Source organism: Vigna unguiculata, chromosome 1, assembly GCF_004118075.2.
Source record: "Vigna unguiculata cultivar IT97K-499-35 chromosome 1, ASM411807v1, whole genome shotgun sequence".
Taxonomy (NCBI): domain Eukaryota; kingdom Viridiplantae; phylum Streptophyta; class Magnoliopsida; order Fabales; family Fabaceae; genus Vigna; species Vigna unguiculata.
This window is the reverse complement of record NC_040279.1, coordinates 38,459,385-38,600,430: the sequence shown is the minus strand read 5'-3', so window position 1 is coordinate 38,600,430 and position 141,046 is coordinate 38,459,385. Positions and strand designations below refer to the sequence as shown.

The window sequence follows — 141,046 nt, the reverse complement described above, 5'->3', positions numbered from 1 at the left end:
GTTTGGTAGGTTTCACACCCGATGATCCTCTTCAAACTTGGAATTATGGGATTGAGTTACAATGGTTGTCTCCTAATTGATTTAGATTATGTTTTTAGCTTCATGTGAGTACAATAACTTATTTCATGTAATGTTTTGTTTTGCTTAAGAGAAATCTGAATAATAATGTGACTTTATTGTCCTTATTTACAACTTATTACATTATATTTCTTAATTTTATTTTTAGTTTCAGATAACAAATTCAGTTATATATTTTTAGTTACTATATGTATAAACTTTTATTTCTTATTAAGTAGAATTTAACTATTTCTTTTATTATATTTATTACAATAGTAATATTGTAACATGATTTAATAATTAATCCATGTTAATCCATTGTGATATATAAAAAATACTCAAAACATTCAAAATTATACAAAAAATCGTTAAAGCTTCCAAATATAACAATTCAATGTGTTATAAAAAAGAAAAAAAAACTGAGGACAACTAATAAATTCAAATAAAGGTGATGTAACACAACGTTTTTAGTTGCATAATAAAGAAATCTATTAGTCTTGACAATCTACTTTATGCATATATGTTGTTGCATTTTTATTCGCTAATTAAGACATGATATGCTTCTTCTTTTTTTTTAATATGTTACTTGCATGAGAGAGATGGCCTCAATCCTGAATTAATTACAACAAATATAAATTCATGCTCAGATGATAATCAACTGAATTTCGTAAAATTTGTGATATGAAAATATTCGATTTTCATATATTAAGCCCTCATTTAATTTTAAGGTGGACGAAATTTTTTGTATGAGAAAAGTCGAGTACAAAAAATTTAAAATTCTTGTAATGATGTTTTTATATAAAAATATTATTGTGGTTATTAAAAACTATTATTACAGTAATTGCACGTGTAAATACACGTGTGGACCAGTAATTGTACTGTAGTAAGTTTGAACCGTTAACATATTATATTGACATTGATAATTCTAAACTAACGGGCAAAGAAAATTGAACCAAATTTAAAGGAAATAAGACTAACCTAAAATTTTAAAATAGTTTAATCCTTCAAGAGAAACATTAATTTTCAAAATAGAACAAATAAAAAGAGCGTATTAAAACTTGAAAATTAACCAACTTAGGTTCCTGAATATATACGTATTTTCATTCCTTCATATTCTTGAGTTGATGAATAATTTCTCACGTGTTCATATCAAATTGTTAAATTGTTCTGATAATGTGGCCACGTGACAGCTTCCTGAAAGAAAAAGTTACCCACGTGTATTTAGTTTTCACTAAAATCATGCGAACCATTCGAGCTTTTGAGTTCAATTTTTATCTATAACATAACATTAATATTTTACAAAACTAATTCACTTTTTTATACATGTAGAGTGAAAGCACTAAATTCATGGATTGCTTATCTAAATTAAAATATTTTAGAAACACTAAACACTAATGAAAAAGATGTATACATTTTAACTGGTTCTTTCATTTTCAATGTGATAAATATACTGGAGTGTTGGACTAATAATGTGTCTTGAAAAGTCCCACATCGTATAGGACAACTAAGGGATTGGGTGTTAGTGATTATATAATGGACTCTAAATTTATAATGTTCCTTATTCGAAGTAAAAAAAGATCTTTCAAGTTTGTGTATTTGACTCTTCTTATTTCTTATACTCTTATAATAAGAGTGTTGTGGGAGTTGGGTTAAATTATTGATGTATTCGAGATCAAAAGACATGGATGTATTATCTATATATTTTCTTGTGTTTATTTTATTTCTTTTTAATAAAGTTATTCTTAAAGTTTTCCGAAGTTTACAATGTAAATCATAATTCAATTAAGAAACATTCTCAACAATTTATACTTGTAGAATTAAATGATAAATAAAATTTAGGTTGGAAATATTTATGAATAACAAGATGAGTTATTTAGAATCTAGGAACAAAATCAACTTTAAGAGGATAAGGCTGATGTTATATATATATATATATATATATATATATATATATATATATATATATATATATATATATATATATATATTTGGCTGATAAAACAAATGATTATATGACTATTTCACATAAAAATTTATATTACTTTTGGCACGTAAAAACTTGTCATCAAACTTTTATATGACTTTCAATATTAGAGAGTTTTACTGACATTATATTGAGAAAAAAACTTAACGCTTCCATAACTTTATTTAGAGTTAATTTCATGAAATTAAAACTAAAAGGAACTCTATTGAGAAAATACATTTGTTACATTAAAAAAATATAAAGTAATACTTTCCCTTTTTTTTCAGTTTTATAGTTACATAAAATGAGTAATGAGAGCTAATATTAATAAAATCGTCATGGAAATGTTTTTTTTTTCACGTGAAAAAAAAAGGTTTTCTCTATTTATAAATATTTATCAATTTTAAAAAGGTCCACCTATTATGAATCTTATTTATTATTTTCTATATTTAGTATACAGTTTTATTATCAAAGAATCTGTAATACCACAATATTTATTTAACCTACTTTACCACTCAAGCTTTTAAAATAAACAACTTTTTAAATACCTTTAGTGTAGAAATATTAGGAAACATAAATTAGGGCAAAATGTTATCATATTCAAGAGAAAAGAATAAAAGTATTTTCCAAAGAATAAAGATTCGAGGATCTTTAATTAGTTTATGAATAAAAAACAAAAGAATAAAGATTCTAGGATCTTTAATTAGTTTATGAATAAAAAACAAAAAGAATAAAGATTCTGGGATCTTTAAATAGTTATGCTATCATGGTTGTTTCCACAATTGTATTTATTACTGTTTTTGTCATCATCCCTTTGCCACTAATATATGTTCACCACAATTAGTACCAGCACTGTCATAATAGTTTGTTGATTTACTTTTTTTTTTTCATTTCAAGTAATTGTGCTTTTTAAAATATAGTTTACATATAAAATATTGGTTAAATTTTGGTCATGTTAAGTAATATCAGTTTGATCCTCAAATTTTTCGTTGTCTCAATTTGGTCCTTATTTTCTTAAAAATGATTCAATTTAGTCCTTACTGTTAGTTTGATCAGACGGTGTTAAAGTCAACGCCACGTGTCAATTTATGTTTTTTTTTTAATTTTTTTAATTTTTTACACGTGTCACTTCTCAAAATGACTCAATTTGGTCCTTATATTTGTTTTTAGTTTCAATTTAGTCCCAATTTTTGTAAAAATGAAGTAATATTTTCTCTCCTTAAATTGACACTCAATTTACTTTTTTATAAATCTTATGGTATTCTTACTAAAATTAACGTTTTTATTAAATATTTCTATAAATATTTTAAATTAACTTCAAATTTTATAAAAAACATTATATTTTGGTTTTGTTTTGAACTTGAAATTTAGTTCCTAAACTTATGAGTGACATGTTATTTGATTTTTAATCTTCACTAAGTTTGTATAATATGATACACTTGATGCCTTTATATATATGATGACAAAATTGTTAATTTTTTAAATTAAGTTTGGGGTTTAACTTTGTTTAATAATAAAACTAAAAATAACTTATTAAAAATATTTCTACAAATATTTAATAAAAATGTCAATTTTATTAAAAATATCATCATAAGATTTATATAAAAAAAAATGAGTATCAATTTAAGGAGAGTTAATATTGCTTCATTTTTACAAAAAATGGAACTAAATTGAAACTAAAAACCAATATAGGGACCAAATTAAGTCATTTTGACGCGTGACACAAATGTGAAGTGACACGTGTACAAAATTAAAAAAATAAAAAATAAAAAATTCAAAAGAACTAATATTTTGACACGTGGCGTTACTTTAACATCGTTTGGTCAAAATTAACGACAAGGATCAAATTGAATATTTTTTAAAAAATGAAGATCAAATTGAGCCAACGAATTGACAAATAGAAGAACCAAAAGAATAATTTAACCTACAATATTTAATTAAATAAATACAAGTAGTTTTCTAAAATTAAATACATTATTTATTTTATTCGTCATAAAAAACATAATTTTCTAACAATTAAATTTTGACAACTTTTTTATAACTTAAAAATAACATTTTTTAGATGACCTTTTATTTTTTTATATTTTAAAATTATTTAAAAGATATCACCTTAAATTGTATAAAAGAAATTATCAAAATATTATTGTCCTATATATAAAAAAATAATTAAATTTTTTCAAAAGAAAATGACATAAGATGACATTTTTTTTTTGTATAAACTAAATACATTATTCATAAATCTAAACATGTATAAATTTTTCAAAACTTCAATCCAGATAAAGAAAAAACCATTTATACAAATAAAAACAAATAAAAAGAAAGGCTAAAGTTGACCTTATCTCACTCTTCTGTCCTCCTGATAATGAATGGAGACAAGATCCGATTAAGATTATAATGGTATTAATGAATAAGGTTTGTATGACTTAGGTGTCAACTTGTGGTTTGAGATGAAATATTATTCATTTAATTGGAGAATTTGATTGGAGTTTGGGATTCATTTTTCTGAAATTTGTGTTATAATATATATGATGAGTAGAGGCAGTAGTGGATTACAGATTTGACGGGTGGTGTTCCAAGATAATTATTGTTAAAGAATATAAGGGTATGGTTGATATTTAATTAGTGTTAATTATACAGGATTACCTCATATTGTACGTGTAAACCAAAAGAGAAAAAAAAAAAAAAAAAGACCTAAAATTTTATAAAACCCTAACATCGATGTTGAAAGTGAAGTGGGTTGTCCTTTAGTAGTTTAGTATTATTATTAGGTAGCAGTGGTGAAAATGGGAGGAGCTTAAAGAGGCAAGTTGCATAGCATAGTGGGTCTAGTGTGCCATTTTATGATTACTCTTAATCATAATTAGTCACTAAAATATTTGATGTGATTGACTAAAACACTTTCAACACTTTAATATGCAAAACCTGTTTTGGTATGCGACAGAAGCAGCGGCGCACTTGAATGAATCTGTGGATCCTCGTATCACACCTCTATAATTCAGAAAGATACACAGATAACAGATAAGCGAATAAAGAATAAATTCCTATCTGCAGATAACAAATGAAGTACTGTTTCAATCCATCATGAAAAATTTACATATTAATTCACTATGAATAATATCTTATTTTTATTTTTTATTTTTATTTGATGTTTATATAATGATAACTTCTAATAATAACAATAATAAGTTTATTTTTAAAAATAACAAATATTTATTTTTCAAAAAACATATAAATAATATTTTAAAAGTCTTTGAACCGTTTTTAACTTATTCATTATTTTTTAAATAAATTTTATGGTCAAGATATTATTGATTCACAATTTTTTTCGGTTCAACTATACATTTTGATTTGATACTAATAACACTTTTTTTTTCTAATTTAATCAGTAATCTATTTATCTGTCATGCTTTAATTTATTTGACAGACATAATTTTTCGGTAAATTATATTTATGTTTTTATGTTTTTGGACATTTAAATTTTTTTTAGAGATTAATTATATTTTTATGTTTTGGAATTTTGGATTTTCTTTTAGAAATTAGTTTATGTGTCTATGTTTTTGAATTTGAACTTCTTTTTGGATTTTCAAGTTTTCTTATATAGAAGTACAAAAAATTGATGTAGATACGCTTAAGTCATATTACATTTATTTGCATTGTTTGAAATATGTTTCTCTTGATTATTGGATTAGATTTCTAATTTTTATCAAAGATTAATATATTTGCTACAAATCTTTACTTACTTATCGATTTTGAATCCTCAAAAGGTACACACACAAAAAAAAAATCAAGGAAAAATGTGGAATAAGACAACGATGATGGACATTGCGCATTCTCTATTAGATAGGAGCATACACTGGCGGACAATTGTAGGTAAATATTTGTCAGTAATTATCAACAGATTTTGATCATTAGTAACATCCGCCGATGAAATACATAATTGTGTCTCCTTTTATCTCCTCATATTCCTTTTCTTTTATTTCTTCATCTTCTTTCTCCTCTCCTCATCAATGTCGTCAAGTCGCCGCACCACCATCCCACCTCCAGATCATCCTCCTCCTCCTTCTATTAGTCTTTATCATTCTTCTCCGTCTGTCTCCTCCACCTCCTTCTCTAACTCTGGCAACTACCCTCACCAGCATCGTCCACCTACACATCAACGGTGACCATCAATGTCACAAAGTCACCATAGAGCCACTAACACATCACCATCGAGCCACCACCATCACCACTATCATGTCATATATCGATGGCAAATCCTTAGTCAATATGACCAACCACAAAAATACACAAAAATAATGGTTAGGTGCATAAATGAAAATTGGGCTTCAATAAGTGAACCCAAATTTTTATTCTTATGGATCAAGGTGAACTTAAATAAGTATAATAAGAGTGGGAACAAATATTTTAAATTGGTTAAATAACTTAAATGGATAAAGTTTATATTTAAATCATTATGTGGATAATATGATAAAAGGATGTGGTAGTTTAATTAGCTAGAATTTGTAGCAGAGGAGGTCTTAAATTCAGCTTTTACCTAATACACCTATTAGTTATAATTTTAATATTTGTAGAAAGGACATTAATGTGGAAATATAATGGTGGAATTATGATTAGAATGGTGTTTTAGTTGGTTAGAGTGTTTCTTTTGGAGGAATAGGTATTGGATTCATTTTCTATCTAAAACATTTTTGGCGTTTTAGTTAATTTTTAAATTAGTGATGGGAGCTTGAATATAATGGTATTAGTATTATTAAGTTGCTGAGATTATCAATGTCACGAGTTCAACTATCACCAAATATTTTTGGAATGTGCGGAAAGTGCTCAACTTATTTTTATTTTATTTTATTATTTATGAAAGGAATGAGCATAAATAATAAATAAATAGCATATTTTAATAAATTCTAAAAATAATATTTAATGTTTTAGAATTAATTCAAACTCAACTTCAACAAAGTTATAAACAATAGATTCAAACTTTAAATGAATTCAATTTAATTATTATGATTTGTGTTTCACTGAACTATTTTCAAATTTCTTTCTACACCTCCAAGATTTTTTTACATCTCCAAATTTTTTTTAAAACCCAAAACTATCCTCTAATCATTTGAGAAAAGATACGCGCACCCCAAATTTACTTCCCGATGTTAAAAACTATACCGGAAGTTGACTTTTATATATATATATATATATATATATATATATATATATATATATATATTTTATTTTTTTCAATTTAAAGTTTGCTTTTTGAATTATTTTTTATTTTTATTAAATATATAACAAATTATAATAAAATAAATTTGAATTTAAAAATATACAAAATATATAATAAAAATATTAAGAATTATGTTTTTAAACTAGTTAAAATGTTTGAATAATCGGATATAAGAGTAAATAAGACCTTAAAATCAGAAGTCAATTAAAATATAAATCAAGCTATACCACTACAATTTTATTAGCTAAGTCGTGAAGTCATCTTAGATCAAACCGCCGGTTTGAACACTACATATGACACAGTATTGCGAGATTATAAAAATGCTGTCTCCATTCTTTTTTGTGATTGTATTTTCAAAAAACTACTACAGAACTGTTAGTTTAGACTTTGTAGCGAAGATATCCGTAGGGTAAAGTAATGTTTAAGTAAAATTATAATATTTATTCCTCAAAGATGTCAAATCATTTTTATTGCCTTTTCTTAACCACCAAAGAAAATAACTTGAGAAAACAGCTCTCAAAACACCTACATAAAACAATGTGTGGCATCAAATTACAATACTGTCATCGATAGCAATTTTGTCCACTTGTTCTTCTAAGCCAACAAACTCAACACTTCCAAGAAAGTATTATTATTTCTAACAAAAGCAGACACTGTTTTACCTATTTATGTGCGAAAGTTCATTAGCATTTTGGGGGTAGGGGGTTCACAAGAATCACAGCCTCCGGATTCGGATACAATTGATATATATTGTATTTGTATAACACAGGTTGGAAGAGACAAATGCATTTGGGCTGTAGCATTGAAGTACTCTCAAAAGAGAGGCAGCCACAAAAGCTTCAGTTACTTACAAATACAAACCGTTAGTAGCACATTCCACTACAATTTTTTATCTACCAGAGACAAATTGTTTGTTCTGTCAGTCAGTCCAACAGCTGAGCAAAAGCCAGAATCAAACTTACAGCAAGCTCCACAACACCTACTAGACATTCTCAACCCATTTCTTACACATCTATGACAATCACCGCAAATATAAAATCAACCATGCTCACACTGCCAGAGAAAAATTATACTAATATTTACTATGTTACTGTAATACTAGATAATTACTATGCTATAACGGTGGTTCTGCTGGGCCTTTTTCCTTCCATGGCATCTTTCTTCTTCCGACAATTTGTGCAGAGGAATGGGCCTTCCCATGGGTTAGATGCAGGAGAGAAAAAAGGTCCAGAATTCACCGACAAACCATCACCAGGGGGTTGGTCTACTTGGCAAACCGCACAGCGGAAAATGCCAGAATTCTTATTAAGCGGAAAATCCTTACCCAGCCTGCATTTTAAGAAAATATAGAATTTAAGAATTACTCATGCATATACGCCCACATCTCAAGGGAATTATTTCATTCAACTGTCAGTTAAGTTGATTGCACTTCAAGACATAGCATGCAAGCCAGTAATTGTAAAGGCTCCAAAATGGAAGAACTTACCTTTCAGTAAGCATTGCAGAACCCTCTTCAAATAACTCCTCCACAACACCAACTGCAGAAAGCTTATTGGTAGCTTTGCTCACTGTGTTCTCAGACTTTTTCCCAAAAAAGAGAAGCGAAGTTAGCATATTATGTTTCTTTCTTGGAGTTGGTGGTAATACAGGAAGGTCCGAAGGAATAATATCTACAACAAGGCAGGTTGTATCATCCTTCAGGCCTCTTGACCTCAGAGCTTCCTGGGAAAAAGGAACACAACAAACAATTTACTAAATATTGGACATCCATTCCTGAGAAGTATTGGAAGAATGCCTGAACTAATCATCACCTTAACCACTAGTTTTGCAGCAAGCTCTGCAGGCAGACCCCGACACGACTGGGCAGCCATATCAGATGATAAAGCATCCCAAATACCATCAGAGGCTATAATAAGTCTTCCACCAGCATTTGAAAGCTGAGAGATCAATAGACAAATGTTTATGAACTCATACATAGATCAGCAAACAAAAAACATAATAATGAAGCTAGCTCACCTTCACTTGCTTAACATGTGGTATTGGCACAATAAATTCCCCAACGTCTGTGTCACCAATTGATCTAGATAGGCACAATCCACCAGGCCAACAGCGAAGAGGCCCAACCTATGAATATATTTGCAGGACAAAACTATTAAGTTTAAGCAATCTTTATTACAAAGCACAAAGGTTTGCATCATACCTCGTTGCCTCCAAATACATTGAGTCTTCCTACTTCACCACCACTGGCAGTCACACGCTCCCTTTCCTCCGCATTCTCTTCCAATCTGTGATCAACTGTCAAGAGAGAAACAACACCTCCCTGAGTATCTAATATGCAGCGTGAATCCCCAACAGATGCGACAGTTATAGTCCATCCATCAACTAAAACAAATGTAGCTGTCGTTCCGGAAGTTTCCCCTGCAGATGAAACAAAAAACATCAGCTTAAGAAAGCACAAAATATCTATGAAGCAAGCAAAGAATATTTCGTACGTACCCTTTTGCTGAAACTCTATGTCAGTCTTCACAAAGCCAACAACCAGGGCGCGCGGAAGGGCCTGAAGCCAGGCATCCCTGCTAATATCTTGGGTATTGCACTCAAAACATTATTTAGCAAGTTTTCCTTTGCAAAAATAGCAGCAGATATCCCGTTATGCCCATCAAAGATCTGCAATCAAGAATTTCTTATGAATATTGTAACAATGTGGCAATAAATCAACGGTCCATTTTATCACTAAGACATGTAAAACAGAGAAACATAATGCCTCTTCAATTCCCATTTGAGACCTACTAATCCAGAGAAAGCACCATTCAGAACCAACTACCAATTCAGTCTTAGGCTTTATTTCGATAAAGCTCTTCATAAATACTTATAAGAGAAAACATGAAAAGAAAAATGAACCAAACTTCTTCCATAGGTTAAAATCAGTTTATGCACTTCAGTTTATAGAAAAGTTAAATGATAAAATTTACACAAAAATTAATCCGCATAGGTTGACATTTTTACTTTTGAAAAAAAAATTGTCTTCTTTTTTTTCTTCTTATACTATTACTGATTACAATTTATCACATCAAGACATTAACTAAGGCCATTTTTCTCATTTCCAAATATTCAATATTTTCCCAAAGTCTAAAATGATGTCAATCAACTTAAGTAAATATGGCGAAAACCAAGAAAAGAAAATAATACCGCAAAGACAGAAAACGCCGTTGATGCATCCCCCGGAACCCTGAGGCAATCCGTCTTGATCAGAAAGTAATCTTCTCCTTTCTTGGCCAATCCAGCTTGTCCATACTTCACGAAAGGTTTTTCAACTTTTCCATTTCGAATCTCACGGCCAATTAGAGTTCCCAATGGAACCGGCGATGACTTCGTCCTCGATAATTCAGTCCTACTCATCTTACCTCAGTTCAGAATTCAACATTTCTGGAACGGCAGCAAATAAGATATTCCTAACCGTCCAAATGAATTCGAGGAAAAATCAATAAAAATTCAAAACACTAGCTGTCATCTACTAGATCTACGTGTAATATATCAATCGACGCGATTTATTTATTATCAAAATAAGATCAACGTGTGAAGCAATAAATCTCGAAGAACAGAAGTTGTGAGGCATAATAAGGCACATTACCGTGAAACAAATCACGTGTCTCAGATAAAATATCAAAATCAGATGAAATCACCACCAGAAGAATTAATAGCGAGCCAATGTCTCACCTAATTCGTGATTACCGATAACGTAGTTTAAAGAGAAACACGGAATTATTGAAATTTGTTAACCATTCAGCTCAATTTAGGTGAAAAAAACAGGACAGGAAAAGTGTGAAAAACGGTTCACATAAAGCATTGAATGAATACAGTCTAAAAGTGGAAATGACAAGGAAAATTAAGTGAGAGATGAAAATGCAGTAGATCGAGGAGCGAGAATGAAGTACATTGCACATCGGCAAAAGCAGGTGCACTAGCGGTTGGATTCCCGAAGCTGTGGAGACGGCATTTTGAGAAGAAGAGAGGTTGAGATGAAATGCCGATAAACCCTAGAGAGGAGAAAATGAGTGTGGCAGATGCAGTGACGGAGAAGAAGAGAGCTTTGCTCCGTGACTGTGATTTGATTGGTAGATAGAGAACGCGCACAAAGTAGTCCTTTTTTGTTTTTGTTACAGGAAGGAATCCGCATAATGACTTTTTTGTCCTAATATTCCTTCTAAATCATAAAACACTTAACCGAGCCAACAGGGGTAATCCTGTTTTTTCCATCTTTACATTTTACACACAACTTCCCTTTCATAACAATTTTACACACTTTTAAATTAAAAATATCTTCAAAAAACATTTAGTTAATTTTTAATTAGTTATTCTGATATCTTCAAAATTATATTATACTTTTTAAAACATTATTAGTTAAAATATGATTCAAAATTTTTTATTTTTGTTATTGCAACCTTTTCTTGCTAACTATGCTTATTTAGTTGTCCAAGTTCCTATTATCACAGTTATAACATGAATTTATTCACATGGTTTAGTAATCTCCTTTTTTTAAATAATTTATAGAATAATTAAAATTGGTGTAGTTTGTATTTTACCATATGCCTAATTGATCTGTAATGTAAATTTCACTTTTTTTTTACATATTGATATACTTATTATATATAAATAATAAAATAATAAACGGTAATAGTAAAATAATATATACTATAATCCTAAGAAAAAAAACGTTTCTACGCTAAAATGATATAATAAGTAATAATCTGAAATGTGAAATGGTAGAAAATGATGTAAAAAAATAAACGTATTAAAGAAATTGCGGATAATAATAGTGTTATTCAAATAAAATAAAAATAGAAAATTAAAATTATAAAATATTACAAAAATAAAAGTATTCCTACCTATGCGTCCCACTGTACAAGTCTAGTTTTATATACTTCCATACAAGGATACATAATTTAACCTTGTAGAGAACGGTTCATTGAATACTAAATAAATACATGAACTCAAAGAATTGGTTTAATGTTTTTACCAGAATGTAAAATGAAAGAAGGTCTTCTGCTCAATTCCTGAACAAAATTACAGATACAAAAGGAGATAAAAAAGAAAAAAGAAAATACTAAACTAATAGTTCAATTGTCTATACATACACCTACATCAATTTGGTCCAGTGCTAAAGAGTTGCAACATTCAAATGATTTCTCTGTCAGAGTCGATGACAATAACGTAAACCAATTCATGTATCTTAAATCTTTAGAAGATCACTTTGATGCCATAAATATTTAAAGAAGAAGAAAATGAATGTTAAGTATATCTTTAATGATGATTAAGCTCATAAAAATGTCATCAAAGGAATGAGAAAAGGCTTAGAAGAACATATTCTCACTTGGCACTGTTCCCAAACCTTCTCCTTACATCAGAAGATCCTGGGAGCTTTCTTCCTTGAGTAACTGGGCTGGGTTGTTGTTTCCTTGATGAAACGGGAACAGGCACAGGCACATTCACAGGCACGGGCGCAGGAATGAATGATGGGATCATACTCCTAAACAAATCTTATAGTTAATATCTTCTCAGAAACTTATATGCAAGTGTAACCATGAGGGTAAAAATTACCTGCTGTCTGAGTTCTTTATTGATCTGAGATTAGTTTTTTTCTTCGCTTTAATGCCTAATCCACTGGAAATGGTGATTGGTTTAGGTATTTGTGGTGGCCAATGCAAGTCTGACTCAGAAGAATCACTAGTTACAGTAGCAATCTCGTGTTCATCTGATTCATCTGTGGTAGTCATATCAAAACTGGGTCTCTGTAATTCTTCATTGTCTTGGTTGTCCTTTTTATGAGAGGAGTTGTCTAGGGATATTTTAGAAGGCTCTGAGAGAAAAGTGGGACTTAACCTCGGAGAAGATTGTTTGCTTTCTACTTCCCACGCTCCCACAACACTATCATCACTAGTTATGCTGTCGTTTCTGTTCATGGAAATCTTGTTATCACCCCAATCTCCAGAAATTGATTCTTTATCTTCCTCCTTTCTTTCACTTGTAACAGGTTGCCATTGAGGTGAATTGGCACCCATGTCATGGAGATCTATGCTTTGACTTTTCAACGTTGATGCAACATGTTTCTGATCCTACAAGGTACATCACCAGGTCTTAACCAATCTTCAAGTGATACGTTATTAGTATTTTTCCATAAATTAAAAATAATGTTCGTGTCAAATAGATATTGATCCGATCACATGGTTGCAGAATTGCAGGAATTAAGGTAAGTAACATGTTACTTACATCCAGGCTACTAGAATCATCCTTTGATAGCTTACGAGATCCACCACTCGAAGGCCTTGTCACAGGAGGAGAAGATGCATATGATTTATGCTTAGGTGTTTCATTGCCACCATTATTAAACTGTTCTGCTTCTCCTTCCTTTCTCGCTAAGGCTGCCTTCAAACTAGCAATCTGACAAATATGATTGCACATAAATACTCAAACACAACAAACACTCAATCTGAAGTTATCGTGATAAAATAGTTAATGCAAGAACCTGTTCTTTAAGCTCTTTCACATCTGAACTGTCTTTATTAACTCTCGCTGCACCGAGTTCGACAGTGGAGACTCGTTCAGCGAACTTGAGTGTGCTAAGTGTTTCTCCAAGAGCTTCAGCCTCCGGACTTATATGAACAAACATGAGAGTCTTTGCTTGCCCTCCTAGGACCCATAAAACACTTCGTTAATAGCCAAAAGGAGAAAAAACAAATGTCGTATGTAGTGAAATGAATAGAAAACACCATACCAAGAGAATCTTGAAGTAGCTGAGTAAGTTTGCTGTTCCTGTAGGGAACATGTGGACTCTTTTGAGCAAGTGCAGAAATTACATCTCCCAGTGCAGAAAGTGACTTGTTGATATGTTGAGCCTCCTTGAGTCTATCCCCTGTAGCCTCAGTTTTATCAGCCCTTTCACTTCCTGCCAGATCAACCAGATGCATGGAACCACGAACTGTGCCTCCTGATGTCAAGTTCTTTCCTTGAACATGAACTGTAAGACAACTGCAATAATATACCATAAGTAGTTAGAGGATATAGATGAAATAAAGTCCACAACTTACAATAACAATCTTCTAATTACCTGTGAGAGCGACTACTACGATCATTCATGGCAGTAGAACCAACAGCACGATTCTTATGTCCCAAGTTCATCAAACTTATGACATCAGAAGTGCATGAAACCCGAACAAGGTTAGCATCTGGAACGTTGATGCCATTAAGGGAACTATTGCGGATGTCTAACGTATGCAGGTGTCAAGAATTACATTAAGCAAAAAGAGAAACAAATATTCAACATTGCGTAAAGATAAATATATATAACTGTTTGTATATTATGAAAGAAAGGATATCTTTTATTAGCGGCATCGGGCGTAAGTAGGTCCCTAACTTGCTCGTTGTAAATCTCAAGCATCTGAACAGAGATTTCATAAGAAATTGTATCTTTTCTTTGGTCGGAGAGATAGAAAAGGTCTCCTAGTGCACGATAGTTGACACCTATGGTCTCATCGTTAAGTTCATCTGGCCCAGACTGTATCAATGCATAGTCACATCAACAAATAAAGTTGTCTGAATAAGAGGGTGAAAACAAGGTTTTTTAAATCCATTACCATAGTGAATGTTTTTCCTGATCCCGTCTGGCCATAGGCAAATATGCAGACATTATAACCGTCCAAAACAGAACGAATAAGAGGTTGTGTGTCGGCAAAAACTTCTCCTGTAACCAAATCGTAAATATCAACAATGATGATAAATATAATGAGTCAAATCAAAACCTTGAGTAGCAACAAGAAGGAGAAATTATGACGAACCTTGGGTTGCTGAAGGACCAAATGCTCTATTGAAATTAAATGTCTTCTTCCCCTCTTTACCGTATTTGGAAGGTGTTATGATTGAGATACTTCCATCTTCCACGTTACCGACAGAGCTATAATGGCTTGGTTGACCACCCAAGAATGGTCGGACTCTACAGTATACCCTAATATTTCCTATCAACATGAAATTTTTATTTACCCTTCATTCTCATTTACAACATCAACAATCAAGGAGACAAATCATAGATATAAAGTCTTCATCATTACAATTCACCTTTCAGGTCTTGCACAACATTATACAACTTGCGGTTTTCTTCAAGAACTTTATGGTATCCCGAAGCAGCACAGGTTAGGCTGTATAGGTGCTTGCCTATTAAGGTTAACAAGTAAATTAGATAAATCATATGTTTTCGTTAAATATTGACTTAGACGGGTTTATTTTGTCATTAAAACTTACTTAGATTAATGATCTCCTTCTGGTGTTCACTTTGCATCAATTGCATTCCTAGTTTTGTTTGATGGACAATGTTTTTCAATTCCTAGAGAAAGTTTGCATTGAATTAGTTATTTTACCTCGTTAGTCCCTTCACAAAAGTCAACATCATATTCTGGTGTATACTGAAAATTACCTGGATGCTTCTATTTTGTCGCGCAACTATATTTTGCTGCTTCGAAATCGAAATTTTGTGGATTGATTTTTCATGTTCTCTTTTTTCGTGTTCATTGCACATCTTTTCATAAATTTCCTCTCGTTTATTTTGTTCCTTGTGTTCATCTTGAATGTCACGCTCAACTTTTACATTCTGTTCATCTCGTACATCTTGTTCATCTTTTACATCATTTTTATCTTGTAGATCATCATGCTCTTCTTCTACAGCGGGTTCATCTTCCGTTTCTTTCACCTTAATAATAATTATCAAACAAAAAAAGTAGAGCAGTTGAGACCGTGATAATGATCAATCTAATCGTTTTTATTTGCACACTTGTAAGACGAAGCATTTATGAATCTGAATTTTACCATTTCATTAATAGAAGCAGCTTCTAAAATTGAACATACAGTTTCAGAGGGTGCTTTATCTTCCCCAGTTGTTTTATACTGCCATGAGTTAACAAGTATGACTTTATTTTGCCATGGGGTATGAAATTGAACATTGGTAGACGAGAGAGACACAAACCATTTTACATCGGATTTGCATGTGATGTTCACATTCCTCCATGACTTTGCTAAGCAAGGATTCCACTGCCTGTAATAGCAAAAACATGTCATATCATATATAGCACCAAAGAAAAAGAAAAATCCAGGATAAATTCATTGAACAGAACTGGTTTATGCTATATACGTTTAAGTATCTTTTAAATGTTCTTTGCTACATATATTATTATGCTTTGCACTGTTTTTCAAAAAAAAAAATCTTCTGAATCTAATGTATAACAGAGCTTGACGATCATATATCTATTAAGGAATCTTACAGAGAGAATTTCTTCTGGATTTTTGTCGGACAAATATTGACGCACCATTGAATTTAAGGAAAAAGAAGCCTGCAGATACCAATTCAAAAAGCTTTGATAGATGATCTTCATCGTCTAAACAAAACAGTAAAATATTATAAACAATAAAGCTTCCTAACCCTTTCGCTTCGATCTTGCCCGGGATCACTCATATAACCACCATCTCTATCCCCTGATGGCACAGTAATCATACACTTCATGAATGGTTCTGAGTTTTTCCTCGTAATTGGTTTCCCAGACATAGGTGGCTTTGCATTCGCAACCCCACTATATTTCCCAGAACCACTTCCTCCTCCAACTTTTCGTTCGGCATAAGACTTTAGCTCTAGAACGCAATTCACTACCCTCTCAGAGTTTCCTCCCTGTGTGTACAACAAGAAAGAAAAAACCAAAAAATTGTTAAAGAAAAATAAAAATTACATTGTGCAACATATAACAGTATCAACGACATCGACAATGATTTTAATCTAGTGAATCATCAACGTACTGAATATAAAGTTTTCAGACTACCTGTTCCAAATCAGAAACTCCGAAGGTAGGAAGCCCCATGTCCTCCATAGCCACAAGAAAATTCTTTATATTTTCTTGGTACTGGTATGTAGATGTTCCTCCATCAGGAACAATAACAGAATCGCTAGGTTTTTCAAGTACCTAACAACATGGTCCAAATGTCCAGAAAACGTTAAAACAGGGTGCATACAAAGTGAAACATCAAACATATATATTAACATGATGCGGTACCTTCACTGTTCCAGGTTGAATTTTGTTAAGAACACTACATAGGATAATCCCACTACGCAATCCAATCCTGAAGTCTCCTTCGGAAGGCTCAGCTGGCAAGTCTTTCCCTCGAACAACTCCAACTGTTTTCCGTAGCCAACCAGCTGCTTCATACCTTCTCAAGGCTACAACACGAGACGCGAATATCCGTGTTAAAGATCCATGTTACTCTTTCTTCAAGATCACTTAGGTTTTCTATACTTCATGCAATTACAAGTATGTCTTTCCATCATTGTAAGAACAATCAAGATCCTTTATTGAAGCCAAAAGAATAAAATTTTCAACAAAAACAAGTTTCATTTATTGGCTGAAACTCGAAAACAGTATCTTTTTTTGCCAAGAAAAATGATATTAGCAGTGAGTGAGTGTCCCATGCACACCAAAAAACAAAATTGAATTGATTTGCTTAATAATATGGTGAAAGTAAAGAATTGGAATTTATAAGAAAAGAATGGAGGAAAAGGATTATATATACAGGTTTCTTCAGTTTTTCTCGATGCCGAGTTTGCGTCCAAACGACTAGCATGCTGTTGAAGAACCTCTTGAACCACAGAAGCCAAAGAGAATGTTAAAGCTGGTTCAGTTGCCATTTTCTGGCTTCAAGAAATTCATAAGAAAAAACACCAAGCCGATGGTGGGGCCAGACTTGGATTCAAATGTTATTATATATTAACCCAAAACTCGTAAAGAAAGTTTAATCTTAAGGAGAATAATACAAAATTCTTAGCTATGAGTGAAAAAAAGTCTAGCTGAATTCTCAAAGGAAAAGAAAACGAATGAATGTATAAACACCGTCAATCTGAGAAAAAGCTTCAAAAGGAAACAAAAGAATGACGGAGAATGTGAAGGAATTGAAGAAAGCAAAGAGAAAGAAAATGGGTTTGGGATTTCTAGTCCTTTCTCTCGCTCTCTCTTGGTTCTCTGCATTTTCTCCCTCTAGTTTCGTGTCTATATTAACGTAGAAAAGCGAACCCCAAACTAGTTCCGAGCTTCCCGCTATGTCATCACTTATTCGTTTGTATTTATTGGATCATAAAATGCTACAATTTGTTGTTTATCTTTGATTATCCAAATGAGGTACAATATAATTTACCATTACAGCTGATATTATGTACATTAATTGTAAAAATAAAATATAAAGTATAAATATAGAATAATTATTGAATATCGTTTTAATGGATTGTGACTTTGACAAACAATAAAATGAATTCCTAAAATAAGAAACTAAATGCTATTTATGGAAGTAACTAATTTGCACTTTCTCTCCTTTTTTGGACAGAATTTAATTTGTGTAAAAAAAACAAATTTAATTTAATGATGAGTTGAGTATAATTGTGAGTTGTTTAATGTATGTAATATAATGTAAAATTTTCTATTTATAAGTGAGCGTATTTACCTATGTAGTAGTGCATGTATTGAGCTCCCACTTCCGAAGAAATCTTAAAACCATGTGAAAACCTTGTAAGTTTTTGCATGGGTGATGAAATTAGAGGCTCCAAAACATCAAGCAAAACCCTTAATACATTTACGTATACAATGTCTCAAGAGGTTACCAATACAATTCCCATCAACATTTAAAATACGTATATATATATATATATATATATATATATATATATATATATATATATATATATATATATATTTGACATACTATGTAGTTTATGAAAAATCGCATATAAATGATTAGGAAACAATGGTTGTCTTTGCTAACTTGTTAGTGTGTTGAAAAAACAAAATTGAAAAGCCATTATGTTATTTTAATTGTTAAATAAAAATATCTGTTAAAATAATTATGGATAATACATATATACAGTTCATTTTTTGGATGAAAATATGTGGAAGAATAATTTTGTACAAATTATTTGCTTGAAGTTTAACTTTTTACACTGGTCATTTTCTCTAAATAATCTGTGTTAATGAACACGCCAGTCTAGTATATGTATTTTAATGTAAACCTTGAATGTAGCTTCTTTAAATAAGATATTGCATTTTAGAAAACAAAATTACACTCATAATTATTAATTACATCCAAAATTTTAAATGTTATTATATATGTCCTTTGTTTAATTTTATTGTAACTGTTAACTATTAAACTGCTAATTTGTGATTCATTATATTTAATTTTCTACCAGCAGTTTAAACCTTTTTTTATATTGATTCAATTAAAAATTATGTAAGGGGACATGGTAAATTTTTATATTAAATACGTTAATATTCATATTAAAATAATTTATAACATAAAGAAATATGTTCATATGTTCTTTCTGTATTGATTTCAGCTTTTGTTGTTACAGAAACAAATCAGGAGATTACTTGAAACATAGCATGTTGTTCAGAAATACAATCAAAATAAGACAAATCAAAACATTTTCAATAGCTTTCGTAGCTCAGTTGGTTAGAGCACCCGTTTAGTAAGCGGGAGGTCTTGAGTTCGACTCTCAACGAAAGCATTTTTCCTTTTAGTTTTCATATGGATTTTATCCAGTACTCTATGTTCTATATTTCCTAGGCCCAGTACTTGCATTTCCTTGTCGCCAAGCCCAACGAAATTTCAAAAATTTTTATTTCTTTATTTCTAAAAGGTCTTCTAGTATTTAATGAAAAAATCTAAATATTCTAAGTATTCAATTAAGATGAAAACAAATAATATCCGTTATTCAAGTCGTATAAATTTTAATTGTTTTAATTTTTCTTTTGTAATTTGTCCTTTAGATATGTTATTAGTTAATTCCTTAATAAACTTGTGGAATACTACAATTCATTTGTTATGAGTTAGTAAAGAGTGTTTACATAAGTTTTATCATTTTAAATGGGACTATTTAAATGTGTTTATTCATTTGTCACTCTTTACTTAAAATGCTTCTCTTGTTTACTTCTATACTTTTTTACTAATATTTTAATTGATTTCTTTTATTTTCACATTTATGAACCTTAGTTTTTTTTTCTTTTTTTTTAAAAAAGCAAAGGTAAAACTTGTATTAGCATGTTCAACATTTTGTTAAGAACATCAATATGATAATTTTTTACTGAATCAGTAATTTTCATATTTAAAATTACTGTTAAAGAATACAATAACTTTAAATTGATTATCCAAACTAAAGAGCAGGAACGCATAACTATTGAATTAACACATGGAAAACTAGTATAACTTTAGATGTGTGAAGAAATGGTATCCTTAATTAGTTATTACAATTTGTATTGACTTAGGCTTGTTAATCCAAAAACTGTATAATTTATTTGTTATCTTTCTTCTTCTTCTTTTTTCTGAAGTGTGATAGTTATTTTGAAATTTCTGTTCACAAATTAAATTTATCTTTGTTGGAGATAATGAATTATTGAACATGTAGCATATTTTATGTTTCTTTAACTTTATATTTAACATTTGATAACATACAATACAAACAACAAAATTTCCTATTATCAAATATTATTTGTATATTGAATAATTTATAATAATATAAACATGTATTTTAATTGACATAATTTTACTGAATAAAAATAATATACAAAATGTAATTCACCCTTAGAAAAAGTAAATTTACAGAGTATTTTTTTTTTAAATACGTGAAATCCTTATACATACACTACATTTATTTTACAGATTATAATTTTGTAAATTCTTTAAATTTTAAATTACCAAATATTCCTAGTGATACTGATTTTAAATCATCACATTCTTACCCCATATTTTGGAATTTAAACCTACTTTATATTATTCCTTCATGTTATCTGCTTTCCCTCTTATATTTATCAAATAATCAGGACTTCACCTAGTTTTTCTTCCTACAATCCTGTTCAATGTTCTAAACATGCACTCTGCACTGTCCTGTTTTACTGGCTTGCTTTTCTACTAAAATCAAATCAATAATTCTTGCAGTGAAGTAAAAGCTTCAAAACTTGGTACCAATTGGTGAGATTCCATTAATAACAAGTCAACAATTACAAATTTCCTTTTACCTTTTAGTACAAATCTAGAGTCCATTTTTTTGTCACAATAATTATTGTCACAACATCAGTGCAAAATGCAGGCAGAAAACTAGTCTGAATTTTTCTTCTTCTTGGAGTTGGAGTTGATAATATCTGATTCTTTGAATGATTTTGCGACAAGAGAAGATAGGGTTAATTTCAGATCACGGGTCAGCCTGGGAAGAATCAAGGACAATGTGTTCACATCTTCCATGGCCCTGTGATCTGGTCCACCCCCTTTAATTCCGTAGAAGTCACGAAGGGCAGAAAGCTTATATGAAGAAAGTTCAGTTCCTGTTAACACATCAAACGGTTAAGCTTTTCACAGAGAAACAGCATGTGTGCACGTATAGAGAAACAAATAGAAGAGAAGGAGACCTTCACATTTCATTCGTTCACGTCCTAAAGGCACGGAGTCTGAGAACAACCAATTACCAGGAATGTTCTGAGAACAACGTCGGAATTCGTTGATGATGAAAGGGACATCAAAAATACGAGCATTATGAGCAACAAATAACACATATCCCCCAGGCTTCTCACGACTTCGAACATATTGCAACAAAATAGGAATGAGTTCCTCCATCCTACAAAAAAAATTGCAAGAGCGCAAAAATACTCAATAATTGCCTTCACAAAATTAACTAACGGCGTAAATTTTTTATCCATCAACAATTAAAAATCATATTTCTACCTCCTGATCTTCAAGTTTTTTGTAGCATGAACTTCTCATAAAATCAAACATAAAAATGTGAACTTTCCATGATAATTTCCAAAAGTTATATAGAACAAGTGATGGTAGCCGATTCCAACGAAGTAAATGGTTAGTAAGATCTTATTCAACAACTCCAGTAGTTGTCTTGTCAGTTTAAACCATAGATTCTTTCCCAGTCATGTGCTTTATCAACAAGGAAAAAGAAATATAAAGTTGACAGTGACACTAACCCCCGATATATTGAACTGTTAAGTGGCCATAAATAACTTTAGGACAATTCTACATCTATGTCAGAGTGAAAGATGAACACCTTGGGAGGGAAGGCTTAAAAAATGCATAATGATCCAATAACCACCCTAGCATACTTCAAATGCCTTTATGATAAAGATAAATGAGATGATTTAATATGCTGCTTTTCCAGTTTATAGCCTTAGTTTCTCAAGTTTGAACTGTTTTCTAACACTTAGTAGTAGACAGGAATCCAATTTACTGTTATGTAAAACTGCCATAGGCCTGAAATAAGACAGAATATATGATAACAAATGAAATTGAAGAGCTTAGTTTTTAACTTCTCAAGTAAAATACAGAGAGTTAAACTTGGTCAAAGATGTTCATGGCTTCATGCTATGGCCGTAAAAAAGACTAGGGGGTCAAAGTAACAAAAAGTGTATCTCTCGATTTGAGATGGGAACTTATAACTAAAATATAAAGTCATGAAAGTAACTAGGAAGAAACAAGAAGAGCAAAACTAAAGCTCCAGAGACGGAAAATCCCCTTGGCTACCAAAAGGCCAAAACTAACAATTATATATACACATGACCCCTTATTCTCCTGTCTCTACATACATAAAACCTCCCCTCCATCTCTTTGAACTAGTTTCCCTCCCTTCATTATTACTTTCCATATGGAACTGTGGTCCAGTTTCTTGGGCCTTCAGTAGTAGGTTCCCAACATTTTTGTCTAAATTTACAAGTTCCTTTAGGGGGTGGGGTGTTATTCGCTTGATGGATTGTTTCATCCTTTGGGTGTAGACTAATTAATTTGAGGTGTTGAGACTTTCCCTCTGCTAATTTTAAAATTTTTCACCATTGCTGATTGTTCAATCAAATAAAATTTAACACATAATATGTGGCTGTGTTGGAAAGACACGATGAAATACTTATACTTCATTTAGTAAACGCAGGTTTGATCTACTGACCCAAGATATAAAAGACAACTAGAGGTTTAGGTTACCTTGGAACATCAGGTTTGTTGACCATCTCGGTAGTAATGCCATGAATATGTGAATTAGGAACTTTGCATTGAGGGTTGACAAGAGTCTGAAAAGTGCTGTTCTCACCACCCTGAAGATCTCGAAGTGCAATTTCAATAATCCTTCCATTCTCTCGGCTAAGCCCTGTGGTTTCGATATCAAAAACAATAACAGTAACTAAACTAGACAAGTCTTTATTCTCGGCAATCTCTTGTTGTATGTCACGGTACTGAATTTCCTGGAACTGATCTAGCTGTGTTTTATTTACATCTACTGTAGCACCTGCTACAATGGTTTCACTCAAAATTTCATGCTTGATACTTTTTGATTTGGTGCTCCCCTTGCCTTCTGAATTTGTGGATATAGGTCTTGTCCACTTCTTTCTCTGTCCTCCCTGAAGACCATGAACTCTATAACCAACCGGCCTGATGCTAGAATTGTTTCCACTAGTCGTACTGAAACTGTGGAAGGTTTCTCCCCAGTAATTAGCTAATCTTTGTATTCTACATCTAGGTAGATTTAATAATGAAAAAATCATGGAGCCCGTCTTCATTTGAATTCAACTATGACAACTAAAGCAGTTATTTGATCAAGAATTCTTCATTCAATGAGTCAGAAGCTACAACCTGAAAGAAGAAAAAACACATCAAATGTAAAACACAAGCTAAATAAAACTCTAGAGGCATACATTATCATATAAGTCTGATCTTCTAATGCTAAATCCAGCATAACAGCGTGTCATAAATATATAGTTGGTAGTTACTTCTTGCAAATTTTTGAAGGATTAAGAACGATATCATTAAAAAGAAAAGATCAGGGATTGAACCTATGGATTTATCCCATGTATAATTATATACCAAAGCGCAGTTCCTTTTGAACAAAGAATTACATAGAAACCTTGGCAAAGCAACCACCACATACTAAATGGCATAATTACACTAGCGCATTGCTTTTTCCACACAGGACCAGCAACAAAATACCTCTGAAAAATACAAGATATCACTGCTTAAGAACAAAATAAATGAACTTAAAAAATGAATTCAGGTGATTTGATAGGGAAAACGCCTACAGGATTATCATTATCATCACTTCAACTCATTGAGCGAGAAGGATTAAAACTCTGTCTTAAAAAGGAAAGTTCTCCGGTGTCATTTCACAAAACGATAGGCACACTTGTTTGTAAACACAAGCGAACTGTGGTGAGGTAATAATGCATTTTATTTTTGCGAAATAAATTTGAATGGCTATTGAAATGGCTGCAACAATGTTTAACCCTCAAGCGAAAACAATGAACGAGAAGATTACATTATATCAATTTAACCTGTATTATTCGAACAGACACCAATCAATTTAACAAGGGTTTACGAGTCATAAATCATGATGGATACATTAATTGCATCAACCAGCCCCGCACAACCTTCAACTTACAGATAAAACCATACATTCTTTTTCTAACCAAATACAACAATATCTCATGCAATCAGACAAAAAAAAAAAAAAAAAGACATTTTCTGTGGCTCATAATCTCAAACAACAACAGACTGCAAGCGGCACGAATAAGAAGGTACAAAATGGCACCTGTTTCAATTAAAGAACAACATTTTCTAAGCAATTTCAAAAAAGATAAACATTTTCCGAAAGGTCGTCGCATGGTATTGGAAAAGATTCAAAGGTAAAAGAGGGAACGAAGAAGAAGGATTGAAAGAGTGGGCAAAGAATATGAATTACCTGAAAGAGGGTGTGACTTGAATTGAAGAAGAAAAGAATTTGGAGGAAGTAGTTATGTTATATGTGAGAAAGAAAAAGAGAGAAAAAAATTCGGAGAAGAGTGAGGGAACGTGCTCCGTTCAACGACAACGTAAGTTACGGATCGCCTATTGTTTCACTGTAACTGCACTCAACTCCCCTCTTTTTATATTATCCTATGTCTCATGTGTGACGAAGGCAAAAATTGAACTCCAATGTTATATCATTATGCTAAGTTATATTTTTGAGCTTATAAATTAACACATAAACAATGTTTTTTGATAAATTAAAGAAAATTATTAAAATTATTAAGAGTAAATTATTGACTACAACATAAATGGAAAAACTTATTTTATTACTTTTAAATTCTTATTATAAAAAAATTCAAGAATGACTTTTACTTGGCCTACTCAAATAAGCAAATAGGGTTACGAAGTGAAAAGGAGAAAGGAAATTCGCACGTGGTAGTTCTCTTTCTTTTGGGTATTACAAGTAATGCATGTGTATACTTCAAAAAATTTTGCTACTTATAGGATCCTTTGCTAAGAAATCGTGTACGTTTCTCCTCTGTTAACATATATAGCAAAAGAATCATGTGAGAATATGCGTTGCGTGACATTAGATGCTTACCTACGTTTTTCATACTTGTTGCTTCACAATTAATGCAAATCCGTTTGCATTGCTAACATATTTGTTTTGTTTTATTTTAATTATGGATTCGAGGGGAGTGAAGGGATACATCGGGAGAGATTTAGAGGTCAAGTTTATGGTATTTGTTTTAAAAATTTTGAAGATAGAAGTGAAAATATTTAAAGATAAAATTTGTGAAATTTTTTTATGGATATAATAATTAATAAAAAGAAAGATTACACATTTTTATTTATGGTTAAAAATAATATAAAATAAAGATTTAATGAGTTAAAATTAAGTTAGGAAAAGATGTTGATGATTAGTTCTTAAATAAAAAATTAATTGGTGTAACTATTATTATTATTAATAAAAAATACATTGTATTATTTTTTATTAATATTGTTTGAAAAGTTTTACATTTGATTACTATTATTGTTATTATTAATTATTATAACTGTTAAATGAGAATTATTGTTCGATGAAATTAACTTAAAAATAAAATTGGATATGATGGAAGTGGACATAATAATAACATTTGAGATGGAAGTACAATAAAAAATACATGTGTATCCTTAAATCTTCTCATCTCGGAAAAATAACCCAACACAATCATCATACAAATTCATTTTTGTTTATTTCTCATTCGTCCCTTTCTATAGTAAATAAATGGAAGTAAACAAATAAAAGATTAAACTCCTCCTAATTTTAAAAAGAAGGAAATGTAGTATAGTAAAAGACACGAAAATACTTGTCTTCACTCTCAGGGAGAGGATAACCCAACCCTACCATAATAATGCAAATCCATTTTTTCTTATCTCTTCAACTCACTAGAAATGAACACAAATTACTCACTCACTCATCCCTTCCTACACTAAATAAATGGAAGTAAACACATAAATGACTCAACTCCTCTTAATTGTATATTTTTCAGCCCATTTGTTGAGCATTGGTTTGTTTCCTCTTGCTCCTCTCTTTTTATTTTTGCACCCCCATAAACTTAATGAATTTACAATTATACCCTTTCATTCATACCCTGTACATTTTCTAACAGTGGTCCCTTTCTTCCAACAGGGACACACCTTTTCTATTGATAATCGACAAACATATAAATAACATAAGAAAGCTAGTTGATTCTTACCATCCGGATGTAAGAGAATTGAGGCTTCAAGCAACAAGTTGGTGACTCTATTCAAACATTTCATTATTATTATAATAATAATAATAAAACAATGATAATCATAATATTAATAACTATATTTTATTTTATATTAATTTTAATTATATAAATAAAATTGTAATCATACAATTTAATCAAAACTTTACTTGTAAATTATTTTCTTTTTCTTTTTCAAAATAAACAACACTACGATCTTTTCTTTATATTCTCAAATATATTTGTTCACTCTTCTTCAAATTCATAATTTAAAATAAACACAGTTTTCATCTTGTTTGTAAACCCAAATCCAAACTTTTAGTGACTTCTAGGATGCGGCGTTCAGGATTGAAGAATAGAAAATGATTCCAAATTCATCTAGTATGTATTAATAAAATGCATCTTAAAATGTGCTTTGTTATGAATGTTATAATATTTTTTAAAATATATATTTTGAAATTTATTATTTTAATATATTTTAGATCGAACATTTCAAGAAATATTTTTGGATACTAAAATATGTTTATTAATATTTAATTTAGAAATATTTTTTAATTGCATTTGAAAATGTATATTTTGAATATGAAAAAATTCTTTTTATTATATGATAAAAATAAATTGAAAAAAGATGAAAAATCTATAACAATATATAAAAAAATTCCTTTTTGTGTTACATTTTAAAATTTCAATTTTACCCTTTAAAATATAGTTATTTATTAAATTTTTAAAAATTGACCGTTATTTTAGAAATTTTTTTATAAAACGGTCTATCTCTGCTTCTTCTTCTTTTTTCTTTATTTATCAACCGTTATTCTCTCATCTTTTATGATATATTTCACTTTACTTCTAATAAATATAATTTTATTTTATATATTAATTTAATAACATTACAATATCATCATCTACTAATATAATATCACGCATATTTAAAAAATATGTAGACACATGCGCGATAGCGCCAGTGTTTACACCAGTAAATTTTAAATTTTTATTATAATTTTAATAAAGTATAATTTGGGATTTATAAATTTCACGGGGATGAGATGAAAAAAGTAAAAAAGGGAGATACAGAAAGAAACAGTCTGAGTATTGGCATAGCAAAGCCTTGTGCTTCAGACCACTTCGGCCTATTTCTTTTTATGTACCTGTTGGGCCTGTTATGAGTTTGTACCTTTTGCTATTGAAAGCATAAACTAAATAAAATAATTATTTAATCATGTTTACAGATAGATAAATCGTTGATCAATACGGTTAAACTGCACTCCTGTATCAATGAAAAAGAGGATTTAATTTTTATGTAAATCTTTTATTGTATATTTTTAATCTAATCATACTTGAAACTTAACCTTAGAATTTTTCACATTTATTACCCAACTTAAAACAGCTATAATTTTAACAAAATAATAAATAAAATTAATTTTAATTTTAGTAAATGATAACACACTTTGAAAATCAACTGGACCAACTGACTTGGTACAACAACTCATGTTTAAATTTAAAAAAAAAAAAATCCATTTGGACTCACCATCAGTGAATAAACAATTTTTGTTATGAACAATAACGTGCATTGATTTTATGTACATTTATCACATATTTATTTTTTCTTTTATTTTTTTTCTCATTAAATCATATAAGCATATCACTTTTATTTTCCCTTTAGGTATTTCTTAGTTTATCATTAATAATATTGTATTTCTTTTTATAAAACGTGAAATAAAATAAACCTTTATACCCTCATTAACACACAAAATTCATAATATAAAAACTTAAATAAACAAGTAAGAAAAGAACAAAAATATATTAAATACATTGCATAATGGAAATATAAAAATAATAAGAAAAAAAACACATATCCTAAAAGACAATTTCACACTATATTTATATTTTATTAAAAAATATACAAAATTAAAATTAATATAAAGATTAAAATTTAACTCATTAATATAATTTGATTACGTAATATGTAAATAATAATGAGGTACGTATCACTCAAAACACCCCGATACATTTTCTTCTGTGAGCATAGTTTAAAAAAGGTTTAATTAATCGTATAGTACCCAGTTTGGGGTTAGTTTGTCAAATAGGTATCCGGTTTTAAAAAAAATGTCAATTGTATCCCAACTTTTAAAAATGCTTCAATTAGGTCCCTTTCAGACAAAGTTGACTAACGCCGTTAGTCAACGTGCCACGTGTCAATTTGTGGTTTTTTTGATTTTTTTTTAAAAAAAGATTAATTTTTTTTAAATTTTTTATTTTTTATTTTAAATTTTTTTTAAAAAGAAAATGTCACGTGTCAAGTCCCTGTGTGTGACACGTGGCATTATCAGTGCCACGTGGCATTGTAATGCCACGTGTCAAATGTCATTGTGTTGATTTTTATTTAGTCCCCATTTATGTTTTTTCGTTTCAATTTAATACCTACTTATGTGTATTTGATTCAATTTTGACCTAATAATTTTTAACAATTAAAATATTTTTTATAAAATTAAAAGTAATTAAGTATAAAAGTTTTACAAAAATTAAGTATTTGATATTTATATTAAAATTTAGTGGTAAAAGTCATTTTATTAAGTCATTTTTAATAAAAAAAATTAGTATAACATTCATACCAATAAAAATCTTGATTTAAAATTAGTAAGAGAAAATATTGTTCTATTTTGAAAAAAAATAATTAACAAAACATGAGTACTTAATAAAAAAGTAATTAATAAAGTAATATGTTAAAAAGTCGTTTTTAATAAAAAATATTAGTATAACATTTATACAAATAATAAATTTGGTCTGAAATTGAGAGAAATATTATAAATATTAGTACTTAATTTTGTAAATATATTTATACTTAATTAATTTTAATCATATAAAAAATGGATTACAAAAATATTTTAATTATTAAAAACAAATTGGTACAACATTGAATCAGATACACATACTTAGGTACTAAATTGAAACAAAAAGACATATATGGGGACTAAATCGAAATCATCACAATGACATATGTGATAGTGACACTGACACGTGGCATTACAATGCCACATGGCACTGACAATGTCACGTGTCACACATAGGGACTTGACACGTGACATTTTTATTTATTTATTTTAAAAAATTAAAAAAAATTAAAAATTTTAAAAAAAATTAATTTAAAAAAAAAATCAAAAAAACCACAGATTGACACGTGACACGTTGACTAACGGTGTTAGTCAACTCTGTCTGAAAGGAACTTAATTGAAGCAATTTTCAAAAGTTATGATGCAATTGACACTTTTTTAAAACCGGGTACCTATTTGACACACTAACTCCAAACTGAGTACTATACGATTAATTAAACCTTTAAAAAACGAGGTTGGAACATATTAAAATGATCGTAGTCATTAGCCTCAAATCCCTGTGGTAGACATGGTCGGTTTGACAAGAGTTGGAATGTTATATCGTATTGAGAAGGAAGAGTTTGCAAAGCAACATTATTAGTTTGAATATTTACATTGTAATAAAGAAGGAGTTTTGATTTTTGTCTGATTCATCCTCCTTGTACATACCCATTTTGTGATCACTTGCACCGAAACAAAGAAGGTTGATAACTTTGGTGTAAATGACATAGATAAAATGATAATTGTCTGTTATCATTAATAGGGAAAACCTGTGTGTGTTTGAGACATGTTATGCATGAAAATTTTTCCTCAATTCTTGTCTTTAAGAGCATTCTAAGAGTCATCCCAAGTAGGGTAAATGAGCTGGATTTTTCCTTTGTGCACTTTCGAAATCTCACATTGAATCCTTTGCATCCTTTAAATTGAAATACTCTTCCACATCATATTCATTCTCATTTCGACGCATCGGCTATTTTATTATTATTATTATTATAAATTAACATTAATTAATAAATTATATTATTTGTTAGATTCTATATGATTATTAATTTTTACGGATAATACATAACTTTAGATTTTTGAGAAATGATCCGTGATGAGTTGGATTGTTCACTGAACGGTTAAGTTCGTTCGATTCGGTTTAGTTAGGTTCGGTGCGGTCCGATTCGATTTGGTCTAGTTTAGTTTGACCCGGTTCGATGTCGTTCAATGTGATTTGATTCAATTCGGTTCAGATTAGATCAATTCGGTTCAATTTGATTCGATTAGGTACGACTCGTTTTGGTTAAGTTCGATTTGATTCAGTTTTGTTTGGTTCAATTCGGTTCGGTTCGGTTCAATCCATTTGGGTCTGGTTCAGTTCCGTCAATTTCGGTCAAATCCGGTTTGGTCCAGTTTGGTTCAATTTGGTTCGATTCGATCCATAACATTTTGTTGCGGTTCAATGTGATTTGATTTGGTTCAGTTTGGTCCGACGTGACTCAAGTCATTCCATTCCGGATCAGTTAGGTTTGGTCCAGTTCGGTCAACTACGATTTGTTGTGGTTCAGTGCGATTCGATTTGGTTACGTTCGTTTCAGTCCAGTCTAGTGTGGTTCATATCGGTTCAGGACGGTCTGGCCTGGTCCGATCCGGTTCAGTTTGGTTCAATTTGGTCTAGTCTGATTCGATTTAGTCTAGTTCGATTTGGTTTGGCTCGGTCCGGTTCAGTGAGATTTAATTCGGTTCAGTTTGGTCCATTTTAGTGTGGTTCAGGTCGGTTCGATTTGGTTCGGCCAGGTCTAGTTCGGTTTGTTCCGTTCTGGTGCGATTCAGGTTGGTCAGGTTGGTTCGGTTTGGTTTAGTCTATTTCGATTCGGTTTTCAGTTCATTTTGGTCCAATTTAGTTCGGTTCTTTTCAATTCGGGTCAAGTAAAAAATTAATCCTTAATGAAATTTGTTATGTTTCTCTTTCGAATCGGTTCAGTTCGGTTTGATTCGATTCGATTCCGTCCAATTCAAGTAAGGTCAGTTTGATTCTAGTCGGTTCGATTTAGTTTGTGTCTGGTCAAAAATTAAGCCGTTCTGAAATTAGTAAATTTTTTGGTACATGTGCAATATTTTTTATCACAAATTTGGTGTGATCTCCACATAAATGGAAACAAATAGACATATATGAAAATTAAATTGAAACAAATTGGCATATATAGGGACTAAATTGAAATCAAGAAAATGATACTTGATAGTGACACTGACATATGGCAGTACCTTGCTACATGCACTAACATAACCACGTGTCACACTAGGAATGTGACAAAAATTTTAAAAAAATGAGAGAGTAACACGTGACACAGTGTTAACGATGTTAATATTTTTGTTTAGAGGAACCTAATTAAAACATTTTTTCATTGAACACAATTAACAACTCTTTAAAAACAATAACAAACTGATACATCCGAACAAAATTGGATACTATGCGACTAATTAAACTTTTTTTTAATAAAATTTTTATGATAAAGACATGACTGACATGAACTTATTGAAAAAATTATAAAATATAATTTTATAATTCTTGTAATTTTATAATTATTTAATTATATAGTTTTATAAACTAATATTTTTAAATATTTAAATTTTGTAACTTAATAGTAAAATTTTGAAAATTTAAATATCCAATAAATTTCAAAAGTATAATAAAAACTTAATTAAAAATTAAAAAATTAATTAATAACTTAATTACATCTAAGAAATAAAAATAACCAAAATCAATACCCTCGCGTTTAACTTAGATCCATGATTTCTCTTCCACGCTGTTGGAAGATGTACAAAATGTTTTTTCTTGGCCGGTGACTACTATTCAATGGTAGGGTTGTTGCTGATTTTGATTTGAGGGAATCCTTGTCAGTTAGGATTGCAGTTCTTTCTACATTGCTTCGTATTCGTATTATTTGTGGAGATTTTACGATGCGGATTCGTAATGTGAGTTTGTATGTTGATAGGCATATTTAAAGAAGTGGCTGAAAACCTAGACGATGAGAAAGTTAATAAAAATTTATATTAGCACAAAAATAATTGTACAAATGTTCATATAGAAAATTTTCAGTAACATGCATGAGCAAAAGATAACTCTAGTTGTGGTTAATATTAAATTTTGATACAAGTAAAAAAATACCATTGATATTAGATAAAAATTTCCTTACAAAAATCAATTGAGAAGTAATATGGACCTTTGTAAAAAAATAATATATAATATAGAAAATAGATTCGGATTTCAAAAAAAAATATAAAAATTCCAAATTTATACTTAAAATTTTCTAATTTTAAATAATGAAAGTATTTTTTATAACTTTTAAACTTTTTTATTTCTTTTAAAATTTCTTAAGCAAGCGTGTCTTCTTTTATCATAGATCTTTTTAAATTACATGTAAAAATGATTCCATATTCCATAGTTGAACAAGAACCCCTTGCATGATTATTGTTGTTTAAATAGTAGTTCTAAATACTTCTTTTCATGTAATAGTGAGTGTACTAAAAAAGGATCAAATTTAGCACTTCCAACTGCATATATTATCTTAATTCCGTCCTATTATTTTATACTTTTGCTTCTCTTCTAAATGAAGAATTTTTAATTCCCCTATTTCAATACAAAATAAACATGCCATTGATCCATTTAATAGAAAGAGTAGAGTTCAATTACTCGTCGTACTAATTTACAGCTATCTTTGAGGGTGCTTATTTACTACATACTAACCTATTTTATGAAATAAAAATTTAAATAAATCATTCATAATTTTCATTTTATTTTAATAAATTCTTTAAGATAAGATAAAAAATTAAAAAATAACCAATCAATTATATTATTATTTAGCCAAACAGTAAATAAAAATATATCATCCTTTGGTTACGAAATTAGTAGATGAACACAATTTTTTAACACAAAGGATTCCACCATAAAACTTCAGCAGTTATTTTCCTGACTCTACGCAATAAAGTAACAAAAATCAATAAATAATAAATGATAAAGATGTAGAAAGTTAATATATTTAATATCTTTAAATAGTTAGTGTTGTTGTGTATAGAAAGTAAGATGACATTCCAGAGGAATTTGAAAATTAGAAGTATTAGTCTAGACGAGCATAGTTTATATAGAAGTAACAAAAATAACTGTATGAACACATACTTGAGAGAATGGAAGAAAAGAAGGGAACAGATAAGAAAGAGAAAAGTTTAGCCATTGATCATGGAATACTTACATCACTAACTAACTCAACCTATCTATAAACAGCATGAAAGAAAAAGGGGAAACCATTCCCTCTAGGCCCTAATATCATCAAACAATACATAAGACCTTTACAAGGCTCAAAGAAAAACAGAGATACGAGGTTAGGTATAATACGACATGAAAAAAAGGGTTGTCGGATTGTGGATTACTGGTAATTAGGTTACCTGGAATGCGGTAAGTGAAGGAATGGTAAAAAAGCCACAGGACAGGGCCATCAAACACACAGCCGCCTGTTCCTCTTCTCCCAACATCTTCCACCTCTGTTTCTTCACAACAGAGGATGTCCGGTGCAACACCACCACCTCCTCTCTCTTCCTGGAACAACTCCCTCTCTTCCGGTACCTGATTCCGCAGGCGTTGCACAGAGTCTGCATCAGAAAAAAAAAAAGAAGAAGAAAGAAATCAATAATTGAGGCCATAATGAAGAGAAGGATGAAAAAGATGAAATAGGAATGGGTGTTGTTGGGCCTTGGGTCCAGCTGGTCCTCCTCTCCAGAGAGGAGTCTTGGTGGTTTTGCAATCAGTGCAGCATTTCTTGGTCTCGTTGTTGAGCTCTGGAGAAGACCATTCCTTCAGATCCATCATTATCAATCTGCAATGCAACACCCAATTTATGAATGAAAAAAAAGCAGCAATAACCGAATGGATCACCGAGAGAGTATATCAGTGAGGCACCGTACCAATACTGAAACGAATCGCATGCAGCAAAAAGCAAAATGGCCACACAGCACAACAACAACCGACTATGTGAATGTACCTCAAAAACCCTAGTGCTACCCTTCAATGACCCAAATGCCCTTGTTCTTGTACCCTGCCACGTGTCCGTGTGACGTGTCTGCTTCCCCTACTCACACTGGCACGGTGGGTGAATGGAAATTTCAAGAGGCTTGTATGATTGTATTATGAATCTTATGAATAAATAATGAGAATGAAGGATTATGATTGGCTGGGGAGATTGCATTAAAGCAGAAGCTGATTATGCATAACCATGTCTTAAAGATGAGGTTTGGGTTTCGATGGGACCTAAAATATTTCTAATCAGTTGCAATTTATGTTCTCTATGTAGAAATACAACATTAAAAACCTTGCACGATTACCTGAAATATAAATATTGTTTTTACCAAATATCTATTTTATCAGATGGATCTGTTATTTATTGAGTAAAAGATTTTTAATTTTACATATACAACAACCTAACATCATGATAAACAACACTACAAAGGAACACAGAAGAAGGCCATGGTATGAAAGAGCTTCAAAATAAAGCACGTGGCAGGAATGTACGAATCACGTACATGATTCTATCACCAATATATTGAAATTTATAAATTACACTGTAGGATAATATACGCCAAACATTTATCCAACTTTTCTTCAGAAAAGATATCAAAATAATGGAAAGACTTGTTTAAGTTACATATTCGTGCAGTAACGTTCAAAATCAAACTCTTTGAAACAAAAACTTCCATAATCAAAACCTAAAGGCATCGCTTGTATAAAATTAATTTGAGAAACTTTAGCAGTTGAACTGAATTTAAAATGAAAAAAGAGAGAATAATTTGTATATATGAAATTAACAATAATTTTTTAAGTAATTAAAATTTACTACGAAAAACTGTAACTAATTTTAAAACTATTCTCATAATACACTGAACTGAAACGAATTTCCAGAACCATAAACATTGAGTAGTTAATTAGTTAACACGAAATTTTTGAATTTTACATTTGATTTTTCCTAATAATCTTATATTTTCTTAGAGTATGTGAGAAGTCAACTCCCTATATTAGTATAATTTTTATTTATTTTTAAAAGTCACTTAGTTTTATCTAATATCTACCATAATGCAATTATTACATATTTTAAGACCTCTCTCTTAACACAATTCTTAAATCTTAAAGTAATAAGATTATATAAAGATATTGAAATAAGAACTGTCAATGTGAAATTTTGAAACTTTTATCGCTGGTTTAGTGACATTTAATTATTTCTCTTGATCATATATTTGGTAACAATGTTATTTTTATGATTAATTACATTTCAGTCTAACACAGACTAATATTGTACATTAGATGTTTGGTCCAATGTTAATAACCTTTGTGTATGTGATAAGTTGTTTTATAAGTCATATTTTCATGAGACTATGATACTTTGATAATTCTTTTTTGACAAACTTTACTTTTCGACACAAATTAAACATTTTTTTTCTTTTTTTAAGTTATATCAAACATTTCTTTCATCCATTAAGATGTTGTCACGTATACATTATTAGAAATATGTCAACAAAATTTTATCAAAAATTTATCGTGTAAAAACAACAAATTTCTCGAAGTTTTTATAACATATTAAGAATTGAACTTATCTAATTTTATAAAATGGTTTTATTTTTATCTAAATATTTACTATAAATTAACTTTATCTTTAATTAATATGAAATTTTTAAACAATTTCATGTAAAATCACATTTCATACTCTTCTCATTTGCAAAATAAATTGACACAAGAATAGTTTTATTTAGTCCCATAATGTACACCAAATTGTTTGAAGTTCTAATCAGGATATATGGAAGCCTCATTTGAGGAAAGAGTACTCAGTATTTGTGTCATAAGTCTTATGAAATTAATAGATAATGATTATAAAAATTAATTTTTGTACAAAGTCACAGGAAATACTCTATTTAGTAGCGCACAGATACTAGAGGATAAGGAAGTAGTGTGTTTTTTAAGTAAACGAATGTTCATTTGTTTTACTACTTTTGTAGATAAATATTACTACATTATTATTATTTTTTTCATTTATTTGAATTTATTGTCTTGCCAAAGGTGACACAATTTCTATGTACTTTGCGGCTCAATTCAAATTGGAAAGTTATTTGGACAAGTAGAATTCAGTTTAGTAATGCTGACATTTCCAAGGTCGAGGCTCATTTAGATTCAAATTAAAAAAAAAAAACATATAGGAACCTATAAGATTTCTACACCGAACACCAGATATGAATCTAAATATTTCATAAATGTAAATAATATACAGTTTGAGGATTTTATAAAGAGGCATCATTTTAGTTATGGACATCAATTAATTAATGGAGGACTTTGTAGGACTTTCCAAGTATCCTAGTATTTTATTCGTCCAATTCTATTATTGATTGTTCATCCAGGCCAACGCTTCAGACTTCACATATATGCATTCCTAAAACACAAGCAACAGTTTCTACATTGCAGTATAAATTTTCCTCTCCTATTAAAACAAACTTTATTTATGCAACGATTACTCTACAATGACTTCATCTAATGTCAATCTCCTCCTCCTGGTGGACGTGTTTTAAATTGTGGCATAACGTTGATGTTGAGTATCTAGAACAAGTTCCTTATTTAAACTCTATTGTCATAGACTCAGAGGAATCCTTATTTAAACTCTATTGTCATAGACTCAGAAGAATGTGAATTATTTATAATAAATCTTTTGATGAAAATTTGGATGCTGTATTACTGTTGTTTTAAGAGATTCTGTTATAATATAAGTTCAATTACCAACTGTTCCATTTTAAAATAAATAAAAACTCACAGGAAGGGAAAATAATTTGGCTAACATTTAGATAGTCATAACCTCAAGTTTTCATGCTCATTAAATAGCTACATCATACTTATTATTATTCTGTTTTCTAGAAATAACGTTAATTATAAAATATTTTACCTCGTCTCACAAATATTTAAAAAAAAATGTTCTATAAAATAGTCTTAACGCAACGCAATTTTCCCTTTGTTTATACTTTGTTTTAAGTTTGTACGTTAATTATTTTTTTTTCAAAGTCAGGTTAATTTTATTTGCAAACTTGTTATGAATTTATGAATTATGTTGAATTTTCTAATTTGTATTATGTTATTTATGTTCTATCTATGAATTTAAAACAATGAGTTATAATATATTTAATCATAACTTTCAACTAAAAGTATGGCTGTTATTTCGTTTCTTATCATTCTTATTATCGGTCATTGATGTCTTTTATCTATACCCAGACCTATTTAATAGTTTCTATACTATATATATTTGAAACATGTGAAGTGACCCGTGCGAGAACAGGTCTACACTTATATTAAATGTGCACATATGACAGAATGCATGAATGAAAAAACAAGGTGAGAAAATCTCAACAAGCAACAAAATATGATTTCTAAGAAAAAGACATTGTTGCAAAGAATTTACTGTTTAAGACTTTTTCCTAAACCCACGTCATGACGAACCTGACCCAGACCCTAGAGAACATAATGAATAGAACTCCACGGTAAACTTCAAAAGAAATTACAAGGGTAAAACAAAAACTCCATCTTGTAATAATATAAAATAAAGGAAAAATAGTAGCATTTTGGTGACGGTATCGGGCCAAAACATCCAGAATCACAAATGGTGCTTACTAACTCCAATCCAATCTATGACAGAAAACATCACGACTGAACATTAATTCTCTAGAAACCAAATCACTCGCGGAATGATCAGTTGATCATTTGGTAGAAAGCAAACTCTAGTATCTATAAATCTAAAGTGGCTAAGAAAATTAAGCCACAACTCATCTGTCTCATGATGTATGTAAAACCCAGCCATAACCCAAGCGGGTCCAGCAACCCTCTATTTACCAAGGCTGAACGTTGAAGGATCCAAGGACAATGGAAAGACATTGGCTTGACCCCAACTGTTGGGCTGTCAGACTTTACTGATAGACCAACCAAAACGCCTGCAGTTAACAAAATTCAAAATAATGCCACATACGATGAAGAACAGCACACAAAAGCAAACGTTCCGAACACTAATTCAAATAAAAAAAATTGCATAAAAAACAAAATATAATGTTGTTATAGTAAAGCAAGAATACCTTCTAATTAAAGTTGAAACCACCAGAAGGCACTGAAGGAAATTCGTGGCCACCAAAGTTGAACCCTGACTGAGAAGCATCCCCTGGAGGCACAGTTTCATCATCTTCCTCCGTCCAGTATGTCTCAAGAATCTTCACTGCCTTTTCATAAATCTCAGTGTTATCATGACTCTGTAGGTTCTCAATTTTCTCTAATCCCTCAGCATCATCAATCATTTGGCCATATATATTCACGCCATCAGTATTGCTCACATTTTTCTCAGCTTCTCCTACCTTCAAGATGTTTTCAAGACCTTCCAAACAAACTGTCACAATCCTAGGATCAGGACATATGAGAAGATCACACAAGGGCTTAATACATCCCTGATTTACAAGGAACCTGCCAACCAGGGAAAAGGATTCATAACCTTGTTACACAAATAAATCTCAACGGAACATTCTATAATCTAAACAAAAGAATCTCCCCATACTTGATTTGCTCATGAGATCCACCTGATGTAGCATTTGAGATAGCCCAAGCAGCCTCTTTCTTAATATCAAACTCAGCATTTTGGAGTAAATGGACTAGAGGAGCAATTAGACCAGCCTCAATTACATCCTGCAGATATCCAGAAATTAAAGATAAAAAAAAGACCCCTAAAATATAACTAACATAAATGCACAATTACAACATAATGAAGACCCCTAAAATAGTCTATATACCTGAATCTGTTGTTTGTTCCCAGCTGTGATGTTCGATATAGTCCAGCAAGCTTCCTTCTTGATGCTTTTTTTATAATTATTGGCCAAGAGATTCAAAAGACGAGAAAGAGCTTGATGGTTGATGATGATCTAAGCAAGAAGTACAAATTCAGCACAAACAAAAATTACATAATACTGTGCTAGTGTGGCTACGCACAATTATGTATTCAAAGCATAAACATACAGCGATTACACACAAGCCAGCAATAAAGTCTCTACAGAAAAATGAAGAGAATTCACTATATTGTACTCTAAAAAAAAATCCTTGCATATCCTGAACAGTTCAATCCAGTCTGAAAAAAGGTTTAAGCCTGATCTTAGAAATAACACTTAACATAATAAGAGGATTTAAAGAAAAAACTAGAAGTCTAACAAGAACCTAGGACTCCTTAACAAGTGATAACTTCAAAAAGCATTAAACAACCATGACTGACCAAAAAGTTAACAACGTCCTTTTAGTAACAAGTAGTGCTGCACAAAAGTGTTGGTTGATGGGAAGTTATGTGTCTTTTATGACAAGGTGGGATAGCAAACAGTAATGGGAGTGGGAGAGCTTAACAGAATATTCATATGGAAGTAAGGTATTGGAGACGATGATGGTGTAATAACTGGGAGGTGAAAGAAAGCATGAGTGAGGATGGGATGGAAATTAGTAGAGGCAAAACAAAATTCTTCAATTGGGGGCTGAATCTAGGGTTGACGTACCAGGCCTTTTTGCAGTATTTTTCTTCTTTAAAGGAGATTTCCTCCTTGAGTTCAGTTCTGGTTCAGCATAGTATGAGTTTGCCAGGAGTTTGGTAGTTTGTTTAGGGGAATTTAAGAAGCATCGACTGAGACAAACACAGGACATGATGCTGATATGGATACCAGAACACAGATAATGTGCAAAATATAGGACACAGCAACACTGCTAAATTGATTATATGTAATGTGAACAAAATCTAAACTGAGCTCAATTTTTTTATAAATGTCACTGTGTCTTACACTAACATCCTTCACAATAGAAATCTAAATAAGAAATTGTATGCTAATAATTCAAATAACTAGTTAACTCTCAAAGCAACAAGACTAGAAAAATGCATTATTTAAAATATAAGTTGTAATATTTTAATTTCATTCTTACCTTTTATAGTGTTTAGACGAGAATAGGTGTTCGCTCACTTTCTTTACATATGTTTGAGCGCAAAAGAATTTTTTGTAATTATGACACTCTTGAGAAATTTCAGACACATGTTGAGGGAAGATGTGTCCGACAAGGGTTGAACACAACAAAATACTAGTCTACAGAGGTGTCAGTGCTTGTGAGGCAAATAAATAGGAGGATGATGCATAGAACAAGGGATTCGTCTTGTATGATTTGAGGGTCGAGTTTGGTCTTTCTTAAAGGACTAACCTTTGTGATGAGAAGAAACCTTGGGCGACAGATACCTCTCCTATTTTCTCTAATATCCATTTAATTCAATTAAAACATTTCTGTTCTTGTTTATTAGTTTGCTTCCCTGCTACTATTAGGATTAACACAAAATAGCCAGTGACATATTGTAATCTGTATATGAAATAGCTAAACGCAGTGATAAACTAATGAACTTAATACCTGGGTCTGCAAATCATCTCCAGTGACAATATTTCCAACAGTACGAAGTGCAGGAATAAGCACTGACGGGGAAGTGTGCCTGAATAAGAGTAAAATAATTAGAATTTGACAGCAGAACAACACTGAAATGCATATACTTTCCATATAGATACTAGAGTTCACAATACTCACGTTAGAAGCTCCACAAGCCGGCTACAAACACCAGTTTCAATTACGCCCTGAATTTTGTCGTTTGTACCGTCAGAAAGATATGAAAGTGCCCAACAGGCATCAGTCAAGACTTCTTCGTCATTTGAATGGATAAGATTGGCAAGAGCAGGAAGAGCAGGTTTAACCTGAATTAATCAAACCTCAATCAAAATTGGGAACAAAATGTAGTTGCTTCCCATATTGGTAAGATATATGTACCAAATAATGATATTCATGGATACTTTACAAATACATATATATATCTATTAAGTATTCAAGCTTTAGAAGAGAGATATGAAATTTGATATGGCTAAATATGAAGCATGCATAAGACAGAAGCATTGGTTCTAGATAAACCACACATGGAAGTTATCCTTATGATGTTCACGGGAAGATTAGTACCATTCATGTTTGTAAAAGACTAAGTGTTAATTATAATAACAATTATTTATAATTTCTATTTTGTTATCAATGTACAAGAAGTATGCTTCTAGTTTCAACATTCAAAGCAATTATATATTATATATTTACTACATTGGCTTAAATAACCCGTTAACCGTAGGACAACATTCATTTTAATTGTCTTAAAAAACATATCTGCATCCCTGTTAATTATTGCAGAAAATTAAATTGACACTTCACAGGTTTCATGTGATCAAACAAACAACCCAAGAGGTTGTGCAATCTCGCAAAATCTCAAGTGGTGAAGGTTATAATTTACTCAATCATTTTTAGTCTATGACATTAGGTGTTTACTGATGAATGATTTCCGGGTTAAGTGAAATTGGATAACAAGTCTGATGTTTCTAAAATAAAAAAGACTACAATACAACTTCACAGGGATAGAAACCACAAGGTGGAGTAAAATGACTAAAAGAACCAAGGGCACAAACACGTTATGAATTTTTTGTGTATATAATATCCTACAAAAAGCACATCCCATGTACTTTAAAAATAATCACATAACCGTATCATATATATATATATATATATATATATATATATATATATATATATATATATTGGTTCTGTTTGGTTTTCGGTTTTTTTCCTTTATTGATTCTGTTCTGAACACCCTACATTAAAGGTTTTAATTTATACATGAAGAATAAAATGAGAAGGAAATAGTCCATCAGATTGAAGTAACAACTCTAAAGTAACTCAATATAGTGGAAAGCATAATCATTTTTCCCTGGTTACATGCAGATGGTATTCAACAAGAAAATGAAAAATGAACAAAACAATTGTGTCAGATCATTTCATTACGGTAGAGTATTTAACAACAAATAGGAAGGTGCAAAACTTAATTTTTTCTGGCCATGGAAAGCATAACCTAATACCTGATCAAAAGGAGGCTGTGGTTTTCCCCTGCAGAAATTTGAGAGTGTCCAAGTAGCATTTCTTAGCATAGAAAGTTTGGCATGCTCATTTAATTGTGCCAATAGAGGAAGCAAAGCTCCATGACTGAGAACAAGATCTCGGCATCTAGGAGAATCACCAGCAACATTTCCTAATGCCCAAACAGCCTGATTATATCCCCAAAACACACAAAAATGTTAAACGATAAATGAAATAAACTGCCAGGTACTATTATCTTTTTATGCATATCATAGCTAAAAGTAACCAAGTAACAACTCTAGGACAAACATGATACCCCTATACCAGCAAATAGCACATCAAATCAACAAATACATTTTCTGATTAAACAACATAAAAGTTATTTAACCTCATTTTAAGAATACATATAATTTTTATATCATCACTTATTGATAAAAAAATATATGAAAAGGTGCATGAAATATACCTGTTCACGGACATCATCACTGGGAGAACCAAGGAGCTTTACAAAAATTGGGACAGCACCATGATCAATTACCACTTTAGTATTTTCAGATGTTCCAGAAGCTATATTTGTCAAAGCCCAAGCTGCCTCAAACTAAAACATTAAATAGAGTCAAGGGAACATATAAGCAGAGATGAATGTTGATTACACAAATTAAAACTCTATTACAAACCTGCAGCATTGGAAAATCTTCCCTCATCAAAAACTCAACAAACCGTGGCACTACACCAGCTTGAATAACCTCCTCAATGGGTGGGCTACGTTCTGACAGGACAAAACAGAATTTGTCAAAAACTATTCACATTCAGAACCAAAAACTAAAACAAATGGCATAAACCAATATCTTACCAATTGAAAGCATCTTCCGAAACTGAGTCGTGGTCTCAAACTGCATGTTATTGTCATTAGTCCAAATGCCTGCAACCATGGCTGGTAGGTGTTCCAACTGCAGCAAGATAGAAAATAAACATCTCAGTAAGCTAACCTCTTTCTGGTTCATGCAAATCCAACATATGTACTGCTAAAATAGTCATGGTTGGGCACTATTTAAAGCTTCTGTAAAGATTTTCGTTGCAAGTCACTTTTTGCCTATACTCCTGTTTATAAAGTATAAACATGTTAGTCCAATCAAATTCATCAGCAAAGATCATTTCCTCATATTAATGCATCTTATGTGTTAGTATCAGATCATTTCCTCATATTCATGCATCTTATGTGTTTGACCTCTTTCTCAACTTAAATTTCAGTTATTTTCTGCTCATCCTTTCAACTATGGCAGATCTAAATTACTCTAGTCTAGTAGTAGTAAGTATACTGGAGAAAACCCACGGATGTTCCTCTTTCCTCCACCTATGAATATTAGTAACTATCATTCATGGGACGGACAGTGCAATGAAAAGATATTTGTAATCAAAGGACAAGCCGAAGTTTGTACCGGAGCCATCACAATGGCAAATGAAGACATTGCCTTATTGAAATGCATGGGGATGATGCAAAACCAAGGTGATTTCTTTGATCAAAACGAACCCTAACAGTGTGGTGTTAGGCTAACACCACAATGTATTGATAAAACAAAGAAGCTGTGGGATATTTCTAAGTTATTCATCAAAGTTAAATGTACTTGTGATTTGATCAAGATTTTGAAGAAGCAAGGCATGTCAGACCACTGCGAGAACACCAAACTGGCAGCGGAGGACTTGCGTTCATCAAACAAAGCATTTTCAAAATCTTGTAAATGGTGATAAAATCAATGATTCGAAAGTGTTGATGAATTCATTCAAACACAAATTGGAACCACAACTGACTTGTAACAGAAATCTTAACAGAAGCTTTAAATAATGACCACCTTTGACTGCCCTAATGAGTACAGCCAACTGTATTGCTTTGTATAAAAAATAAGTACACCACAAAAGAACAACCGAAAGAGGGGATAGACTATCCCTCATTTCGTTATCAACGAATACCATGAATTGTTTTACATCATAGTGTAGCCCTTACAACAAAAAACAAATAAATAAACATCGAAACACCTCAAATGAAACATACAATATAAACTCAAAAACCAGAATCCTACCAGCACAATTGAATTCCTACCCTAATCACATGCCGAACTTGGGGGAGTCAGATGAATATTTTTATAATAATTTGAATTTACACAGTATTTCAAAAAATAAATAAATAACGAAACAAAACAGCAGGTGAACTTTATTCTAAAGATGATCAAGATTGACCTTCTTTTCTATTGCAGTGGAGTGAGCTGACGCAGGAATCTGCTGAGATTGAAGACCCTCGCGTCTCTTCTTCTGCAAACTCTCCTCCCTACGGTTCTTTCGAATCTCCACCATGGTGTCCTCTCGCCTCCGCCGACCTTCATCGGCGTCCACGGCGACTTTGTAACGGTTCCGACGAAGCTCGGTCCTGGAGTTAGCTGTCGGCCGATACGACATCGTGTTGGAATGGAAGGATTCGTATTTGGAATTGGATTGATTGGGTAAGCGAACCGTAGGGTTGGAGACTGCAAAGTGAGAGAGAATAGAGGAAGAAAACGATGAGGGGGTTTGGGGTTTTATGGTTTGGGAGTTTGAAAAGAGAAGCGAAAGGAGAGGGTTTATTGAGCGTGATGGAATAGGACCTGGATCGGCGTGCATTTGCGGAAATGCCACTGGTTTTTGAATTTAAAGATGAGGGAAAAAGTTACTTTAGTTTTGGAGGAAAAGTTTGTTTCGTACGGCTACCAACACTCTGTTCGCATTCCAACAACAACCTCTGGTATTATTCCGCGTTGGGCCTCCGATACTTGGACTGTTAAATTCAACGGTTGGCCCAAAAGTGAGCAATATTATTGGTGCATTGAGCTTTTCCTATTACTCAACAGAACACTTTACCACTCTATTTAACTTAATACTTTTGTAGACCTAAGAAAATGGATACTTTTTCCAAATGAGAATACTTTTGGAATAAATTATTAGTTAAGATAATAAAATTTTGGATAATTAACCAGGTAAGTACAATAAATTTTGGATAATCGGGTGATATATTGCTTTACGTAACATTTTTTATTTTGACATCATTATTTGTTAGTTTTATTTATTGATTAACACATTGTTGTATAATAAATGGAGTATCCTTAAATTGTTCACTTGATAAATGGAATTTTGTCAATAATAAATGATAATTTACAATAGCTTGAAACAAAGTAATATTAATTAGTATGTTTTAATCTTTTATCACATGAGTTAAAAAATTAAAAACCTTAAAATAATAATTTTTTATTAATGAACTTAATCTTTTTTATCACATGAGTTAAAAATTTAAAACCTTAAAATAATATTTTTTTATTAATTTTTTCTAATATAATGTTTAACTTTGTTAATTTTATTAGTTTGACTTAAATTCATACTTGCATTATAGTTGTGATGTATTGTTCTAATAGGAGTCTAAGTCAGTTATAAATATATATTATGTTTCTTATCTTAAAAATATCCTAAAAATCCCAACTAACAAGATTTCAACACTTGCTTTTCAAAAATAAAATGCTAAAGATCTTTTGTTCTTTGTATTTTGCTTGTCAAGCTTATGGAAGGAATTAACGAACTTGATCCAAGGGACAGGATATATACATCATTGTTTATAAAATATGGTGTCCACCTACAGTCTTCATTTCTAAACATATAATTTTAATCAACAAAATTTTAACCGAAAAGTAGTAGTTTTAATCTTAATTAACATATTTAATTTATGTTGATCTTTAAATAACGTCAACCAAGGTTGTTAATAAATTATTAATTGGAAAAGGAAAACTTCGATTAACATAAACGGAAAATTACTTCACTCCATGTAAATTAAAAATAAAAATTATTACTATTAAAGTTTACTTAAAAAAATCTTTAATTTAAAAATATTTTTAACTTTACATAGTGACAAACAAATATAGTTTAATAATATATACAAACACTAAAAACTGCAGATAAACCAACAAACATCTTAATCTTAATTAAAAATCAAATTAACTATGCTCCAATTAAAATTACCAACAATATCTTAATCTTAATCAGATTAAGTATTGCGGTAAAAAAGATTATGTTAAGAAATAAATATAACAAAAATCATGAATGTGAGAATGCATAATTTTTCATATTCTTTTATGGAAAATTTGAAATTCTATAAACTTTGTAATCTTATTATTCTCCTCAAATTTTAACATTTTTTTTAACTTTTTTATCAAACCAACATATTTTATTATAAAATATTTTAAATTATCAAAAAATAAATTATCACTGTCCTCATGAAATACTTGTCACTTTATAAGAATATCAAAATTTTCTCAAAAATAATTATGATATCCTAGATTTTCACAAACATAAAGAAATTGTATAATAAACTCTTTAGAAAATCAAGATAACGAAAAAGTTGCTAGAAAGAAAAGTTTGGTAACAACATAGTTGATGTATAAATTGGAATTGTTATAATAGTTTGAATACCGTAGTTCACCGAAGTTTACATTTTTTATTTATTTATATTTTCACTTTATATCTTTTTCTATTTATATTTTCACTATAAATTAGTTAAAATTATGTTTCCTTCAATTTGATAGTGTCAGAATTGTTTCTACATTTGCTATTAAATAGTGGCATTTCTCCGAGAAAAATTAAAGTGCCACGATGATTCCATCTGGTGAAGGTAGACTCATGTTGATTGAAACCAAAGACACTTTTCTAAATCTCCAAGTGTTCTAAGATATGACCAAACTTCTTAAATTTTAAAAAGCTTTAATCATATGCTACGCAAATAAGAGAATCGCTGTTGTATGATATAACACTTAATATCCATCAACACTCTTTAGACTAAACCCTTTTAAAACTAATAAACAACAATTTCAGTATTAGGATTTATATGTAAATTTGCAATGAAATATCTACAGATTAAAAAAATCTATTTTATGTTTGCTTACAAAAACACATAAATTTTAAGTCAGTTATAAGAAGGTCTAGCTCAGTTAAAGTTGAGTCTCAGAGTGATTGAAGACTTGAGTTATTCCCAAGTTTGAAAGAATTAAATTAAGCACGAGTTTGAAACCAACAAGATATTAAGATAAGTTTGAAACGAATAATGTGTACATATACAACTTTTTCAAAAGCAAAGAAATTTAAGCACCAGAGCATAAGGACAAGAACTAGATGTCTCCTACACCCAACTAAATGATTTTAATAAATAGGAAATTACTTGTCCCTGACTCTACCTTTTCAATATTATCTTTCAGAATAAATTAAGCATGTAATATGTATATTAAAATAGTAAAAATGCATTACTCCTTGGCATATTGTCTGAAAAATTAATAGTAGTTGTATTCATTTTCTACATTTTCTACATTACTTAAATTCAAAATTATGTCAGACCGACAATGGTACACGTGTTATGCTTATGTTCCAGTGGTGTCATCCGAAAAACGCAATAAAATGAAATGTAAAAGTAAAAGTAAAATTAGGAGGCATCACAGATACAAGTGTCTAGAAGTTTAACCCTTGTAAGGATTTTCATTTCAATGATCTAGTTTTCAGTAAAAAACAGTGTGTGAAGTTACAAGAAAGGATTGAGTGTGACGCACTAGGATCGAGAGTTGCTGCGCTTGGCCGCATTGCCTCTTGATCCGTTGACTCGTCCTCGCTTCCCAGCCATCTGATCCTGGTTCAAGTCAATGCCGATCCCATCACCCCCCACCATCTCCACGAACATCCTCTGTAGGTCCTCCATACTGTCCCCCTGCATCGCATTCAACCACAACATACAAATTACCTACGACATTCCAAAACCAAAAAGATAAAAAATAAAAAATAAAACATTACAACTCTATCAATCAATCAATCATTACCTCGTCTTTCACATTGTTCATCATCGATATCATCTCTTGCATGAAATCACAAAACTCCTGCGCATTGAAAACAAATAATATACACATACAAATGGCATAGCTAAATTGAAGTTAAACGATAAATGAAAGAAAACAATACAGACTTGGTCTTCTTCCTCCAAAGGGTCGTAGAGCCCCGCATCGTACATTGATCTTTTAGACTGATCGGAAAGAACTGTTACGGCAATCCAAAGTCATCATTACTGACTAATCAATTTTGCAACAATTAAAGCAATAACCACGGTGATGATGTAACCTGACCTGAGTAAGCTTCTTGGATTTGCTGAAACCGCCGCTTGGCTTCTCCGGCGGTTGCGGGATTCCGAGTCCACTTGTCCGGGTGCCACCTCTGCGCAGTGAGACCGAAAATTAAAAAAGAAAAAACATAATTTGTGATAATTGAGAAAAGAATTAAAATAGAAAGAGAAGAAAAGGCGGGAGGGGGGTTTTGTTGTACCATGGCGAGTTTGCGGTAGGCAGTGCGAATATCAGAGAAGGAGGCGTCCCTACGAATCCCGAGAACGGAGTAGTAGCAAGATCCGCCGTTGGATCCTCCTTCCCGATCCATCGAACGGAAGAGAAGATGAAGGCAGTGCAGATGAGAATGGAAGAAGACAGAATCAAAGGAGGAGGAATGAAGGTTGGAAGAGAGAGAAGAAGGTGAAGGGCATGTGAATAATACGAGGATATAAAAGAAAGAAGAGGAGAAAAGGGGAAATTAAGGAGCGAGAGAGGAGAGATTTGTGTGTGGTGCAGCGGCGGAGAAGTGAGAGAAAAAAATATCTTGTGCTGCTGACCTCGGTGCCTTTTTGTTTGGTGGGGATAGATAGATAGAAAGATATGTTGGAAGAAACTTCGAGACGCCCTGCCCAGGCCATGGCAAAGAAACAACAACAAGATATTTTCACCCTCCCTCATCTAAATGACACCCTAATTCCCGCAAATTACACCACCCTGCCACTCATCATTTTCTTCCATCAAACACCACTTCTTTATGTAAATTCTATCTATATATTTAATCTTAATTTATAAAAATATAATTACATTTTAGTAAAACTAACTGGGTTCTTAGCTTCACTTAGTCCATTAACTAAATCAATCGGACAAAAAAAAAAATTTCATTTAGGTAGTTTATAATTTTACCCCATGTTAGGTTTATTTTCTCTGGAACTTATTGGATCAGATCTTTTCTGCGTTATACACAATAAATAATTATGTAAACTTATTATATCACTGATAAATATTTTTGAGCAAATAATTTAAACTCTTTATCGTTGTGCAATAATTGTGAAGCTAAAATTTTTTTGTTTTTCAAATTTTTTAATATTTACATTTTCAAGTTTTTTTTCTAATTATTATTTTGTTTTCTATCATTATCCATTTATATTTTTCTGTGTCTGGAATACATTCTCAGTATAAAGTATTTACAAAAGTATTTACAGAAAAAAAATTACCTCTTTTATTTCTCGAAGTAAATCACTCTTCTCCACCAAATTCTATAAGAAGTTCATCCTTGGTGGTACTGGCAAAAAGTTTTTAACTGTAACGAAGTCCAGTTAGAAGATAAGCTTATAACTTGTTCAGTTACAGAGTTGGATTACAAAATTTGGATTGTGATTTCAAATTCACCAAGCGGGGAATTTTATTCATAGTAATTTTTTTTTTTTCATATATAAGAGAGCTTATGATAATATTTTATTTTGAACTGAGTATGTGACAGACAGACATCATTTGCATATTCGTATATAAAATATGTGTGGGAAATATATATTCTCTTACCTATTTCATAGATAATTAAGTTTTTCCATTAAAAAAATTCTGAAAAATAGTTATAGTTAACTAATTTTTTTAGTGGTATCTAAGTGTTTCTTCATAGTATGAAAATCCCCCATTATTTTCGACTATATTTTTTTTTCACTCAACATGATGAAGAAAAATTGCTCACTATTGACCCTCAAATACAAAAGTAATCGAGCGATAATTGACTAAAGTAGAGCGATCCACTCATAGTTAGTTATGCTTAGTTTAAACTGGGGAATAATGATGGAAAATAAAAGAAAGAAAGAAAAAAAATAGGAAACATGGCTGTTTAAATTAAAGAAAGTAAGGTAAAAAAATGCAATCAATGAGTAATTTGATTTATATGGACATAAAAAATTATAAATAAATATATTTAGAAAATATTAAAATAATTATAGTTTCTAACAATAAATCAAAACCATTTCACAAAAATATCAAAATTTGAATTATTTTATTTTATTTCTTATTTTAATTATTTGATTTATTATAATATAAAATATATATATATATATATATATATATCAATAAAGTATTAAAATGATTTAAAAATTATAAATTAAAATTGACTGGGAATGTTTGCGCAATTTACGTTTGAAAATGCTGGGTTGAAACTCACACTCTGCAATGACATGGAAAGTGAAAGGGAGAAAATTGCATGTGCGAACTCGCTTTCCCCCAAAACTCACCATCTTGGAGATAACACAAAAATGACGTGGGAGTCACGAGCCTCCATCTTCATCTACCCGCATCCATTCAAATAAAAATTGTTTAACACCTTTGACGACGATCATATAACAGTTTATTTATACAAGATAAAATAATCTTAATAAAAATTATTTTTTATATTTTTAAAAGAAAAAATAAAAAAATAATTACTATAGATAATATCACATGATAATATCAAATGATAATGTTAAATAATAATAAATAACAAATAAAAAACCAATGGTATCAAAATAATAATATATTTAAAATAATATCATTTGATTTGCACTTTTTTTTTCACGCGAACGATAAATTAACAGAAACAAACATAGATTAAATCTATGTTTAGGGTTTAGATACACGTATAACTAGGTTTCTTAGGATATCTCTATTGGATGAATTATATTCATGCTCATAAGTTTAAGGTTTGAGTTATATAAAACCTTTCAATTGAACTATGCTGACATATCATGAAAATTAATATTATAATGTATATTCATGTCTTGGAAACAAATCTTTCTCCCAACCAGGGGCGGACCTATGTGGTGACAGGGTAGTCGTGGTTCCCAAATTTTTTTTTGAATTTTTTTATATATATTTATATATTTTTTAAATTATATTTATATATTATTTATATTATAAAAAATTATAATAAAAAAATTTAATGGAGATATTGATTTATAAAAGATATTAGATTTTTTTTTCTTGTTATAAAATTTTTTCACTATGTAAATTATTAGGAATCAATACAAAGAGATAGATTGGAAAATAGAGGTTGGAAAACACATAAATTGAGATTGAAGTATACATTATTACATGATCTCTCAAATCAAGTTAGTATTTTATCATGATTTATGTATATTAAATTTATGATTCTTTTTAGTATGTTTATCCCAAATTAATAAAACCCTAATTATGATTTTAGGAATTCTTTTATGAAAATGGTATGAACCCTAATTATAATTTTTCCCATATTATTATAATCCTTAATTGTGAAATTTAGGGATTTTGTGTTTTTTTGCTGCCTATGGTAATTTTTTGGTAAAGTTTTGAATTCATAAGGTGTTGCTTATTTAATTAAAGTGGTATGAGTTTTGTTATGTTTTGCATTGTGATAATTGTGATTTGTGAATATAAATTTTTTTTTTCAGATAGGCGAGAGATGATAAATTTATATTAGAAAGATTATGATAAAAAAAAAATTGATTCTTTTTTTTTAAAGAGGTAGGTTTGTGATAAAGATGAAAAAAATGCATTTACATTAACTAAACTTGAGAAATTTCACGAGAAACAATAATTCAAGACAATAAAAAACAAATATCTAAAGTTCTTAGAGTTATAATATAATGAATTTAAAAATTAATTATAACGCGATAAAAATTGCCTCAAATTTGATAATACCACAAAATCAAATTGATAAGGTACAAATGACTTATCTAAAATGGTATTCATGATTATGTGTGTTTATTTTAAGCAGAGGAAATGAAGAGAAAAGATAAAGAGCTTTTTTTTAACTAAAAAAAATTATATATAACAAATCTATTTGACTTTCCTTATATTTTTTTGTCCAAGTTCCGCCACTGCTGCCAACTATGTCAACTATTAAATAAAACCTATTAGATAGTGTATCTTTTATAAAATTCTTGACTTGGAGTAAAACTTGTAAAAAAAATGATTTAGAAGTGATATGGTACACTGGGAGGCACAGAAAATAAATTAAAACCTTACAAAATGATTCTAATACAATAGAAATCAATTTAAAAGTATTTCAATTTTTATATGTTTTGAATGTATCAATTTTAATAAATTTTACTTTTCCTTTTTTGGATAAAATATTTCATTCATTACTAAGTTTACAAAATATATCAATATTAAATAAATGTTATAATTAATTGTATTCATCAAGATTTCTTTTTTTGCAATTTTTTTTCAGGTGATGTTAATCCATACTGTTTTTAGTTAATATTGAATACAATCATTTAGTGTGACCCTAATAAGTTTATTTGTGTGATATTTATGATTTGGGTTGTTTTACCAACTATTTCTTTATCGATAAATATGGATTGAAGATTTATTCAGTTGACAGTAGTGAAAAAATTAAATCCTAAACTATTGTAAAAAAAACTTCAATTAACTTTAGAAAAAGAAATTAACAAAATATTGACAAAAAATAATATATGTGTTGAGCATAAAAAAATATATTTCATCGATGAAATTTTAACCAATATCGTGAAAGAAATAGTATTAATCTAAACAAAAATATATTGTAACAACTCAAATGAAAAATTAACTTCTATTAATACGAAAAAAATAAAATCTAAGTGGACATCAACAGAAAATAAGTATCCTAACGATATCTCAATCTTAAAATACTCCATATTAATAATAAAACTCTCTACCTTGTGTTTGGATGAAACATTTCAACAATGCTGAGAGATTGAAATGACTTGTATTTGAATCGCTTGCAATTAATTTTTCTTTTCATTTTTTAAATAACTTGTTTGGATAAAGAAATTAAAATACCTTACATCTCAATTTCTTGTTTGGATAAAACAATTGAATTTCTTGTGAGAAAAAAATTTATTTTAACAATATTTATTTTAGGCTTAATTATGTTTTGAGTTCATGATAAATTTAGAAACGGTTCTATTCAGCCAGTCTGTGTGGTTGGGCCGGCCAACCTGGCTGGGTCGTCAGCCGATCAGTATTGCTCGAGTCTTCAAGTCGATGGGCCCGTCTAGGACGTCGGGTAGGTCGGTCTCGTCTAGGTTGTCGAGTCGTTTAGGCTTGTCGGATTGGCGGACCGATAGGGCCCATATAGGTCGTCGAGCTTGTCCGACCCGTTTGGATAGTCGAGCCCGTTTGGGTCATTGGCCCCGCCCACACATATGAGTTGTCAAACCCTCTTGGCTCGTTTGGGTGATTGGCCCGACTGAATTTTGTGCATTGTCGAGCTCGCCCGACCTGTTTGGGTCGTCGGACCAGTCTAACCTATTTGGGTCATCGGGCTTACTCGATCTGTTTGTGTCGTCGAGCCAGCTCGGTCCGTCCGGCCCTTCTGGCTCGTCAAGTCCACCTATAGACTAGACCAAATTGACAACTCTACCTGAGAGTCTAAAATATGAGGTTGAGTAAGAAGAATTTCAAATTCCGCCTATTTTGAAGGTATTTGAATTTCTACTAATTTAACAAATTAAAATACTTCAAAATAATGTTTGCATTTGAAATACTTTTTAATTTTTTTTTCTAAACAAAACATTTCATTATAAAAAAATTTAAATTCTTTAAAAAACTTAATTATTTCATTAAAATAAACACAACTTATATTAAAGTGGAACCATTAAATTCCAGCTTCGGTATTTGCAGGCAATTATTGCCGGAAAGAATTAACCAGGCCAATTATTACAACCATAATAATTAGAAATCAAATGAATGAATCAACAAATTACATATACTATAATTGAGTTTTGTCTTTGAAATAGTTATAGTCAACACTGGCGGCGAGTTTTGGCCGTATATTAGCTGCATGCAATGTGAGCAGTTTGAAGCACTTAACATCATCTTGCCTTTCCCTTTGTTTGACGCATACAAAGCACAGTTTCTTACAAGTTTCTTACAGCTTCTCTTCATCATTACATGGAGGGAGCAAAGAGCTACTTTCAACTTCATCATTCTGTAAATAATTCATCACAAAATGCTGACCAGTCTTCTGGATCCCTTAGACAAGGACTTTCTTCTGAAATGAAAAATAAATATATTAAAGTAAAACACTTTCCCCTTTTAAATTGTTGATGAAAGCCAAAGACAAAATTAACAGATGCGTGATGATACCATTTATCACCTCAATCTGCATCAGACCCCTCGAACTTTGACATGCTTGCTGCCAGTGAGAGAAGATCATTGGATTAAGAGGTATACACTGCTAGGTTTGTTATGATAATATATATACATAAGAATCAAGAGATGAAACAATAGGAATTAAATATTTATTATATAGAAAAGAGATTGTTTAAACAGTTATACGTGGAAGTGTGGGACCAACCATTGTCCGATTCAAAGACAAAAACTAGAAAGTATGCGAAGAAAAAGAAGGCAAATGACGGACAGAGAGACAAAAAAGTTGTATACCCTTTTGAGTGATAGAGAAAATAATTGATGATAACCACAAAAAGAAAGAGAAAGAATAAGAAATATGCAGATATGTACCCTCTGATCGGAGTTGAGAGTATTATTCTCTGATAGATAGTTTGGTCTGTCAAATATTACGGTTTCAGCAACACCAGTTTCAGCATGCTTTGCTTTCTTAGCCTGCTTAAAAATTTCTTCCCGTTTCCTTTTGGAAATCTTGCCAAGTTTCTACGCTTGCACAACAAAAGATTCATCAGATGAAACTTTGCACACCATTTTTTAATTTATTTAAACTAATTTTACCATACAATATATTATCTTATTATTTTAACTTTTCTCTCCTAAAAGTGTTTTCTCCCTTGATACCTGTTCCAAAGATGATGGATTGGTTTCATGCTCCTTCAACAGATCCCCAACAGTGAGTATCCCGTCCTTAGCAAGCTCCTCATAAATTTTCCCCTTTTTTGATATATGTTTCAAATGCCATATTTCATCACTGAGGGTTGGATCCTTTCCCTTGTTCACTGCAATGACCAAACCACGTGTGAGTCGCCCGAATTATATCTTAAACATGAATAATATTTACAGTGAATAAATTCGAAGTTAATCTGGGATTACACAAGATCCGCTTATAATTTAGATTGGATTTCGAAACTGATTTTTAAGGACTGGATTTTAACAATTTAAATAAAACAGTAATATAAGAAAATGAATGTTAATGTGATAACAACAGGAAAATTACTATCATTAATGAATATTTAAACCCTAGTGAATGAGTATAATCTAAAAGCTAGAATTTTGCAGAAAAAGTAAAGAACGAAAGAAGTGACAGAAGGGTGAATACTTACACTCACCTCTGTAGTCCTTGACTGTAAAAGGTTTACTTATACCTTCCCTGATGATTATTGCGTCATTCAAATTTGATTTCGCAACCTTCGCTCCTAATATGAAACGTCGTGTTCTTATCCAACATGAGTTGTCAGTGAATGATAATCCAGTTGGGATAAAACCTATTCCATTTTTAAGCGCAATAACCGTATCTCCTTTCAGTAACTGCCCTTTATTCGCTCTTTGACGTAAGATTTTGGAGTTGAATTCATCTTTGCTCCAATTTTCATCGCCATCTGAGCCAAACTCACCATCAAGAACGCAAATCTTAACCTTGATCGAAGACAGTGGATCATTCTCATCACAGACTATAGAATTAGATTCAATATCGAGAAGAAACACCTCAAGAGGATTGTTGTCTCTATCTTTCAATTTGGAGAGGGTATAAATTGTATCAGGTAATTTATTCCTAAAAACCAGCTTCAACAATCTGCGGGCTCCAGATATTTCAGTCTGAATACTATTTGGTCTGCAACAAATTTGAAAGTCGTTTCAGCATGACTTAGATAACTGTGAGCAACAATAATAATTAAAGCACCCAAATAAATGTTTCTTTTGTTTTGATATAATATCAAGACAAAAGAGAAACAAACCTTGTTGCTAGTTGGAGTTCCAACTCCTGTCGTATCTGGTAAAGGAATAACGACATGAATCAATGACAGTTATCGTTAATAACACACCATACCCTTACAAAGTCATAAGATTCTTACCATATTTCGAACTGAATCTACCAAGTAGGGCTGCAGTTCATTCAAATTGAGACGCAGATACCTAAAACTTCTAACGATGCTGCAGATGAATAAAGTAACTGTAACTATCAACAACGATAAAACATCACGCAAAGGAATTTTTAATTAATGTTGCAGAATTCTTTAAAAAAATTCACATTAATTAGTTGAGATATTACCGCCATGTTTCAGATACTCGTGAATTCTCACGACTCCGCTCTTGATCACCCCTTTTTTCCTCCTCTTGCTGGGTTTGTCTTTTTGGTTCCATCAGTTTCAAGACAAAGAAGCCAAAATCAACAATCAAATCAGCTACTCAATCACTAAAGATAATCTTTTCAGTGACTCCCGAGTTCGGTATGGGTTAAATTTAAAATAGCAAGGATTATACATGAAAGCTCCAACGATTTTCCATACGAAGGTTCGAGGAAATGTTCGCAAGATATTTCCTCGAAAGTGTTTTTCTTTTATTTTTTAATGCTTGTTACGCTTCCTTCTCTCTTCTCTACCTCTCCTTGTATTGCAGACACGCATTGCTGAACGCGTTTTGGGATGGTAAGATATGAGTATCAGATTAAAGAAATTTATCCCAGTTATTTTTGGCGCAGTATATATAATTCGACTCGTGGCTGCATGAAGGAAAATGACTGACTAGAAAAACTGATATACGCTGAAAAAAAAAAGTGTGTAGTGTCATTGTTATGATACTTCATTAAAGATTCATACACATAATAACTAAGAGTAGTACGGAGTAGTTGGGAACGCGACATGCGAGTGGATGAAGCGATTTTCCACAAAAGCGTGTACAATATCAAGGACCAGTAATTTGCAGTATTTCTTACGAATGTGTTGATAACACTGTTGAGAAACTGCGAGACTTTATTTGTGTAACGCGTTCAGTATACAAACGAAGGATCATATTTAACGAAGAAAAACTTTCCATAGCTGAAAACGGGATCAATTTCCGGGGTCATTCTTTACTGAGAAAATTGTTGGGGAGCTTCGTCATACTGTGACGGTCGAGTATTTTGCATATATAAGTCCAGATGCATAACAGTTTCAACTAATATGCAATATTTCATTCTATCGAGCTTGAGTACATATATTAGAACAACCCATCTCAAGCTTGGATATTTTAGTAGTGACTATGCACGATATCTGGTAACCATTTTTTTGTATAGCGTCGTTCTCCAACGGGGCACATTTTTTTGGTTTTAAAATGGAAGATTTTTTATACTGGAAGTCCTTAAACTTTAGATTATTCATATATTTCATATCATATTTATTAAGTCATCACTAAGATAAATCTTCACCTTCTGACACCACTATTAAGATTTTTTTTAAGAGAGACACCGAAAAAATTCAACATTAACGAAACGTGAACAAGTCATATAAAATATAAAGCACACCAAAACTTTATGGATTCTTCTATATAATTATTATTTATCCGTGTATGATTTCCAGCTCATCATAAATTCCTACCATTATATGAATGTGTGTTTATTTGGTTTAGCCATCGTGGATTTCTGTCAATTATTGTACAAGGGATGATTAAATAAATTAAGGACAAACAATTCAGGAACGGAATAGGTAATATGGGTTTTAAATTGGTTCATTTCATGAATTTGACTCTGGGCTTATAATTCTGAACTCTTGATTAGGAACAATACTTTATAGAAACATAAATATATGATCAGTTCAATATACGTTAGGAATGCATCACCCGGTATTGAGCATAAACAATGGCAACACTGACAAATACACTAAAAAACCATTACCAAACCCAAGCATGTGACCTAACATCTTGACCTAATCAAAGGAGAAGAATTTCATAATTCGCAATACACTAATCGCCTTTAGAAGAATATGCGAGTGCAAATCAATGCCAGAAACCAATGCTTACAATGTAATGAATTTGAAGGTGTAAATGGCATTTCTTAATTAACAATTTTTATAATTTCAATTATATATATATATATATATATATATTCTCTCTCTCTCTAAGTGTCTATTCTACGTGCATATCTAATTTTCTCATATAATACATTTTTTTTTCTCTTTCTTATGATTTTCCACCTAATTTTTCTCTTTTTTTTCCTCCTTGGATCGAAATTTATCATTTTCCATTGAAGACAGTCTGACGGTTGACCAAAAGGAGAAAAAAGAGCAACAGTCCAAGAAATTTCTTATTTCAATTTGAAGGAAAAATGAAAAAGAAAAAAAAAAATAGATATGCAGATACGCTGTTGAAAAGAATATGGAGTGTCTTTAGATTCATGGATCTTGAAGTGGTGAGAAAGGAGAAAAAGCCTTGAAGTTTCGTTACTGTTTTCATTTACAAGAAAGTATGCGAAGAGCGAAAATTTGATTTGTTGAAAAGATTTATAAGCTGAAAATTATAGAGTGTGGAGCTGAACTGACCTGCGCAGAAGCTGTTGTTTCGATTGAACGTGAGAAGATTCTTCATGGCCTTATGTACACACCGGAGAGAAGAAGACCAAGAAAGAAGCAAGACGGGTTTGGGTTTTTTAAGGTAGCAGCAAAATATGAATTGTGTCCTCTTTTTTTTTTTCTTCAATGGTATAATGATATTCTGAGGAGCTTGACTTGGTCAGTCAACTTCAGCTATTTATTTTTATTTTTAAATGCTCTTCGTTCTTTAATTAATTCTTCGTCCTTTTCTCTTTCTTATCTCTTCTGCTGGATTTGCCAGATTCAGAGCTTCTTTCCCACAATATTTTGGACTAGTTTTTCTTCTTCTTTTTTTCTTAACTATCCTATCCATAATTAGTTCTAAGCGCGAACAGGCAAATAAGAGGATTACGAGGATAAAATAAAATAAAACTATATATATAATTTGTAATATATGTTTAGAATATTTTAAAAGATTCAAACTACAAGCAACCGTTAATGGGAGGGAATATTATATTTCATCCTCAAAGGAAAACAGTCTTAACTGAGAACATAGCAACAAAAGCAGCAATATCGTTGAAACATTTTGTCATGTCTTTTTTACACAACAAACAAGACCATGGGTCCCGAAATTGGAAACAGACAAATTGGCACGACAATTATAAATTAATAGTTGATTAACGAAGTACAGAAATTGAGTTGGGAAAACGCAATTGAAGAAGCAATCAAAAGAAAAACGAATTCAATTCAGTTGTGACCGCAAAAAGAAAATTGGTTAATTCTTCCTTGAAGACATATGCGGATGTATGAGGAGTTTGAAGGCATTTCTGACTTTCTGCCAAACCATCTTGGCTTTCCCTTTGCTTGCCATATACTCAGCAGTGTTGAGCGAAAAGGACTGGTTGCTTTTGCTACATGATGCTACATCGTTAGAACATGGAAATGAGAAAATATTTGGTTGCTCCCATTGGTTAGGGTTAGGGTTAGGAGTAAAGTAACTTTCAACTTCGTCCAAGAACAACGGCCAGGGTTCATCTATAATTGATGTTGAGGTAGATTGCCATGCTTCTAATTGGCCTGCACATTCATAGGATAACATACCAATTTCATAACCAAAATTCCCTACAAATTTCTTATATTTGAGTGACATAAAAATGGAAAAAGAAAACAGATACAGTACCTTGGTGAGCGAGCAGTGGGAGACCCTGATATGGAGCACTGTATGACACCGGTTGGGTACATCTTAACTTCGACACTATGCCATGTGTTGGTGTTGCAGCAATTGGCTCCAGATGCTCCACATTTGAGTATGCTTCCGCCTTAATTATTCTCACACATTCCTGCCAGTTACAATGCATCTTCATCACTTCCAATAAGAGCTACTATGAAAGTTAATAATGTGTATGAATAGGATTAATATTGCAAACCTCCTCCTTCGAATCCAGAGATTGCAGAGAACGATGCTGCCCATTAATAATGACCTCCACAAGCTCGTAGATGCAGTTAAACACAAGGGAAACTGATATCTCTGGTTCCATGGCACGATACGTATACGAGTAGCGCTCATAATCATCTAGTTCACACTCTTTAGCATGTTCAATGACTTTGTCCCATGTATTAATCTTGCTGAATTTCTACTTTCCACATCTACTTGTCAGTACTAAAGTACAGAATCATCATCGTCCACACGTAAGAATGTTTAAAAAGTTTTTACCTTTCGTAGTAAACCGATTGTGTCCAACCTCAAAAGATCCTTCACAGTCTTTATTCTATTCTGGGAAAGCTGCTTCCGAAGCTCACCCGCTTTTCCAATGTTCCTCAGACGCCATACTTCATCGTTCAAGGCTGGACGCTCGGATTTCCTCATCGCTGAAATAATCAAATACACATCCAAAATTAAAATATTTAAAACATTATTTACCAAAAAATATGAAAATGAGTTATGGTTAAGGACTTACGCTCTCCACGTTTATCCTTGACCCTGAAGGGTTCGCTTATGGCTTCCCTGATCCCTGCTTCAAGGGAGTTAGATCCCCTGATTTTAACTCCCAACCGAAACGTTTTGGTTCTTGTGGTGCAAGAATTATCAGTAATCTTAAGCCTCTTCTTATCGATAAAACCAACCCCTTTTTCAATTTTAATAAATGTTTGTCCTCTGAGTAATGGTCCCTTCCCTCTCTTGGTTTCACAATGTTGCCATCAAATTCCTCTGCAGTCCAGTCCTGGCTTTCAAAATCCCCATCCAGCACATAGATCTGAGCCTTCATGCTGGAAAATTCCACTCTGTCAACGCGTTGCTGCGATGCAGCATCCCGTAGCTCAATTTGAAGTGAACCACCGTCCTCAGCTGTGAGATTGGCCATGGTGAAAATTTGTCGAGGCAATCCATTGACGAAGCACAATTGGAAATCTCTGCCTCCAGAACTGCCACCCTCATGGTTATGGCATTTTCGGCAACTAAATTGGAAACAAAAAATTAATTACAAAAAATTTATGTATAGAATAACAGAGTGTCCATGGTGAAAGAAAAAGTATGTGTCAAGAGAAACAAACCACGGTGACCAGTAACGCTGTAGCATAGGTGGAATCACCTCCTCTAGCTAGTTAGGGGAACAGAACAGCATAGAGTTAACAACCCAAATTACACAGATTTTCAATTTTTAATATACTTGACTCAATTAACGAATAGAAGCTTACCAGTTCGCGAAGAACAGGTTTCAACACGGCACTGCGCAATAACCACAAAAAAGATTAGAAGAAGGTGGTTGAGATGAAGAGAGTTATCTGACATGGAAACAAACACTCACAGAAGCGAATGGTCGATGGTCTCGGCGCGTCTCCTTTTAACAACCGTTTGAATATTGATGTCATCATTACTGTGATGGTCCTCCTCGTCGTAGGTTCTTTTTGTCGCCATTGTCACTCCACAAGCTTCAAACACTCGCTAACCAACCAAACGAATCTTTGTTCACAACCAACAAGAACAAACCAGCAACTGTCTACAACTGCAACAAATACAAACTCCACTTTTATAGGGTTGTTGACTGGGGTGAGTGGGACAAGAAGGACACTCACGCTAATCCTTCCACGCGGAGTTTTCTTCCTGCAGGTCATTTAAGATTATAACCACGCCGCATTAAACTCAAACCGCGTTCGTCGTTGGTATTTTTGAGAAAATACATAGAAAAACATTTGCAATTTCACCTATTCGTGTTCAACTTTTCTTCTTCTCTACTTGTTGAAAGGTATAACACAATATTTTATTATTTTCATTTTTTACATTACTTCCTGTTGTTTTTATTGATTTCTGTATTTTATTTAGCCTTAAATATCATATAAAGGTTTATATCACACATACCAGACAAATTCAGCTACTACTGTAATTGTTTTTTTCTGAAACACAGGAAGTATGTGGTTAAATCAATCATATACTAATTTGTAGATTATGTGATTAGTAATTTAACATATATATTGTTTAAATATAAAAGTATTTAATAAGTGTAATTCTAAGTGATGCAATTAATAGCTTACTTTTCATTTTATTATTATATCTAAAAGTAAGTTTCAAGTTGAATTTATAGTTATAGTAATGTATTAATTAGTTTAATGAAATAAGTGCTGATTTGTAATTAGCTAAACAATTAGTTATGTAAGTATACAACGTAATTATCATAACCAACACTGAAGTACGTAAAGCAACTTAAACATTAAATTTTCTCATTACACGGCTTACGTACTTGTTCGTGAAACATAAAAAAGTATTCATAGGGTACATTGAAACACTTTCAATCAAAACATAGTTTAATTTCAGTGATTTAATTTTTCTCAATCATAATATTCTCCTTCAACATTTAATGAGTGATCTATATTGGAATTACTATTTTACACATCATTCTGTTCCGTTTTAACTATGAGTATTTTTCAACAAATAAGTAGAAAAATTAATCTATCATCTCGTCACATTATAAATCAATCCTTATTATGTCAAACTAATTAATTAATATGATTTTGAGAAATTAATATAATTTTTAAATTTTGTTTTTGTTATCACACTTATAATTAAGTTGAATTCGCACAGGATAATTTAAAAAGATACAAGAAGATGAATTATTTATGTTTTCATGTTGATAAAACTATAGCATTAGTGGATAAAGGTTAATTAACAAGATTTATGTGAAATTTTGGTCTATAAGAATGATGAACTTGTATTACAAAGGAGATATAAATTGGGTTTTCTCCTTTGAGAATTGTTTTTTCGAGTTCTAACACAATTTGTTTAATTGGATATTTATTTTTGACACCAAATTTGGATTATATATATATATATATATATATATATATATTAATAAGTAAATCATTTTCTTTTAGTCTAGAATGTAGAATGTTGTATAAAGGATTGATTAATATGAAATTAATGTATTTTTTTTATTGAATTGCAGTTCTTTTTGTAAGAATATAAGAATAATGCAACTAAGTTCTAAGATGGAGGGTTAAGCGCTAAAAGGCAGTTAAGGAATAATTTAAATATGTTCTATATAGTTTAGCTAAAGTATCAAAATGAGGCTCGAGGCAAAGAGAAAATCCTCTGTCGAAGGAAACTTAAGATTGGATCTCAGGAGTTTCAAAAGGAATAGTTAAAGTTCACTGGAAACGTTTTAGGAAGAAAAGATGTTGAAAACAATGTGAACTTAAATTTCACATGACAAAATTAAACATTATATATAAAAAAAATCATAAACCCAATACATTGATGTTTTTGGTTAAAGTATAATATTAATTTATTATGTGGGTTGTATTGAAGTCACATATATAATCTTTTCTTAACAATATCTCTAGAAAAAACACATTAATGATATTATAGACAGTGGTTTGTCATGGTGACTAATTTAGACAATTGTGACAACAATAATAATATTATAACTACAACAACAACATTATAAATGTCACCATACACTTTAAGAAAAATATTTAATACGGAAGGAACTCACTCCTAAAAAAGAACTTATTGAAAATAATGAGTCTAAGTCTCGTATTAGTTATAAATTGTCTAATAATATATTTTAAAAGATTAATATTTGTTTCAATGGTATTTTTGTGGACATTTTGATCCTTTAAAATTTTCAATTGAGGGGTTTTGCCTTGTGGATTTTTTTAGTCCATGTCCATAGTCCATGTGCATCACGGTCACGTACTCTTGGGTGGGCTAAATTGAAAATTCTATTAATTATGATTAAGGGTTATAAATTGAAAGTATATACCAGACAATAATGTTCAGTTTTATTTTTGTGTTAGTGGTGTAATGTGGGGGAGAGAATGTGTACCCGAGTTTCTAATTGAAGTTTGGGAGTGAAAGTGTATTCGATACATTGCTGTGTATAAGAACCGATGGAAAAGTAGGTATCGACTTGGTAGAAGAAAAAGGAAAGGTTTAACTAAAAGGATATGGAAGAAGGAATGATATAACACAATCACTGGGTTGTAACTTGTTTCTAAGGATAACATAATTACAATATAAATTTGATACAGTATTCAAATTTTGAACAGAATAAATTTTGAAATGATCACGAATCAGTAAGTAAGTGAAAACTTGATATTACATACAACAACCACAAATTGTACCTAAGCAATCCAGCACTAGGATGTAGACGAGGAACCCGTCTCACACATCTCTTTAGTGAAGTAGAAATTAAAGAAGCTAAACTTGCAAAAAAAAAAACAAACACATTCAGGAACTAATTTCCTATAGATTGTAGGCACATTTTAGGTATAAAACAGAGTCCCACTAGTTATGGTAAAAGAGCTGAGCATTCTTTTTGGCAGCTGCATGCCTCCTTTTCGCTGATATAACCCATTTCAGAGCAAAACCAATCTTACACCACGCTGCTTTGGGTTTGCCATTACTTGATATGTCCACACTGGAATTTATGAAAGTAGAATAAGGGCTAAATTCTTCTCCATCATAAGAACCAAAGAACATGCCACTTGTTGGTTCCCATTTTTCATTCTCTATCGAATATCCACCTTCAAGGAACGGAAAACACGATCCGTCAAAGTCACAACTATCCTCTTCATTGTATATCTCAGAGGAAAATTCATCAAACACATTACTGTTATGCGGCATTTCTCTTGTGCTTGGCTCTGAATCGGCATAAATTTGGCCATCGTGCATTACTTCATCAGTATATGAAGTAGAGATGGATGGTTGACTGTAATCTGGGAATGTTACTGCTTCACCTACACAACACATGGTTAAACGATTATATAAATAAAAGTGGACAAAGATCTATGTAACAATAAAGTTGTTCCATTGCATATACCTTGTGCAGTTGGCATATCCATGTGTTGCAGACATTGATTTGGAGTGTCGGACTGTCTTGCTTTTTTTAGACATGCGTCTAGGTTTAAACAGTTCAATTTAGTTTCATCAATCATTTTCAAATTGTTGACATTTTTGTAAGCTTGCTGCTTCACTATTCCTACCAAATGCTGCCAAAGAAGAAGAAACCTGATCACTTTTGACCCACAGGTATCGTATGATATAATCACAACGACAAGACAGGAATCATTATTTTAAAGAAACCAGAAGTTTTTCTTTTAGATCTATTCAAAAAACAATTTACGAACAGGTTATGAATCCATACCTTTTCTTGGGGAGTGAGAATATCTGGTGAATAATAAATTTCCCAATCAAATGTCACTCCCACGAGGATGTAGATGGAGTTGAATAGCAAACCTATTTGCAGTTCTTGTGAGTAATAGCTGTAAAGCTTGTAATCATCCACCACACAGGTTTTAGCATGGTCAGTGATCGCTAACCATGACTTCTTTGGAATGTCAAGCATCTACCACGACAGAGGAAAATATTCAATGAATAATGTCTACCAATAACACACAAGAAGACAAAAAGTAAAAGAAACTGAGTTTTACTTACTTTATATAGTGATTCTTCGTTGCTTATGCACTGCCGCAAGAGATCTTTCACGGTGTGAATTCCATGTAAGGAAAATTGCTTCTGGATTCTTCCTTCCTTAGCGATTTTCTTCAAGCGCCATAGTTCATCATCCAAGAATGGAGGGAAGTGTTTCTTGTAGCCTTAAATGACCAAAATACATGTCAATTTTGAGTTATACCGAAAGACAAATGACATCGAAAAACAGACACTCTCCTATGTTAAATAAGTTGGAAACAACGATGATGTCCTAAGTTGGAAATAGACACTGAGAAACAGAAATGAACTAATAAGACTTACATTCTCCTCTGTTATCTTTCACAATAACAGGCTCACTTCTACCCTCCTGAATCTTTTCTCCAATGGAAGTTGGTGGCACACCTTTAACTCCAATCCTGAACCTTCTGCTTCTTTGCCATCTCGAGTTGTCAGATATGGCAATTTTAGTGATACAAGCAACTCCATTTTTAAGAGTAATAAACCTCTCTCCAATCAAGAGTGGCTCTCTACCTTCTCTTTCACGTGAGATATTGGAATTGAACTCCTCTTCTGTCCACTCCTCACTGTCATCGGATCCGAACTCACCGTTCAGAACACAGATCTCTATCTTTAGTGAGGAAAGGGGACCCTCCTTTACTACAGACTTAGTTCTAACATCAAATAGAGCAATTTGAAGAAGTGATTCGTCTTCTGCTACGATATTAGACCGAGTATAAATTGTCTTAGGTAACTTATTAAGAAAGCACAACTTGAAGGGTTTGGCTCCGGATATGCCAGCCTCATTAACCCTTTTTCTGCAACAAATAAATGGAGGAGAGTAAACATAGGAAGAATGAGGATAATTAATCTTTCTGATAAAGTTGTTTATTGTTAACACAGAATCTGAACATGATGAACTAACCTTGGAAATAGATGAGCCTGGTCCTTGATTTTCTTTTCCAACTCCTCCCTTACCTGTTTGGGGAAGACAAATGAATCAACCAGATTTTCGCTTCAAAGAAGATTAGATTGAGGATAAGGGACACTTGAAATTTGGAAACACACGATGAGAGTACAAGAGCAACAGAGACAAAAGAAGTGGCAAATTTTGTAGACAAATAATCTGGTGGCTAATCACTAATGCCATCCTTTCCTTTCCGAATCAAATAGTACAGCACACAACTTCGAAACAATGTGAAAATCACAACTTGGAAGCAATTGCAGAAACCTGGGGAACATTGAGGGTGGATTTGGAATACTAGGTACATTAGAACCGGTGCTGGTTGTGAAGTGATAGGTACTTTGAAAAGCCAAAACTAGCTGAAAATAAACAAAAACAAAAAACTTTCTCAACACCACACCACCAAGATAAAAGACTGAATCATTTCTTACCACTCTTCGCACAAAAGCTTCCAAATAGGATGAGTGGTCATTCAGCCATAGTGCGTTGATCACATTTCTCAGGCCACTGCATAATGAGCACAAAATCAAACTTAGACCTCACAGCCCAAAAGCCAAAAGCCAAAACGCCAAAGTATACCAAAAACAAATAAGCACCTGATTGGAGCTTGCTTGGTATCATCATAGCTCCGTTTATGGTCCTGAATTGGAACTTTGCCACTCCGTTGCCTCTCAAAAGATTTCCTTTTTGATACCATCCAAAATGCTACAAGCAAACGAACAACTCAACGCTCTCAAAAACACTCTGAATGGTATAATAACTCAACCGAGTGGTAGTTAAGAAGTAGTATAATTGATTCAACCCGAGCATGTGTTTATATACCCTTCGTTAATTCAACCCAAGGAAGGAGGAAGGATGCTTCTTAACTCCAGTGATCTAAAAGGACACGTTAATCCCATAAAGTCAATCTCGCATTTGCTCCAAAAATTCCCAGAAAGTGCCATCAATTACTATAAAAACAAAAAACAGTTGAATTCAAACAATATAATATAATTATTGTCTTCAACTTAAAAACGGCCGAACTGACATTTATTAATTAAGACATATAGGTTGTTCTTAACTAAAACAGATATTAAGATTTTCAACATTTTGTTCCTTCATCTTATTTATCAATATTATTGCAACTTTTTATGAGTTTAACAATGACATGTAAAACAATTTATACCGTAATTTAGTTACAAGTCATACACTTAATATATTTCTACGCTTTCAATAAACTTACCAAAAATGAGTTTGTAATTGACTGGTAGTGTAAAACTAAATCGTTATTCACACATCCAAACAGTGACATCTATTGATACTATGTATCTTACAAGATCCCATGAAATCCAAGAAAAGTACTAAGTTGCCGCGTGTTACAACTACTGATACACCCCAAGTGAGGATGAAATTGAAAAGTTGAGAAGTTTACTAAAAGACAATTTTTTATGCTCATCCTTATTTTGGATGGGTCCAACCGAAGAATCTTCAACTAACAACAAAAACATGCAAAAATACTTTATTTTCCCTCCTATCGCCAGACACGCTTATAAGAGAAGTTTTTCCAAACGCGTTTGCGAAGCATCATATAAACTGATTTTTAATTAATATTTAATTAACTAATTAAGTGAAAATTGATTTATATACAAGGCTGTCCATTATCAAATCTAATGAGAAAAACAAATGTTATCAATCACCTTTTGTTGGATTATATATTCTTTTATATGGTCGGCATATATAGTAACTTCTTGTTTGTGTTATGGTTATGCAGTTAATCACTCCGTATATGGTTATAGTTATTAAGAGATTGTGGTCGACATATATATGATATTATTATTACACATATAAGATCTTTGACACCACTTTAACCTCCAAAACCTGAAGACAATGGTGTTATGAGTCTTTATTCTTACAGTGTTTAACTTTATTTTTTCTATCTAATGGGAGACTTTGACTCACACTTGAACTGTTCCCTACATGAATGGACATGTATAAAAATTTTGAATTTCAATCTAATCTCCCCTTGAATGAAAATTGGGTGCTTCTATTCTAAGCAAAGAATGGGAAGAAGAAGTTGTACATTTTAAGAGTATTTAATTTTTATTTAAATGATGTTTACTTGATATTGTCAACATTCAAGTAAGTCTTGCAAAACCTAACTTCATCTCCAACTCACCGCCCGTAAGCAGGAAGCCAAGGCCAAAACTAGTTTCCAAGAAAATACTATGCTCCACACAGGACCTTTCCTATTTAGGAAAATTTTTTTATCATAAATTATTTTTGTACAATAAATCAATAACTTTGCCAGTCATTAAGCATTATATATATATGGTATTTGCACCAATTCTATGGATAATTAATTTCTATCTAGTAGTTGATTAACAATTTATAGATTATTAATTTCCGTTGAGGACTTGATTGACAATTTTAAATAAGGTCTTTTCTCCCCCACCACATATTAAATTTATCGTATAAAATTTTATAAATAGTAAAAACATACCGAGTTGTGAACATTGGACTAGTTATGTGAAAATAATTTTCACAGTCAACATTCTAATATTTAGGTACCGTAATCAATTTTTCATTTTTAATTATATGAGTTTATTTATAACTAATTAATGTCGAATTTTTATGAACTTGAATTTTGAACAAGTGAGCAAATATTTTATTAAAAAAATGAATTTTCTTAATTTATTTACCCACCAACATAACTCTTACTACAAGAAAAAATAAAATGAAAAACAAGACTCCTCGGTTAAACAAAATTTTTGAGGAAAAGACAATAACAAAAAATTTGTTGATAAAATACTTCTCAATAAATTTTATCGACAAATAAATAAAATGTTTGAATATTTTAAAGACAACAATTTGTCGATAATTACATGTTAATTACTTATAATCATAATTTATCAATAATTATCTAACGGTAATTATCATGAGTAATTATTGCAATTTTGTTCTTCTTTTCTTCTTTCCCTCTCCTTCTTCCTTTCTTCTCACTCTTTTTCAAAAAAATTGTAAGACATATTCTATTGTACTTTGACACAAATTTGATTTTTCATTTTATAGACAAAATTTATCACGAAATGATAAAAGTCCAAAGGTGAAAAATTTAGAACTCATTTTACCAGTGAAATTTATGGACAATTAATAAAACATACAATTACTTACGGATTTTACAAACTGTCTTTAATAAAAATTTCAATTTAACTACAAAATTTTCGAACAAATCCATTTTCAACAAAAATATTTATTAGTTAAAAAAATTTAAAATTAATTAGTAAAATGTATTTTACTAATAAATTTCTTATCATATTGATAAATATAAATATATTATAAAAATATAACTAAACGATAAAAAATGTTTCAAATATAAACATATTAGTTATACATCAATTAAAAATAAACACATAACATTATGTTTAAATATATAATAAGTTTACTATTTTATTTTAAAACTTAAAATTTAAATTAGAAAAAAAAAATCTGTATAATTCAAAAGAAATATAGTTTTATTTTTGTTATTATTTGAATCAGTTTTGTGATTGATTTTTGAAGTGGAAGAGAAAATTGGATTAATACTAAACTAAAAATATAATTACAAATAACTGAACTAAACTATTGAATTGAAAATCTGAACTAAGTTAAATACTATCATTTCAAAATAAAAAAATTGAACTAAATTAGTAAACGTTAAAAAGTTTAAAAATAGTTTAAAAAATGAATATATAAGATAAACACATAAAGTAGTGATCAATCATTTTGATTGTAGTTTCAGATTTTCGTGTAAAGATTGAACTACTTTTATTAATACTTAGGCAGAATAATTTTGAAATCTATGGCTTCTAGAATCTACTTTCAAAACTATCACAATTCTCTATAATAAGTTAAACTAAAAATATAAACCTAATGATGAAAAACAAACTTCCTAAAACATGAGAATACATAGGAGTACATGTGCATTGGATTGGAAATCCTCAAGCATCATCACATCACATGGTGCGCACTTCAAATAAAAATTGTGAAACAGATTGCAAAGACTATGAACTATTTTGTAAGTTTCAAGAAACAGTTTCCATCACAATTCTTGTGGTATGGCAGTGAAACTGATTATTAGCTGATAAAAGTCTTCTAAAAACATAATCATCTGATTTGAAAATGGTTGAAATCGACAAAATACAAAGACGATTTGGTCGTGATTGAAGACGTGAAAGATGAATTAGAGATTAAAAAACGTGAGCTTAAATGCGTCAGTGTCTCAGGTTTACAAAGTCAAAGTTAAATAACGTGAACGCAAAAAGGTTAATCAATGAATTGATGTTACTATGTCTTGTTTAAAAATATTTTACATTTATTATGTAATTTAATGTTTAATGCACGTTATATTTAAATTTAATTTAAGTTCAGAAACGCTTAAAGTGTATTTGAAGTATTAGTGCGTTCTATAGTTATATTACAAAACTTGGCTATCATAAATCTAGTTTGAAAAATAAGAGATCTGCATAAAATAATTAAATTTGAAATAATCAAAACTATAAAATTATGAACGAATAAGACAAGTGCCACAATTAATCTTATATAAGGTTTCAATATACATATCGCGAACTCATGTTGTGATCAGTAGATTGAATCTGAGTGAAGTTTCTCTTAAAAGACTTGTATAAAGTTAACTACAACGGTGTTTTGACACTAAATTTTGTTTTACATTTATTTAACATTATTCTTTATTTTTCCTTTTTCTTTAAAAATAGAAAAAATCACTTTTTGTAGGTCAATATATGAATAAGGGTGGCAAACATGAACTCTCGTTGGAATTTTCATGAAGACGTTAATATTAAAAATAAATAAATAAATAAATAAAAGAGTGAAAAATACGTTATTTGTGTAGGGGTTATATTATGCGTTCTATAATTAGTGGAGGGAGGGTTAAATTAAGAAGAAAATTTAGTGGCGGCGCGTGTTACGGTTAAGCCGGTTGAAAGGGAAAATAAAACATGCATAGCATTGGCATTGACATGGTGGCAATCATTTGTTTTCTGTTCCTTTCCACACTCATTCCAGGGTATGAAGATGTTTCTGCCTTCAACCAGATCCTGTTTCGTACTCAATATTCTCCTACATATGTAACACATTCCCACACACCCTTTTCAATTTCAATTCCCTCCATTGCTCTCTCTTCTCATCGAGAGAGAGAAAAGAGGTAATTGAAAACAGAAATCGTTTCTGTTGTTGAAAATGAATGGGCTTCAAAGCCATTACGCTTATTCCTGCTCTTATCTACACGATGTGAAGGGGAATAGCGTGAAGGAGAAGAAGAAAATGACGTCTTCGTATTTCCATGAACCACCACCTCGAGAACGTAATAATGGCGGTGAGGATATGGCGGTGAGGAAGTCAAAGAGCGTGTGGTGGTGGAATGAGGCCGAAAGGAAGAGACAGCGAAGAGTGGCTAGATACAAGTTTTACGCCACTGAAGGCAAAATCAAACACTCTTTCAAGAAAGGGTTTCGCTGGTTCAAGCTCAAATGCATCAGGATCGTCACCAATCTCTAGTTCTTCAAATGCATCAATTGCTCCATTATTAAGAGATCAGAATTATGGGCTCTATCTATGTGGTTACAGCAGATTATCTTATCTCATATTTATCATTATAATTTTGTATATAGTGATTAAATATCTTAAGTAATTTTCTTTTCTTCAAAGAGATCAAACCTAGACCTCAATCCACAAATGAAAAGTCCAACAGTCTGGTGCATAGTACTCTTCAAAGTTAAATTTTGTGTTCATTCTTCATCCTCATAACTGATTAATTATAGTAAGTTATGGTCATTAGCTTTTATTAGTGACAAAATGGGTTTTCTTTTTGTCTCCTTTATTGCTGATTAATTTAGGAAAAGAGATTGCATATAAAACTTGCGTAGTTTTAGGATAGGTAAATTTATGGAGTAATAGCAGATTGATAACGACTTTTAACTACTAGGTTAAATATAGATTGACTTTGTCTAATTTTCGAAAATAGATATAGATGGGTCAAAGGAGTTGATAAATGTTTAAAAATTAAGAAAATGTTCAATTTAAATCATATTTTTCTAACATATCCAGTTTAAATATAATTTTATGGTTAAATTAAAGAAGTTAGCTGGATTAAAGTTTACTAAACTATTAATTTTTTTTGTCTCAAATGCCTTAATTTCGTGTAAAACTAAAAGTATATGTTATGACGGTTTAATTAGTTAATAGTTAAACATGAAAGTTTATAATGTATTATAAATTTATTATTTTACGATGAAATAAAGTGATTATTTGTTTGCTTACTCTACTATAGATTAAATGATGAAAAAAAAAATGGAAGAATCTACCACGACAAGGAAATGAGTTTAAAATTAGTCTAAAATCATTTTATCTTTCTTTCGATAGAAATTCCTATTTTGAGTTTTAAGTTAGAAAATCTCTAAGCTTATGGTTTCTTAGCTTTTTTACGTTGAGTTTAAAAAAAAATATAACTAAAATAAGACTACAAATTTAAAAATAAAAACTGAATTTGACTTTTAAAAAATTAAAAACTTATTAAAATCACTCCAATCGGGTTTCCTAAACGAAGAAGATTGTCTGTATTCTACTTGCTGCTGACATTATGGATAGCTGTTTTAGGTTATTATAGGTCAGATTTTAGGAAGTGGATATTATTATTATCCTTGTATGAGTAGCATTTGTTGATGATACAATTATTGGTGCACATAACATTGGGACTTGTTGGGAATATGGTAGGTGTAATTCTTGTGGGGTCTTTCTGTTTTTCAGGGATATAATTTTCTACCGTTAATTCTACATTACATACTTATAGGCCTATCTGTCTTTATACCCTCACATGTCACCTATTTTCAATCAAATTTAACTACATATATTTGTATCACTATAGTCTATATTAATACATTTTACTAAATACAAAAAACATTTTTACTAACATATGGATTATAGTTATAATTCGTTGAATATTATATAAAAATAAAAAGACCATCATTTATCAATAAAAAAGATGGATCTATATCAAGCATATAAGCTCAATTGGTCTAACCAATATAGATTAATAGATTAATAAATAAATATAGATTTCCGCCGTTATACAGTACAAAATTACTTGCTAAACTAAATACTGCTATATAAAACTAATCGTTATAGTAATTAGTTTGATTGTACGGTCATCTGCATTAAATAGGACAGCGTGGAAGTCATCTAAACCCACAATATTAAACATTTTCCTGCATGTATGTCAGAAGTAAATTATTCACAATCATAAATGATCATTGCCTTTTTGTCTATCATATTAAAATATTTTACTCATGTAAATCATTCCAAGTTAATGTTCTTCCAAACAAATTTTTCCAAATTAGTTTACATCAATGTTAAGATTACATCAATTTTGGTATTAGTCGATGTAATGCATCACAATCTTTTTCGATCGTATAATAATATTTTCATTTACTTTTAATTCACTATTATAATCCCTCTTTAATTATTTAATTTTAATAATTTTTAATAATATGATATGATAATAAAAAAATATTATAATAATAAATTAAAATATCATTATCCTTTTTAATTAAAATTATATGTGATTTTTACCCGACTTATATTACAAGTAAAAAATATATTTATTTGGTATTGCTTGAATATGAGACAAAAATATCAAAATAAAACCAAATAATTCAACAATACTAGTGTCAACAATTAGATAATTCTTTTATTGAACAAAATATGATTAAATAAAAAATATACATTAAAAAAATAATAGTTAATGTTGAAAATAAGATAATTGTTACATACGCATTTCAGAGGAAATAATAAAGGAAAAAATAACATTCCTTTCATTTATATAATAATAGATATGAATTAACTAGTTATAACTTAAAAAAGGTTCAGATAATTATATATATATATATATATATATATATATTCTTTCTTTTTAATTAATTAATGAGAGAACTCGCCAGCCTTGGCTTTAACGAAATCAAGTAATCCAATATTTTATCCTTGACTTAAAGATCCCAAAATTAAAACTACGTACTATTTTGAGATGTAAAAGACTTTTTACTAAAAGTCACCATAAATTTTTTTTAAATAAAACTAAAACTAGACATACAATTGTTTTACAATAAAAATATTTTTAGAATATTTTATGAAATGATGTTTATGTTTACCTCAAGTGAAATTGTTTCATATAAAATATACTTGTACTTTTTTGAATCATGTTATTTATACGCATTATAAAAAAAAAAAATAGCCACGTGTTGAACTTTTAAAGCGAGCTGGCGTCATACTCTAATTAATTTGAAATTTAATAAAATATAAATGCCCAAAGTTAAACTCCGAATTTAATTGGAGATCAATATTAATTACATCTAATAAAACTTTTGTCCAACTTTAAATACGTATTTGCATTTCAGTTTCATTTAATTGAATTAGCGTTAAATTCAATCCAACACAGAGTTATTCTCCATTCATAAATTGGAAAGGACAATTCTGACATTCTCTATTGAATTTCTAAACCCAATCTTAACCTCACACATTCTCCTATTTATGGTCTTTTAAGTGTTTCGATTAATTAAAAATAAATAAAAATATATATAATACATTTTATTGCCTTTAATAAATACACACACTCAAGAATATCAGAATATAATGACACAATAATAATTTCAGATTATCAAACTGGTTATCATTCAATGATTGTTCGCCAACTGATTAATTGTCTTAAATAAGTACAGCACACAGTAGTCAACAGAAATTAAATATGAATTCGAATCTAATCCAAGATTTACGAAATCATTATAGTGCAATAAGAATACATTAACTTAACAGAGGATGCAGTCCCTCCATGCTAACTTTACAAAATTATTATTTAAAATAAAATAAAAAGTTAAATTAGTTTATCAGGTTATGTTGTATAAAATTAATTAGATGAGAGTTAAATGGGTTGTATTTGATCAGAAAAGTTATCAAAATATAAGCATTTAGTTCAAATTTATTAAAATATTTGATAAGTTTATATGGGTTTTCTTAGTTATATTTTTACGTTTTTTAGTTAATTTTGAACACTTGTCTATATTTTTATATCAAATATTCTACTTTAAATAAAAAACAAACAGTGTAAATAGTTTAATAATTAAAATAATTATTATAATATTAATAAGATGGTAAATCAATATTTTATTATTAATAATGAAAATAACAATAATTACCATACACTTATATATTATTATATATTGGGGTAAATTATATTTTTGGTTATTCCTCACCTCTAAGTGAATTTTAATTTTTTTTTGAAATTAGGCTCAATTTAGTTGCCAACCCTAAAAATGTGTAAATTTAACCATTTTAAAAATATGTAAATTTAATCATTTTAATCAAATTTTGATAAATTTATTTAACATTTTAAATATGATTTTCATGTTTACATTTCAGCTAACCTTGAAGTAGAAATATATTAGTTAATACTTAATACTAGAGCGCTAAAGCGAAAATATATCAAAACAGTGTAAATAATTTAAATATTATTGTAAAATGTATTTAAAATGTTAAATAAATTTAACAAAATTTGGTTAAAATAATTAAATTCACGTATTTTTAAAATTTAAAAATTAAATTGGTTCAAAATTTTTAAACTAAATCAAAATTTAAAATTAATACTAATTTCTTATTAGGGAAAAAAACATATTTAATTTTATTTATTGTTTTAATTTTTATTTTAGTTAACACTTATTGAAACCGGTTAAATTGTTAGTTTTTTTTTCACGAACTTTTGTTTCATATGTTCGATCATGCACTCGTTCCGTTCACGTTACTGTTAAAAATTTAGACGATGTAAAATAAATTATTTTTTTTAATAATTAGTTAGGTCTAATAATGCGATAAATAAAGTAATAAAATATAAATAAAGTAATTAATAATTACTCTCAATAACTAAAAGAACAAAAAAGGAAGAAAAATAAAACATTACCGTTTACAAATAACCAATATGTCTCTAACAACTCTAATTCATTAATCACGTTAAATATTAAAAATTCTAAGCAAATACGTTAAATATTAAAATCGATCATTTTGTTTTCAACAAAATATGACTTCTCACTTATTAGCTTTATTTACTCACAGACCAAACTTGTTTACCAAGCACACGTTTGTTTTACGATTCAAACATTAATTTCTGTTATGACATTTTAGCATTGAAACATTGATACCATGCATTTCCACAAATTTGAGTGGGGGAGTAATAAAAGATTGTTTTAGCAACTTGTTAAAAATTAGGATACCATGTTTTTTTTATATTAAATTATCATTTCAAACATTTTATTTAATAAAATAAGATATAAATGAATTCATATTATAACTTAGATTATTTATGTTGAAAAACCAATTTTTTATGTAAGTTACAACGTGTTAAGGATTTTTAAGCATAAAAGGGATAAGCAAGGAATTGAAATATATTGTAACAAGTAAATAAATATTTAAAGGTGCTACAAATTTATGAAATAATTTTTATTTGAATAAATAAATATTTAACATCAACATGTGATTTGTGAGAATATTTCATGTATGAAGAAAACATAATTGAAAAAAAAAAGTAAAAATTTCACTAAGAAATAGCTATTTAGAAATTGAAAAAAAAAGAACAATTATTCAATTATTAATCGCTTGGATAAAAAGCGAGGCAAAACCTTTTTTTATCCCTCCATTATTTGTTTGTTTTTAATTTGACCCCTCCGCCAAGACCAAAGTGAAGTGACACAGCACAACACAGATACACCCTTCTCTTTCGCTCTCTCTACAATCGCAGATTTTTCTTTTTCTCCTACTTTTTCTCGTATTTCACTCTCATTCTCACTCTCACTCCCACACCCAATTCCCAGATCTTCTTTTCGTTCCGCGCTTTAATTTGTTTCTCGGTGGAATACTGAGGCATCGCAACTAAGGGTTGTGCTGTGTATGTGTTGCCCCTTTTCACAAATTATTCCATTAATAACGAAAAGCATACGCATTGGATAGTGGGTCGCTGAAAATAACTCAACAAGTTGTTATTGTCAAGGCAATTGTGTTTTCTGATTCTCGTGCAACAGGGAGCTCTTTGATTTTGAAAATGGGCTACTGAAGCCAGGTAAGATTTCGATTAACTGTTTTCTATTGCTAGTTTCATTCAAAATGTTTATTGATTTTTTGGGGCTACAAATTTGGGTTCGAGAGTTGAAGGAACCTAATTGTGGAAAAGCGTTCAATTTCACCGATAATACTATGTGGGTTGATGTTCTTGTATTTTGCCTGAGATAGGAAAACGAGAAATGGAGATGGAGAAAAGGCGTTCCAAGGGAAGCTTCTTTAGCTTGTTTGATTGGAATTCCAAATCTCGAAAGAAGCTGGTTTGGAGCGATCCAGGTATTATTGATGTTCATTTTTGTTGTCATTGTTTATATGCCATGTACACTTGTTGATTCAACAGTGAATATTTTTCTTCAATGCTTTTGTCGCTCCCTCGTGTGCGTTTTCTAAATGTTTCTGTTGCAACAATGTAGAGATTTCAAAGCAAGGGAAGGAAAATGTGGAGAACTTACACAAGTCGCAGCTCACCAGGGTGTGAATTTGTTCCCCTCTTTTTGTAATCTGCTTGTTATTTGTTTTTATTTTTACACTTAGTATTTTTTTAGGAGAAGACAACAAGTAGGAAAAATGAATTAGGTTTTTGTCATAAGTTTTATTAGCTTGTTTTTTACTCATGCAAGTACTCATGAAAAAATAATCTAAACAGGACTTTTATGTATTATGATATTAATATTAATTTCTTTTTTGGTTTTTATTGCAATTGTTTCAGATAAAGGTGGATGAAATTGGAGCAAGTCCAAGTAACATTCAAAGTTGTGATTTTGACAGCACCCTCTCAATTTGTAGTGATGAAGGATGTGGGAGCAAAGCTCCTGGGTTAGTAGCGAGACTCATGGGTTTGGATTCGTTGCCAGCTTCGGCTGTCACTGAGCCCTCCTGCACCTCACATTACGGCTCTACATCTCATGGTGTCTCTGACTGTAATGAGGGTACTCTTCATTCAGTGGATGAGTTTTTCCCTCCAGACTACATAAATACACTGCTTAAGCTGGAGAAGTCTCAATTGGGTGCCATGGAGTCAAGGGCTAGAAAAGTGGAAAACCTTCCAATAAAGAGATTTCAAACTGAAATGTTACCTCCAAAGTCAGCTAAACCCATTCCAGTTACTCATAATAAACTGCTGTCTCCTATCAAGAGTCCTGGTTTTCTGCCAAAAAATGCTGCTCATGTAATGGAGGCAGCTGCTAAGATAATTGAGGCGAGCCCTCAGTCGTATTTGAGGAATAGAACATCTACTGGGTCTTCGTCTGTTCCCTTGAAAATTCTCAATTTGAAAGAGAGATTGGAGGCTGCACAATATACATCAGTGCCTGGAAAGCCTGTGAATATGAGCAAAACCTATCCTGCAAATGGCAAGCTTAGTGAGAGGAGTAGTAATTTGTCTAAATGCACTTCAGCATTCAAGGGTTCAAGAGGTTCAGAAAAAAATAGTTCTAGCCATTTGGCCAGTAAAGGAAAACCAGTTTCACTTGCAATCCACGCCAAAAACAACGCTCATAGTAGAGATACATTGATTTCAAATGGTGATATCAAATGCATGAGACAGAAAGAGAAGAATGAGATGAAGTCGAATCAGTACTCAAGGAGCCAGAAACCAAGTACACAAAAAGCCATGCAGCAGAGACCTTGCTCAAGTCGGAATGGCAATGTGCTTGGGCAGAATAATCAAAAGCAAAATAGCATGACTTCCAAGGGTAAATCAACTTCAAAAATAGATTCCAATAAGCCAACAACACGAGCTTCACCTTCAGAAACTTTTGGAATAAGGAAGACAACAAACAAGGGTGCTACAAATGCCAATGTTCATCCTAGAAGGTCAAGCATCAGGGCAACTGACCTCCAAAAGGAGTTTCCACGATCCAGATCAGTAAGTACTTCCAGAAAGATAAAATATATCAGCAGTGATGTTCATGAGGCTGGAGGTCCTGATAATGCAGTAAATAATTTTGGAAGTAAGTCCATTAAATGCAATTTTACGACTGATGGAAGTTTTGATCAGGATGCATTTAACATGAAAGAAAGCAAGGATGTTATTTCATTTACATTCACATCTCCGTTGAGGAGAAGTATGCCTGAGTCATCTTCCTCCACCGGGCACAGTGATAATTTTTATCCCAAAAAACTGTCATTATCTCCACAAGGAAAACATATGATAGACAGTGATGCTCTAAGTATCCTGTTGGACAAAAAGTTACAAGAATTGACATCCAGAATTAACTTACCTCAATGTACCTTGGCCGCAGAGGGGAGTTCTTCTGGTTTGGGATCTAGTGTGCAAGACAACTTTCCCAGTGTAGCAAGCACCATGCCTAAGGAACAAGACAGAAGCCTTTTCCCTGAACTGTTTAGTGATAAACTGGACAGCATTCTTGACAATCGTCCAAGTGATGATCCCGTGCTTCCCATGAATCAGCAACTGCAGGTATCTCAACCCGTTATGTTTTCAGCTTCATCTATTATGATTTTCAGTTCAATTATTAATTATTGATAGAGCATCTTGCTTGCTTCCTGCCATCAATTAGACCAGAGATTATGTTGAGGTTGGGAAATAAAATGTTTGGAATGCATATTAAAATTTTCCGGTGATTTGTTTGAGATGGTTCTCACGTAATTTATAGAATCTGGTTCTACAAATTACATTATCTGCAATTTTCAATAATATTTAGACTGAGAAGAGTCTCTTTGACTATCTTCGTATTCACTCACTTGTGCAGACTTCAGAAGTAAATCAAGATCCTAGCTGTAGCAGCAATAGTGAAAGTGGAAATGATATAGTTTGTTGTCGTTCAACTTCTGTTGCGGGGTCTGAAACTCTTGTCAGCGAAAGTTACTTGGATAGTGAAGACAGTGCTTATGGTAATGTTTTAATCTTTATCTTTTCATTGCCGATTGACCAGATTTCTTACGAACTATAAAAATAAAAGTAAAAACAAAATATCACAATCTTTGTCCCTTGTACTTATTTGGTAAGAAATTGCACCATCCTTTCAAAGAATTTTGAAGCATTGTTGGTTTTTGTGGAGAAGGGATTAGCTCTAGAACATTCTTTGCAGATGGTGGGAAGTTATTCTTCAAAACTGGATTGTTTGGCATACTTTTAGAGTCTTCTATTATTTATTCAAAACAAAATGTCATATATATTTTAGCTGAATACGTACATTACAACTTCTATATTTTTCATTCATCAATATTGGGTAATAGAAGTAACAATTCGTGGCATTCCCTCAGTATAAAGGGACTTGTCTGTAAACTTGTAAAGTCCATCAGTTTCTTCCGTTTCTTCTTTCAGCCAGCACAGTCTATTCTTCAATGCAAGACGAAGAAGCATCTAGTTTTTCCCAGATAAGCGAATCTGTATCACTTGAAAGTGAGGTGAAGGGACCAGAGCAAAGCCCTTCCACATCGGGGGATGGAAATATGACCGTCAAACAAATAAGTGGGATATCTAATTCAGTTGATTTCAAAAGATCAAGTAACACAGAACTTGAATATGTACAGGATATTCTTGGAAATGCAGAGTTTATGGCAGAAGAATTTGCCATGGGTCAAACTAGTGCAGTCATTACGCCAAATTTATTTGATCTGCTGGAGAATCAGAATAGCAGAACAGAAAACTACGGAGAAGAGTACTCTAAACTTGAAAGGAAGGCTATATTTGATTGTGTGAGCGAGTTCCTGGAGTTAAGATGTAAGCAAGCTTTCATTGGAACGTGCAAAGTATGGCCTGGATGGATGATGTCAGTTCAGAGGAAGAGCTGGATGGCAGAGGAACTGTACAAGGAGATGCTGAGTTTTAGAAGCATGGAAGAGTTAATGGTGGATGAGCTTGTCACAAAGGACATGAGCTCTGGATGTGGGAAATGGCTTGACTTTGATGTTGAAGCATTTGAAGAGGGTTTAGAGGTTGAGGGGACATACTAGCTTATTTAATTAGTGAATTAGTTTCAGATTTGTTACCAGTCTAACCCCTTGATGATTTCTGTGTGTGCTATACATATTATGAGTATGAACAAAAAGCATTGGTGTAATTAAAATTCTTGAAAGGAAACACCAAAGCGTCCGTAGAATATCATTCAATTAAATTCTCATCAGTGTTTTTCTATTTGACAGTAATATTTTTAGAACTTTTTATTCCGGTACTTGAATGGTGAGTATAGTCATTGCATTAGAAAATTTATATGTTGAAGTTATTTAAGTTCCCTCCCTTGTCACTTTGCGAGTCTTTCAATCCTTTACGGTATAGTACAGTACAGATGTCATTATTTATAAAATTATTTGAAAAGATTGATAGTTTGGTACCGGATTCAAAGTATTGACACAAAAACATGTGTTTGAGAATATTGAAATACAATCGGGTGCATGGAAATGAAATAGGGTTAGTTAGTTATAAATCAATAGTAAAAAGTGTGAATATGTGATGATATTCATGGATGAACTCTAAACTATAATAAATGAATGAGTACAGAGAGCAAAATATGTTATAGCACTAGTTGCATCTCTCATATGAGCTAATCTGTTCTGATTTGTCAACTTTGTTACAGTTACTTAAGAATTGAATTGGTGTTGTTTCTATCAACTTGTTATTGTGGCCATAGTCTGTTGCTAGGCCTGAAGGTTGTGGCTGCATTCTCCCCTGTACTTATTACATGGATGAAAATATCTGAATTAGTTGGGCAACATCAAATCAACCAAATAATTTCCTCTTACTGGTTTATTTTGTTTACACTCCTTCACACCTATTTTGAATGGTGTGAACAAACTACTAGTCTCTATAACTTCTACATGCTGCCTTGTCACTACCAAAGCAAGAAAAAGACAAATCAAACAAGGACTAACCAACCAACATATCATGTTTCCAAATGGGCCATGGCTCACTTCCCTCAAACATTATTAAGCATATAAAGGCTGAGATTTCATTTTGATCGAAAATGACATCATAAATGGACCAATTGGAGCACTTGGCACATGGTTTCTCTCTGGTGGAAGAGAGATGGTCTTGTTCACTTTGATGTTTGCATTGAGTGCAGTAGAAGGAGGATGGTAAATAGAGAATCCTCATTTTTTGGTATATGGTATAAGTTTCATTCTGCAATGATCTATCATTTTAACGAGCCTCGTATGTAATAATTACATGTAAAGGCTATAACAACATACCACGTGCTTTCTACATTGTTTCTTTGTTTCAACTTATATCACATCCTTGTTACTTGCACTTTCATATCGCGCCATCACTTGCAAAATGGAAAAATAGTGTTGGCCTTAAAGTGCTGTAATTATTATTACTATCCTCATTGTTATTATTGTTATTTAGTTGTTACGAATAATGTTTCAAGTTAAATAACTTATTTAATACATTGTAGGACTAAAGTAAATGATGTAATATTGATTATAAATTCATTCTTTTTGAAAAACAAAAAGTTTTGAACGAGAAATTAATAAAGAGGTGTTTAAGCATTACCAATAATGCACTATAAACGCACTTATTCGAAGGTCTGACAATATTAAATAAACTTAAATGTTGTAAATAAAAAAAATTCTATATTAAGACAACTAATGTGAGAGCTTAATTTAATTGCGTGGATCCAACCATTTTTTTTTTTCATAATAAATGAGGTGATAAAGGATGGTGGTTGTTGTTTTAGATTGAAACAAAGAAGAATGAAAATGTGGAGCAAACAAAGTTGGGATTTTAGAGATAGGAACTCTAATAATGGTGTTTGTGACAAAACAAAGAGGCTTTGAAGTTTGAAGGTGATAGAAAAGAATGAGCATAACAACTTCAATTGATTAATCAAAGATATGTCATATCAATTCAGAAAATGATAAAGGAGGAGAGGACGGGCATGTATTCGTCAGCAGTTACTACATTAGTCAATTAATTTTGTAACTCAGCCTTGCTTTTCGTCTTAATTTTGCTAAAGTAAGGGATTTTCTGTTTGAAGTAAAAATAAAAATATAACTCAGGCCCTTATTTTGCTTAAGTGAAAAAAAATAATCTCTTTTCCTTCTCTTAAGTCTCTTCAATTGATTGAATTTGAATGTTTTTTATAAATGTAAAATGAATCTTAATTTGTATATTTGGTTGATTTAAAGTTTTCTTTAAATAAGTTATATTTTGTTATAATGTTTACTTCTAATGAGAGTTTTATGAATTTGGGATTGCAAATCTAAAATAATATGTGAATCTTTGTTTGAATTATGTATTAAATAAATATCCTCATACTTTAATCGGTGCTAAGAGGAAAATTCTTGTATTTTTGTAACTTTGATTGCTCTTCACATCTATTTGAAAGTTTTCACTCACTTCACGTCTATTTGTTTTTTAGCAGTAAGCAGCTATTTGTTTGAACTGGTTTATTGAAAATTATTTTTTGTATAAATACACACTAAAAAAAGAAATCCCGAACCAGCTCACAGAAATATAAATAAATAAAATAAAACGTGGAATTTGAAAAAGACAGGGACAATGTTACACCTATATTTTTGGCTTGTGGCTGATGATGCGTTGCTTGCTAATGTCAAGCCTTTTCAGAGTCACCTTATCTGTAACATTTTAGGATGTTTTTTGTTACATTTTCCAGTTTTAAGAGTTAGCTTGAAAATAATAGTTTTCTGCGGCTCCAGATGAGCACCTAAAGGAGCACTTAAAAGGAGCACTTAAAAGAATATTATATATTATGGATTTAAATAGGGTTAAATATGTTTTTGGTCCCTTAACTTTCAGTGAATTTTGGAATTAGTCCATTTTGAAACTTTGGACCAATTTAGTCATTCATCTTTCGGAATACGTGGATTTAGTCCTTTTAATCAAATTTTGTTAGGTTTATTTGATGTTTCGTACGCATTTTAAGATTGTATTTGAGTTGTTTATACTGTTTGACACATTTTTGCTCTAATTTTAAGTCAAATACTATTGTGAAATACGCTTGAAATGTCAAATAAACTTAACAAAATTTGATTAAAAGAACTAAATTCACGTATTTCAGAAGATGAAGGACTAAATTAGTTCAAAGTTTCAAAATGGACTAATTCCAAAATTCACTAAAAGTTAAGGGACTAAAAACATATTTAACCCATTTAAATATATTTTCATCTTTTTAACTTTTAATAAAAATTAAAGTTATTTATTTTATAAAATTTTAACTTATTTAATTTTAATCATAAATATATATAAATTTAGTTATTTTAATCAAATTTTAATAATTTCGTTTTAAATGTATTTTATAATAATACGAGCTATTTATCTCCATTTAACACATTTTTATTTATTAACTTAAATTTCCATTTGAAAAGTTAAATAAATTTAATAAATTTAAATAAAAGAAAATTAAATTTACACATTTTAAATTAAAAATTAAATTAAGTGGAAGTTTTTGAAATATACTAAGTTTAACTTCGACTAAAAATTAAAGAAAAACACATATTTAACCAATATTATATCTATTTACAAAATTGTCAATGATGTCAAAACTCCTTCGATCAATAAATTTTAGTTGCAGCCCATTTCTACTGATAAATAAAAAAAATTATTAAACTAAGATATTTAATTTAAAAGAAAAAGTTAAAGTTATACATAATGACAGCCATAAAAAATGAATTAGAATAATTGATTTTGTAAGTTTTCTTTTATGTTATTGTAATATAATTTTATATTGTCTAAACAGTATTACTCTTTGTTTACTTATTATTTGATTCTTTACAAGTCAATTTTAACAGTGTATGTGGACGATATGATTTTAGAAGACTCTGTTTTTTGTGTTGATAATGTTCAATGGATATTGAGTTCTTCGTTTAACTAAAGGATCTCAGTTCTTTCTAATACTTCTTAAGTTTGAAAATTGTCAGATGTGGCAAAGATATATTAAGTAAGAGAAAATATAATATTATCTTTGTTTGGTCATATTTATTTTTTAAGTAATAAACCAGTTACATCATCACACATGTATCTTAATCTACAACTTGGTCTTAATAATGGTAATCCTAATAAGTATTAATCTCTGTATAGAAGATTAATTGAAAAAGTTGTGTATTTGATAGACTAAACATTATTTTATTAATATTTATGATAATTACTTATATTTTATTGTATAATATATTCCTCAGGGACTAATTAGAATCAAGACAATTCTAAAAATCTCATCTCATAAGAAAGGAAACTGCTCAATGCTGATGAGATGAGAGTTTGTTTCTATAGCCATTATTTATCTCTTGCTTTGGTTTTGTTTATTTGTTTTCCTCTTCTTTCTCACATGCAACCAAACAAAAAGTTCAATTTTCATTTGTTATGAACTCTCATATATAAATATTATATTGAAAACAATCTTATACTAAGTAAGACGACCGTATAAAAGATTACAAAAATACGGTATAAAAAAAACCTGATACTCTGGTCTCATACACTGTTTTATTGTAAATTGTTAATTAATTGCATATTAGATTTCTTTGGCAATGGCATGGAAGGATATAAAAGAAGAGTGTGAAGGGCAATTTTCGGAGACAAACTCTGTTGTGTTCTGTTAATATTGTTACAGTATTTATTTATTCATTTGTCTTCCTTATTTTTCTGCACTGGCGGTTCCTGCAGTTGCAGTTGCAGGCTTTGCACCTTTCTCTCTCTCTTGGGACACCATAGCAGAATAATGGAGCTCCAAACCCGGAGCAATAATGGCGAAAAATCAAATCCAGAAGAAGACCCTTCCCCCTTCGAAGACATCGACAGCAACTGCTCCACTCCCTACGTAAGTGCCCCTTCCAGTCCAGGCCGGGGACCAGCCGGTGGTGGGGGCTTCTTCTACAGCGCTCCGGCGAGTCCAATGCACTTCACCATAACAGCAGCTTCCACTTACTCAACCTCTTCCTCTTCCTTCGAGAAAAGCTCTTCTTCCTGCGAGTTTGAGTTCTCGGCCCGGTTCGGTTCGACGGGGTTTAATGGTTCCGCTTCAATGAGCTCCGCAGACGAGTTGTTCTTGAACGGTCAGATCCGACCCATGAAGCTATCGACCCACTTGGAGCGTCCCCAGGTTCTGGCTCCCTTGCTGGATCTGGAGGAAGAAGAGGACGTAGAAAACGAGGACGTTGAGGCGCGTGTACGAGGTAGAGATCTGAGGTTGCGCGACAAGTCTCTCCGGAGAAGGACCAGATCCCTGTCACCTCTGAGGAACACGCCTCTGGAGTGGACAGAAAACGAGGATGTGGTGAACGAGGTAAAAACGGACAAGAAGGAAAACGTGAGCGCTTCCAGTGGAACAGGGAGGAGTTCCAAGAGATGGGTTTTCTTGAGGGATTTTCTCAGAAGTAAAAGCGAGGGAAGGAGTAATAACAAGTTTTGGTCCACCATCTCCTTCTCTCCAGCCAAGGACAAAAAGGCCCAAAATCAGGGAAATGGGCCACCAAAGTCGAAGAAGGTGACAGAAAAGCCCACTAACGGTGTGGTCGGAAAGAGGCGCTTACCGGCATCACCCCACGAGTTGCATTATAAAGCGAACCGCGCCCAAGCAGAGGAGTTAAGAAGGAAAACATTTTTGCCTTATAGACAAGGCTTGCTTGGGTGTTTGGGATTTAGTTCCAAAGGATATGGTGCTATGAGTGGCTTCGCCAGAGCCTTAAACCCTGTCTCTTCCAGGTAAACTTTTCTATTCCTTTATTATCGATATTTATATATAAAAAGAAGAGTTGTACAGATATCAATATTATTTGTTCTTGTATCGTTCTGGAATCGCGTAGTTGATTGTGGAAGTTTTACGACCACCTCCTATTGTTGTAATGGTGAATGAAACTTGAGGTTTCTTCTACCCATGTGTTTGTAGATGTTCATAAACAGTGTACAATACTTTAATGCTACTCACACACAGCATGCTATTTTACTGTTTATGCTTGCTGGACAGTGTGCAGTAACTCAGTCTGAGTTTATATTCACACTACCTGGTTCTAGTGTTAGAACTTGATCTCGTCCTAAGTTTTTCTTTCTCTATTTTTATATTGAATGCATATTTTGTGCAGTTAGATTAGGCCTGAGTAAGGGTTAGAGCATTGGGTTGTTGTATGTTATATTAATTACCAATGTTAAGGGATTCCAATTGAATTGAAAATATATAAAAGGGAACAGTGACAGAATCCACGTGGTGTGGGAGGGGTATGAGGACCCATAGTAACAGTGTAAACACAGTTGGAAGATGTTTCTAGTATAGCTCTGAGCAGACCCACAATTGAAAGATGCTTGCTTATGTTTGTTCGTATCTTTGGTGTCCTAAACTTTTTGTTGTTTTTGCAAATTGTATATCTGTCGGGACTCGGGTAGGGTAAGGCTAGTTATAAATAAGATGATCCATAAGGCATTGCATTATAACTATTTCGTAATGAATTGTCAATGAGTTTGTGAAAACTTATATTTCGGTATGTAATGAATAAACCCTAGTTGAGTTTATTGTATTCTTTTATTAATATTTATATTTTCCTTATGTTTTTCAACCATTTTGATGTTTGGTGCACAGTCTTCTTAGTAAGGAAAAATGAGAGGAGTGATAACATGTTGTTGTAACTTCAACTTACCAAACCACTGGTGCTATCAATTATTAGATTAACTACATAGGATGATGGAAAGATTTTTCAAGGTAGCCACCAACTCTAAATATTTGAGTCAATGAGACTGCACCAAGTCTTTGATAAGATGGTGGGTTCAAATTTTAACTCCTTCAAAACTTAATGGTTGTTACAAAATCACACCCCATTTTCCTAGTTATTTTGAATAATTTTGAGTCACGTGGAATCACGAACAAATAAACTTTTACTAAAAATTAATTCTTAGATCTTAACAATCAACATTTTATACTAAATTTTTAAATTTTAGTTTAGTTACTTGAAATCATATGGTTTTTAACAAAATATTATGAGTGAGTTTTTTAAAGGATCAAGCAACAAATCAGAATCTTGTAGCGTGTTGAATGAATCGGTGGGTAAAGATTCACTATCAGAATTGGTCTGAATTCAATTTATAAAGATGGTATCTAATGTTCTTCATTGGTTCCAATTTGGTGATTGCACTGACTTTGCCTGGAAACATTTTACTATTTGAAATCAGGTAGGCATTCATTTTCTAAAGTTGCATATATAATTATGCAGTGTGCAGTGTGTAGAATATACTAACAATAAAACATGTCTTCCACCTAAACCGATTCTATCTGTTCGTTTTGACGTTTCGAATCCAATGACCTACCACTACCAATATTTCCTGTACCTAGGATTTTGATATCTGCCACTGTTGTTTTGGTTATCATATGGGTTCTTAAATTTTAGTTTTCGTTTTTCTGGGTTGTGTTTTAAAATGGTCACGTTGTAGTGTTTGTTGCTGTTTTAGAATGGTAAATATTCAAATGAGCTGATAAAAAGAATAAATATTCAAATGAATTTTAATATAAGTATAAGGTTTGTATTCAATTAAGTTTTTAAAAAATCAATTTTTTATATAAAAAGTCTTGTGAAATTAAAATAATAATTTTAAAAATTAAAAAAAAACTGTTATCAAGACAATTTTTGTAAAGTACAACAAAATTTAGTTCCGAAAAGATTAAAAAGGAAATGTCTAGTAATTAAAATTTAATGGATTATTTTATTAATTAGATTTGGTGCAAAAGTTTTTCTATAATTTCCTCAATTTTTGTCAGTAGAAGAGTTCTTTTGTCTAACTTCAAAGATATAATTACATTTTTAAAATTATTGTTATTATTATATGGGATTATTCATAGATGAAAATGAGGGTTTTTATTTTCTTTATTTTTTTGTCTATAATTATTTTTCCGTAGCTTACTTAGACATCAAGACTTTTAAATATTTATTTGTAATCATAGCATTATTACAATCAGTTTTTTCAGAAACATTATCTAAGACTTGTTTAAAACTAGTAGTTATTGTTATTAGAAATTATATGAAAAGCAATATATACAAAAAGGAAAATGACGATAAACAGAAGAATTTTTCATAGTGGTTAGGTAGGCTTTATTATTTTAATAATAACTTGTAATTAGATAATAATATAAAATGTATATGTTTGTTCATTTTTTATTTTTTATTTTAATTCTTATACTCTTAAACTAATATGTTCAATGTTTTCAAAACTTCAAAGTTACATTTTTTTAACATAAAAGTAATTATAAACATTAATATATATGCACAAGTGCCATCGAGTATCCATAAATATTTAAAAAACAAAATTTACAAAACAAAAACTCGATAAAAATTGTTTGGAAGCCTTTGAATAAATAAATGTTAAAAACATTATTACAAATTTGTAGATTTGAAAGATGTAAAAAAATATGCCTAATCATTGCTAAGACGGATGGAACTTATGTGATTTTATATAGGTGAGAAAAAAAAATATACAAGAGAACAATAAATTCTAATTAATTAGTTAATATAATATGTATTAATTTTACATATCATAATTTAAAAAATGATTTATTTAAATTTTTTATTGATTATGATAATTATTTTAAAATTTCTTTAATTTATAAGTTTAATATAGTTTGTTCTAGATAATGAATTACTGGTCATGCATATATTCTTCTTTCACATATAGTTTTTTTTCCTCTGAACCGTTAATATTTATAACAAAAAAACAATCTTTTCAATAATAGACTAGTATCAAATGTTGTTAATATTTACTGTGACGGTAGTAGTCACTGGGTGCAAAGTAAAAATTCATATTATTTGCTATTTTTATTTTTAAATAATTAAAATCCTTTAAATTCTTGTGAATTAGTAACTTCTTTCAAATATTATAATTTGGAATTTTTTAAACTCATTAAAATTAACATTATAAATATTAATCATTAAAGACTTTTAAGAAAATCTTTTAAAGAATGGTATAGGAATATGGAGAATAAAATGGAGTGTGATGTTGAATCTCATGAATAGTGAAAGGTGGGGGTCCTCTTCCTCCTCCTCTGTGGACCTTATAGAAACAATACTAAAAACATGGTAACCTGCTACTTCTGGTCTCAATGCCATGGATTCCCCTAAGTCTATGTCAGCTTTTCTCCCCACACTACATTCAGGTGCTACTAGGCCCCTGCAATCACTGTATTCTGCTAACAAAAGACAACATAAAGTGGACAATGTGCCAACAGAATAAGGGAAAGGAATCTAATAGGGGAAAAAATGTCATCATTTTTCTTTTTACTTTGTATATGATTATGTAAATCCTTTGTTTTATGCTATTAGGTTTCCAGATACATGAATGATTCTCGCTACCAATTAGTATAGAATGTTTAAGTAGGGATATTTGAAACATGAAATACAATCTTATGCAGTTGATTAGCATTAAGAATCAATCTCACAACTTTTGTATCATGGAATGAATTTAAACACACATTTGTAACACATATTTATGATTTCAAACTAATTCAGCGAGAACCAATTATATAACGGTATATGATAAATAAACAACATTGATTTTGAACATGTAATAACATTTTTTTTTTCACTTGAGGTCATTTAAGATTTTAAGTGTTGATAGCAATATCATGTAACTACCAAGATTTGCATACCAGAAGCTCGCACTAATCCACCAAGATGTTTTTTCATTAAAAAAAAATGTTTAAAATGCTCTCTTCATCCTGTTATAAGATTTTTTTTTTAATGTTATATTAAAATTCGTTACAAGGCTTTTTAATCTCTAAAACAAGAATTAATAGAGATCAAAGATAATATGAGCAAGTATTTGTCTTAACAAAAGTGAGTAGTTCTTTCATGTATACAAACTGCGAAAAATACTTCATAACTCTAGGAATAAAACGAATAATTAAAAAAATTAAAGAAAAAAAAACACAGCTGCTACTTATGTTCAACAGATAATGTTATAAGCTCAAGCGAGCTATCATCAAACTGTGATTGATTTCTTTTGTAATAATATAAATAAATGTTGACAAACATGCTCTGTGCAAAGACTCCTTTTAAAAGAGATTGCAGGTTTAGGCAGATTGAAGGCAAAAACAAAAAGACAATAACAATCTAGCCTGAGCAACATAGAGTATGATGATTTCTTATATGAAAATTGTACTTTTGTTTTAATTTTACGACACGCTAAGTGATCAGTACAAAAATATGCGTGAGATACTATTTATAAGAAGTGGGACATCTAGAAAACTAGGGTGATAACACCTAGAAACTGGGGAATTACAAATTATGTCTCCCTGCATAACTGAAATAAACTACTCTTCTATCACAGTAAGATCAAGCAAATGTTGATAAGATGTTCTTCTTCAGAGTGAATTCATCTGCTTTTGCTGGGCTGATTGACTGCTTCAAAAGACAGAAAACTTCAATCAGAGGAGTAATCCAAATTACTAACTATAGTTAAAAATGACAGATTTGCACTAATTGATTACATATCAGACCATCACACTCTTACCTAAACCTTCAATGAACAAAATCCAAGTACATAATTTACAATTTACATAATCTCCAATAGTGCAGTGAAATGAGAGATGACTTAATTGTAAATTGAAAATGTAATAAGCAATTGAATAATTGAAATTAAAAAACTTGGTTCCGTTGACGATACCAGCAAGAGAATTCTATTTCCATCATATCAAATTCTTTTGAAGCAACACCATGGAAAGTACAAGAAAAGGTTTGGTGTCAAACACCTTATTTAATAAATAAGGGTAGCAAAGAGTTCTACCAATATACTCTATCTTTATCTTGCTGTGCTATGCGGCGTTTAAGTTTAGGTTTGTTCAACATAATTAAAGAGCAACATACATATGGACATGACCAGAATCTCATGTCATAATCACAATGACAAATCAGTAAGAAAAGATTTTGCATAATATTCCATCCCATGGAGTGGAACACGCTCAATAATAAATTATGATATGCAGTTGATTACATTGATCTCCAAAACATTTATGATATCAAACATGAGAAAGTGATCAATTACCTTCTCAAGCATGCGGTCTAGACGAAGAATTTCATTATTTGCATAGTCCGTACCCTTTTCCATACTCTTCTTGGCAAGTTTTAAGTAGAGGCTGCCATATCTGGCCATAACAGAAAAGGACAAATGTCATGAAACCAAAGAAGTAAATCTTTATAATTAAAGAAAGAAATGTGAGTAAATAATTGCGGTTTCACAATAATCACAATTGAAAATAAAACCAGAGAAACCATTACATAGCGGACCGGAATCATAAAATCATTCAAACCTGGCAGCAGAACCCTTAAGTTTCTTAACTTCTTCCTCAAGCCGGGAATATACTGCCTTCTTCTCATTATCATCAGCACTCACAAACTCCTTCACCAAGCCATTTAGAGATTCTATAATACCAGCCTGCGGTAAGAATAGTGTAGTCATTAAAATGATAATATTCCGGTCTCTTTCATTTTAATTAACATATGTGGTTAACTAACTTTAGAACTAAGCTGCCCTTTCCCATCACGGTATGTACCACATTTCTCATTGATGAAGGCTACAAAATCATCCAAATTACGACCACCACTATAATCTTCACCAGCTTTATTGCTCTTTGGAAAAAACTTCAGCGTAGGATAGCCACTAACACCATATCTGCATTGGAAAATTTCCAAATTAGGCACGTGTATTCCTTAAATACGATATCAACCTAGTTTAATTAGGAGATAAATCAAAATGCCAACGCACTCACTTCTCTGCTAAATTCTTATACTTGTCAGCATCAACACTGGCTATAACTACTTCTTCATCCAGGTTAAATGCTGCAGCAACCTTTTCATAAGTCTGAAAAATAGTAAAAACTTTATCAGGACATCACAGGCAGGTGAAGCTTATTAAGATACAATAACCATAAGCTATAATAGGAGTCTAAGGACTGAAGAACGTCCTTACAGGGGCAAGGGCCTTGCAGTGACCACACCTGCAAAACATTATAAATTTATCAAGAAAAGTATTGAAAATAAAAATTGAAAATGAAAAAAAATCTACAGATATAATAAAGTTTTGCAGATCATCTAGGTATACTTACCATGGTGCATAGAATTCCACCAGAACATCTTTTGTTTCATCCAAGACAACCTCATCAAAGTTATCTGGAGAGAGAACTACCACGCTGGATGGAGCAGAAGCTATCTTCACATTAGTACCTGCATTAACAAGACATGTGATATCAATGCTAAATTGACTTAATACTATGCAAAGAAACGACACAAGAATATAGAGACACTAAAAATGGCAGAGAAGTTCAAGCAACACACTCTTTACTATTAGTAAAAATTAATTGACAATTGTAAATCAGGAGTGGGGTTCCATAAATAAAGTGTGAAACCTACAAAATTGTGTGATTTCAATAAAATTTAGCAATAATAAAGAGTGTTGCTAACATTTCTCAAAATGCCAGAACACAGAATGAAAGACAACATCGTGAAAGCATACTACAATAGAGACACTGAGCAGTGTGGCAATAAAAGAGGAAAAAACATGAGATGGTTATTTTGAATTGCCAAGTATCAGAGTCAGTTCAGATACAATACAAGTATCGTTCCCGTAGACGAGCTCTCAAAAACACTTTTACCTTATAGACTCTCATTGTATTCGGTAGCGTGACTCAAAAAGTCATGATAATTCTGGATAATAATCTCAACCACTATCAATCAGTAAGGCACGGATGAAACAAATTCATTTAGTTACAAACAGGGACAATGGAATGAAGGGGTAGCTTTCTCAACACGTGCACCAAAAAACTATTATCTTCAACCTTCTTGAAAAAAAATATTTATAAGTCCAACAATCCAGGAAATGCAAGTTCATTAATATCTTCAAATCACCTCGCCAAATTAATAACAAAAATAATTCAAAGTATTCTAAAAAGGCACAACCTCAACATCAGCATTTGAATCAAATAACTCGTTACAAAACACGCATATTTACATCCAGAAAATGGACACTGCAAGACATTATTTATACCTGCTTCAAGGTTCACAAACGCAGCAAGGGCTTCCGCAGTCCGTGCACCTTCATACCTAGAGAATTCAATCAAATGCGGATATCAGATGCAATGAATAGCCACAAGTTAAGAACAAGAATATTCTGACATTTTCTATGGAAAAGAAAACAAAAAAAAAAAGTGTCATAGTAAAGACAAAGTGCTCACTTTTTTGGCTGTAGAGATCCCTTGGGAAACCATTGAATGGTAGGGTAACCAGAAACCCCGTATTTACTGCAAACGGTTTTATGTTCATCACAATCCACCTATCAAAAGATCCAACGATATAAATAAACTTTTGATCCTAAAATAAAAGGAAACATAATAAAATCTAAATCTCATTGGAAAAAACGCTAGCAACCAACCTTCGCAATCAAAACCGACTTCGTTTTCCTGAAACCGGTTCCGAGTTGTTCGTACTCCGGGGCAAGCTTTTTACAATGTCCACACCTGACATGGAAAACACAATTAGATTCCATAATTCACAATGATAGAAACAATCAAATGGAGGCGCGTGAGGTTAGAGAATCGCGATTCACGCATACCAGGGGGCGTAAAACTCGACGAGAGCGGCACGATCCTTGCCAACCTCGTTTTCGAAGGAGTTCTGGGTGAGTGCAACGACGTCGTCGGCTGAAGCCGATGAGAGAAAAATCATGAGCGTTACGGCAGCAACGGCCACCATCATCCTCGTTGTGGAGTTCCACATTGTTCGCTCAGTTTCCTCGTTGATCTCTGATGATGTTTTATGTGTTTCGTAACTATGTGAAACCACTCTACCCTGTCTCTGTCACTACTCTCACTTTTTCATTTGCCCCTCTTCTCCTTCGATTTTCTGTTACTAAGTTTTTTTTTTTCTTCTCTTCCATCTAAATACAATTAAATCAAGAAAAAAAAAAACAACTAAAATCTGCAGTGGCTATTGCTAGGACTTTTTTTTTTGTTAGTGACTATAGTTTATAGGATTATTAGTGAAGTTTAAGGTTTACAAATTACATGGTTCTTTAATTTTAATATAATTTAATCAGTAAAATAATATATTAAGATTTGGAGCATTTCTTACCTTTCAGATTGTTCTAATAATTGAAGAAAACATAATATGATTTATTATGTTAAGAAAGTAAATATATTCATTTTTTTATTTGATATGAAAAACTTAACTATTTTTTTTAAATGAATAAATATGTAAGACCTAAAGATACATGTTTAGACTTAGTATATTTTATGATTGAATATTCAACCTATAACTAAAGCTTTAGATTTTTGTTAGCAATGTGCATGTTTAATCTGCCCTAAACGTTTCATATACATATAATATAATTGATTCAATAAAAACATGTCATGTTATGTATTCACATTGTATGTCTTGATTTCAAGTTGATAATAATGATAATTTAAAGTGTTGGTGATTTATGAAATTACCAGTGATAATATTTATTTTAAAATACTTTTCGCATAAATGCAAGAATGAATATAAGTTTTACTATTTTAATTTTTTACTGGATTTTTCTTATGCACTAAATGATCTTTGTTTACTTGAGTTTACCCCTCCTAAATGGGTTAGAAGATGGGAAAAAACACTTTGATTATAATTAGGGGTAAATATATTTTTGGTCCTTCAAGTTTCAGCAAAATTTGGAATTAGTCTCTCATCAAAACTTTTGATCAATTTAGTTCTTCATCTTTAAAAATATATGAATTTAGTCCTTTTAACCAAATTTTGTTAAGTTTATCGGACGTTTCAAGTGCATCTCATGATAGCATTTGAATTATTTACACCGTTTGAAACATTTTTACTTCAACGTTAACTCAAATATTATCACAAAATACGTTTAAATATTAAATAAATTTCATAAAATTTGGTAAGAAGGACTAAATTCACGCATTTCTAAAAATGAATGACTAAATTGATATAAAATTTTGAAGAGGGACTAATTCCAAAATTAACTGAAACTTGAGGAACCAAAAACATATTTAACCCTTAATTATAATAAACGTTGCTCTTACATGTAAGAGTTGTGCTCTCTTTATACAATTTTGGGATGAATTTTTTCTCTGTTTATATTATGATCAAATTCAAGTCTTTTGTGCCCCCGATGCTTAATGGGGTGATTTAATTATTGTTAGTTTAATGCAACCATTTTTTAAAAATCAATACACAAAAGTATGGAAAACAAGAAAAATTAATTACCCACCACACTTTTCACACGCTTATATGAAAGAAAGTTGCGTTTTGTAAATTTTATATTGATTTGTAATTATAAAGTAATCTTATAATCTATTAAAAAGTTAATTGATTAAAAATAAATAAAATACTAATTTATAATTTTAATTATATAACAAAATATAATATTATAACAAATAGAAACAGAGCCTTTTTATTTGGAACATAAGCCTCTCAGTCAAAGTTTAAGACCGAGTAATATCGTTAGGGTCAATCACCATACATCTAAGGCATTATTCGTTTTGGAACCAATACTCTATCATTATTTTGTCTTTAAAAGACATTTCAATGGGGGAAGGAGGAAGTAGCATTTAAATTGTATTGGACCTCGACTTCTAATGTGGAACTATTAGGTTCGGTACGAACAAGTTCAAAGTATTAATACAAACATGAAATCTCAAACAATTTATTCACTCCACACAACTAGCTATACCAGTTATAAAGTTTTATTTGTGGGTTGAATTAAACCCAAATATTTGGCACATGTTAAATGGATCGCGATAAATTTTAGTTTTTAATACTCAAGCTCTACCCAATCCTATAATAGGACTTATGTTCATTCCATATGACCATGTTAGCTCACTATGACTTGCAAAAAAGGTTCTCTTTTAAACCAATTCTCGTCATATTGACTCTCACTCTCTAAATATTTTTCTCTATATGTAAGATAGATTATTTAGTAGAGCTTAGATAACTCCTTAATTTAATCTTCATTCAATATACCTTAAGTTCAAGTGGGCAAAATACTTTCTTTTTAGAAAGTCATTTCACTTGCATTAGATCACATACAAATACATCATGTTCCTCGTAAAAAATCATCATCATTTCTTAAAGTAGTTCAATATCACTAATTCATACAATTTATGTCACTCTTTTCAATAATTCATCATCATATAAACACACTCTAAAACATTTGACAAACTAATATTTATAACAAAAAAAAACATGTCATATGAAAACTCATTTTTCACTTAGTGAAACTCCCGCTTACCTAGTAAGCTGGTATTGGAAGAAAATAATCAAAAACTCATTTAACAAGCGTCTTGTCAGGTCAGTGAATAAAATCCAATAATATTCACAAATTCGTCCAATAAACCTTACTCGCCTAGAAAGTAAAACATGTTTGCATTTCTAACTTTCATTTAAAAATTTAAAGCTCAATGAGCGTATCATTTGTCCAACATTTTTAAATAACATAGACTTGAAAAATAAAAATTAATTATTTTAAAAATGTAATTGAAAAACACATTTTAGTTTATAGACTAAACAAATATTTTAAATTTTGGAAGACAATCAAAATTATTTCGATGAACTTAAAATATTAAATTAATATTCAAGATAGAAATAGATTATTATTTTTTTGAGGAAATAAAATAAGATTTAATCTAAATTTTAGGAAATAAAAAAATTATTAAAAAAACTAAAGATTCGGTGTTCACTAAAAATGTAGTTACGTTGCTTAATCATTAATTAGACCATCTAAAGCCGTTGTATAACCAAAAGGGGTGTTGCGAGAATCGAACTCGCGACCTCTCGCACCCGAAGCGAGAATCATACCACTAGACCAAACACCCTTCTGTTGATAATTATAAATTTATAAGATAGAAATAATCATGCAATTTCTTCTTCCTTCTCCCCACTTAAACTAGGGTTTCATATCATCGTCTGGAATGTGCCCTTTATTTCGATCAATTATCAAATAGACTCGGTGATCATTGAAACTGCCTCTGCATTTGGTTTTCATTTATTTGCTTGTATCAATGTCTAACACCAGCAACAATGTAAGTGAAGAACTTTGGAATCTTCCCGTTTTATTTCCACAATCCGTCGATGGTTTTGGAAGATTTTTTTTATTTCTCTGATTATCTACACATTTGGCTTGAATCAGGTCGTTGGAGTTGACAACACATTCAGAAGAAAATTTGATCGAGAAGAGTACCTGGAACGAGCACGGGAGCGAGAGAGACAGGTTCGTTGTGTTGGTGTTTCTTCTATACCCTTTTTTATGCTTCTGATTTTTAAATATCTAGGTTGCTTAATTTTTCGTGTTTGTGTGTGTGATTTTGAACAGGAGGAGGAGGGTCGATCGAAACCTAAAGGTAAGTTGCCTAATTCGTATTGAGGTTGAGTTATGTTTGCTTGAGTGACGACTACAACATCCTATTGGTGCAGCTAAAGGTCCTCCCGTGCAGAGGAAACCCTTGAAGCACAGAGATTATGAAGTGGACCTGGAATCTCGCTTGGGCAAGACTCAGGTATGTTAGTGTCAACAGTGATTACTAGGTTCAATGCTCTAATAGTTCTATATGAATGTCAAACAGTTAAATATATAAACATTGCATGTTGTAGTTCACCAGGGGTAGCATCCACTGGTTCCAAAATTTTATCACATAATCCTGCTATTCTGTTGTACTGACAACTTGCAAACTTTTTCAGGTTGTTACGCCGGTTGCACCACTAAGTCAGCAGGTACTTGATTTTAACTTTTTCGTATTTGTTTTTTGTGGTTATTGATAATTATTGTATTCAGGCACTTTTGGATTAGAAAAAAGATTGTTCTTTGCTCATTTTGATTCCTGTCAAGTTTTAAATTCTTCTTGTTGATCTTAGTTTCTTTTGTTAGGGAATGTGTTGTGTGTTTAGGATGAGAGTCATTTAGTTACACATAGGTGCACTTTTTTAAAATGAATTTAAAAATTTTCCAGTTTCATGTTGAACGTAAGTGATAAAGTTTTTGTTTCACTCATGCCGGGTGATGCATAAGTTATGTCTTTTGACATAACACATGTCCCTAAAAATTAACTATTGCCATAATTCCGGCTGTTAATTTCTAGTAGAGGAAGACATTACTGAACTCTCCTTAGTATAGTCTGGCATTTTATAGCAACACTGTTAGAAACTATGGCATTGTCAATACCCGCAAATGATTTCCATTACTTTTTCTTTGACCCATCACCAATGCGAATGCCTTTTGGTGCACAATTTGCCTATGATTCCCAGGTTTAGCTAAATAAAACTACAGGACACAAAATAGGATGGAAGAAGTATAGAGCTGAAAATGAACATCTTCGCTGCCTCTTGCTTAGGGAAATTTTCACCGTTGTGGTGTGGTTGCTCATTGGTATATATATGTTTGTTAGTTGTGTATACGTGCCAAGGGATACTTGGAATAGGACTTATTAAATGATTTCACAGTTTTTGTTTGCTATCTGGATGGCCTTTTTGTTTCACCGATCATTTACAGTTTTTGGATTTAATTACATTCATTGCAGGCTGGATACTACTGCTCCGTTTGTGAATGTGTGGTTAAGGACTCTGCAAACTACTTGGATCATATTAATGGAAAGAAACGTATGTAGTCTTTTTTGCCATGCTTCCTCTAATTTTTTATGTAATTACTTAAGTGCCTGTGGTTCTCTCATATTTATTCTTTTGTTGTCCCTTAGATCAAAGAGCTTTGGGCATGTCTATGCGAGTAGAACGTGCTTCTCTCAAACAGGTGCAACTTAAGATTGCCTTCTATTAGCTATGAAGTTAAATGATAAATTCAATGCCTTTGTGTGTCATTTAGTTTCTAGTTATATATGTTCCCCCTGCATGACTAGTAAATCTTTTAATGGAACAGGTCCAGGAAAGATTTGAAGTTCTTAAGAAACGAAAAGATGTTGGTAGCTTCACAGAGCAAGGTAAGACATGGGATTGTAGAAAGGTTGACTGTTATTTTCACAGAACCAGACAACTTTAAAGTCAATGTATAATTTTTTTCTCCATGGCCTGAAATTGTAGAAGTTGAACTGATCTTTCGTTTCAGTCGTGGGTTTTGAACTAAAATTTTGAGGGAATCATATAACGATTTGTTAACTTTAAATGATTAAACATGTGATTCCATAAATACTAATGTTTTCTATGGTCTGATTCTTTTAGGATTGTAATATGTTTTCTAAACGTATTCATGTGAAATTGTAAAAAGATTTGGCAGCTTCTCCACACCATAGTGCACCACTGTTTAAGATGGACTTGGTTCTTAAATATGGAAAATAATTTATATTTTTTGACAGATCTTGATGAGCGGATTTTAAAACAACAACAAGAAGAGGAAGAAAAAAAGCGTCTACGAAGAGAAAAGAAAAAAGAAAAGGTAAGACTATGTCACAGTTGCTTATTTTTAGTTAGAAATAGCCAATAGATTGGAATAAGCCTTTTCGTCACCCTCCCTGTACCATCAAGTAAATGTTTCTTTTTGTCATTTACTTGTTTCAGCAGTTAATAATAATAAATGCATCCATCTTTCTAATAATGATTTATAATGCTATCTTACAAATGAATATTGCTTTTTGTTCCTCACGACTTATTAAAGAACGCGTGTTCAATTTTTGAATTCAGAAGGAGAAGGCAATGGAAGAACCTGAAATTGATCCAGATGTTGCTGCCATGATGGGGTTTGGAGGTTTCCGGTCATCCAAGAAGTGATGACATTGTGCATGCGGAATGAATTTTTATGAGATTTGGAACATTTATGTCGCAGTGGTAAGCTGAATCATGTATCTTCCATCCTCAATCTGGGTGGCATAAGCGGAATAGTCGAATAGTGGGTCCCAAACAGTAGTATGCGTGGTGATATTCGATCATGTGCTTCGGTTGATTCATGTACATTTCTTCTGATGGCTAACCTGATGTATTATACAAAGCTTGGTACTTGTATTCTCCTCTATGCTCCATCCATAGAGGGGGAGTCGCAACTTGCCGTAGTTAAGGAAATTAAATATACATTCTATACAATCTATGGGTTGTTGCTATTTCTTGGGTGTAGCTGTTTTTATTGAAAATGGAAATATAACTACAATTTTCTGCATGATCTTTGGTTATACAACACTTTTTGCCAGAATACTGGAACATGCATGCACTTGCCATGGTTATGCGGTCTAATTCCGTTTAGTTTTAGTACACAACTACATAGGGGAGCTTTCTTTTTGGGGTGATGATACACAAACATCAAAAATTTCATTTAACACCCTTCCAATACAAATAACATACTAATTTTATTTTAAGAGATAAAAAAGTTATAAAGTAATTTAAAAAGTATAAATACTATATTTTTTTATGAAGTCTGGGAAAGTGATAGGAAAAGAGAGAGGTGTATATGTAAAATTTTCTTTCTTTTTAATGCGTTTGTACCGAAAAAACTAAGTGGGAAGCAGAGATAATTATATTTTTAAGAACTGGATTTTTTTTTAATGAAAACTTTATATTAGTAAAATAATTGGCCAGTATATGTTAATTTAAGGTGAAGTTCGGATAGAAATTTTGAAATTCTGGAAAATTGATGTTTTAAATACTTGCCTTTTTACTGCTATCATGCTAGGTTTTAATACACTATTTCATTTTTATTAATTTTTATTTTTGGAAAAAGGTATTTTAATTTCTATTGTATTAAAGAAATAGAATATATTTTTTAAAATTAAATTTTAATGTTCAACGTTGTGAAAATAAACATTAGGTAATTTTAAATATGGATAATTAAAATGAATGTAAAATAATCCGTAATACCTAATAATTTTATATCAATATTGTTAGATAAAAGATGTTTAGTGCAAAGAGAAGAATGACTACGGAGAAAGAAAATAGATTTTTTTTTTCATTTTATGAAAAGAAAAATGTTCTAAAATTTTAATTATTCCATTTTGTAAAAGAATAAATAATAATAATAGCGAAATTTATTTAAAAATTTAAAAAAGAATCACAAAATAAAAAAATATATTTTTCATAAAATTGTACTTTCAGATTCAAACACTTAACGAGAGAATATAATTATTTGGGCCGAGAGAATATAATTATTTGAGCCATTTGACAAATGTTTAATTCAACATAGGAAAAGAAAGAAAAAATAGCGTGGTTTGTGACAAATATTTAATTCAACATAGGAAAAGAAAGAGAAAAAGGTAATTTGGAGATGCGGGGTATCGATCCCCATACCTCTCACATGCTAAGCGAACGCTCTACCATCTGAGCTACATCCCCATTTGTTATATATCTCTTTGCTACATAATAGTTTCTGTAATAGCAATCGTATAGATAAATATTAGTAAATTATGTTATCCTATTTACTTGTATTGTGGCGGTGTGCTGATAAATTGACCGAGTGCCATGCAAAAATAACGTTTACACCTGACCTTGTTCGTGCCTTACACATAAAATTTTACACTCTTCATGCGTGTTTATTTTTAATTCTAACTTTTATGGTTTTTAGGAGGTTTAATGGTTTGAGAAAGTCCGTTCTAAACGAAGTTAGTCTTCGTAGTCATACGTAGATTATTTGCATGTCACTCTTTTGATTTAAAATATGATGATAGTAAACATATATTATAATTTCTTTTGTTGATATAATAAATATATTTATGGTAGAATTTTTTTTATTTGAGTAGGGCAGCTGATAATTATTCTGAAACAGCACTGTATTGATTCACCCGTTTTTTAATGTCAGTGATCGAGAAGAACATAAGTATTTTAAAAAGAGATATGGAAGAATTTTAATAAAAATAAATAAAATAAGTATGTTGCAATCAATACGAAAATTTTCAGTGATAGTAGTGGCTTGTAAGCGTACTCTTTTGTCACATTAGTTGTGGGCGTGCAACCTTTAGTTTTTGGTCCTTGAAAACCTAATAAAGCACAGACCAAGTTTGTCCCGCAGCTCACGTTACTAGGCTAAAAAGACCTACATCTAAATGGGAATATTTCTTTTTGCAATCCATAAAATTATTTGGGACATGTATTTAAGAAGGTCCATTCTTTTTCTTACGCAATAAATTCATTGAGACACGTTTTACTTATTTCAGGATAGGCTTTACATTCCATGAAAATCCATTTGGAATGAAGTGAAGTGCTCAAGAATTTAGGGGGTGTGAAAAGTTAAGTACTAAACTGACTCCATCTATAGAGACCCATGTGGGCTAAACGGGCTGCCCACGGGCCTTCGCAAATTTACCCGATTCTACCTGGAGAGACTGAAGAAAGGAGAAGAGTAGGAATTACAAAAGTAAATTGGAGAGATGAATAAGCGGGTGTAAAAATCATGGACCAAATTCATCAATCACCACAGATTATCTGAAAATTTATCAGCTCATAACGGAGAATGGAAGTGGGGGAAAGGTTCAGTCATTTTATATTTAAATAAAATTGAAATATACTGCAATTTCGTACCATCAACACCTCCAAATCATAACTACAGAAACAAACTTCTAGAAATGAGATACCAAACCATCTCTCGGTAATGGACTATTTGATGTACTGAGAAAGCCATTTGAAACCTTCCCCATAACCCATTTTCTTCACAATACTGCACATGAACACCTCCATGGCACGGACATTTGAGTCGGCCAAATTTACCTTACCTTTGCCTGTGGTGAAGTTAGTCAGGCCCAAATGGTAACGCAGCTCTTCTTCTGAAGCAGCATATGGAATATCAATTTTGTTCCCAAGGACAAGGAAAGGGACATTGGCTAAAGATTCATCAGAGAGTAGAGCATCCAGCTCTTTTTTTGACTCAGCAAATCTTTCCTTGTCATAAGCATCAACCAAGTACACCACTGCATCTACCTGTATCAGAGAAGGATGCAACTTGATCATCATCACAAGATAAATAAACAATAAAATAATAGATCTGGGGCATGAAAAATGGTTCCTAGTTAAAAAATGTCACATAACACCAAATAAGAAATAGCTTCGGAAGTAGATATGTATGATTAGCACATCCTCTAAAGTGCGCCATCAGCAAGCTATTACCGTCATTTCTGCCACCACTACACATGAATCAAATAAAGAAACAAACAATATAAAATAGGAAGACATAAATTCTTTGGTTCAGAAGTAATCATATAATGAAATACATAATAATCTTTCAGAAAATTCAGCAACTTCATTTAGTTTCCTCCTAATTTGTCACCTACCATACACACCTCGTGCAGCTTTATTCCTGCAACTACTATCAACACATATTAGCATGTCTAGCCATGTTAACAACAACACAAGTCTTATACCATTTATTATGTGAGATAGCCTGCATGAACCCCACAGTGCTGTTTGGCGCTGTTTAAGATCAAATCATGTAACCATGTAAACAAGACAGAAAATAAATCGCATATCTACAGAAGGCTTAGCGGCACCCAGTCATATGTTTTCGCACAATGTGTGATTAAGATAATCTCGGAGCCTACAACCGCCCCAATACTATACATCAACAACAAATTCCTATTCCACTAATTGAGATTAACTATAAGGATCACATGACTACTTCGACTTGGTTTAAAACCATGCTTCATGAATATTATCCGACTTGCAATTGCAACAAAACTATGTTGAGGGAAAAAAGAAAGAGACCTGGGCATAGTAATCTTTCCACACTCTTCGAGCAATCTGATGACCCCCTAGATCAAAAGCTTTGAACTTGATCTTTCCAATACTCAACTCCTCTGACGTAGGATACTGGGTAGGCTGATGCTGGACTAATCTCTGCAAAACCAATTCTCATAATAAAAAACATCAAACCAAGACCATGGCAATTTCAAGAAGCTACAGACTGAGAAGTACACACATCCTATTCATTCAAAATTCGATGTCAAGAAAAAGCAATAGACCAAAATATGTCAACACCGTAGCAAATTGTGCAGAGAGCAAGGTAATGTTAGGAAGCCGAGCACTTCAACAGGAAAGGCTCCACATGGGGAAAACATACAAATCCATACACTAAAGAAAAGTGGTAAACTCCCCTACCCCTCCTTCTCCCCACAACAAATAGCAAATAAATTATCTTGATTTGAGTATCCAAGTAACACCGCTAAATTCTTTCAGAAAGACATAAAAAACAAAATAAACTTTTTTCTCTATACTTTTTCAACTACCCAGATCATTTTCCCAGTAAAGATTAAAACCAGTGTTCGAATAGGAAAAGTAAACAAGGGCAAAGATCCAATCAAAAGGAAAAACAATACTACACATCGGTAATGATTGGAATGAAAAGGGAAAATAAATGAAATTGAAGAGGAACCTCATCTTTGAGCATGTGGAGCAGGGTGGTTTTGCCAGCGTTATCGAGACCCAGGAATAAGATCTTGGCCTCCTTCTGCCATAGCCCAAGCGACGCTAGAATCCCATAAAACCAATCGACCAAAAACATTGCTTTTTCTATCTACGAATGACCTCTATTGCGAGACCCGATAAATATCGATCTCCGCGAACTGAAACAGAAATTGAAGTTTTGTTTTGAGTAGAAAGACCTAACCCCAAAACCAGATGAGAGATAAAGTAGTTGGTTACATTCGATTCCACTCTATTTGTTTGTAAATTGTAACATAACATCTTTTTGCTACTACCTTTATTACTAAAACTAAAATTTATTTTGGTATTTAATTTTAAATTTATTTAATATTATCTTTTTATTAAATATGTTTTTTTATTTTAATGGTAAAAATTAAAATGATTTCTTCTTCAAAATTTTATTGAATTATTTTTTTATTTTTAAAAATATATAAATTTAATTATTTTAATTAAATTTTATTAATTTTATTAAATATTTTAAATATGTTTTATGTTACATTATTTGTTTGCACTATTTAACATATTTTCTATTTTTAATATTAATTTTATTTTTCAATTTGACATATTTCTTTTTGTAGTATTATTTTAAAATATGTATTTACAATATTAAATAAATTTGACTATAATAACTAATTAATGTATTTTTAAAGATAAAAAATTAACTTAACTCAAAATTTCCAAAAAGATTAATTTTACTTTTTCTTAATGGTAAAAAATTATATTTAACCCAACCTTATATTAAAGGTTCCCTATACAATTTTAATTTTTTACTGATACGTAAATCCTGATATATTATATTTATTTACTTGATAATGATAATCTCTGGATTCATTTTTGAAATTATATATATATATATATATATATATATATATATATATATATATATATATAAAGCATCACATGTATTATTTTAAAGAAGAATAAGAAATTTGTAATTACTTGTTTTATTCACTTTTCCATACAACTTTTACTTTGCTAATGATTTTTTTTTTCAAATATTAGTTAAGTTTCAAAATTTTATGTAAGTAAATTTATAAAACAAGTTTCATGACTTTAATTAGTAAAAATTTAAAAATTAAAAGCCTGTATTAATATTATTGCCTCAAAATAAAAAGTACTATTTTAAATTTGGTAATTAAAAGACAAAAATTATTTTCAAAATATAAAAAATTAAAATAGATTATAAAAAAATACCATAAATATACGTTAGTCATCTTAATGTGTGGGGCTTGAATTAGTCACCATCTCACGTGATTTATTTACTTTTTAAACATTTTTTATCTTTTATTTCTTAATCTTTAACTTAAATTGATATAAAATGATTTGATCTTTCGTTTATTTATTATATTAGTGTGATGTTCCTATTTCACTTTATAACAGTATCCTATTATTATAACAATTATATCTTTTGTCTTAATAGAAATCATCAAAGAATTATTTCATACTTAATTAGGATAATATTAAATTTTTTACCTAAAATTATCATTTAATTTATAATCAAGGTATCTTTAACCATTAAAATCACAAATGTATTCACAATGGCTAACTCGTGTTTAATAAAGATAGTTTTTTATTGCATCTATTTTATAAGATGACATTATAAACCTCATCGACTTTTTACCATCTCATATACTTACATACATCTTTAAAGCATATATATATATATATATATATATATATATATATATATATATATATATATATATATATATATATATATAATTCTACTAAACTTTACTCTCCAACAATATAAAGACCAGTAACACAAATTAAAATAATCATTCGATAATTTGACCGGGTAGTATAAATATACTACCATAATATCTGAATTCCACGTAAACATTATTTGCTAATTTTATACTAACATTTTTCAGTGGCAGTGGATTACTTCAAAATATCATCTCTTAGAACTTAAATGGAAGTTAAAATTAAACTAATTTTATTTTAATTAGTTACTTATATTAAAGTACCCAAAGGTTGAAAAAAAACAATAATAATGAAACAATCACTAATTGCATTTCTCGATTAATTCCATGTAGCAAACACAGTTATCAACATTCAAGATCAGACTTAAAAACTACAAATTCCTCAAAAAAGAATCCAAATCGTATACCATAGGACCATCCAAAAAAAAAAGAAAAGGAAAAAGGAATAATTGACCAAGGCAAAGCTTCAACATAATTGCCTTACCTTTCTTAATTAGCTTGTGGAAGAAAATGCAAATAAAAGAGTAGAAAGATAATTTTTTGCTTTCTTTGAGACTAGGAGAGGTGAAGAAAGAAATTTTTGAAAAAGATAAAGCACAAGAACTAACATGGAATATGATATACTTAAATTTCTACTTACACTCCAAAGTTTACCAAACTTAAAACCCCTCCTGTTTTCTTATTATTTTCAAGATTAACATTATTCTCGAAGTACACTAAATCCATTAGCTCACCTCCATCCTTCGTAAATAGCTTTAATTATATAAACATTAAACATATACAACATTAAATTACCACTTTTAAATTACTTTATACATTTATATTAACTTCTAGATAACATGATTAGGAATGTCAAAACTAGTTTACGATTATCCTTCACACACAGATAAAATATGTAACGGATACTTAGCTATCTTTGATAATTGTTAATGCAATAAAAAAATATTAAGAGGAGTTTTTGTCTTAGTTTATGCAATACAAAATTATTTTACTTTTAATTATAATTAAGAATTAAAAAAACATTTTATGAGTATAACACAATTATCAGTTATTCATAATTATATATATATATATATATATATATATATATATATATATATATATAAAATGCAAACCAATCACTTGTTTTATAACTAATATTATTTTTAAAAATATAGAGACAAGACAAAGAGTGTCTCGCACCGGATGAAATTACGAAAACCGGAAGTCTAAACTTTGACTACGCCAACAGATTCTCAATGGATAATGTCCAAACTCTACGCATAAAGAACAAAGTTACAGTAATAATTCGCCCAGATAACAATTATTTAAATATGATTTTATTAACTAGTAAATAATTTGTTTTTACTTTGGTTATTTTGTTTTAGTCTTTCAAAATAAAAATAAAAAATTTCGTTAATTAAGATTTGTGTCTATTAATGTTATGTACACAGTGTCAGCAATTATTTTATTTTCGTTTTAAAATATATAAAATACAATCTTGAATTGATGCCAAGATTGAAATTGGTGATTATAAATTTTGGAAATATAAAAATAAAAAATATTTAAAGCGATTAAAATAAAAATTCGAATATTTTATAAATTTCCTAAAAAAAAATGTTTTACATTTTAAAGAAGCAAAAACTAAAGAATTAATTTTATAAAGATATAAATTAGTAGCAATAATTGATTTGTAATAAATAATGGTTAGTGTGGAGTATAAGTAAAGAGCTTATGGTAGCACAATACAGTGGTGAATGAGTCAGTGATACTTGTTTGTCCTTTGTTCTTGAGTTGGTGAAAGTTTGAAATGAGTGAAGAATCTAGAAAGGAACGTAGGGTCCTGGTGGCCGTGGACGAAACCGCTGAGAGCATGTATGCTCTTTCTTGGAGCCTCAAGAACATAATTTTCCAGAATTCCAGTGATACCCTTATCCTTCTATACGTCAAGCCCCATCAACCTGCTTTTGCCCCCTTGGATTCTACAGGCATAATGGATGATCCTGAAACTCCAGGTATTTTTTCCTTTACAATAATTTGTCACCAAATATTGTTTTTGTTTGATTAGGTTTTGATATCAATACCTAATTATCTTCTATTTAGGAAAATTTTTGTTGTTCATATTAGTCTTGTTCGTCTCAATCAAGATTGTTATATATTTTTCTTGTTTTCCAGTTTTGGTGGATTAATCGGTGGCGTTCGCTAATTTCAGGGTGTTTGTTTTCTCCGGACGTAAACGCAACCATAGAGAAGTATAGTAAAGTTGTGGCCGATTGCGTGTTACAGAAATCCAAGAAAATGTGTAAAGATCTGGAAAACGTATGTTGCTTCCTTCTTTTGTAATGATCTGTATGACATTCCCTCTCAGAGTGGATTCAATAATTACATATCTTATTCTGGTTAGTTCTTGATCTAATTCTTGTTATTCTTGTTCGTTTTGCGTGTGGGTCTTCTGAACAGGTAAAGGTGGAGACACAGATAGAGAGTGGAGACCCAAAGGACGTGATCTGTGAGATGTCTCGGAAGTTGAATGTTGACTTGCTAGTTATGGGTTGCCACAGCCATGGAGATATAAGGAGGTAAACTGCAAGAAAACAAAAATTTGCCTCTTAAGTTTTCTCCCGACAAAAAATTGAGTATATTTTAGAATTATGTTTCCGAATTAGGTAAATTATAAATGAGACTTTTAATGACCACTCTGCGATGTTTGAATAGTATAATAAATTGAGGTTTCCTTTTTTTGAATTTCAGGGCTGTCCTGGGAAGTGTGAGCAATCACTGTTCCCAGAACGTGAAGTGCCCAGTTCTGATTGTGAAGAAGCCAAAACCACATGCAGGTGCTGGGGACTAAGATGTTAGTTTTCCCTTTAGAGTATGATCTTGTCATGTGGCTCATGTTAAAGCTTCGTGTAAAGGCTTTGGTTTTAAGTCTGGGACAAAAATATCTGAGAGAATTGTGATTGTCGTAGCTCGTAGAGTCTCAATTTGGATAAATTCAGACCATCCGTGTGCTATTGGTGAATGCAAGTCTGATGTAGTTTGAGCTAGAAAATTGGTCACATAACCTCAAGAATTTGGATAAGCATAGTAGTAACTCGTTTTTTAGGTATTTTTACTCACAAAAACGATGCCGCCGACTTATCTCTTGTCAAGAATGTTCTCAAGGAATGATGTGTTGTTTTTTTCCCTTAATTTTAAAGTTTAGTTGAAAAGAAAAATATTTTCCGACGTCAAAATGATGATTCTTTTGAGGAAATTCATCTAATAATTTTCTTACTCTAGTTGATGAGACTTGAATCTATGTTTAAACTTTGTATTATATGAGTTAAATGCAAGATTAACATGATTTTTAATATAAAATCTCAAAATAATAAATTTATATATATATATATATATAATTTTTCTTATGTTATTTAAATTTATCTTTTTTACATTCATATTTTCATTTTTAAATACTAAAAGTGGTAGTTAGTTAGTTTGTGCCTGTCCGATGTTTTGGAAAAAAGAATATCTATGTATAAATTGAAACAGAACCAGCACATGTAGTATCAATTAATACTATTTTTATTTTATTTTAAAATTCATGCATTATTTATGTGTAATCTTTTATATGTTAGATACATAAATTCTCTACCTTTTATATTCTGTACATGTTCTTGTCCTTTCAGTGTTTAATGGTATTTTCTTTATCAACAATGTTAAAGGTATTTAAGTAACCTCAATTTTACGAGCAGAGTTTGTGAGAAATATATATATATATATATATTATATATATATATATATATATATATATATATATATATATATATATATATATATATATATATATATATGCTCTAAAAATACGGCATTATAAATATGTTGACGTTTGGTTTATTTTTTAAAACAAAATCATAAAAAATTTCATTTTCTAGGAAATGAGTTTTAGGCACTAAACACATTTTGAAATTTGTTGAAAAATAATCACTAAAATGTTATAATTTTTCGAAAAATTAACCACTGCAGTAACGAGAAAAAGAGAGCAAATAATTAGTTTTCACAAGTGAAAACAGATTACTTTTCAGAAGGTATTGTTATTTATTCCCTAAAATAATCCCTGATGTTAGTTTCTGAAAAGAATATTTAGTTTTTTTTGGAAATACAAAAATGGGTATATCAACAAAAGAATGAGTGTAAACAACAATCATTTACTCCGAATAATTGGGCTTACTTGACATAAATCGCTATGGTAGGCCCATAATAATGAAAATAAATAAAGGTGTTAAACGGGCCAGGCCCGTTAGAGAGTTGTGTTGCTGTGGCATTAGCATCTTCATCGTCTTCGTAGAGTCCTAGAGCTGAAAGGTGGGGTTCTGTTTCGTCTCTTCTCCTCATAGACTTGTTAGTTTCGCTGTTTGCATTGTTTTGTCATACACAAGGGCTACAACATGTCATCTTTACTACGAAAATCCTTTAGGACTAAGGCCTTGTCTCTGTTTCTGCACAAACACGTCGGAAACTCGTTCGAGTCGCATCATACTCTGGCTTCCTCAAGCTGGTTTTGGTGTCGCCAATCATCACATTCCCTTCCACAAAAACCCACTCCTTGCTTCGCTTCAAATTCGACCCCAAGTTCCAGCTTCTCTAACGCGCTTCTCCAAATTCGCTTCTGGGTCTCTGATGCCGCCGCCTCTGAGCCCTCAACCTCTGATGGGCTCACGGTCCAACAAATTCTGGCCAATAATTGGAACATTCTGGACGAAAACGAAGGCGATTGGAAGAGTCATGCCACCGCTATAGCTCAATCTATTAACTTGATCAAACGCCGCTTGCAGGTAAATACCCTGTTTTCTCCTAAATTAAACATGCTTTTGTTTGATCACTGGTTAGTAACTTATCAAGTAGTTGTGTACTAATTATTATTGATTGGTCTTTGTTTTAGTGGCATTAATGTGATTGTTCTGTTTCCCAATTTTTTATCTTTGGTTGTTAGAACTTGATCATGTGTGTTGTGGTGGCAGTGGGAAAAATTGAAGGTGAGGTTGGACATGTTATCATTCCAGCTGGGTAAGGAGGACCTTTGGGATGATCCGGTGCGCGCAGGTAAAATAAGCCGAGAGCATGGTTCGCTCCTGGGGAAAATGAAAGAAGTAAATGCATTGGAACAAGAATTACTTGAGCATATTGACATGATAAAGCTTGCCCGCGAAGAGAATGATGCGGATTTGGAATCGGTGGGGACTCGCTTCATCTTATCCTAGGCATGTATTCGCCTTTTTTTTTTTTTGTAATAGTCTTATACAAAAGGGTGTGATGCTTAATAATCTGACCTGTGTTCCTTTGATTTGGTGTGCAAAGTAGAGTGGTGATGAGGAAAATAAAACAACTAAAAGTTTAAGCCGGTGAGGACTTGGTAATTTATTGTCTCGAGAAAGAAAACTTAAGTAGATACTGTATTGTTTAACAGCATACTGCAATGTCTGAAAATCTATAGGGCTCAACGTCTTATGTGGTAGATCTAATTTGTAAGAAACATATATTGATGTTGAAAACTAGTTTATTCTCTTTCAAGGTTTGTTGAGAAGAGTTAGATTGATCATTTCTTACTAGTACATGCAGATTTAGATATTCATGCATTGAGTATTTCTCTTTTCAGGAATCATTGAAAGTGTTGGTTAACATGAGAAGAGATGCAAAAGGGAAAGAGCTAGAGGCGTTGCTTGCAGGGGAGCAAGATTCTTGTTCTTGTTACATTGAGGTTGCTGTCATAGAATTAAAATGTTCTGTTACTGCGTTGCTGTTTTTATCATTATTCATGCCCAAGCCATCAATCTAGGTCTAAGAACATGATGTTGATATGCTGCACTAGAACATATCCTAGATTCTTAACATTTTTTCCCTTATGCTTCATCATAAAGAAGTGAACTTGAGCTGAGGGTGTGTATGCGTGTGCCTTTTGAAGCTTACTATTATATAATTAATATAGGTTCAAGCTGGGGCTGGGGTACGGAGAGCATGGACTGGGCATCAATGGTCATGCAAATGTATAAGTCATGGGCACAGCGGCGTGGATATAAAGTAACTCTAATGGATGAAATGCCTGGTGAGATTGCAGGAATCAAGGTTCTTCTTCATACCATCTTCAGAATTATTTACTTTACAATTATTTTGCTATTTTCCACAAAAGTCTTGCATGCATGACCCATGGCCACCTCCCTCTAATGTGACTATTGTTTCTGATTTTCAACTGTCATGTTCTATGTTGCTTAATTTGCATAGCATTTAGACTTCAAGCAACTGATGGTTTTCTTTTTTTCTTTTTTAACTCATACTTGGATTATTCCCAATAATTACCAATAGGAATCCATTTCCATTTGTAGCCTCTAGTTCAACATATATTTTGCCTCTGACATTTATTCCCTTATGTTATATATTCTATTGAAGGAAACTGCTAGTTTCTGAACATATAGGTCTACTTGCTTTTTCAGCGGGCTACCATTAAAGTAGATGGTGAGTTTGCATTTGGATATGCCAAAGCAGAAATAGGAGTGCACAGGCTGGTGCGCATATCACCTTTTGACAGCAATAAGCGACGACATACTTCATTTGCTGCTGTGGCAGTGATTCCAATCCTAGGTGATGGATCTACCCATGTGCAGATTAATGAATCTGATCTTCGAATTGAAAGGTTTCGGGCTGGTGGTGCTGGTGGCCAGCATGTTAACACAACTGAGAGTGCTGTAAGAATAGTTCATATTCCCACAGGAGTTACTGCAACTTGTCAGAATGAAAGGTAAGAAATTTGTGCTCATATCCATGCATTGATTGTGTTGTGTTCTTAGGTTTTGATTTTGGGTATTATTTGAAAACAGATCGCAGCATCAGAATAAAGCTTCAGCCATGGCTGTGCTTCAGTCAAGGTTAGACCAACTAGAGATGGCACGCCAGGCACAATTGAATGCACAACATACGCAGTCTCTCACTGACATAACGTGGGGCAGTCAGATTCGTAGTTATGTTCTCCATGTAGGTTGCAGATTGTACATGTCTCGCCCTTCTCATCTCTTTAGCAGTCTGTCATGATCTAGGCAATCTACCTTAATTATAATAGTAACTAATATTATATTATGTATGATGCAGCCTTACCGTATGGTGAAAGATCTTAGAACTAACTATGAGGTTTCAGATCCTGACTCTGTCCTTGAGGGCGATCTAGACGGATTCATCTTGAGCTATCTATCATCTTCTTTGGATAAAAATAATGATGCTTAAATCAATCAAATTCTCAGCTATGGCAGCATTTTCATACTCAGTGCCGAAATGGGTGCATGCTTGTGCATTTTCAGAGTCTGAGGTTAAGTCCTCTGTCCTTTCGGTGACTGTTGTTCCTCATCAAGGTTTATCTCAGAATGTAAGGAAGCATATTTGGCTTCCTATGGTATACTTGCCGTGACAAATGCATATCACTGAATTATGAATTTGGAAGTATGAAGCTAAAAGCATGATATTATTTGGCTTGAGAGTCGGAATAACTTCCCAATGACCTTTGATGCAGTAACCATTATTATTGTACTTTTTAAGATTCATTTATTTACACATGACACTAGCAGAAGGTACGTGAGATTTGCATTCTTTTAAACTCCTGGGAATATAGTATGATTTTTTTTGACCAGAATGGGTTTTTCTCTTGCCACACTGTTGGTCTAACCGGGTTAACGACAAATACCTTTTGTTTATTTAATCTCAGTTAGAGGAAGTTATTTTCGACAAATTTGTAACATAATTCCTACGGTATTCTTTTTCGTTCTCTCCGATGTTTCGAGATTTTATGTTGCAATAACTTTTTGGTTAATCCTGCGCTCTTAGATATTACTATCACTATATCCTGTGGTATGGGTGCTACATTAAGGAAGTTGAATTGTTTGAATGTAAAGGAGGAAGGTTTACATCTAGAAGATAATATAATATGTTGGTGACATTCAATAAAAAATTTAAAATAAAATAAAATTTTAGGCTAAAAATGAAATAATTTTAATGATATAGTGATAGAAAAAAAGTTAAAACATAAGGATAAATGTAAGGTTAATATAATTAAACGGAAAATTTTAATTTAGTATTATTTTATTATTAAATAAACGATGTACACACCCCATTAAATAGAACATGTTGTTTAGTGCATTTTATTTTACATTAATGTTAGTCCTAATAATTAAGATTGGACCTAATACAAGCCCATTTTAAACAGTATAATTGGGCCGATTGGAGAACCCGTTATGATTAACCTTGTGCACTTCCGCAATTGTTTTTTCTCTTGCTAGCAATAATTTACCTGAACCTTAAAACAAGAATCTATTGTTAAGATTTTTCCTCTCTTGGAAGCTTTGATGATTTGAAGGCCTCTTTAATTTATTGTTGTTTATACTTCATAGTAATTTCAAAATAATTCGTTACATTTCGTTTTCTGTTACTGCCATGCCATGGCTATCCGGAAGGCTTTCCAGAAGAAGAAAGTTCGATTTCTAACCATTGTGACTGTCATCGTTGCTTTTAGCGTCACAGGTACCGTATCTTTATATTTCCTATTCTATGTATTCTGTTTATGTGACTACAATCGATTTTCCTTTTCTTCTATGTCTGAAGCATTTGACATTGATGTTATCTAATTATGGACATCAATGTGATTAAAAAATGTCACAGACACAATGGGATTAAAAAATGTCACAGACATCAATGAGATTCAAATATGTAGCAGACATCAATGATTTATTGCATCTCTACCTTGTTTGATCGTGTAGAAAATAAAGGAACGAAAACAGTAAAAAAATTCGGATCCCTTTATATTACTCGTAATCTTGCATCTGGCACGATCTCAATCTGGGAGAGTTTGCATTATTAGTTTTTCTTACAAATATGGATTATGAAGTACTAAGAGTTTATAATCAGAATTCTATACTGATCAAAGTTATATTTTAATAATATGTGTTATTTTTGAAAATTGAAGAAAGTTTTTACTGATAAAAATTTCTTAACCAATTGTCTGGGATCTTGTATTGCTCACTATTGTTCCACTGCAAGATCGCTTCTTACTAATATCTGGGTGCTCCTTTGTTTTAGCTAAACAATTCAGACAACTTGTTGGTGAGAATGCATCGTCCCATAGCGGGAAGTTTACAATATTAAATTGCTTTGACATGACTTCTGGAACGTTAGCATGTACTGTGAAGGAAAGTGCAAAGCTGTACTTTTACAATATCAGAGCTGCTCGTGTTGAAGAAGCACGCCAAGGTGCAACTCAATCTGCATTTGTTGATGTTATGAAGAAGGGATTGTCAAAAAGTGCTTCTGTGAAATATGCCAAGAAAGAAGGTGAAAAGGCAGCAAAATTGGCTTCTCGTAACACCAAACACACACTGGGTCCTATCATCTCTTCAGGATGGGATTTCTTTGAATCCGTGTACTATGGTGGTACTTTCGCAGAGGGGTTGTGTAGGGGAAGTGGCACTTTGATTGGAACTTATGCTGGAGGATTCCTTGGGGAGCGAAAACTTGGGAGACTTGGTTACCTTGTCGGAAGTCACATGGGTAGTTGGTTTGGAGGTAAAGTAGGGCTAATGCTATATGATATCGTTAATGGAGTGCAATTCTTGTTGAATTCTCTTCAACTCTAGAAACAAAAGTTTAAGTAGCTTCAGCTAACTAACCAACAACAACATTAATTATGAAGAAACAGGTGAAATGAAAGTCGTAAGTTTGCAACAATTTTGATTATAAATTGGATTTTCTTCAACGTCTATGATCCAGTGTTATGTTTCAAAACATGCAGAATTCAACAAGAAAAAATAGCACTGTACAAAGCAGGACCAATTGTCGAACATGTTGTGCACATGTTTCACTTTATAAAATGTATTTCCTCTATATTGCATGCCATTGCTTCTCCCTTCTATCTTCTTAGTCAACCTTCCACCAGATTTCTTAACATTGAATATAAAGATTCTTAAGGGTAGATAATTTATCTTTTAAAATGTTAAGAAATGATAGAACTCGTATTCTTTCATCTTCTTGATAAATGGTCACTCGTACGACCAAACGAAGTTTGGGCTACAAATCCCATTGTGAAGCACTAGAGAAGTCCAATTGCATTGATAAACGGAAAATCAATTAAAAAAACATAATGATAATTCTCCTTGTTCAAGCCATTATATATTTAAGTCGGAAAAAGCTTATTTAAGTTAATGTTAAAGTAATATGCACATTCTTGATGAAAAAGAAAAACTTGTTCCTGTACAAAATTTGAGATATAAAAGATCTAAGAGTATGAGATAATTAAGAAATACTCAAATAAATTGTTGAGTATTATTAACAAGATAAAATTGTTTGGAAAATTGTTTTCAAATTCCAGACTTGTTAAAAAAAATTGAGTGATAAATAATAACGTTCAAGCGGTGTGATTAAGCTTAAACAATCAAGAAAAAATAATTATCTACAAATATATAAAAAGAATATAAACTTACAAATATATATATATATATATATATATATATATATATATATATATATATATATATATATACTAATTCTAATATTCATTATTTTAAAATTGAAGATATTTTGCGTTCTTAATTATAAACTAGTATAAATTATTATTGTCTGAAATTATTTTTGTTTATTTAAAGATAATAAATTACCAACTAAGTTACTTTCAATTATGCAAACATGTATTTAAATAAATTTTTGTGTGAATAATATTCATTCCCTGGTCAACGTCACAATACTGATTTCGAAATCACTCTGCTACTACAACATTAAATTTAATGAACAAAGAATGAGTGGGTTGAAAGAGTCTTGAAAGGCCTTGAAAACAAATCCCCACCAGTTCAAAGCTTCCCTCCTTCATCCAACGTGCATCCGCTTCTCCCTACCACTCTATGGCTACAGTGCATGCACCTTCATGGGTTCATACATGCAAAATATTCAAACCATAAAATTTCATAAAAAAATTCTATATCTCCCTGTAGCTTAATCTTTGACTTTAGAACTATGACGTTATTAATTACTTAATATTTATTACCACTTGTTAGGTTTTACAGAGGGATATTACTGGAGAGATACAATACCAATGAAACCTGAGCTCAATCACATAAGGACATTAACACTGCTCTCAACCCAAAACCTTAAAGCAATGAGTTTATGAGCCTTGATCCTTATATGATGTTCTACTTTCTCATTTCTGGTCAATGTGAGACATAGACTTACACTTATCCTATTAATGTTAAGTTAAACAAATTAATTAAAGATATGATTAATTTAAAATATGTAACCAGTTGCAAATCTCACCCTATTTTTTTAAGATTGAATTACGTTTTACTGAATTTGAAACCTGTACGTTTTATTTGTTGTGTTTGGTTCGTGAGAGGTTGCGTGATGAAAGGAATGAATGAAGCAAGCAGAAGTAGTATTCGGGATTGGGAGAATACGTGGCTCCTTCTGGCACACGCTTTCTTGTGGCTGCCACACATCTGTGTATATAAAACAAATAATGAAGTATATTTGACTTTGTTGATTCCCCACCAACATGCCTACCATTATTTTAACGAACCGAAAGCTACCTCAACTCGCCAATCACACTAAAAAAGAACAAACAAAAGCATTTGCACTATTCCCATTTGGTTTCAGCGTCGAGTAATCGCATTTGGTGCCGTTACAGTGTTACTGCTATTTCATAGTGGAAGTGGCCAATTTGGCAGCCATAACATTTTCAACAAAAGTAGCTTTTTCCTTCATATCTCTCTCACTTATGCACATTCTCAAACTCTGATGTCTATATTTGAGGAGCCACTTCCTTCTCTTTTCAATTTCTCACCCATGGACGGTTGGGGAATAATATCACCATGATGCATCATGATGCATGCATGAAGCCATGAATGCTAATTCTCCAATAACTCAGAAGGTGGATTTTAATTATTTCATTTGAAAAGTGTTGCGTCATTCATTGTTTAAAGTAAAACAGAAAACAGCATTTGTTTATTTCGTGTAAGGAAGCCGATATGAGAGAAATTAATCTTCAACCGTACAAGGCAAAGCGTTATTAATGAAAATTGCTTGCACGAAATAAAGGGAATGAAAACGTCTCATTCGCACCATTCAAATGGAGGGGGAAAAGAGAAGGAATCCAGATTACGATAAATTAATATATTAATATATATCTTTGCATCATAATGCCAACATGATCAGATTCATATATTTTTGTTAGTGCCCATACTGTGTCCTTACAGCGTCTGTAAAGACATTTTCTGTGTAGAATACTGTGGCAAAAAAACTGACCACAAATGAAGAAAAAAAATAAGTAATGAAATAGGTGCTTTTAGGTTTATTTATTTATTTTTATAATAATATTCAATTTATGACATGCATTATAAGAAAATTAATTATTTTCGACAGCTATTTTCTGACGGATAAAACTCTGTTGGTATTACACGAATACTTCTTATTACAAAATGAGGGTATGGGTCAATTAACCCTACAAATCTTAAAGGTCAGACAAATAAACTCGAAACAAGGTTTCTGAAATGGAATAAATTCGATTAGCTACTTGGGAACATATCAATGATTCAAATTACAACCAATTCGGAAAGAATTCGGGGAAGTGCAAGTTGAATAGAATCAAACTACAACTAATTGGTAAGATAATATTTATAAGAGCTTAATCAGGGATCTTATAAAAATAATTTATAACTTTATAATTTTATAACATTTTAATCTTAAAAACCTTAGTGTTCACTTAAGGCCCTCTGAATTCAGATTAAACTATTTATCTGAACACATCTCATATGAATCAAATCAAGTGATCAAGTAAAAAGAAAACTTCAGCAATTAAAACACGTGTCCAACAAATAAAAGAAGACACAAAATTCGATTATCACACGATAAACTGAAAAGGCCAGAAATTTAATAGTATAAAGTCATCAAGCTAAAAGATGGAGACATTCTATAGGAATATGGCAAAATTAAAGACAGGTAAAAAGGTGAAAAGAATATAAATATCTTGCATTATTATGCATGATAACTTTTAATTTTTATATTAATTGTTTTAAAAATCATGCAAAAATAACTTTTAATGAATTGGCTGCACAAATTATAATGAAAAGTAATTAAACTAAGGTTTGAAGTATTTTTCACATTATGGATTGCCCTAAAATCTGAACCTCTATATTAACTCTTCAATAAGATATCATGATTTTTGTGAATCAATACAAGGGAGCTCTTTCATGGTACAATATTCTCTTAGAATATTTGAAATTTGGTCAACTTCTTTTCCTTGAAAAAATTTGAATGTTTAACAACAACTTGCATACACTACTCAAGATTTTAAATTCTTTTAACCGATATATATTTTTAAGACTTAATTAAGTTTGAAGTCTTAAAAATTTTTCTGACAAATTATTCTCTCAAAAAGAAATATAAATTTATTACTGAGTTTAATTATAATATATTTATTAAGAATAATAATTTTGACGGTTATTATTTATAACAATATATAAAGAGGATTCCCTCTTTTGTGTCCACAATTTATAATGTCAATTCTACTCTTTATGATATAATTATTTATTAAATTTTTTAAAATTAACGGTTATTTTGATCTATCTATAACAATATATAAATGGGATTCTTTTTTTGTGTCCACATTTCAAAATACCAATTTTACCCTTTAAATATAATAATTTATTAAATTTTTAAACATTGACCGTTATTTTTACAAATTTTTTATAAAATCGGCTATTTTTGCTTCTTCTCTTCTTATTTATTTATCAATGGTTATTCTTTCACCTGTTCTGATATATTTCATTTTATTTTTAATAAATATAATTTTAGTTTATATATTAACTTAATAATATTATAATATTATAATATCACGCATATTTAAAAAATGCGTACACACAAGTGCGACAGTGTCTGTTTTTACGCTAATTTTTTATAAAACTGTTTATCTTATTATTATTTTCTATTCATTAATAATTAATTTTTCTATTTATTTTACTTATTTTTAATAAATATAAATTTATTTTATATATTAACTTAATAAAATTATATTATTATATTCGTAGCTTGTATATATAATATGTGTATTACTTTTTATTGTTAAAATATACGGTGCTGGTAAGTATCAGTTACCTCAGGCAGCCAATAGTCCTCTTTTGTACAACTTAACTCAAGATGATTGTAGAAATGTATTGAAAATGTCTTGTCATGAAGACGCAATCACTTGCATATGAAACAAAAACTCTTCCAAAAGCTTTTAAATAGCAATCATCGAATGGGAAGAGTTAGAACTCTATGATAGTTGCTATATCTGACAATTTTTGTCCCTATTGATGGAAGTTATCACCATCAAAAAATCAACTTTTAAAGTATTCAAGATTATCTTTGACATTTTTTTAAATTTAACAGACCATTAAAAGATATAGACAGAGTTTACTACCACAATTCATAAAAAAATATTAATTCTTTCTTTTATGTTACCTATCAACAATGATAGAGACCAATATTATTTATTATAGAGAAAAATAATATAATTTTTAGTGTTTATAATTATAATGACAACCGTACATGTAGTCAAACTTTAATATAAGGGGATGGATTCTTTGTAATGAACCAAAATGCAAGTGACAGTGTGAAATCAAAACATTTTGGAATCAAAGGCCGAGTCACACATCAAAACTGTACCTCTCCATACCCTACCCATACTTTTTTTTTTTTTAGTCATATTAACACACATATATGTTATTTATTTATAGTAAGTAAAATTAATTTTTTTTTACTGATAAAAGAAAATGTCTGCATACAAAAAGTTGTTTAATAGTCCTCACAATCATGACATAATTCTGAAGGATGACAAAATAAACTATAAATCTACTTAACAAATGTCAAATGCTTTCAAAAATTGTTTACTGCTTACTGAATTCTAAACTATTTCCTTGTCTGTTTTTATTTTATTTTATTTTAAGTTTTGGACATGGAACCTTTGAGATTTGACATAACTAAATACAACAGTGTGTTATTTCTATTTCTTTATATTGTTAATGTTATCTTTTAGTCTTATCTACATTTTCTTGAGTGAACATACAAATTTATGAAGTTATAGAGTTGTCTTAAAATTTAGTTTAGAAAATGCATATTGCAATTTTGTCATTATACCCCATCCCTTTTGCGGTATGGAAAGGTTCAAAACAGCATCGTTGCATTTGATTTAAATATTTTGTTTCGCATATCTTCTCTATTTTTTGGCCTATCCTCTTAATTATAGGAAACATCAAGAACGGTATAAGTTGCTGCGGCACTGCCTTATTATTGAAATATAGATAAGACACGTTAGGTGTGTGAATCCGAGTAAAAAGAGCTCCAATTAATTTCATCATAAGATCCTTAGAACTTGTTCCAGTTTCAACTGAAGTGTTTATAGATATAAACAAAAATTACAAAATAGTTAATAAAAAAACTGAAGAAAACTAGGAAGGCATTTTTACAGATGATTAAATATTACAGGCATATTTTATAAAAGATAGGAATTAATGTTTACAAGACCTATAGAATGGGAATGATAATGTTAAGAAAAATGATGGAGCAGAGGAATAAAAAAGCAAGGGAATTCCAAAGGGCGAAGAGTGTGGACCCCACGGTTGGGCTTAAATATGATCACTGCATTGAGGTTTTGCAAAGGGTGTGCTTGTTGTGTTATCTATTATTATCGGGAGACCGAGTGTGGCCATAACCTCATAGTGTCGACATGGTTTGCGAGGAAGAGTTGCTGATTGAAAAAGTGTGCGGGCTCTATCAACAAATCTCGAGCCTCGAGAGTCTGAAACCTTGCAAAAATGTCGACATGCTTTTCACCCAACTCGTCCTCACATGCATACCCCCAGCCCAATAGATGTCACAAACCTAAACAAAAACGTGCAAGAGATTAGATCTCATCTTATAAAACTCTGTGGTGAAGCCGAAGGCCATTTAGAGACCCACTACTCAACCCTCCTAGGCTCATACGACAACCCTCTCCAAAACCTTCATATTTTTCCTTATTATTCTAACTACCTCAAACTCGGTCTCCTTGAGTTCACCATCCTCACCCAACACTGCACCCATGTCCCCACCAAAATCGCCTTCGTCGGTTCTGGACCCCTCCCTCTCACCTCGATCGTGTTGGCGTCCAACCACCTACCTTCCACCACATTTCACAACTACGACATGGACCCTCTAGCCAATTCCAACGCCATGCGCTTGGTCTCCTCTCACCCTGACTTGTCCAACCGCATGCTTTTCCACACCAGTGACATATTAGATGTGTCCAACGCTTTGAAGGAGTACGAGGTTGTCTACTTAGCAGCACTTGTGGGCATGGACAAGGAGGGCAAAAACCGCATCATCGATCACTTGGCCAAGCACATGAACCCTGGCGCATTTCTCATGCTCAGGAGCGCTCATGGGGCAAGGGCTTTTCTCTACCCTGTCGTCGAGCCTTGCGATCTCCGAGGCTTTGAGGTCCTCACCGTGTTCCACCCCACCGACGAGGTCATCAACTCGGTTGTCATAGCACGTAAATATCCTCTCCCTATGCACTCGCTTGACCAAGGCCTTGCCTCCAAGATCCTTCCCAACAAATGCTCCGAGATTCAAGCCTTCAACCCCCTCAACCATGGCAACATCATCGAGGAATTGGCCATTGAGGAACAACTCTAGTCAACCAACTAATTTCCTTTCGTCTTTTATCTGTTCCTTGTCCTACGCGCTTAAGATCAAGATTATTGGGTCATGTGGTATAGCAACTAAGTTACTTACTTATTAATATCCCCACTTATGTCCGACTCTTTTGTATCTCATCCACCAAAAAACTTAAGTGTTTTACATATTGTTGTTCTTCAATTTGCAATAAATTATATGAAAGAGATTCTGTGTTTTAGTTTTAGATCTTATCTTCCTCGACCGAGCCATATATAACGAAATGCATGCTACCATCCTATGTTTACGGTTTCCTCTACTATTTTTTGCTCATCTCCATCTTCTAATTAAGGAAAACCAACATGCGTATGTAACGGCATGCATTGATATATATCAAAGGATGGTCATGGAATTGCTACAAGAGCTGCTTCGCTTGGGGTTAGTCTTGGTCTGTTTTAAACTTTAGTTGATGTTGAATCTGCTGGTGAGTTTGAAATGTATATTTAGTTTAATCTGAGTCACATTAAAAAGAGATTGAACTGCAAGAATAGTTGTTTAGAGGGCGTCTAAATAACTATTCTTATAACTGTTCAAGGCATTCAAGCAGAAAACTTTCTCTCTTGATGTATAGATGGGATGAACTGGCATTAAACATACAATTAATGTTAGTTTGATTTAAAATATGATGGAAACTAGTGAAGGTGGTGACAATTTGACAAACTTGGGATTATATGTTCATTTTTCAAGTATTTGATGTTGTTCTGGATTCTCCCATTCATGATGTAAGAATTGATATGACCTGGACTAATCTTTATGAAATTTCCATCACAAAACAGTATAGTGAATTTAAATTTGAATCATTTAAAATTGATTGCAATATGTGTAAACTAATAGGAGTATTTTACTTGAAAGCATGAAAAATGTTGTTTTTAAGATACAAGCATTTTCTTCATGAAAATATGTGACATATGCTGAAATAACTCCAAAACAATTGGTACGCAGTCCCTGACTAGTTTGAAAATTGGTTTAGTAACTTTAAATTGTATTGGTGCTTAATTGTACAAGATTCTTAACTAATTGTTTTTGTCTTCTGAATATCACAGAGTTACTTCATTATCCAGTGAATCGCAATCACAGAAAAAGAGAAGTTCTCCAAAATTCCTCTCTTTGATATTAGCAAACATATTGGCTTTCAAATCAAAGATTACTTTGCTTTTAAAGGATGCCTACTTATCTGCCTTTTTCCTACTTGATCAATCAATGTTTGTCTTTGGTCTAATACTTACATATGCTGATGATGACATGTTGAGATACCACTTTGTCTTTGACCTCACAAAAGTTGAAGCAAGTAAACGATATACAAGCATATATCTTCACATCGCTGTACCTCATCACTAATTACCCAAGCATATATTCATAATTAAGATGCGAATTAATGCTTTTTTCTGTGGTGGGAGTGGGGTGACTGCAATAAATTTGAATATAATCATAATCTCTCGGATTACTCCATTAGTCTTATTCTAATTATGATCTATGATGTCAATGCTAATTGAAAGCAAAATCAACCAATAATGAAAAGATGTCCACTTAAATGGAAAGACAGAACTTTTAATGGGTTTATCAGAAGACAATTCTGAAAGTTGTTCTTTTTGTAACTGTTTCCTCTTTGTCTCTTTGGTCTATTAATTAGCAGAATTAGAATATACGATCCCTAATTTAGTTGTTCATATTGGCCCATATACTTCACAGGTGAATCTTGCTGATATTTTCTCAGTTTGCCTCTTTTTAACAAAAATCAAGCCAGGTGATGGCAATGTGAAAACTTCAGATATAAGATTAAAAATTATTATTAATGTTTCATTGCTTCACATAATAGTCAACCTTTGACGACAAGTGACATGGTTGTGCCAATGTGTGAAATAGTTGTACTGTTTTATTTAAATCAAATGAGTTGTTTTTGTTCTATTTAATAAAGAGTTCTATTCATTCATTGTGATGATTTGTTCTTTTGTTCCGTTTAGAGAGACGTGTTGATTCACTCTGATAGATATATATTCATCGTTTTGTGCAAATCAGTTATGAACGTGTAAATCAAAGAATATGTTATTGTATAAAGACAAAAATTCAAGTAATGCAGGTCTTCATGAAAAAGAAAATAAAGTGACTCTACCGTGTGAAATTATATGACAAGTCATTTAATAGACACCATTATATATAGAGAGAAAGATACGGTACAAAGTTATGGTTACGAGAATATAAGAAGATTAGGTCTTAACTCTTAGTAAGCTCAAACCATAATCATGAGTCAATTCTAATGTAAGATATATGTACAAAGTAGTGTAGAATATGCGGGTCATGTAATACCAGACATTTAAAGTAAATTAGGATTAGAGCAACCAAGTTAGGGTTTCAATTGGGCTCGGGAGAATGGCGTATGTTTCTTGCATAAGTAATAATATTTATTTTAATTTGTATTAAAATATTTTATCTTTTAAATAAGAAGAATTCATAATCAACTAAAAAACTAAAGATACAGTTACATATAAATATATTTCTGTCTAATTTTCTATAAAAGTTCACATCTAACATAAATGGTTAATTTTGATCAACTCGCCTAAGAAAAATAGCTTAACTAAAACATTAATTTTAAGAATTTAGTTTCTAAAAATTATCTTTTCAGATTTTAACTAATTTATTAATTTGTATTGGTCAACTATATATAGTCCATGAACTACTGAAATGAACTTATTTACGGGAATAATTTAATTTTGTTATTAGTTAATTATTTTGTCATGCGATTAAAAAAAATAAAAACAAGTGGACAATCATTAATTCTAAGAGATTACACACTTAGGAAAAACTTTCTTCAAATAATTTAGTAATGTAACAATTTTAATACCAGATTATTTTGCACGTGGAGAAGTTACCACAATTCCTCAGGGTGAATTGATAAAAAAAAAAAAATACTCCATTCATTTTAAAACAACTTATATTCAATACTTGTTCAGATATATTAACGATAATAATAAATTCACTAAATACTCTTATTCGTTATAAATACATTTTAAAACAACTTATAAATATATTCTTCTATCTACCTATTTTCTAACTAAGATCAATTTAACAACTGAACCCGAAAATTGTGATTTGGAGATAGGGGAGGTAATGGTGATTTGGAGATGGGAGAAAAAGGAAGAAAGGTTAGGGTTTTTAATGTAATTTACTTGAGAGGTAGAATGGAGATTAAAATTTAATGGAGGTGCAGGAAGAAATGATCATAATTTTTAAAACGGAGGTGCAAAACATGATTGTAAACGTGGTTATTAGATTGGGCTTGCGCCTCGCTTTTTAAAAGCCAACAAAAACAGTTCCAAAATTTTGGGAAAGGGCTTTAATACATGGTCCTGGATATGAACGGAATCTGTTTTAAATATTTTGGATTTCAAAATCCGGTTTTGAATTTTCTTAAACCAGATTTCAAAATCTGGTTTCAATTTTCCAAAATTCACAAATCTGATTCTAGATTTTTCCAGATTCCATGGTGAGGGAGGAGTTTGCTGCGCACATTTTGGAGGTTAATTGTGACATTTTGAAAAAGTTGGAAGAAAAATATGGGGTGCAGAAAGAAACCTCCATTGTGGGAAAAATCTAATCAAATTCTAACCCAAGTATTGTAAACTCAAATAAACCTTCTTCTTTTCACTACAGTTAAATACTTTTTGAAATGGGATTTAAAAATGAATAATTTTTACTCTTTTCTTTAACGTGGTGTCATGTTATGGGACAATCTGTGAGATGTCAATGAGATGACGAATTGTCTACATGTATAGGAATTATTAGTTCAGATCATACCCGAAATTGTAGTTCAGAATTAGGAAGTAATAATTTCTCCTTTTAAGAACTGGTTTGTGCTACACTGTAAAACTTAGACCTACCAACTTCAATGAAGAATAGCATTTCTGTAGTATAATATTTATCGTCATTCATACATACATAAGAATTAATAGTCATATTTTCTTCAGCACCACATTGCCATAAAAAAAAGAACAACTCCAGAATGCTGGACAACAATGACGCATTACACTGACATTATGTAAACGTATACTCGATAAACAGAAGTTCAAAGTCCAAAATTTAGCACATTGTGAAGTGGGATGGTTGAAGAACACATGCAAATTGCAGAACTAAAAGAACATGGCTCCTCCAGCACCGCCACTTAACCCATCCATGACGGCGAATCGCATGTCCTCAGTTGGTTTCCAATGCCGTTTTCTCTGATTGATGAACCAATTATTTATCTGCTTTTGATCCAGTCCAGTCACTTCTGATAACTTCACTTTCTCCTCCTCCTGCATCATTCACTCATTACACTTTCAAACAATTCATATACCTTATACCCACATGAACAATTCATATACCTTATACCTACATGAAGTTCATCAAAATAGAAACTAATTGTTCTTTCTATTATAAAAATAGAGTATAAGCGTTATTTTTCCTAGGGAACCTTTAGTCTCTCCACAAGCACTTTCAATCTGTTTTAGCCACTGCCGTCCAAAATTGTGGAAACCAAATCAGATTAACACGATGATGTGTAGAAACTAGAACAAGTTCAAAAGGGTAAGTGTAAGGACTGAAACAAGAAATTTCTAAATGTGATGAGGTACAGGAACCAAACAAGTAAATGAACTATTATTTTTAAAATAGTACCTCTGCTTGCTCAATTACGGACAAGTGACTTCGCATGTGCACACGACCGATAGATAAAATTTCATGCATGTTGTAGAGTTAGGTAAGTAAAAGTAAGTGACAGAGACATGGTTCAGATGAACAAGTACTGAAAAAGGCTACTATCAAATTCTCCAAAATCATTCCATCACCATTTTCTGAAGCAAGCGTATCATTAAAACTAAAGTGTAGGATCCCACCACACACCCATAAGTGCTAATTTATGATAAAAGATAAGAAAAGGCTAATGAAGATTAACAATTGGGTGAAGAACACATAAATTTAGAGTCATTGAAGGTAAAGATGGTTGCAATTACCGTAGGATATGGCCATCGATGATGGGTGTTCCACCAGTCCATGAGTGCCATCTTTGCATCCTTTGGTAGCTTACCCTTTTTTCTTCGTTTCAGAAACTCCTTTCTCAAACCGCTAAAATGGCCACTGTATTTGCGAAGGAGCATCTCTTTCAGATTTTGATCACCTGGGCAACTTAAAGAAGATATATGATCTTCAACTTCTTCCATCTCTCCACAACTTAATTCTTCCTCTGATGCCCCGCCACCTACTTCATCTCACAAATTAAATTAAATTAAAATGAGCTTTCTGATTCACAATACATACAATTATTGGATAAGAGAACATACCGTGTACGGACAAACCCTATTATTATTAAATGCTAAAGTAAGGCTTTAACCTTTTTTTCTCCCTTGGCCACTTCTTCAATTCATGGCACAGGACTAAATGGTTCTGAATATACGTTTTCAATTATAGACTCTCATTATATGCTTTCTTAGGACTCACTCTCCTTCGCTAGAATACAACTCCACTTGGGTAATACCCTAAAAAATAGTTCATTTAACGTATCGTTAATGTTAGCAACTTTCCTCATCTCGTTTTAAACTTTGCTTCTTCAACAAAGCTTTCATTTAACCCACAAGATCTCTTATCTCTCGGTCTAATGTGTTTGTAACATAGCAAGGTACGTAGTAAAGAGGGAAGGAAACAACCAAATGGTATGGACGGAAGAGAAAGTGCTCAGAAAGAACGTTTTTTTATTTCATTGCAGAATCAAACATATTTATGTGGAGATTGTTTGATTATGTTACAACATGCGGAATATAACATAACCTATAACGACCAAGTTTGGACAAGTTTCTTCTCAACTTTTTTACAGAAAATATAGGTTTCGTTCTACACTAAACTTAGTTTATACACGTTAAAAATAAGTACAAAAGTTACATGAAAAAGCTTTTACAGAATGATTCATGCACAAGTTTTAACTTGCGAATAAATTTTTTTTTATTTTTTCCCTTAAAATATGAAAAAAAAATCCAAAAAGAAATATGTTTTTTTTTTCTCTTTTACTAATTTTTATTGTCTTTTTCACATTTTTCTTCTCTTTTTCTTTCCCGGCCTTTTTTTGAACATCTCATCCCAAATGAGATCAATAACACCTCCTGATTCTCAAAATATTTCTTTTCAAAGGTTAAATATCACCCTTATATTTTGAGTCTTTTGGAGTTTCCTATTTCAGATGCTAATAACAAATTATGGATTAAGATCCTATGATATGCAACACCCCGGAATGACTTTATAATATTCACGACCACTTATAGTGAAAAATTCCTTAAAAATTTAATGACCTTGAAATTTCAGTTTTATAAAATTTCAGTGAGATTAAATACTTTTCTCACTTTATGAAACAAATACTACTAGCTAGAATTTCCAGATTTTTGTGAAACATTTTCTGTGAATTACATATAAGCCCACAAAATATTCACGTAAATATGGAAATTTTTAATTCTAGTAAAATATTTATAATTTGAAAAACTTATTTCATTCAAAAAGTAATAGTAGATAATCATTCCTCTGTAAGAATATCTAAATAAAATAAAATATTTTTTCTATTAAATTAAAATTAATTAGATTATATACAGATTAAAGGTAAAAGTTAAAAAATAATTTATATAAGTCTGTATATAAATAAATTTATATACATGCAAACCATCTATAGATTGGTAGCTGTGAATTATGGAATGCCTTGAATAACTGCACCGTTGTCTTCCAAAAGCAATAATAAATATACTATTCAGATCACACTTTTATAACACTATTATTTTTCTTTCTTATATCTCTTTAAATCACATCATTCATCATCAGATTTTACCGTTGCAAAAATGGAACTTGTCTTCTTTCGTGAGATCAAGTATTAACATTTCTGAATTAGCAGTAGGAGCGGGGAGTGGATGTGTTCAAATTAAACATTTCTGAATCAACTCTATCTTTAACGTACAAAAAGGGACCATCTATGTTCAGACTTCAGACTTCAGAATAATAAATTATAACAACTTCGAACAAAGAAAGTTAACACAATTTATACACTAGACTACTTAATTCTAGACCCAGAAAAAGAAAAAAACTGTTCTAGCTCTTTGTTAGTTTTCGAGAATTAGAGTTTCATCCATGACTCAGTAGTCACACTCACACACCACAGCAGAAAGGAATAATTAATAAGCATGAGAATGAATGGGGTATTTACCGGAGCGGTTGTTATCGGTTGACTTCATCAGTGTTCCATTATTACAAAGGTTGCTTAGTTGTGATTCCATGTTTCCCAAGAACAAAGTAGCTTCATTGAAGGGCCTGGACAACTCCTCCTTGTATCTATGAAGCACTTCGCAGTACATTTCCTTTCAGGTAATTAACAACAACATCAACAATTCAAACATTCATTCAAAGATACCACAAAAACTCCTCGGTAATGCATGTGTGCATGTATCCATATATATATATATATATATATATATATATATATCCATCTTTAGGAAAAATAAGAACGATTTCCAGAAATTTAACCAAAATAAATAAACTGTCACAAATTTTCTTTCAATCTCTCGACTTTCCCTCCACTGAATTTGGAAACCAAGCAAAACAAATACATCAAAAGAAAAAATTTAAAACATACCATGAACTGGTCAAGTTCAGGACCGTCCCCTTTCTCTCGGCGGGCATTCATGCGGTGGCTTTCTCGGCCTATTTCTTCAAGAAGACACGCCAGTTCCGGCGGCGCTCCGACCTTTCAAAAGAATTAGCATTTAGAGTGAGTGTACATAAATTTGGTTGTTTTGTCGTTATAGTTAGGCGTAAGAAAGAGTACCTTTCGGCATTCTATATATGCAGAGAGTAAATCTGGATAAAGAGGGTGATTGGCGATCTGGATCTTGACCATCCGATCCGTCATATCTGACTCGGTTACGTCGGGTTCAGGTGCTTCTAGCTGCAGGTAGCAATTAGGTGTTGTTGTTCCTAGACGCATATCAGAAGTAGTAGCAACTCTAACCACATCCTCAACACAAGGCAAAAGGGGTTTCAACCTGTAAACAGCTTCCATCACTCGCTCAACTTAAGTGAGGTCTGGATATGGCGTATGTTAGAGCGAAGCAAGTTTTTTAGGACAAAGCAGAGTTCAAGTACCGATATCCTACATGAGGCTTTCTAATTAGAGCATATATGATCCAAGTTATTATGGTATGTAGCTAGCAGTGGTAAGTTAAAGTTGATGAACAGTGCATTAGTAAGATAAAGAAAAAACAGTGAGTATTGAGATTAATAAGAAGTTAAAAATGAAAATGACAGAGGAAGGTAGGGTTGGAGTGCAGAAGGAGTTTTCTTTTCCAAGAAGAGGAGAGAGAGAGTAGAGAGAGTGAAGTGATTTGGGCATGTGGATGCATGATGATGTAGGTGGTGTCAGTGAGTGTAGGCCGTACGTACATGTAGAACACTGTCTCACTGAGATTCTCACTCGATAAGAGAAATTCCAAATTCATTACAAATGCATTACTGCAACGTAACCTTCTTTCATTGGCCCTTTAATACACCTCTGTCCCTCACTCATTTTTTTAAAACAAATCAATCTCATTTATTATTAATATTTTTAATCGAAAATAAAAACATTTTAAAATATGTCCCTTTTTAATAAGGTGATTAAGCATGTGTACTATGACAGATTAGGTTAGGTGTTGGTTTTGTCTTTGCAGAATGAAAAACGGAGGTGAGTGGTGGGAATGAATTCATGAAAGTATATCTCATCTCAATCCTACTATCCGCTGCTGCTGTCCCAAAAAAATAAATAATAATTTGTTATCTCTTCATTATTCATTGAAAATATGTTTTTTTATTTTGAGTTCAATTATTTTTTAAAATTTTAAATATATAAAAAAAAACTCAAGATAACATATCAGTATATGCAAAATTTATCGTTTAAAAAAATTTAAGTAAAGTGAGTTATAATATAGATATAAAACGTTAATTTAATAAGTTTAAACACAAACTTTTTATTTTTTATTATTCATGTCTATAACGATATATAAACTACGTTATAATATAGATATAAAATGTTAATTTAATAAGTTTAAACACAATTTTTTTTATTTTTTATTATATATATTTATAACAATATATAAAAAGATTCTTCTATCTATATTCTAAAATATCAATTTTACTCTTTAAAATATAATTATTTATTACATTTTTAAAAATTGACAGTTATTTTTACAAATTTTTTAAAAAATTATTTATCTTTGTTTTTTCTCTTTTTTATTTCTCATCTTTTTCTAAATTCATTTGAAAATAAGCGATGTACTTGTTTTTTTTTTAAATAATTTTAATTAAATATTTGAAATAAATAATATAAAAATTTTAATATGATTTGAGAGTGTAATATATCTATATTTATCTTTTATCAGTAATTTCGATGAACCAATAAATATAGTGATTTTTCATTTCAATAGAACAATTTTACAATTTTTTCCTTTTCTATAAATGCATGTGTAAACTATTTAAATATTAAAAAATACATAAGAATATAACTGATAAAAAACAACTAATAAGATTTTAAACTCCATAAAAATATATATATATATATATATATATAAACAATTTTTGAATAATCCGATATTTGACAAAACTGAGAGGGAAAGTATTAAATATATAAAGATAACTGTAACCATAGTATAAGTTACTAACAATTTTTTTGTTGCTATTTTTTTTTAAGTTAATAAATCAATCAATAATATTTCTTATTGTTCTGTATTCTTCTTTTTTTAGCTTTTTTTAAATAGCAATAAGAAATTTTTTTGTTGCTATTTTTTTTTTTAAGTTAATAGCAATGAGATAATATACTATTTTAGAAATGAGAAAAATAAAATACATTAAATCAAGCACACACCAAATGATAAAAATAACCTAATCAAGTTTCGAAGAATACAGAGCAATAAGAAACATTCCTCTTTTCCCTATATTTGTGATTAAAATTATGCCATCACAAGTTTAATATTATGTTGTTTTTATGTAAAATATCGTATGTATTTTTACTTTTTGATACTGTGAATAAGAAGATCAATCCTATAATAAATAAAAAGAATATCACTGTATATCATATATATCAAACAGCGCGTTGAAAAGATATGTATATCATATATAAATGTATATAAGACCATCCAACTAATATCATCAAGGCTTACCCATAATAGATATATGTATATCATATACATGTAACATGTATCTCACCATTAATTGTGTATTTTTTTTATAGCATATTGTACAAATAATAAAGATATGAATATATGTACAAAGAAGTGAATAAAAAAAGTTTCTTTAAGAACAATGGGCCCACTTAGTAAAAAGGATTACATGTCTCTATTATGCTCTTATAAGTTAAAATAAAAAGGCTAATTTATTTTAATAATGTTTGTTAGCATGAATGTGATGACTCATTATTGCTATTTTAGTATGATATTAAAGTTGATATTAGAAAGCCTTTTTAAGTTTGCCATATACCATTCACAAATAGGTAATTACACAATTGGTAATCACAAGTTCAATACGTTGAAGATTTTATATTTTATATAAATATGTTGGAAGTTCTACGTTGATTAAAGAAAAAGCAATTTTATAATATAATATATAAGTGAGCTGCAAATCTCATTTTATAAATCAATTTTGTAAAATTGAGTTAAGCTTAAAATTCATTTCTAACATAGTATCAGAATCATTGTTTAAAAAAATAAAATAAAAAAACTTACCTTTACGAAATTTTTTAGACATTCTGTTCCACCCACTATCGGACTACTAAGAGACCATCCATTAATTTCTAGTCTCACGCATAAGATGTATATAGCATCTTCCGAACTAATTTTATAAAATTAAATTTAAATATTTTAAAATTAATACTTTTGATGAATAAAATACTTCATTATTGTGATAGTAGATTTTATTAATTAATATTGTGATAATTTAATTAAAAACGACTGCCGATAAGAAAATAATAAAAAGGACAAAAAAAAATGAAAGTATTGTTGTATTGAAAAACTTAAAATTATATTCTTTTGTTTTTCTAAATCTTAATCGTTCCTCATTGTTGTATGAAATCTTCTAACTTTAAGAGTTTGCTAAAGGATCGTGAAATCCTTGCAAATTTAAAAGTTCATTAAAAAAAATAATCTAATATTGTTTTCATGCTTTAAATATATTAAAATTCAAACTTACGATATGGCAAAGGTTACATGCTTTTCAAAATATATGCATGGTTAGTTATTTTTGTCTCTAATAAATCAAAGCTGTTTAATACGATTTAAGAAATTGTGATGTTTTTTTTTTCTTTTAATTTGCATATAATTAGTGATGTCTTGAACTAGCACAAAGCCAATGAAGGGAAATGTGTGTGAAAAGGATAAGGATAGTTATCCTTTTTGAAAGCATGCTAATCTGTTGGAAGTTGAGTTAAGAGATGAAGAAAATGGATTTGGCGTTAATTAAGTGGTTTTGAGGATATATTCATTGAACGCAAAATTGAATTATAAGTTTAGTTGGAATATTAAAAAGGTGGTGGGGTACAAAGATTCTAAAGGGGTGCCTAATAAATTAAAACAAACTTCACAAAGCAACAAAACAACGACAAAGAGTTCCCCACCTTTTGGAATTCACTCACAGTAATGCCACTCATTTCCACTCGTTTTCCACGGCAATTAGTCCATCACCTACACCATGGGCTCGATAGGGCCCAATCAATAAACTTTTTTTGGTATAAAAAAAATAATAATCCCATTTCTCTCTTCCTTCTGTTTCATGCAAAAATATGGTTTCTATTATTCGGAAACTACTGAAGATTTTCTTATAAGTACCACTCGTGTTTGATGCGAAGAAGAGCAAGGGAAGGAATAAATTAGGTGTGTATGAAAAAGGGATGAGAAAATTAAGTCATGGAGATTGATTAAGAGAAATATGTATGTATCACCAATAAGTTGACTAAGATAAAAAAAGAGTTTAGATTCTTCATCAAAAGTCACATAATTAATAAAGTAGTTCAAAAAGCAAAGAAAAAACATATTTCTTTTTAGAAAGTGTCAAGATATGTAATTATTTAATAATAAAATAAATACATGTTATTTATGAATTGGTGTCATGTTTCTGTAATTTACATTTTTTATAATCCTTTCACATTGACTTTTATTCTCTTTGTATTACTTTAAAACTATGTACATTACTTTCTAATTATCACTTTTTATTTAAGTCATTTCAATTAACTTTTACAATTTCTTGCAATTCTTCTATTTTTCAGTCAAAACTTATTCTTGTTCGGATTCTAAATCATAAAATCAAAAAATAACAAAAATATTAATTTTTACTTATATAATTTTTTTTATCCAAAAATACTGAAAATTTGATAACCGTAACTCTAAATTTTGATTCTTATATTCATGAATTGGATACTTGCATTAACTATGTTTATTTACTAAGTCTGTAGAATCTAAACAAAATGATAATATAAATTGAAAATCGCATGGTACTGTTAACTTACATAAAAAGAATTTACAGTCGTATTTCTTTTCTTTTAAGATATTTAAACATAATTTTACAGAAAATTAGATGAGAAAATAAAAGAGAGAACTAAAGAAAAAAAAAATGAGATAAACAAAGTGAAAATAAGAATGTTTGATTTTGAAAAGCTTCAATTAAGTTTTAACCTTTTAGTTATTTTTAAGTAAGTTTTTATTAACTTCTTTTGTATTCAATACTTAAAAAAATTATATTTTTTAATTAAGTTTCTGTGGTTTAATTTTATTTTTAATTAGATAACAAGATTATTAGTTTGTCCACTATCTTACTTATTTGTCTTATTAAAATGTTTAACGTGGTGAATATAAAGTGATATTACAATTGATGTGGCCAATAATATTTATTATTTTTAATGAAAATATATTGGATTATAGGATTGTCATGTTTGGAATGATTTTCAGGTCATCACTTAGAATGATTCAAGATCTATAACAAACAATCAATATAAATGATATAGGTCATTATACTCTTGATAACTTCCACGTCATTACCTATAACAATCAAGGAATCCTAGTGTTTTTGAATTGCAGTTAGAAAAATTAAGTTTGGTCGAATGAAAATAGCTTTATAGTTTTGCTTTGATAGCAACCCATATTTGAAGATCAATAAAATAAAACAAAACAAATGTTTGTCAAACATAATTTGTGATTTTTAATACAGAACAAACTTGGGTTTGAGCTTCCAAACATTAAACCAAACACACACTAAGTGATGGATGTCGTTAAATTGTGTTTTATCATTGATCGTTATTGTTGCTAGTATTGATGTATATCTCCAATAAAATAATAATAATAAAAATTACTTGTTATTTTATATTAATTACAATATCGTTTTATATTAACAACAGAATTTTACATTTTTATCACATGTAAATAAATGAGTAAAATAACAAAATAATAAGATAACAATCACTTAATCCAATTAACAAACAAATTAAATGATAAAGAATAATTAAAGAACTTTTTACTAAATAAATTTAACAAACATGATTGAAAAATATATAAATTTACGAGTAACCTAAAACTTAAATAATGTTTTAAAAAAGTAGAAAATAACAATAGTTAAACGACACGAGGTGGGATCATTCGATGTAAAGCGAGATAATGTTTTCATTTCTCAGTTTTTTCATACAAATGTTTTCAAATAAAATAGATTACTTTTAAAATTTTCTTCATTTTAATTAGTCTCAATATAAGACAATTTCAGTTTTTATTCTCCTTACTCTCTTCAGAATTTCTCACTTATTTTGCCCCTATCAACCAAAATGCGATAAATATCTAATCAAGAGTGTATTTAGATAAACTTTGGAAAACTATTAGGATTTTTTTAGGTTTTTCTTCCCAATTCGCTCCTTTGGCTTACGAGAGTTTTTAATATTCACTTTTAACAACACAAATAGCTTTAAAGTTTTTCTTCTGTAGAAACAATGGAGAGCTTTATAATATTAATCAAGTATTAGCAAAAGTCAAATAAACGGATCCAAATATTAAATACTTAATATTGACAAACAGACTTTTTTTTTTTGTTATCGAAAATTAAAACGTTAATAAATGATTTCTCAAAAATAAAAATTCTAAATCAATTGAAACTTTAATTCAAACATACACATTACTTAGTTTTTACCAACATTAATTGCAAAATACAAAAAGAGGTGGGTCCTAATGGAAGTGAAAATTTGGAAAAAAAGACAAGTGTTGCAGGATGAACAGTGGGTATTGTTAGTGTCTATTAATGGACCTAACTGACACCTTTCCAATAATTTGTTTTTGGTAGGCATCACTTGTTTATGAGGTTTACTCGGTAGGTCCTCTCCACTCAGTTGCGTAAATTATGCTCAATTTACAAAATAGTGAAAGAGACAGAATGGTAATGTAAACTTATTAACTAATTTAAAAAATGTTTACTTTTTATACCAATTCATTCATGTTTTTCGATCCAAAATTATACCACAATAATTTCCAAATGAAAGTAATTAAGATACTGATCCTAGAAACTGATATGAAGAAGAATATTGCAGCTATTGGCATAACATGTAGATGATGCAGAAGCAGAAAAAGCAACCTGAGGCTGAGAAAATTGTCAAAGGCTACTTGGAATAGCAGTTGTCAGCTACTTAAGCGTGGCCACCACCAGCAGATAAGGATGGAAGGTCACGCTTAGTAGTTGGATTCATTTGAAACTGACCCAACAACACAAAAATAGACTACATTTTCCTTTTCATCAACCTAAGGTTGCAAATCCTCATCTCCTTCAATCCTTTGTCTTATTCTTATCTTTTGGACTCTAACTTAACTTCACAATCTTTTCTTTCTCAGCAACTCCTGACAACAACTATTGGACAAGCCCAATACAAGTACTCTTGATATATAACAAATTAATTCCTGGACTTCAAAAAAATACTTCAACAACACAACATGGCTACCTACACCATAATTTTTCAACGCCATTGCAAATTTTCACCCCCTGTCATTCTGTCAGCACTGGAACGTCACATACATGTGTAGTGTAACATAGTACAAATATTTGTAAGGATTAAGGTAGAAAACAGACAAAGAAACCATCACGTAGACTATAAGGAGAATCATGAAGTTGTTAAAATGCTGATAGCATATGCTTCTTCACTTGTTGTATTAACTTGGACTACTAAATTTGATGGAAAATGGTGCATATATAGAGGTGATGACTGCAAAAGTGAAAGTGTGAGGGAAGGAGAATGGGAATATCGCACACATAATTATAGAGGTGATGACTGGTGCCATGTGAGGCACCCAATTATTATATTTTTTGGTGACATTCCGAGGCTACTGTTGAATATAGCTGCCAAATTCAGCTAGGACAAAAGCACATTACTAGTGGAACTGCCCTATGGGCAACGATCATCAATTTAGAAAAGACAGAAAGTAAAGCACATGATGTTAACACTCAACAGATATATAGCATATAACATATAACGTATACATTCTGAACCCTTTCATTGTGTATAACCATTTAGAAATAACGACCTTAGTTACAAAAATTTTAACTGCCTCATCGGAATGCAATGCAAGACACCATGATTCTAATCAAGAATCAAACGTGGTCTCTGTGGACCAAACAAAAAATTTTCATCTGCCGTCAATGTCTCTCGCAGTAACTTATCCAGGTACGCTACATCTAGCTTAAAACGCAGAAATAGTAAAACACTAGTGCTACATGACTATAGGTTCCTGTTAAAATGTTTTCATAAATATGGTTCCATAAACATTCTCCTCTAGTTGAGTAATATCTTGTTTTTGTGTGTTTTATTTTGATTATGATATAACCATGTTTTGAGACAACAACAAATACTTCAACTTAGAGAGAAATTTATTGTGTTTTGATGCGAGAACTAGTAGTCAATATATACAGGTAAAAAAAAAAAATACCAATGCGAGAACACGCAGCAAAATAATATTCCAAATCCCTCCATGTGCTACACACACATGTATATATAAATATGAGTGTGCATGAAAAACTTTCAAAGATAAATTTCACA

At 31.1% G+C, this 141,046-nt stretch overlaps 19 protein-coding genes and 3 non-coding genes across 30 annotated transcripts; 9 read left to right on the top strand and 13 right to left on the bottom strand.

The window, feature by feature from the left end:
- Window positions 1-7,964: 7,964 nt before the first annotated feature.
- On the bottom strand, window positions 7,965-11,376 carry LOC114191360 (probable protein phosphatase 2C 5). Its single transcript, XM_028080890.1, is given in 9 exon segments — window positions 7,965-8,564; window positions 8,722-8,957; window positions 9,047-9,172; window positions 9,252-9,359; window positions 9,436-9,653; window positions 9,732-9,818; window positions 9,821-9,902; window positions 10,425-10,687; window positions 11,171-11,376. Coding segments are annotated over 8 exon segments (1,287 nt in total). The 5' UTR covers window positions 10,635-10,687; window positions 11,171-11,376; the 3' UTR covers window positions 7,965-8,344.
- Window positions 11,377-12,083: 707 nt separating this feature from the next.
- LOC114181169 (kinesin-like protein KIN-14I) lies at window positions 12,084-18,269 on the bottom strand. The gene is made up of 19 exons (XM_028067533.1): window positions 17,835-18,269; window positions 17,321-17,484; window positions 17,090-17,230; window positions 16,699-16,941; window positions 16,541-16,609; window positions 16,246-16,314; window positions 16,089-16,166; window positions 15,700-15,972; window positions 15,528-15,609; window positions 15,345-15,440; window positions 15,068-15,244; window positions 14,867-14,973; window positions 14,609-14,787; window positions 14,341-14,502; window positions 14,008-14,261; window positions 13,759-13,922; window positions 13,503-13,673; window positions 12,834-13,348; window positions 12,084-12,762 (listed from the first exon to the last, which is right to left on the bottom strand). The coding sequence occupies exons 1-19, from the start codon at window positions 17,947-17,949 to the stop codon at window positions 12,603-12,605; spliced, it is 3,219 nt and encodes a 1,072-aa protein (XP_027923334.1). The 5' UTR covers window positions 17,950-18,269; the 3' UTR covers window positions 12,084-12,602.
- A 1,469-nt stretch (window positions 18,270-19,738) lies between these two features.
- On the top strand, window positions 19,739-19,812 carry TRNAT-AGU. Its single transcript has one exon. It is a non-coding gene; the product is annotated as a tRNA-Thr (tRNA).
- A 1,447-nt stretch (window positions 19,813-21,259) lies between these two features.
- Window positions 21,260-25,212, bottom strand: LOC114172276 (exonuclease DPD1, chloroplastic/mitochondrial-like). Of its 3 annotated transcripts, XM_028056892.1 has the most exons (5): window positions 25,021-25,193; window positions 24,119-24,274; window positions 23,274-23,918; window positions 21,707-21,912; window positions 21,260-21,622 (listed from the first exon to the last, which is right to left on the bottom strand). In XM_028056892.1, the coding sequence occupies exons 3-5, from the start codon at window positions 23,843-23,845 to the stop codon at window positions 21,399-21,401; spliced, it is 1,002 nt and encodes a 333-aa protein (XP_027912693.1). In that variant the 5' UTR covers window positions 23,846-23,918; window positions 24,119-24,274; window positions 25,021-25,193; the 3' UTR covers window positions 21,260-21,398. The 3 variants fall into 3 exon arrangements, with proteins under 3 accessions (XP_027912693.1, XP_027912669.1, XP_027912726.1); XM_028056868.1 differs by lacking the exon at window positions 24,119-24,274 and having other exon boundaries at window positions 25,021-25,212; XM_028056925.1 differs by lacking the exons at window positions 24,119-24,274; window positions 25,021-25,193 and adding an exon at window positions 24,871-24,976.
- A 12,903-nt stretch (window positions 25,213-38,115) lies between these two features.
- Window positions 38,116-45,334, bottom strand: LOC114188782 (importin subunit alpha-2-like). Its single transcript, XM_028077425.1, has 11 exons — window positions 44,912-45,334; window positions 43,530-43,626; window positions 43,354-43,445; window positions 43,143-43,274; window positions 42,679-42,864; window positions 41,321-41,484; window positions 41,150-41,228; window positions 39,517-39,645; window positions 39,285-39,412; window positions 38,815-39,193; window positions 38,116-38,676 (listed from the first exon to the last, which is right to left on the bottom strand). The coding sequence occupies exons 1-10, from the start codon at window positions 45,326-45,328 to the stop codon at window positions 38,818-38,820; spliced, it is 1,800 nt and encodes a 599-aa protein (XP_027933226.1). The 5' UTR covers window positions 45,329-45,334; the 3' UTR covers window positions 38,116-38,676; window positions 38,815-38,817.
- Window positions 45,335-48,137: 2,803 nt separating this feature from the next.
- LOC114192650 (dnaJ homolog subfamily B member 6) lies at window positions 48,138-49,420 on the bottom strand. Its single transcript, XM_028082462.1, has 5 exons — window positions 49,046-49,420; window positions 48,850-48,937; window positions 48,693-48,763; window positions 48,550-48,606; window positions 48,138-48,440 (listed from the first exon to the last, which is right to left on the bottom strand). Exons 1-5 carry the CDS (start codon window positions 49,154-49,156, stop codon window positions 48,285-48,287), a joined length of 483 nt encoding a protein of 160 aa, XP_027938263.1. The 5' UTR covers window positions 49,157-49,420; the 3' UTR covers window positions 48,138-48,284.
- A 5,075-nt stretch (window positions 49,421-54,495) lies between these two features.
- Window positions 54,496-59,407, bottom strand: LOC114177719 (protein SAR DEFICIENT 1-like). Of its 4 annotated transcripts, XM_028063227.1 has the most exons (9): window positions 59,259-59,407; window positions 57,017-57,094; window positions 56,820-56,898; window positions 56,703-56,737; window positions 56,070-56,578; window positions 55,588-55,745; window positions 55,300-55,449; window positions 54,925-54,973; window positions 54,496-54,829 (listed from the first exon to the last, which is right to left on the bottom strand). In XM_028063227.1, the coding sequence occupies exons 3-9, from the start codon at window positions 56,820-56,822 to the stop codon at window positions 54,762-54,764; spliced, it is 972 nt and encodes a 323-aa protein (XP_027919028.1). In that variant the 5' UTR covers window positions 56,823-56,898; window positions 57,017-57,094; window positions 59,259-59,407; the 3' UTR covers window positions 54,496-54,761. The 4 variants fall into 4 exon arrangements, with proteins under 4 accessions (XP_027919028.1, XP_027919020.1, XP_027919011.1 ...); XM_028063219.1 differs by lacking the exon at window positions 59,259-59,407 and having other exon boundaries at window positions 54,935-54,973; window positions 57,017-58,722; XM_028063210.1 differs by lacking the exon at window positions 59,259-59,407 and having other exon boundaries at window positions 56,076-56,578; window positions 57,017-58,720.
- Window positions 59,408-59,744: 337 nt separating this feature from the next.
- Window positions 59,745-62,375, bottom strand: LOC114187654 (calmodulin-binding protein 60 G-like). Of its 2 annotated transcripts, none has more exons than XM_028075994.1 (5): window positions 61,208-61,489; window positions 60,964-61,118; window positions 60,677-60,883; window positions 60,430-60,589; window positions 59,745-60,326 (listed from the first exon to the last, which is right to left on the bottom strand). In XM_028075994.1, the coding sequence occupies exons 2-5, from the start codon at window positions 61,114-61,116 to the stop codon at window positions 60,025-60,027; spliced, it is 822 nt and encodes a 273-aa protein (XP_027931795.1). In that variant the 5' UTR covers window positions 61,117-61,118; window positions 61,208-61,489; the 3' UTR covers window positions 59,745-60,024. The 2 variants fall into 2 exon arrangements, with proteins under 2 accessions (XP_027931795.1, XP_027931864.1); XM_028076063.1 differs by lacking the exons at window positions 59,745-60,326; window positions 60,430-60,589; window positions 60,677-60,883 and adding exons at window positions 61,803-61,849; window positions 61,947-61,977; window positions 62,057-62,375 and having other exon boundaries at window positions 61,026-61,118; window positions 61,208-61,706.
- A 2,402-nt stretch (window positions 62,376-64,777) lies between these two features.
- LOC114188381 (calmodulin-binding protein 60 D-like) lies at window positions 64,778-67,933 on the bottom strand. Its single transcript, XM_028076993.1, has 8 exons — window positions 67,735-67,933; window positions 67,570-67,645; window positions 67,100-67,152; window positions 66,499-66,992; window positions 66,181-66,341; window positions 65,891-66,091; window positions 65,567-65,735; window positions 64,778-65,483 (listed from the first exon to the last, which is right to left on the bottom strand). The coding sequence occupies exons 1-8, from the start codon at window positions 67,833-67,835 to the stop codon at window positions 65,032-65,034; spliced, it is 1,707 nt and encodes a 568-aa protein (XP_027932794.1). The 5' UTR covers window positions 67,836-67,933; the 3' UTR covers window positions 64,778-65,031.
- A 4,419-nt stretch (window positions 67,934-72,352) lies between these two features.
- LOC114191125 lies at window positions 72,353-72,670 on the top strand. Its single transcript, XM_028080312.1, has one exon. It carries the CDS (start codon window positions 72,353-72,355, stop codon window positions 72,668-72,670), a length of 318 nt encoding a protein of 105 aa, XP_027936113.1.
- A 5,194-nt stretch (window positions 72,671-77,864) lies between these two features.
- On the top strand, window positions 77,865-82,367 carry LOC114185565. Its single transcript, XM_028073382.1, has 6 exons — window positions 77,865-78,266; window positions 78,437-78,541; window positions 78,679-78,737; window positions 78,975-80,687; window positions 80,980-81,121; window positions 81,555-82,367. The coding sequence occupies exons 2-6, from the start codon at window positions 78,448-78,450 to the stop codon at window positions 82,184-82,186; spliced, it is 2,640 nt and encodes an 879-aa protein (XP_027929183.1). The 5' UTR covers window positions 77,865-78,266; window positions 78,437-78,447; the 3' UTR covers window positions 82,187-82,367.
- Window positions 82,368-86,702: 4,335 nt separating this feature from the next.
- LOC114175606 lies at window positions 86,703-88,201 on the top strand. The gene has a single exon (XM_028060372.1). The coding sequence runs from the start codon at window positions 86,905-86,907 to the stop codon at window positions 87,889-87,891; it is 987 nt and encodes a 328-aa protein (XP_027916173.1). The 5' UTR covers window positions 86,703-86,904; the 3' UTR covers window positions 87,892-88,201.
- A 4,070-nt stretch (window positions 88,202-92,271) lies between these two features.
- On the bottom strand, window positions 92,272-96,060 carry LOC114176011 (probable protein disulfide-isomerase A6). 2 transcript variants are annotated; one of them, XM_028060907.1, is made up of 11 exons: window positions 95,763-96,060; window positions 95,583-95,667; window positions 95,386-95,483; window positions 95,199-95,254; window positions 94,261-94,378; window positions 94,125-94,152; window positions 93,925-94,016; window positions 93,671-93,827; window positions 93,466-93,590; window positions 93,201-93,300; window positions 92,272-92,557 (listed from the first exon to the last, which is right to left on the bottom strand). In XM_028060907.1, the coding sequence occupies exons 1-11, from the start codon at window positions 95,924-95,926 to the stop codon at window positions 92,492-92,494; spliced, it is 1,089 nt and encodes a 362-aa protein (XP_027916708.1). In that variant the 5' UTR covers window positions 95,927-96,060; the 3' UTR covers window positions 92,272-92,491. The 2 variants fall into 2 exon arrangements, with proteins under 2 accessions (XP_027916708.1, XP_027916699.1); XM_028060898.1 differs by having other exon boundaries at window positions 92,276-92,560.
- Window positions 96,061-98,943: 2,883 nt separating this feature from the next.
- On the bottom strand, window positions 98,944-99,015 carry TRNAP-CGG. The gene has a single exon. It is a non-coding gene; the product is annotated as a tRNA-Pro (tRNA).
- A 36-nt stretch (window positions 99,016-99,051) lies between these two features.
- Window positions 99,052-102,296, top strand: LOC114175652 (zinc finger matrin-type protein 2). The gene is made up of 10 exons (XM_028060427.1): window positions 99,052-99,222; window positions 99,330-99,410; window positions 99,513-99,540; window positions 99,614-99,696; window positions 99,878-99,910; window positions 100,714-100,792; window positions 100,888-100,940; window positions 101,067-101,127; window positions 101,500-101,579; window positions 101,825-102,296. Exons 1-10 carry the CDS (start codon window positions 99,202-99,204, stop codon window positions 101,909-101,911), a joined length of 606 nt encoding a protein of 201 aa, XP_027916228.1. The 5' UTR covers window positions 99,052-99,201; the 3' UTR covers window positions 101,912-102,296.
- Window positions 102,297-103,386: 1,090 nt separating this feature from the next.
- Window positions 103,387-103,459, bottom strand: TRNAA-AGC. Its single transcript has one exon. It is a non-coding gene; the product is annotated as a tRNA-Ala (tRNA).
- A 1,046-nt stretch (window positions 103,460-104,505) lies between these two features.
- On the bottom strand, window positions 104,506-106,776 carry LOC114192548 (GTP-binding protein SAR1A-like). The gene is made up of 3 exons (XM_028082303.1): window positions 106,485-106,776; window positions 105,818-105,949; window positions 104,506-105,037 (listed from the first exon to the last, which is right to left on the bottom strand). Exons 1-3 carry the CDS (start codon window positions 106,611-106,613, stop codon window positions 104,717-104,719), a joined length of 582 nt encoding a protein of 193 aa, XP_027938104.1. The 5' UTR covers window positions 106,614-106,776; the 3' UTR covers window positions 104,506-104,716.
- Window positions 106,777-109,945: 3,169 nt separating this feature from the next.
- LOC114176559 (universal stress protein A-like protein) lies at window positions 109,946-111,455 on the top strand. Its single transcript, XM_028061637.1, has 4 exons — window positions 109,946-110,234; window positions 110,432-110,538; window positions 110,680-110,798; window positions 110,971-111,455. Exons 1-4 carry the CDS (start codon window positions 110,030-110,032, stop codon window positions 111,068-111,070), a joined length of 531 nt encoding a protein of 176 aa, XP_027917438.1. The 5' UTR covers window positions 109,946-110,029; the 3' UTR covers window positions 111,071-111,455.
- Window positions 111,456-112,107: 652 nt separating this feature from the next.
- On the top strand, window positions 112,108-115,834 carry LOC114191067 (peptide chain release factor PrfB2, chloroplastic). The gene is given in 8 exon segments (XM_028080260.1): window positions 112,108-113,033; window positions 113,220-113,432; window positions 113,855-113,956; window positions 114,185-114,197; window positions 114,200-114,321; window positions 114,687-114,991; window positions 115,071-115,224; window positions 115,339-115,834. Coding segments are annotated over 8 exon segments (1,428 nt in total). The 5' UTR covers window positions 112,108-112,646; the 3' UTR covers window positions 115,471-115,834.
- Window positions 115,835-117,320: 1,486 nt separating this feature from the next.
- On the top strand, window positions 117,321-118,018 carry LOC114188804. Its single transcript, XM_028077486.1, has one exon. The coding sequence runs from the start codon at window positions 117,390-117,392 to the stop codon at window positions 117,864-117,866; it is 477 nt and encodes a 158-aa protein (XP_027933287.1). The 5' UTR covers window positions 117,321-117,389; the 3' UTR covers window positions 117,867-118,018.
- A 5,871-nt stretch (window positions 118,019-123,889) lies between these two features.
- On the top strand, window positions 123,890-125,155 carry LOC114186325 (nicotianamine synthase). The gene is given in 2 exon segments (XM_028074422.1): window positions 123,890-124,112; window positions 124,115-125,155. Coding segments are annotated over 2 exon segments (948 nt in total). The 5' UTR covers window positions 123,890-123,979; the 3' UTR covers window positions 124,930-125,155.
- Window positions 125,156-128,833: 3,678 nt separating this feature from the next.
- On the bottom strand, window positions 128,834-133,354 carry LOC114195934 (homeobox protein knotted-1-like 1). Of its 2 annotated transcripts, none has more exons than XM_028086385.1 (5): window positions 132,794-133,354; window positions 132,602-132,712; window positions 132,176-132,326; window positions 129,954-130,201; window positions 128,834-129,257 (listed from the first exon to the last, which is right to left on the bottom strand). In XM_028086385.1, exons 1-5 carry the CDS (start codon window positions 133,025-133,027, stop codon window positions 129,093-129,095), a joined length of 909 nt encoding a protein of 302 aa, XP_027942186.1. In that variant the 5' UTR covers window positions 133,028-133,354; the 3' UTR covers window positions 128,834-129,092. The 2 variants fall into 2 exon arrangements, with proteins under 2 accessions (XP_027942186.1, XP_027942194.1); XM_028086393.1 differs by having other exon boundaries at window positions 128,841-129,257; window positions 129,954-130,198; window positions 132,794-133,351.
- Window positions 133,355-141,046: the final 7,692 nt, after the last annotated feature.

Excerpts from the sequence above, each read along its gene's own strand:
- LOC114187654 (XM_028075994.1), bottom strand. The coding sequence starts at position 61,116 with ATGAGGAAATCCGAGCGTCCAGCCTTGAACGATGAAGTATGGCGTCTG. Across the intron at positions 60,884-60,963 it reads CAATCGGTTTACTACGAAAG|AAATTCAGCAAGATTAATAC; the intron begins GTAAAAACTTTT and ends TGTGGAAAGTAG. Across the intron at positions 60,327-60,429 it reads CCCACTGCTCGCTCACCAAG|GCCAATTAGAAGCATGGCAA; the intron begins GTACTGTATCTG and ends ATGAATGTGCAG.
- LOC114181169 (XM_028067533.1), bottom strand. The coding sequence starts at position 17,949 with ATGGCAACTGAACCAGCTTTAACATTCTCTTTGGCTTCTGTGGTTCAA. Across the intron at positions 16,610-16,698 it reads GGCAAGATCGAAGCGAAAGG|GCTTCTTTTTCCTTAAATTC; the intron begins GTTAGGAAGCTT and ends TGGTATCTGCAG. Across the intron at positions 16,315-16,540 it reads ATCCAGAAGAAATTCTCTCT|GCAGTGGAATCCTTGCTTAG; the intron begins GTAAGATTCCTT and ends TTGCTATTACAG.
- LOC114175652 (XM_028060427.1), top strand. The coding sequence starts at position 99,202 with ATGTCTAACACCAGCAACAAT. Across the intron at positions 99,541-99,613 it reads GGGTCGATCGAAACCTAAAG|CTAAAGGTCCTCCCGTGCAG; the intron begins GTAAGTTGCCTA and ends CTATTGGTGCAG. Across the intron at positions 101,580-101,824 it reads GAGAAAAGAAAAAAGAAAAG|AAGGAGAAGGCAATGGAAGA; the intron begins GTAAGACTATGT and ends TTTTGAATTCAG.
- LOC114192650 (XM_028082462.1), bottom strand. The coding sequence starts at position 49,156 with ATGGATCGGGAAGGAGGATCCAACGGCGGATCTTGCTACTACTCCGTT. Across the intron at positions 48,938-49,045 it reads CCTACCGCAAACTCGCCATG|AGGTGGCACCCGGACAAGTG; the intron begins GTACAACAAAAC and ends CTCACTGCGCAG. Across the intron at positions 48,607-48,692 it reads CTTTGGAGGAAGAAGACCAA|GAGTTTTGTGATTTCATGCA; the intron begins GTCTGTATTGTT and ends TTCAATGCGCAG.
- LOC114192548 (XM_028082303.1), bottom strand. The coding sequence starts at position 106,613 with ATGTTTTTGGTCGATTGGTTTTATGGGATTCTAGCGTCGCTTGGGCTA. Across the intron at positions 105,950-106,484 it reads TCCACATGCTCAAAGATGAG|AGATTAGTCCAGCATCAGCC; the intron begins GTTCCTCTTCAA and ends TTGGTTTTGCAG. Across the intron at positions 105,038-105,817 it reads GGAAAGATTACTATGCCCAG|GTAGATGCAGTGGTGTACTT; the intron begins GTCTCTTTCTTT and ends TCTCTGATACAG.
- LOC114185565 (XM_028073382.1), top strand. The coding sequence starts at position 78,448 with ATGGAGATGGAGAAAAGGCGTTCCAAGGGAAGCTTCTTTAGCTTGTTT. Across the intron at positions 78,738-78,974 it reads ACAAGTCGCAGCTCACCAGG|ATAAAGGTGGATGAAATTGG; the intron begins GTGTGAATTTGT and ends CAATTGTTTCAG. Across the intron at positions 81,122-81,554 it reads TAGTGAAGACAGTGCTTATG|CCAGCACAGTCTATTCTTCA; the intron begins GTAATGTTTTAA and ends TTCTTCTTTCAG.
- LOC114195934 (XM_028086385.1), bottom strand. The coding sequence starts at position 133,027 with ATGGAAGCTGTTTACAGGTTGAAACCCCTTTTGCCTTGTGTTGAGGAT. Across the intron at positions 132,713-132,793 it reads CATATATAGAATGCCGAAAG|GTCGGAGCGCCGCCGGAACT; the intron begins GTACTCTTTCTT and ends TTCTTTTGAAAG. Across the intron at positions 129,258-129,953 it reads ATCGATGGCCATATCCTACG|GAGGAGGAGAAAGTGAAGTT; the intron begins GTAATTGCAACC and ends TGAATGATGCAG.
- LOC114191125 (XM_028080312.1), top strand. The coding sequence starts at position 72,353 with ATGAATGGGCTTCAAAGCCATTACGCTTATTCCTGCTCTTATCTACAC.
- LOC114176559 (XM_028061637.1), top strand. The coding sequence starts at position 110,030 with ATGAGTGAAGAATCTAGAAAGGAACGTAGGGTCCTGGTGGCCGTGGAC. Across the intron at positions 110,235-110,431 it reads GGATGATCCTGAAACTCCAG|GGTGTTTGTTTTCTCCGGAC; the intron begins GTATTTTTTCCT and ends CGCTAATTTCAG. Across the intron at positions 110,799-110,970 it reads AGCCATGGAGATATAAGGAG|GGCTGTCCTGGGAAGTGTGA; the intron begins GTAAACTGCAAG and ends TTTGAATTTCAG.
- LOC114172276 (XM_028056868.1), bottom strand. The coding sequence starts at position 23,845 with ATGAAGACGGGCTCCATGATTTTTTCATTATTAAATCTACCTAGATGT. Across the intron at positions 21,913-23,273 it reads AACAAACCTGATGTTCCAAG|GATGGAGGAACTCATTCCTA; the intron begins GTAACCTAAACC and ends TTTTTTTTGTAG. Across the intron at positions 21,623-21,706 it reads TGAACGAATGAAATGTGAAG|GAACTGAACTTTCTTCATAT; the intron begins GTCTCCTTCTCT and ends ATGTGTTAACAG.
- LOC114176011 (XM_028060898.1), bottom strand. The coding sequence starts at position 95,926 with ATGTGGAACTCCACAACGAGGATGATGGTGGCCGTTGCTGCCGTAACG. Across the intron at positions 95,668-95,762 it reads GTCGAGTTTTACGCCCCCTG|GTGTGGACATTGTAAAAAGC; the intron begins GTATGCGTGAAT and ends TTTCCATGTCAG. Across the intron at positions 95,255-95,385 it reads GGATCTCTACAGCCAAAAAA|GTATGAAGGTGCACGGACTG; the intron begins GTGAGCACTTTG and ends TGAATTCTCTAG.
- LOC114188381 (XM_028076993.1), bottom strand. The coding sequence starts at position 67,835 with ATGGTATCAAAAAGGAAATCTTTTGAGAGGCAACGGAGTGGCAAAGTT. Across the intron at positions 66,993-67,099 it reads CAGGCTCATCTATTTCCAAG|AAAAAGGGTTAATGAGGCTG; the intron begins GTTAGTTCATCA and ends TATTTGTTGCAG. Across the intron at positions 66,342-66,498 it reads GAAAGATAACAGAGGAGAAT|GCTACAAGAAACACTTCCCT; the intron begins GTAAGTCTTATT and ends TGGTCATTTAAG.
- LOC114188782 (XM_028077425.1), bottom strand. The coding sequence starts at position 45,328 with ATGCACGCCGATCCAGGTCCTATTCCATCACGCTCAATAAACCCTCTC. Across the intron at positions 43,627-44,911 it reads CCACTGCAATAGAAAAGAAG|TTGGAACACCTACCAGCCAT; the intron begins GTCAATCTTGAT and ends ATCTTGCTGCAG. Across the intron at positions 39,194-39,284 it reads GGATCTCATGAGCAAATCAA|GTTCCTTGTAAATCAGGGAT; the intron begins GTATGGGGAGAT and ends CCTGGTTGGCAG.
- LOC114188804 (XM_028077486.1), top strand. The coding sequence starts at position 117,390 with ATGACTTCTGGAACGTTAGCATGTACTGTGAAGGAAAGTGCAAAGCTG.
- LOC114175606 (XM_028060372.1), top strand. The coding sequence starts at position 86,905 with ATGGAGCTCCAAACCCGGAGCAATAATGGCGAAAAATCAAATCCAGAA.
- LOC114177719 (XM_028063200.1), bottom strand. The coding sequence starts at position 57,108 with ATGGAACCAAAAAGACAAACCCAGCAAGAGGAGGAAAAAAGGGGTGAT. Across the intron at positions 56,738-56,819 it reads TAGATTCAGTTCGAAATATG|ATACGACAGGAGTTGGAACT; the intron begins GTAAGAATCTTA and ends TTCCTTTACCAG. Across the intron at positions 54,974-55,299 it reads CTCTCAACTCCGATCAGAGG|CAAGCATGTCAAAGTTCGAG; the intron begins GTACATATCTGC and ends TCTCACTGGCAG.